General features: G+C 40.9%; 5 protein-coding genes and 1 long non-coding RNA gene across 20 annotated transcripts in view; 3 read left to right on the forward strand and 3 right to left on the reverse strand.

The window, feature by feature from the left end:
- Positions 1 to 45,719, forward strand: part of CELSR1 (cadherin EGF LAG seven-pass G-type receptor 1) — a 172,021-nt gene extending 126,302 nt beyond the window's left edge. Inside the window, exons 9-35 of one of the 5 annotated variants that reach the window (XM_027731911.2) lie at positions 3,140 to 3,306; positions 3,760 to 3,945; positions 4,278 to 4,391; positions 4,714 to 4,888; positions 5,635 to 5,776; positions 7,559 to 7,679; positions 8,933 to 9,116; positions 9,973 to 10,074; positions 11,899 to 11,993; positions 12,309 to 12,518; positions 14,523 to 14,706; positions 17,456 to 17,599; positions 18,774 to 18,975; positions 19,318 to 19,485; positions 21,857 to 21,983; positions 22,361 to 22,561; positions 27,366 to 27,540; positions 33,297 to 33,409; positions 34,669 to 34,748; positions 36,272 to 36,398; positions 38,348 to 38,473; positions 38,776 to 38,912; positions 39,382 to 39,485; positions 40,306 to 40,473; positions 41,334 to 41,576; positions 41,883 to 42,147; positions 43,476 to 45,719. In XM_027731911.2, the coding sequence (XP_027587712.2) occupies positions 3,140 to 3,306; positions 3,760 to 3,945; positions 4,278 to 4,391; positions 4,714 to 4,888; positions 5,635 to 5,776; positions 7,559 to 7,679; positions 8,933 to 9,116; positions 9,973 to 10,074; positions 11,899 to 11,993; positions 12,309 to 12,518; positions 14,523 to 14,706; positions 17,456 to 17,599; positions 18,774 to 18,975; positions 19,318 to 19,485; positions 21,857 to 21,983; positions 22,361 to 22,561; positions 27,366 to 27,540; positions 33,297 to 33,409; positions 34,669 to 34,748; positions 36,272 to 36,398; positions 38,348 to 38,473; positions 38,776 to 38,912; positions 39,382 to 39,485; positions 40,306 to 40,473; positions 41,334 to 41,576; positions 41,883 to 42,147; positions 43,476 to 43,500 (4,085 nt within the window). In that variant the 3' untranslated portion in view covers positions 43,501 to 45,719. The remainder of the gene's footprint in view (positions 1 to 3,139; positions 3,307 to 3,759; positions 3,946 to 4,277; positions 4,392 to 4,713; positions 4,889 to 5,634; positions 5,777 to 7,558; positions 7,680 to 8,932; positions 9,117 to 9,972; positions 10,075 to 11,898; positions 11,994 to 12,308; positions 12,519 to 14,522; positions 14,707 to 17,455; positions 17,600 to 18,773; positions 18,976 to 19,317; positions 19,486 to 21,856; positions 21,984 to 22,360; positions 22,562 to 27,365; positions 27,541 to 33,296; positions 33,410 to 34,668; positions 34,749 to 36,271; positions 36,399 to 38,347; positions 38,474 to 38,775; positions 38,913 to 39,381; positions 39,486 to 40,305; positions 40,474 to 41,333; positions 41,577 to 41,882; positions 42,148 to 43,475) is intronic. The other 4 variants (XM_027731909.2, XM_027731908.2, XM_027731907.2 and 1 more) reach the window with 4 other exon arrangements.
- An 11,227-nt stretch (positions 45,720 to 56,946) lies between these two features.
- On the reverse strand, positions 56,947 to 66,233 carry TRMU (tRNA mitochondrial 2-thiouridylase). Of its 2 annotated transcripts, none has more exons than XM_027731969.2 (11): positions 66,141 to 66,233; positions 65,599 to 65,764; positions 63,298 to 63,404; positions 62,613 to 62,735; positions 61,269 to 61,441; positions 60,532 to 60,585; positions 59,952 to 60,018; positions 59,057 to 59,157; positions 57,821 to 57,965; positions 57,520 to 57,602; positions 56,947 to 57,267 (listed from the first exon to the last, which is right to left on the reverse strand). In XM_027731969.2, the coding sequence occupies exons 1-11, from the start codon at positions 66,229 to 66,231 to the stop codon at positions 57,121 to 57,123; spliced, it is 1,257 nt and encodes a 418-aa protein (XP_027587770.1). In that variant the 5' UTR covers positions 66,232 to 66,233; the 3' UTR covers positions 56,947 to 57,120. The 2 variants fall into 2 exon arrangements, with proteins under 2 accessions (XP_027587770.1, XP_039235387.1); XM_039379453.1 differs by lacking the exon at positions 66,141 to 66,233 and adding an exon at positions 65,854 to 66,067.
- A 1,820-nt stretch (positions 66,234 to 68,053) lies between these two features.
- Positions 68,054 to 79,728, reverse strand: GTSE1 (G2 and S-phase expressed 1). Of its 5 annotated transcripts, none has more exons than XM_039379412.1 (12): positions 79,700 to 79,728; positions 79,018 to 79,095; positions 77,949 to 78,012; positions 77,265 to 77,868; positions 75,978 to 76,148; positions 74,461 to 74,608; positions 72,923 to 73,288; positions 72,657 to 72,729; positions 72,008 to 72,256; positions 70,709 to 70,889; positions 69,458 to 69,583; positions 68,054 to 68,451 (listed from the first exon to the last, which is right to left on the reverse strand). In XM_039379412.1, the coding sequence occupies exons 2-12, from the start codon at positions 79,088 to 79,090 to the stop codon at positions 68,368 to 68,370; spliced, it is 2,139 nt and encodes a 712-aa protein (XP_039235346.1). In that variant the 5' UTR covers positions 79,091 to 79,095; positions 79,700 to 79,728; the 3' UTR covers positions 68,054 to 68,367. The 5 variants fall into 5 exon arrangements, with proteins under 5 accessions (XP_039235346.1, XP_027587792.1, XP_027587793.1 ...); XM_027731991.2 differs by having other exon boundaries at positions 74,461 to 74,626; XM_027731992.2 differs by lacking the exon at positions 79,700 to 79,728 and adding an exon at positions 79,482 to 79,588 and having other exon boundaries at positions 74,461 to 74,626.
- A 148-nt stretch (positions 79,729 to 79,876) lies between these two features.
- On the forward strand, positions 79,877 to 84,911 carry LOC120322901. Of its 2 annotated transcripts, XR_005562855.1 has the most exons (3): positions 79,877 to 79,960; positions 82,810 to 82,906; positions 84,145 to 84,911. It is a non-coding gene; the product is annotated as an uncharacterized LOC120322901 (long non-coding RNA). The 2 variants fall into 2 exon arrangements; XR_005562854.1 differs by lacking the exon at positions 79,877 to 79,960 and having other exon boundaries at positions 81,942 to 82,906.
- A 1,785-nt stretch (positions 84,912 to 86,696) lies between these two features.
- TPRKB (TP53RK binding protein) lies at positions 86,697 to 91,212 on the reverse strand. Its single transcript, XM_027732001.2, has 4 exons — positions 90,699 to 91,212; positions 89,844 to 89,966; positions 89,393 to 89,566; positions 86,697 to 88,584 (listed from the first exon to the last, which is right to left on the reverse strand). Exons 1-4 carry the CDS (start codon positions 91,062 to 91,064, stop codon positions 88,498 to 88,500), a joined length of 750 nt encoding a protein of 249 aa, XP_027587802.2. The 5' UTR covers positions 91,065 to 91,212; the 3' UTR covers positions 86,697 to 88,497.
- Positions 90,790 to 99,231, forward strand: LOC113993646 (putative Dol-P-Glc:Glc(2)Man(9)GlcNAc(2)-PP-Dol alpha-1,2-glucosyltransferase). Of its 5 annotated transcripts, none has more exons than XR_005562851.1 (4): positions 90,969 to 91,227; positions 91,574 to 91,771; positions 94,314 to 96,865; positions 98,818 to 99,231. XR_005562851.1 is itself a non-coding variant. In XM_027731998.2 (3 exons), exons 1-3 carry the CDS (start codon positions 91,063 to 91,065, stop codon positions 95,367 to 95,369), a joined length of 1,419 nt encoding a protein of 472 aa, XP_027587799.1. In that variant the 5' UTR covers positions 90,969 to 91,062; the 3' UTR covers positions 95,370 to 99,231. The 5 variants fall into 5 exon arrangements, 2 of the variants coding, with proteins under 2 accessions (XP_039235348.1, XP_027587799.1); XR_005562852.1 differs by having other exon boundaries at positions 94,314 to 96,861; XR_005562853.1 differs by having other exon boundaries at positions 94,314 to 95,492; positions 96,734 to 99,231.
- The last annotated feature ends 43,101 nt before the right edge of the window (positions 99,232 to 142,332 follow it).

The following is a 142,332-nucleotide window of genomic DNA, read 5'->3' on the forward strand; positions in this document are numbered from 1 at the left end:
ATTAATTTTTCTGGAATGTGACCAAAGATTTCAGGAGCCTGAAGTTAAAGTCAGGAGGAATCACAGATATGCAATACTCCTGGCTTTCAGGTTGCTCAGTTGAATACTCAGCTATGATTCTAGCAGCATTAGCTATTACTGGGCAGCTATTTTTAAAAAAGTCTTAGGTAGAATATTTGCATTCTTGTGTAGGAGTGATTGGCTGCTGCATTTCTTCAATCCCTTTGGCAGTGCAGGATCTGCTTCAGGCTCACAGATGACAAAGACTTTGGCAGGTTACCAATCCACCTTTTTTGATTTCCTGCTCTTCAGAAATTCTGGGATCTGGTTTGCACTAGTGAGGATGGGATGTTTTAACCTCACCATCCTCCTAGGACCTGCTAACTCACCTTCTGGTAGCTCCCATCTCCCTCTGCTGACATATAGAAGGGAGAGAAAATTAAGAAAAAATAAGTTTCACCTTTGTTGTAATTTAATTCTTTTAAAATATCAGGTATTGCAATGCTGTGAAGAAGATCTAGCAGCTGTGTCTGACTCTTGGATGGCCAATGTCATTGCACTAGCCTTGGGCTGACCACCGCAGGTCTGCACATAAACATAAGCTTTCACATGTCCTACACCCAAACTGCAGGTGATGTCCCATGGGATGTTGGCAGCAGGTTTCCCCAGGCCCTCTGACTGCCCCAGGCATGGTCCTCATGTCTTTCTGATAGCCTGTTAAATGTAGTAGTCTTTTAAAAGGGTACGTAGATACACAGGTATCTGTGTATCTTCAAAGTGACAAACCCTGAGAACACAATTAGTTTTCATCCCTGCCTCGCTGATGGCAGGGAGATGCTGTGCTGGGAAGCGTGTGTGCTCGCCTCTGTGGTGACAGGGGTGGTTAGGTCACATCTGGGTACACTGGATGTGGCCACCAGCCCCTCCATGGTCCCAGGCGTGGTCCCAGGCATGAGGAAGGGCTGGGGGAAAGAGGGAGGTCAGAGCAGGCTGACAGATGGATTTCTATTTTAACAGCAGAGGAAGGTGCACCCTGGCCCCAGGGAAGGGAAGAGAGGGAGGAGGTGTGGGAAGGGAATGGTATTTGCAAGTACAGAAAGTCACCACCGGTGAGAAAAGAAAGAAGGTGGCTAATTACCATACCAGTCCAGTTCTCCCAGGAGCAAAGCCAAAACACTTCCAAACAGCATTCCCAGCCTCCAGCAGATGGGAAGCCCACAAGATTTGCATCCTGGCTCTGCTCTCCAGAGGCAGATGGACTTAAAAGTCTCAGCAACTGTCTAGAAAACCAGCAGCAAAGTTGGTAGTTGAGGTCATTGTGAAGGTCAGCAGGGTAGAGGAGGAAGGAGAAGGCTGACTTTTGCAGAAGGAGGAAATAATGCTGCTCAACACCATTGTCCTGGTTACTTTTACATTGATGTGGCGCAGTGTGGGCTCATGAATTGTGCCCTCACCCAGACGACCAGAATTTAAGCACTGTGTTCCAGTTTTAAGCAAGCTGAGGACATCTATATCTGGTGACAAACTTCTTTGGATTGCTGTCTGGTTTTCAAGAGCAGGCTACACTGCAGTTGTTACACCACATGCTCTCGCTGGCATTCATGAAGGACTGAGTATGAATGCAAAAGGGAGATCACAGCCTGGAGCAGGAGGGAGAAGGACTGTCCTTTGGGGCTGCCTGCACTTAGCCTGGTGTGGGGTGGTTGGGTAACCACCTCTTAGAGAAGGGCAAGTCAGTTTTCACTTCTGGCTTGGCTAGTGATAGCCCATTAGTCCCTGACATCTTGTTTCTCACAAATAGGGAGATTAAGGACTTGCACTTTCCCTCCAACCCTTTCACTCCAGTCCCCACCCCAGCCTTTCCTTTTAGAGACACCAACAAGGCAGACATATCAGAATTTGGGGTATGGGTTTATTCCTCAAAAAATAAACCTTCCTATTAACTTTATTCCATTTTCTGCTATGGTCTCATCCCTCCACCTTTTTCTAAGGACTTGCCATCTCATAGTAGTGCACATGCATTTGTATATACATGATCTGTCCTAGTACAAAAAAAAGGTGTCAGAAGTGTCAGTAGATTATGGTAGTGTGGAGCAGAAGGGGGAAGACTGTTAAGCCCTGTTGTCTCACTGACCATCTACATGGACTCAGCACATGACAAAATAAAAGGCTGGAGACTAATCTAGGAGTTGTACCCAGTCTCTGAGGTCTGCTTCCACTGGCAAAAAGCTGCCATGAATATCACCAACATGCCCACAAATAAGGATGTCAGGCAGGGGCTGACTGCAAATCCTTGTACAAGGTGCCATGCATGATGGAGGTGTCATATGAGGTGCTGCAAATAGCACAGAGCTCCCATAGCTTAGTTTGTGCTTTTAATCAGTGGGATCAACTAATCCATGGTTGTAGCTCCTGTTACCTAAGGTAACAACTTTAAAAGTCCAATGGGTGGGTGTTCCCCTATTTTCCATCAGCAAAGTACTTTCCATTGAAGGCTGTCATCAGTGTCTCCCTGTAGGAGCTGTGTTCTTGCAAGGTTAGAGAGGAGGGCAATTCTTCAGCTGTCAGCTCGAGATATTTAAGGCAGATGATTTAGGCAATTCCACACAAGCTTTCTCGCTGTAAAAAAGGGCTATGTAGCAGGGACAGCTAAATAATCAGGCCCTGGAGTATTCGTAATTAATTCATATTTCCTGTTGCATCTCAGCCTTTTCCTGTGTTAAATCTGTTAATTAGAAGGGTAATCAAGGGTATGTTGAAAATATCTGTGGCAACTGTTGCCTTCATACTTCCTGCTCTGTCCACCCACTCAGCAGCAGAATTGTATCAGCAGAGATCTTGAGTTTACCTTTCTAGGAGCAGCTCTCACCTTGGTAATGCCATAGCAGTGTGGAGGTGCTGCTTTTCAGCACAGGCAAGATGCCTACCCCACAACAAGGGAAGGTTGTGAATTTCCAGTATTATCAACTGCTTCACAGTAACTCCCCTAGACTGGCTCTTAGTCCATAGTAGATTAAATATAGCTCAGTGGAAGAGGGACTAGCTACCTTGTGTTATCACTGCAACAGACAATCATTTTTCCTCTTAACCTTTGTCCTGAAGGATATCAACTGTTTCTCTTCTGTATTTTGATTTACAGCAATGCCTTCTCCTCAGCGTTTCAGTGGTGAAAGCATTATCATTTGGAGTGACCTTGACATTACCATCTCTGTGCCATGGTACATTGGGCTGATGTTCAGAACCCGGAAAGTCAATGGCATGCTAATGCAAGCTAATGCTGGGGCTGCATCCAAGATCAACATTCAGGTAAAAATGTGTCTGCCTTTGGTTAGAAAAGAATTCATTCTCCCCCATCAGTGGATATGACCAGATGACCTACATAGCTTCATGCACACAGCTGAATGCACATCAATAAAAACATATTATTACTTTAGCGTTTTACAAAGATCAAAAGATGAATGATCAATATATCATAAAAATCATATTCATTGGTTTAATATTATTTTTTTAACCAGAGGTAGTAGTATGCCTTAATATAGATGCAAAAAATATATCTATTGTTTTGGGGTTTTTTTGTCCATAAGGTAAGTTGGAGTCTGAATGTCGAAAGTTACACTAGGAGTTCTTGCAAGCATTCGTCTTGTATTTGCTCTTTGGTCTTTTTTTCCTTTTTTGGGTTGTCTTAGGAAGTGTTATTATCATGCCCTCTACTTCCAAAGCATCCAGTCCAATACAAAAGACTTTTTTTTTTCCCCAAAGATACTGAACAACTACGTGCAGTTTGAAGTGTACAGTGGCCTGAGCCAGGTTGCTAGTTTGACAATGAGCCAGTCACGAGTCAGTGATGGGGAGTGGCATCATTTATTGATAGAGCTGAAGAGTGCTAAAGATGGTAAAGATCTCAAGTACCTCGCTGTCATGTCCTTGGACTACGGGATGTACCAGGTAAGGTAGCATCATAACTTTGCAGCTAAGCACTGCAGAAATGTTTTTAGGAGAAAGTAGGATAAAGGACTGTGGAAAAATACTTATGCTGTGAGATATTTTCTGTGGTGATTTGTGTCTAATAAATGATATTAATTTATTAAGCCTAATTATAAGATATCTTATGAAGAAGTCCTGAAAAAGACACATTCCAATGCCTGCCTCCTTACTGCTTTTTTAGTTTTTCTGTAATCTACTGTCAGCTACTGCTTGACTTCATCGCTACAGAAAGCAGGCTGGCTGTGTCACAGAGGATGATAGTGCTTCTTATTGTCTGTCCTTTTCCTCAACAGAGCACTGTACAGATTGGAAATCAACTACCTGGACTGAAAATGAAAAGCATCATTGTGGGAGGTGTATCTGGAGACCAAGTCTCTGTTCAACAGGGATTTTATGGATGTATGCAGGTATGAAATGAAAAGTGTAGCAATAGATTTTGAACTTGGGAGAAAATACCCAGGTGAAAATGTGGGTGTTTCTTTTTCATCCATGCTCAAACATTTCTGTTTCCTTCATAATCTAAGAATCAAAATAGTAAAGTCTACCCACTTTCCCAGGTACAAATCTGATCGCACAGGGGAAAAACATCTGAAAAAAAAAATCTGGGTTTGACTCATCAGATGATGTTTCTTTAAATGTAGCCTCATCAATTAAAGGGAGTAGTGAAACACATAGTACTGTACTCTGAATGAAGACTTTAATTTAAAAATAACTGTCTTTTGTTGCCAGGGAGTAAGAATGGGAGAGACATCTACAAACATAGCGACGCTCAACATGAAACAGGCTACCAAGATCAACGTAAAGGAGGGTTGCGAGGTGGATAACCCTTGTGATTCCAACCCATGTCCCCAGCACAGCTACTGCAGTGATGACTGGGACAGCTACTCCTGTGTCTGCGACCCAGGTAACCTGGTGACCATCCCATGCATTCATCCAGGAGATGGATCACACCTTCATTCACTCATCAGAAGCAGTGCAGCAGCAGAAGCATGCCTGCAAAGTATTCATCTTCTGATTCTTCCTTTTCCAGTCAGTATTATCTTTCTCACTCTTACCCATAGCACCCTGAAACTGCAGTCATGGGCTAAGGATCTAGGCAACGTATCCACCAAACAAAGACAGTCTCTGGTCCAAAGGACTCCTGTGCACCTCCCCATTTCTTTTCTCTGGTTTTTTTTGGTTGTTTTTTTTTTTTACTTTTTATTTTCTTTCCCAGCCTTTTCTGCTGTTAAATTTCAGTCTCTCACTCTGCATCCTAATCAAGATACTTTGAATGTTTTCTCTGTTTTGGTGCATGGAGCCAGCACATGCTGTCAGTACCCAGCACAGTCACCTCCCGTACACGCAGCAGAAGAATACAAAACTATTTGTAGCACATGCCCTGAATATAAAACTGGGAACCAAAGGCACAAGGGTGCCACAAGCATGGTAACAGACTGTCAAAAAGAATGGCCCATTATCATTTTGGCTGTACTATTTTCCCATTTTGAGAAGGAAAAGAGTACCTTGTTTCTGATAGTATCTTAGGGGGAATCTACTGATTATTGTAGATGTGTTATTAGTGTATAAGCTTAAGATAGACAGTCTTTTGTAGACATGCAAATAGTAAATTACAATGGTTGATCTAATTTTATGACCTTGTCTCCCCAGGGTACTTTGGGAGAGATTGTGTTGATGTATGTAACTTGAACCCATGTGAGCATGTCTCCACATGTGTGCACAAACCCAGCTCGTCCCATGGCTACACCTGTGAATGTGGACAAAGCTACTATGGACAGTACTGTGAAAGCAAGTAAGGGAATTATTTTGTTCTTGGTTTCTCGATCCTTCCAGGTAGTTCTTCTTCTGAGGCAGCAGTCCTCTCACTTCCTTTTCCACTTTGGTTAACTTTCCTGTTACCATTTGAGTGTTCGTAGTGGATGGTATTTGCAGGCTCCCTGCCTTTTGGCATTCCTGAACTCTTCCCAGAAACCAGACAAACTTCCATATTACTCAGGAGCCACTTTTCTTCATCAGCAGCTCAGGGGTTTAACCATTTGTGTTGTGTTAGACAGCACTGCATCTCACCTGTGCCTTGTGGTGGACCTGGCCCGAGTTTGCTCTGCATCTCTCCTGCAGCTCCCCCAGCACATAGAGCAATGCACCCAGTTTGGTGGCCCATAGCCAGATAAAATCGCTTTGCAGTTTGGGTCCAGTCCCTGGACTGGCAAAAAGCCATCTCCTCTGGACAGTCTGTGAGCCTATGTCTGTTGCTTTGTTAGAGAAACGTGCAGATTCCCTCGTCAGCAGCTTCCTGGCCTCAGATAAGCATTCAGCAACCAGCCTTATCCCAGAGGCGGCACTTTGATTCACTGTAATATGGGCCATTCATGATGTGCAAATGAAGTGCATTTGTCTGCCCGTTTAGGAATAGCTCATGTGATGTTTCCTTCGCTTTGAAAACTGCAGGCTTCTTCCTCTGCCTTTTGTTGTATGGGCTTGCAAATGTTGGCCGTGCAGTTGCCAGATTTGTCTTTCATTCCTCTGGATTAGAGACACAGAGACATTGTCCCCTGTCATTATCTCCTGACATCATGTCAAGTGCAGCAGTGTGGTTTTCATATTCTAAAGCATAGAAGTACAAACCTGGTAATTACTGTAAACAAAATTGGTAGTGGTCTTCAAAACAGATGGGAAATAGCTTTTCTTTCCTAAAATGAGCAGGAAGGGATTTCTTGTGTATTACACTGATCACAGTCTCAGCAGTGTTGTCATTTAGGCTATTGCTTGACAAAGACTTCCAGCTATTAGAGACCCAGGTCATTGCCTCTGGCCCTTTCCGGAGGTCTCTTGCCAGCACTAGTGTTGGGGCATCTATGGGATAACCAGCTCAGAAGTTTACCCAGAATAAACAGTACCAGTGAAAATGAGGGTTATCCTTTGGCTGCGGTGGCTTTTGGCTTGCTGCATAACTTTCAGTGAGCTGTGCTGCTGCACTCATAGTTGGAATCACGGGCTTTGATTCATAGTCTGGATCAAAGCTGCCACCCTTCCCTCTTCCATGTCTCCAACCACATGTGTCCTCTGCCTCCCCTGTGGCAGACCAGGGCTTTTCAGACCCTGCAGTGAGCTGTCTGAGAAAGCCAGGTTGGCTGGAAGTAGTGGCTTTTTTTTATAAGGTGAGCTTGCAGCCAGCTTTGCACCTGAGATGGTGTCCCTGTAGGCTGGACAAGAAGCCCTGCCACCCACAGCAGGGCTGGGGCAGGAATCTGTGGGGATGGGGAGTGGAATATAAAGTGTTGGGCAGCTGTATCCCAGGGCAGTTTGTGGTGGTAGGTAAACCATGCACGTGCTCAGTGCCACCTGCACTTGTAAATATTTAGAGAAATGTTCCCTCTAGGGTTTCATAGCACTGATATTCTAAATTTTCTTGTATTGCAGTGTATATTCATTTATATATGTATTGATTGTTGGCTGAGATACATTAGTCTACATAAGCTGATGAAGTTGAGTGCAGATTTGGCCCTAAGTTCTTTTTTTTCATGTGTTTTAAAAGGAAACTTAAAATAACTTTCAATTTGATTTTCTTTTGTAGGATCGACCTGCCTTGTCCCAGAGGTTGGTGGGGAAATCCCATCTGTGGCCCATGTAATTGTGAGACCAGTAAAGGGTTTGATTCTGATTGCAATAAGACCAATGGAGAATGCCACTGCAAGGTAAGCAAAAGAAACCAGCCTTAAGTCAAAAGTTCTTTAGTTTAAAAAGTAACTGTACCGCTAATAACTACAGGTGAGTACCTGAGACAAAGTACACACAGTTGTGCTTTGTATCATATATATATGTGTGTGTGTGTGTGTGTGTGTGTGTGCGCACTGTGGAGTTAATCATTACCCAAAACATTTTGCTGGCACCACCCTTCTCAAAATCATAGCGTGAAGCTCTTATCTTGTTTGTGTTTGGAAAACCGAGCTGAGAGGATGAAAGCCTGGCTCTGATCTCTGAAGTGCAGCCCTGTTTATCGGGTGAGATCAGACAGGGGTGCAGAGGAGTGCCAGTGGTATTTTGTGTATCACAAGTGAGTAATAGTCATGAAACAGCTCGGGGCAGCTGGGTGAAGCTCCCCCCTGTGCAATGGCCAGCCAAAGGCCTAGCAGCTGGAGAGAGGTAAAGAATACGAAAGGCTAAATGCTTTCCTCAGTACCACCTCTGATGAGTTTAAAGGGAATTTCCTTGGACAGTCAGGGACAGATGGGGGACATGGGAGTGGAGGCGCCTCTGTCGTGGAGGTTTTACAAAGGACTTCTCACAATAGGTTTTACAATAGGCTTGAATGACATCAGAGGAGCTGGGCCTGTGCCGACTAGTGGCTGTGAATCTAGCCCCCTGCTCCTTTCCAAAATGCCAGCAGGATACACGGCAACTGTTGCATTAAATGGAGTCAGTGGGGTGCCAGCTCCATGCTCTTGTGCAATCATGTAGTGCCTCAGATCAAAAGCATGTACAGATGCAATTTGAATATGTGATCATTGCTTCCTCTACACCCTCTACGTGAAACACAAATGGACAGTGCAAGAACCTTCCTTACTGGCTTGCTCATGCCATATAGGAGTGGAATTGCAAAGCAGAGAAAACTGTAAATCCTTCAAGAATATGTTTAGTGGACACTGGCAGCAAGTGCTCAAGAAATAACATGGGCCCTCTGCCCCAACTGCAAATGGCAGTGCAAACCTGGGGTCTCTATGACACAGGGCAGCCCCAGCACTCAGCTCTGCCTCTCTGGCTTACCTGGGCTAACACAGCACACTGCCCAGAGCTATTACATCTTCTGATAGCAGTAATGTCATTTCTATCTGTACTTTGCAAAATTAGTCCTTTTATGATGCACATGCTGTTAGAGCAGGATTTCGGAAACGTTGGTAATTTGGAATGTAAGTCAAATACCTTGTGTCTATCATTGTGTTTTTTCTAGGCAAATTACTACAGGCCCCAGAACAGTGACACCTGCTACCCCTGCGACTGCTTCCCGTCTGGCTCCCACACGCGTGCCTGTGACGTGGAGACGGGACAGTGTCCTTGCAAACCTGGTGTCATAGGGCGTCAGTGCAACCGCTGCGACAACCCCTTTGCAGAAGTCACCGTGAGGGGCTGCGAAGGTACCTCCTGTCCAGCATGTGCTGCTGATCAGCTGGGCTGCAGCTGCAGGATCAGAGCTTCTGACAGTGGGCAAGTGGGGGGACACAGCGGTGGCCGTGCAGCTGTATTGTGGGGTGCATGTGAACCCAGAAGGATGGCTTCAGCAGAGGCAATGGGAGCTGCAGCAGCCTAAGCATATACCCCTCCTCTTAATTCTGTGCCAGTATGTCTCATGGGGACTGGGGAAAAGCAAAAAAATTCTAATCTTTTTCATTTTCTTCAAATGGAAATATAGCAAGCTGAGGCAGAGCAGGCAGTGAGCAAAACATGTGGAGGGCAAAACACTAATACCAATTTCTCTTTAAACCTGAGTTCATCTGCCAGTGAGGTGTTGTATTGCTGAGCTGCAGATGAATAGGTGGGTGAGAGCCCTTGCACCTTCTGCCCACAGTGTGTGTGCCGTGCACCTCGTGCACTCTGCCTTTCTTCCCTGTCTTGCCCATCCTGCCTTTCCTCTCACCCACCCACCCACCCTCCTCCTGTGATCAGCACAAAGCTGCTGCAGCAGCCATCGCCACAGTGCGTGGGTGAAATGAAGGAGAAATGTTTTCCCACAATAAAGGAGCAAGCAGAGATAGACAGAGCCAAAATCCAGAGTCCCATAATCATCCTGAGCTCTCCTCTCCCTGTACGTGTCTGCCCACTCTGCTGGATAAGGAGCAGCTGAGAGGTTACATCTTGGAAGGCACTGCAGAGGACACGTATCCTGAAAGGGCTTAGGAATTACAGGAAGGTCCTTTAGATAAGCTGAAATATCTTCTTGTTGTGATTTTTGTCTTGTCAGAAAAATTGCATCATTTCTTTTTCTGCTTTCAGTAATTTATAATGGCTGTCCCAAAGCTTTCGAGGCTGGTATTTGGTGGCCACAGACCAAGTTTGGCCAGCCAGCTGCTGTGCCATGTCCTAAAGGATCAGTGGGTAAGTTCCCTGGGTAATTCATTAACTACTTTATCTACATGCCTGTTTAAAGGCGGGGAGGGGGGGGAAGAGAAAAAAATGTGTACATAAGGAATGGCATTAATTCATTGGGTCTAGAACTGCAGCACAGCTCATGCATATGATGAGCAGAAAAGTTTACCTAGCTGAAACCAAAGAATTGTTAAAATACATTTGGAACAATAGCAATAAATAAATACAAAAGTGCAGCAAATAAACATGTACAAAGAACAGAAAATCTCTATTTTCCAAAAAGCACAGTCCAATGTTCTGTTTTCTGTTTCTCAAGCAATTCTCGCACATGTAAGTTTTAGTTTATAGTGACTCGTAAATGTTCTTTTGCAATACAGCTCCTCTGGGCAAAGATAAAGTGAGGAAAATCACTTACGTGATGACTGCTTTACTAGCGTTGCAGGCTACTAAAGCTAAGAGTTACAAGAGAACTCATGTTTTTCCACCCAACATCTTTTCTCTAACTCATAAGTGAGATGCTGAAAAACAACCTTTTATAAAGCATGTGAGTTGTGTTGTTTTGTACAACAGGCAAATGACAACCTGCTTTTTTATATATATTCCTAAAAACATGTATCAGATTTTTGAAAACAGAGTGTTCAATCTTTTCTGAAGGCTGTTCTGTGGAAAATGAAACCTCTGTCTTGCTTCTGAGCCTGGTAACTCTCTGCTGTGAGTGCTTTTTAAGCTCAGTGAGTTATAAATAGCTATCTGACTGCCCCAAATATTGAGGCACTGCCTGTAGGGGGGAGGCCACTGCCTGTGGCCACTGTCTGTAGGTGCGCAGAAGATTTGGTGTCATGCAAGCTCATGTTCTGAAGATTTTAGGAGATAGAATTGATTTATTTTTTTTGAGGTGAAGAATATTTACATTGTTAAGCACTATAAAGTTGAATTAAAATAAGCTTTCTGTACTGTTCTTGTGGTTGACCCTGGTGTCTCTCCTAGAAAATAGGCTATAGGAATTTATAGAAGTTGCACATTTTAAGTAAATTTTACAGAACATTCAAAAAAAGTAAGCTTTATAATAATGAGTATTCAGACAAAGAACCTGAGGCTTAATTGTATTCACCTAATCATGGAATAGAAATAATATAATTAAATACGGTAAAAATAATTATAATTTGTATTTAGATATTGGTAATTAAATGCCTTAGACACATGCAGTATGTTATGTGCTAATTAACTAGCACAAAAGTAAATTTTGAATCTGTAACTTGCAATTCACAATGACGGATCCACAGCCAAGAATCACATTTTAAAATTATTTGACAAGCAGTACAAAGTATAGTAGGCTACATTAAACAGTAAGCTGCTCACAGTCCATTTACAAGTGGTAAAAAGGCATCTACGCCTGTTGGCTGAAGTGTTTAGCACATGCAGCATGTGGAGGACAGCATTTATCCAGAAAGTTTTCCTATACAGGCTATTGCACAGAAATCTGAGCAGGAATTGGTTTTCAAGAGTACTTAGGAAGTGCATAGTCCTTCTCATATTTGGTATAAATAAATGAATTAATTTGAGAACATTAGGGCAATGAGGCTGAGAACTGAGTTGGCAGAGCTGGAAACTTGCCTGACTTTTCTCTGAAGCCTGGGGAAAGTGTTTCATGAAGATTAGTAGTCTTTAACTTTTCTCTGACAGGGATCTCCAGTTTGGAAATTGAAATACATATGTAGCTCTAAGAAGCTTGAAAATGTAGGAAATCTGAAAGCTTAGGATAGCTGAAATCTGTGAGTATTTACCCAGCACAATTCAGAACATTATTTGCCATTGATGCTTTGTTTCCTGCAGGAAACGCTGTTCGCCATTGTAACATTGAGAAGGGCTGGTTGCCTCCTGAGCTTTTCAACTGCACCACCAACACTTTTGTGGATCTAAAAATCATGGTAGGCTGTGTTGTCTTTCCCTTTATTTTTTAAAAGGTCATTGGTTCGGACTCCAGTTTGATGTCACTACACTCAATCTTTTGACTGAGTCTTTGAACCCCCTCATTTTCCATCAGGACTCTTGCGCTTTACTGGCTTTCAGTTACATTTGCCCTTGAGTTTTGTTGCCAACCCTTTCTCAAGACAAACAAAATTTTGACCAAACAACTCCCATGTGCCAAAAATCTCTAAACTATGATTGTCTTTGTGACTAGAATGAAAAAAAAAAAAAGATACATCATTGGGTTTTTTTCGTCCTTCCTGTCTTTGATTCAGAATGAGAAGTTACACCGCAATGAGACTAAGTTGGATGGGGACAAAACCATACGGATCGTGAGAGCGCTGCACAATGCCACCAAATACACGCACAGCTTGTATGGCAACGACGTGAGAACATCTTACCAGATGATGATCCGAGTCCTCCAGTATGAGAGCCAGCAGCAAGGCTTTGACTTGGCAGCCACAAGAGATGTGGAATTCAACGAGGTAAGAGAGATACTGTATACTGTGCTGAGCCCTTACAGTTTGTCTTAAAAGATAGGTGGCAATGGATAATTAAATTTGTCTTTCACCAAGGTGCAGCAAATATCATGTAATTGATTAATCTGTTTCACAGATAAGCCAGTCTTCTCAATTTGGAATGGAAGGTTGGTTATTCATGTGTGTATGCACGTGTATGTGTGTGTAATACAAATATAATGGACAGAGCTCCTCTAATAAATACTATCATAGTAACAGCCAAAAGCAAAGTTCCCCATATTAAAAAAATATCAAGTTCATGTGTTATTCCTGACTAAAATAGTTTTGTGTACTATATTCAGTTTTATTGTAAAACATGCCTAATGTGATCATGTTCATTTAAATGTGCAGTGAACTAAGTCTGAGCCAGTTACTGACTCTGAAGGTTTCCTCTAATTCAGTTTGAAAACACTTGAGTCATGAGTTGGTACATTGAAAGACATTCCATGTCATATTGATATTTTAAGGCACATACTAAAATCCATGCCAGAGAGCTTCTGCTGGCCAGAGCATTCACAGAAGGCCCAGTTATTACCAAAGACCTGCTAATACTAGTGAGCAGGTCACTGTTAACAGTACTCCATGAGGACCAGCTGGGTCAGGCAGACTTTGGGGTGAACTTGGAGACCCTGTGCAAGGCATGCTTCACCAGAACAGGATGTCACTGAGGAGATAGGAGCAGGAGGAAGTGTGGCTGAGAAAGTTCCTCTGTGTCTTGGGCTGTACAGTCCACAGAGAGTGGAGAACTTCTGAAATATTTTACATTTGAGATGCACCAGATTTTGAGATTTTGAGAGGTTCTGTTTTTCCTTTCTTGTGGGCTGGGAAGTGGATGAATTCCCCCATTCAGATCTTGAGAAGGAACTTCATTTTCAGCATATGTTGTTAAACAAAATTAAGAATAAGCAAAAAAGAAATGGTTTGGAAACCTTGGTTTAATTTATTGTTCTCTGCATTTGGCACTGAAATTCATACAGATGATGTTTTCAAGAACTCCCTAAATATTTTAGGATAGGTGAGGAATTTGAAAACTAATGGATACAGCTCATGAGAAAAAGGAGGTAACAGCCTAGGCTGAAGGAGCACAGGGGGAAGAGGAATTTATTTTTTTATAGTCTCAAGTAGAAGCCTGAAAAATAGATAATAAAAAACCATAAATAATATTCACAAATATGGAGGAGGCCTGGTACCAAGTACTGCATGTGTCTCCTGCATTCCTGGGAACCATGTCATGCTTTTCACCCTAGGTTAAGGTGTCATACTGGCAGTCTCTTTTAGCCTCATTCAGCCTGAGGGTCTCTTTGCATATTCTTCTAAGAAAGGGCAGAAGGGGGAGGTCCTTACTTACTTTTTAATATCATTTGTAAGCAACATAAAAATGGGGAGACAGTAACATGATTTAAGTTTTCCTATGTATTTTCAAATTTGTCTGTGCAAGTTAATACTTTTGTAATTTTTCACCATATAAGTTGTCTTTGTTATCCAGGAAACAACAAAGTAAAAGAAAAAATTAAAGAGAAAGTGATATTGCTGTCTCTGGCTTTCTTTTGTTTTTCGGAAAAAAACGTTATTTTGATTTCTCTGGGGGAGTTCTTCAGTGTACCTACTAAAAGCTGTGCTTTTTGTGTTTCTTATCTCTCTGAGACAAAGAAAACATGGTTAGGTTTTCCTTCTGCATTTTCTTGCTAGATTTCCTGTCATTAAGGGGAAAGTAGGCAGTTCTCTTACAGCCTCCAATTTTGGCTTACTTTGCTTATAAAAAGTTTGGGGGGATTTGCTTAAGTAACAAAAAAACCTGAGGGTGAGTAACTGGTGTGCATATTTTCATAGGGCTGCAGTAAAACATGCCTGCATTAAAATATTTCACTATACGCTCACCTAAGGCAGTAATGCCAATCAGTTTCAATATTCCTCACTTGAAACCCAGCACTTTGTTTGCTTCATAATTTAGGCTTGTACTTTATTTCTCAGAATATTATCAAAGTGGGCAGTGCTTTACTGGACCGCAGCAACAAGGAGCACTGGGAGCAAATTCAGCGAACGGAGGGTGGCACCGCTCACCTGCTCAGGCACTATGAGGAATATTTCAACAACGTGGCCCAGAACATGAAGAAAACCTACCTAAGACCTTTTGTAATTGTTGCCACTAATATGAGTGAGTATCTGTGCTGAAAACTGCCATTTTGTATTAGTTTTAAAAATGTGCTGAATAGAGATGCTAGTTATTTGTTTTAGTAGTACCCACTGAGAAAAATCATTGCATTCATTTCAAGTCCATTGAGCCTTGATCCATATCTCTCAGTTGCCATGGGGGCCTCCTGGGAGATGCCTGCTCTGTTTTCCCTCTGGGCCATATTCCCTCCATGCCCCGTGTGGCATTTGTTGCAGTCGCAGTAGTGTAGAGACAGTAGGAAATACTAAGTTTGTATGTAAAGGGAATGCCTTTTGGGACCAAATAGTATAGTTGAATGTAGTAAATCCAAGTTTTTGAAAAAACCACACCACCTCCACCTGAAGAATTACTGCAGAACAAAATAAACAACCCAACTATTGATCACATTGCATGTTATTGATGTGATTAGCATAGGAATGGACTGCACAGGGAGGTAGTGGAGTCACCGTCCCTGGAGGTGCTCAAGAAATGGCTGGACATGGCACTTAGTGCTATGGTCTAATTGACAGTATGATGATCAGTCAAAGGATGGACTCGATCTTAGAGGTCTTTTCACGTGCCTTCCTAGCCTGGAACGTATCCAAAAAGCCATCTTCTGTAGAAATTCCTGTGCTGAAAGGTATTTTCTTGGAATCACCCATCCAGGTGTTCAACTACCCTCCCAGTCTTGCAAAACCCATAATCAGAGCAAAATCCTTTGGGATCCAAAATATCCAGAATGTGTCTAAACTGAGAAGGAAACATCAGGCATACCAAGACACCTTTGGCGCCTTTCACAGGGAATGTCTCCTCTGAGAAGCAAATAGCAGTTCCTCCACTTGTAGAACTGTGATGTATTCCATAGGTGTCCCTGCTGTACATGTGTGAGTGAAGCACAACAACCACAGCCTGGTCAGCCTCTTCTCTCATGTCACCCCCTGCCCCCTCTATTTAATTTTCTTCCTGGGTACCAACAATCTGAGCTGATCAGGTGTTGGTGATAGTCCTGCTTTGAGCAGGAGGTGAGATAGAGCTGGGTGACCTTCAGAGGTTGCTCCCAAGCAGCATTGCTCCATGGTTTTTCTTTCAGAGGTGCTCTAAACTATTATCAGCCTGAACTCATATTTAGCTTTTCAAGCTGTTGCTTTTATTTCAGACCTGAAGAAGGGCTTATGTGCCCAAAAGTTTGTCTTATTTTCCCAGCTACACCCATTGCCTACAAACCTTGTCCTGAAAATGCTTCATGTTCCACAGTCACAGCAGCATAAAACCAAAGGCACGAGACAGTCAAGCTACAAAGGTTGTAACGTCCTGCATCAACTTTGGGGGGGACAGCCAAACTAAGCCAAACTGAAACATTTTGATTTCTGCTTAATAAACCAAAACTGAAATTTTGATTCGGGACTATGAGAATCAAAATATTTTTATCTTCACACTCAGAAAAAAAAGTATGCTCAGCATTTTAACCCACTTGAACTGAGATGAAAACAAACCCCAGAATTTCTTGCAGGCTGTAAATCATGATTTTTTTATTGACCAGTTCTTTCTGTGTAAAAAGGTGTGAGCTTGGGAGGGGTGAGGCAGCTCTGGCCTGAAAGGGGTCTGTTTTCTTTTGGACAGTTTTTCCAGGTGAACATGGTGTTAATAGAGTTTCCTAATGTCTCATCTGGGAGTTATTTAGAGACTGGTAAAGGAATGGGAATTTGCAGATCTTAACTTGGATATTTCTTCATACAGAAACTTGCAGTGGGTCACAGCTTTTGGTGTAAGGTTACCCCCAGGACTTACAGCTTTTCACTTTCATTAGAACATGTAAATTGGCACTCAGTGACTTCTCTTAAATGGGAAAGTTAAAGCCAACTCAGCTGCTTTTAAATATTTTGGCAGTTAGACAACAGGCAGAGATGATGAGGTGAGCTAGGGAGAAACTGCTGGTGTGAGGGAAGGAGAACTGGAGGACTAAGGAGTAATCCCAGGTAAAGTACAGGTTATTTTCTTTGCTTAGCTGACTTTACACTATAACAGATGTAGAAGAAGTATGCTTTTGAAGCAGCAGGTTTAGTATTCCTATTAAGAAGCAAGTCTAAAATTGGAACATGCAGCACACGCTGGAGCAAGCCAGCAGCACACGGAGAAGCTCTGTGGAGCAGAAGCATGCACTGAACAGCAGCCAGGAAAAGGCCCTCGTGAAACCACAAAGTCAGCTGCTGCTGGAGAAGTACCAGCTAAGTGATCTAGCTAGAGATGGATATTAGGAAAAATTTCTTCACTGAAAGGGTGGTCAGCCATTGAAACAGGCTGCCCAGAGAATTCACCATCCCTGGAGGTATTTAAAAGACATGTAGATCTGACCCTTAGGGACATGGTTTAGTGCTGAACTTGCCAGTGCTGGGTTAACAGCTGGACTCCGTGATCTTAGAGGTCTTTTCCAACCTAAGCAATTCTATGATTCTTTATTTCCAGTGCTTGCAGTAGTGTTCTTCTAGTATGAGATACTGTCTTGTGAATTCCTTTCCACTGTGAAATACATGTATAATTTGATAAATGTAACATAGTGCTGACACATAAACTTTTAGTTGTCATATAAGGTATTAATTGAAAGAAATTAAATTTTACTTTGTATTTTGGGGTTAAATTTCTTATCTGCATTGTGCAGATATTTTAACCTTTTAATCATGTTTCATTGTGTTGCAATATCATATTTGAAAGCATTGAAGTTAATTTTATGGGAAACTTTTCCTCCCCCCCCCAGTTATTGCTGTTGACATCTTTGACAAGTCTAATTTCACGGGAGCTAGAATACCACGATTTCATGAGATTAAAGAAGATTACCCAAAAGATCTGGAGTCATCTGTTATCTTCCCTGATACTTTGTTCAGACCTTCAGACAGGAAAGGTAAAACTCTTCTGCTGCCATTCGGAGAGCAATTATAACTAGTTCCCAAAGAGCATGATTGATCCTCACAAAGCAGAGTGGTACTGGGGTGAGAGCAGGGTGACCGTCTGCACAAGCAAACATTATTTAGGGATGGAGCAGCTGTGCATACTTGTGAGGCATTTTGCTTGCCGGCAGCAATGGGAGCATGGGGGACTGTGTAACTGGCTGTACCTGTCTGTCAGGTCTCGCTTGCAGCCCCTCCAACAGCCCTGTTAAAGTGGGAGAAATGCTCTGCCTCTGTTCCCACCAGGATAGGATGGGATGGCTGCCCAGAGCCTGTAGGCCCACAGCTGCCTTCCTCCCGTCACTGCAGAGATGGAGGGAGGTGGTGTGAGAGATGGAGAATCCAAATCTGGGAGCAGAGACATTATCAGAACTAGACAGCAAAGAAAAAGTCTTAAGCTGGCTGATTAGGGAAAATATGTGGGGAAGTACCTGCTTCCCAGTGTCTCTGGAGTACCTTGATATTGCTGAGAAGCACCACAAGTTTCCTTGGGCAAGAGAAGAGAGAGAGAGTAACTCACAGTGCAATACACATACTATGTCTGAATATCCTCTGCGTGGGGAAATAGTAACACTTGTGAAAATAATACACGATAAGCTCATACAGCTTTATGACTTTTTACTCATAAACAGGGTATCTGTTTGTATGACTTGTATCTTTTCTGTAAGAAAAAGGAAATGGGACTTTTAAAAGATACTGTCAAAACTTAAAGCTCATTATATGACAGAATTAGAAGGGAGAAATCCTATGTGACTAGTTGGTGTGTTCATAACGCTGGTTCTGCCATATATAAAGGTACATGCAATTTAATAGCATGCATATTGTTTTAATGTTCTCCTTAAGTTATGCATGGGGTATTTATACACTTATGAATCTCTTAGCTTAGAAATTGCTTATTTTCTAGGTAGACTAAATGGTTTTTCGTGATTCAGTGGTTGATTATCAGCTATATAACTATGAAATGTGCTAAAATTTTATTAAAAATGTCAAATATAACATTAAGAGCATGCTGAGCCTAGAGTTATAACAACAGTAACATCTCTGTATCTTTGCAAAGCAAAATTACCAGTTTAAATGGTAGCTCTGAAGCTGTGTGAAAAGAATTTAATATTTGTGTTAATTCTGTAGCAGTGCCTACAATGAAGCCTTCAAATCAAAAAATATCCTCTAAGTTAAACAGTGGTGCGTTCAGCCCTGAAAGTGCTTTTGCAAAGAGAAAGAAGCGACATCCAGAGGACTCAACACATCATACTGTTGCCATGGTCATTATATATCGATCCCTGGGGCACCTCCTGCCTGAAAACTATGATCCTGACCGAAGGAGCTTGAGGTAAACATCAGACCTGTTTGTGAATTGTACAGATCTCTTCTTCTACTTCCTCTGAGTGTGTGGAGGAGACAGAGCTGCTTTTATACTGACCGTCATGTCAGTATAATGTCATCAGTGCTGCAGTTGTCACTGCAGTACTGTCTCTTGTCCTCTTCTGGCACACTGTAGGAGAATAACCATGTCAGAAGTGCCAGCAGCTTTTGGTCTGTGTGGAAGGCTGATGGTGCATCTACTTTTCTTTCTGAACAGAAGTGACTGGAAACCTTTTATTTGGAGAACCTGGCGAGTCAGCACTTTGCATTTTCATGTTTCGATCACTGTGCAATTTTTCTCCTTGTGCAGATTGCCAAATCGCCCAATTATTAACACACCTGTGGTGAGCACAGCCATTCACAGTGACGGGGAGTTTCCTCCCAATCTGGTGGAAAAGCCCATCATAGTGGAGTACACCATGCTGGAAACAGAGGAGAGAACAAAGCCTGTCTGTGTCTTCTGGAATCATTCCATCACGTATGTCTTCTGCTTACTTTAGAGCTATGAGTGACAACTGTCTCAGTAGTAGAGAAGCCCTGCCTAGGAAGATAATTCTGGAGGAAAACACTTTTTGGTCTGTTTATTCAACTGGCAACTGTTTTCTGGTGAAATAGAGCCATGTATTTCCCACCAACCTGAGAAATGAAAATAATTATCCTCAAACAAAGGATTAGCCATGCAGTTTCTAACAAACACAATGCTGTCGTGACTTCCTGCAGGGTTCAGTTTCACCCAGCAATAATAAATCTCACAATTTCCTTGTATTTGCGCATGCTTTTTGCTCACAGATGTATATGTGGACAGGCATAGTCTGACTCCAGTGTTTGCATTTGTGGCTTGTCTGAGGTCTTTAAATCAGGATCTCCAGGAGATGATTCAGCTCTTACATGGACTGAATCTTCTCCTGATACATTCCAATGACTATGGACAGAGCATATGGCAAACAGGCACTCTCCTTGATGCCTCAGCCAGGGGCAGTGCAAAAAATTACAAAACTAAATCTTCATGTTGGTAAAAAGGAGGACTGAGATTTTGCAGATAAAATTATATGAGTAAAGATTATAAATTTCTGAATCTCAAATGTTTGTATCAAAAGTCAATGCAAAGACAGTTGCACTGATAAGAAGCAACTTTTCATTTCATCAGCTATTGAGGATTTGCTTTAATTTGTTTTAGTGAAAAATTGGAGGGAGAGGAAATACCTTCTTTGGGACCTCTGACCTCTTCCAGTTGATGGGAAGCAATTGTAATACATAAACAGAACATAAGGAGAGAGTACTTGACTCTCTAGGAGGCAAGTGTTTGGAAGAAGATGAAATACTCTGAAAATGGCTCATTTAAGTCTTTTGTATTGAGTGAAGTTCAAGATAAAGACACATTTTTCTTGAAAATGAGAAAAATTATAACTATAGCAGTGTGTGCTGATGTTTTGTTGGGTTTATGGCATTGTGGAAACAGCACAGTCCTATTGGAGATATTTCAGGAGCGTGAATAAAACAAAAGAAAATGTGTTGAGATGTAACCATGTGATCTGCATGTTATGCTTGCACAATATTGTTACTGTTACATATATATCGCAATTTCCAGCTACGAACTCGGGTATATAGTGAGAAGATGACATGGTCTGCCCAGGGTAAGGGGAGTAGCTTGTTACTTGTTTCCTAGTAACCCAAAAACTATGGAAAAATCCATTACAAGGCAATATCCTGTGCTGGAAATAAAAGCGCAAACTAACCTAGGTCAAAGGCTTCAGGAGATTATGTCATTGAAAGGATCGAAGAGGCAACACAAATCTCTTGTATTTGCAATAATAAACTACTCCATTTGTCTGCATGTGAAGTAGGCAAATGTATTTGCTTGTATACACAGATGATTCTGTCGATTATGAGGGAATGGCAAGTCCTTTTTCATAAATTTTTAAACATTGTATGGGCTTGAATAACTGATTAGCTCTAAAGTGATTCATCTGTTAGCTATTTGCTGGCAACATCAATGGCATTGTTATCTGTGTTACGTCTTCCTACAGCCACAGTTGAAAAGCAGCTCTTACGCTGCATGTAATGAAAGAGATTGTAGAAAGCGAGTGCTTTCCAAGAGAAAGTGATATTAAAATTGTGTAACAAATACTTTATTGCTGAATGAAAAAGTGGTCCTGTCTTATCTAATTAAAAGCTTTTTCAGTAACTACAAGACTATTTTTATTACTCATTAACTTCAAAATAGAATAATTAATATTGATATAAAATAATTTACAAAGTCACTTGGAGTTAACCAAAACTACACAGGGAAGAATTGTTAACACAAGAGAGCTCTTTATATGAAGTATTATTTATTAGAAAAAGTTTTAACCTTTTCTTGTCTACTTTTCAGAGGAACACTATAACGATATCATATTACTGCTGAAACATATTTCACATAAGAGCTGTGCAAACAGTGCTTAGATCTGTGAGGTAGAGATGGTTCAAAAACATGTATCTCTCTGTGGTTTTAGTATTTCTACCTTTGTTACAGTCATTTTTTTTCTGTGCAATCTCCTCCCCATGTTACTTGTGCGGTCACTGATCCGAAAGCAAATTTTTACAATTTTTTTCCTTTTAAAGTCAAATCAGGTTGTTCTAAAACCACAAAATTTGGCCATGAATGCCAGCTGTCTTATCAGAAACTACTTCAACTGAAAATTTTTTAAGTTAAATATACTCTTTCAGGCAGGTGACAGCTATAAATATTTCTGTCTTGGTACTTACAGTCCTGTCTGGTTGCATAGCTGAAGCTCCCACAGAGAGCAGTAGCAGCAGGAGGCAAGGGGAGATCAGAGGATGGCTCTAAGAAATATCTTTTTTCCCCATAGGATTGGTGGGACAGGTGCCTGGTCCTCCAGAGGATGTGAACTGTTTTCCAGAAACCAGAGCCATATCGCTTGCCAGTGCAACCATATAACCAGCTTTGCTGTCCTGATGGACATTTCCAAACGAGAGGTGGGTGAAATCATACTCAGGATTTTTGAGGCTTTTGGTTTTCAAGGGCTTTCATTCAGAGCTTGAGCTTTGAGGGTGACTCAGACAATTGTCAGCAGATCCATCCCATGCTGTGTGTCAGGAGTGTGTTTGCCTGTCCCTGACAGCACCTGCCATTGGATCTGCTGAAAGGAACTTCCCACCTGGTCAGTGCTGCCCATACACACTCCACATGTTGAGTGACTAAAGAGGTGGCATCACCCACTCCTTTTGGTCCTAAAGTAAATCTATACGTTGGCTCAGTAGTAATGAAAACACTGACATTCCAAGTAGTAGATTTGATTGGAGAAAAAGGAAGGAAAAACTCCAAGAGAGCCTGTCAATCTGTCTTTCTACAGAATGGAGAGGTGCTTCCTCTGAAGATCGTCACTTACACAACTGTATCCATCTCGCTGGCGGCTTTGCTGATCACCTTCATTCTGCTGGTCCTGATCCGCACACTACGTTCCAATTTGCACAGTATCCACAAAAACCTGGTGGCTGCCCTTTTCTTCTCTGAGCTTGTCTTTCTTATTGGTATCAACCAGACTGAGAACCCGGTAAGAGTTACTCTGTGCTTATTGCTAGAGTTGTTGTCAAGTTTTAAATTGCTACTTTTACCTGCTCCCATCTGTTTCACTTTCTTTTCTTTTTCACTCTCTTTGGCTTCAACAGTAATTTGAAAAAAATCAGATTTTTAATCTATTCATGTGTGGTTTGTGTGATTAATAGCAATGGCAGGCGATAGGACTGTATCTTATTTTCAGAGAATACATGACAGCAACCCTGTTGAAGGCTTATCCTAGGAACTGAACCCTGAATACTGATTTCTTCCTTCCTTTCTGTCAGTGTGTTTTCTGTCTTGCTTTGTCTGTTCAGTAGGAGGCTCTCCAGTTTCTCCCGCCACAGGTACCTTACAAGCCCAAATGGCTTTTGGTGTTGACTGGTAGGTTGACAACTATGTGTTGCTGGGCAGGTGCCAATATGCATGTTGCACACCCAATGGCTGTTCTGGAGAAGCCACTTGCCAGGCATGGGACAGCTTGCTACATCCAAGATTCAGTAGGAAACCTGTCGCTTCGCTTTGTGCCTTCCAGCCACAGTAATTATTGGCTTCAACCCATCATATCTGTTGACAAAGCTTAGTGCAGGCACTTCCAGCTTTGTGCATGTCAATAAAGACAAGATATGAATGGACTGAGATATATACACTATACATGAAGTGTGTATGTTCTGTACTTAGCACCTCATTGCTATCTCAACCATATGGCATTTTGCATGGTATTGCTGCTAATTCTTAGTAACATCCATCCCAAAAGTCATGGCTACCATGCAGACAGGTAGGAGACAAGCAGGCAAAGGTTCCAGCACTGCACAGTCACCTGTACCAAACAGGCAGTGTGCAGATGGGGGGTGACATGCAATAAAAACATGTCCATAACAGATAGGAAGAATATTCAAAATGTTAACTGTAGGGATGATCTGAACACTGTGAAGAAAATTTGTCATATAGAAATCCACTACTGTACATGTTTCAATCTAAATTTTGAGAGGGAAATACAATCTTGAGATGAAAACAAACAAAATCTTGCTGATTCCACATTGTCCAAGAAGCAGAAATGGGAGAATATACCTGCATTCAATGAATATCATCATCACCATCATGGTAAAGACACCACGGTGCCTGACAACACAGTTTCGCTTGCTGTATAACTTAATCCTAAAGTGTCACTCTGGCTTCTAATATCCATTTGAGATATAACATACATTTTAGAAAGTATCTGACCTTGACTAATTTCAGCTTCCAGTAACCGAGTGCTGACAAGACCTTTTCCTAGTAAATTTATGAACGCTCTTCTAAAAATTGTCTTGCCAGAAAGCCTCTGCTTAATAGTATTTCTTTTTGAAAACTATATAAAATTAAGCTGCTTAATTTCTTCAATCTTGAAGATTCAGGTTACTCTGTTGCTTTTTTTTCTGGGCTTCTTCTCCCACTTTAGCTTTTGAAAAATTGCGAATGCAAAACTGGATGAAGCTTTCCAGCTGGTTTTGTCACTTCTAGTCCCATATTCCAATATTCCCCTATGCCAGGAGCTCAGGTCCCTTATCTGCTGCTATGGGGAGATCTTCTGCAGTGAGCTGCCCTCTGGGATATGGTCTTATATCATGTGTGAACTCATGTTGTCTTTGTTTTAATATATGCGAGTTTGCATATTAAAATAACTTTGTTCAAAGGAGCTCACCTTGCCAATTGATCCACAGCACTTCATGTAACTTGACCTTCCCCATGCCTTGCTGAGCACACCACTCATTTTTCACTGCATTTCACTAGCAAGGAAGTTATACTCTTTCAGTTCTCCGACATGAATACCAAGGGGTCAGGGACCAAGCCCACATCCCTACAGAATTTTACCAGAAATTATGCAGTAAGTGATGGCTCCTCATTTCCAGATTTCTTTCACAGTATCATGAGGCACCAAGCAAAGGTTTATAAAAGTAGTAAAACGGTTCATTACATCAATACCCTAAATCCTAATGACTGTACTTGGTGAGATTGTTCTCTTTTGATCCTTCTCATTTTCCTGCTTTGGGGCTCATGATGTGATCATGTCCTGTACTGTTACCAGGACTCAGTGAAACACCCCAAACTTTTAACCCACTTACAAAGACCTTTTAAGTTACAGCAGAAAGCTGCTCCTTACAGCCTACCCAGTCAATTTGAGAAAGTAGGAGGGCTGTAAGCCATGTCTGCTTGAGACAATTATTCATCTGTCTGTATGGAATGAGAGTTGTCTAACGAGTCATGCACTGCTGAACATAAAGAGGTAAAGAATGCTGGAGCACAAATAATGCCGTACTGCTTGGCACCCAGCCTGATTTTTATGGGTTTCTGTAAATTAACAGTCACATTTCTGGGCGAGGTTTTAATCTTTCCCTGGACTATTGATAGAAAGTGATTTATTTGCTTTCTTTTTTCTTACCTGGAAAAGGTAATGTTCAGGGCAGCACTCTACTAATGTGCATGTGAGAGTAGGAACAAAAAAAGCACTGCTTACACAGAGGGAAGAAAGATGGTTTATTTGGTGAGCTACATTTTCAATAACACTTGGTGTTATAATAAAGCTGATGCATTAAGTGAATCCAGAAAGTTGGTGGTCTTTCTATGATTCTTTTGCCCAGCGAAGTTAAACAGGGAAACGTACATTTCTGAGCATTATACCATGAAAAACCACTAAAAAGTTACGTCAAAGTCTGAAAGCAGGGTCAGTGCTGCACAGGAACAGAAGGTTCCAAAACACAGTGTAAAACTTCTTAAACAAAAATTGAAAGGTTGCATAGAGTGCTCTTAATTCAAGCTTTTCAACAGATCCTTGGCAATATCCTTTGCTTTGCTGCTGAAAGAAGAAAGTTAATTGCGAGATTTCAATTCAGGTGTTGTATGCTTGTGGTCATTCCTGTTTTCACCCATCAAACTGTTAAGTTGGGAGAGAAAACTGGTTAGCAGATATTACAGAAATGCAATTCTTTGAAGGTCAGAGGTTTCAAGGTGGCTATTTGATCACAAAGATGAGTTCAGCTACCAGTTTGCCCACTGTAGCTGTTACTCCTAGTCGCACTGAGGACCTGGTCTCTTTGGTTTCAGCAGGTCCTTTATTTTTGCTGTTCTCAGCCTGGCAGAGCTTAGTGGTGCACTTTGTGCTACTGATGTAGGATAAGAAAACAAGACCAAACCTAGGACTGGAAGTTCCAGGTCCTTGTGTTCATAGCTAAAGACGTGAACTACCCAGCCAGCACTACCTTGTTTTCTCTTTGTCCTCATGGCTTCTGTGCTTGACTGCAAGTAGCACAGCCTCAAACAGAGGGTAGAGCCGAGCATTTCTGGACCCAGGTTATCCTACAGCCTGGTGGTTAGGGTGGTTTTCTGTGGTGAATGAGAAGAGGGTTAACTCCCCTGCTCAAGCCAGGTAGAGCCTAGAAGCCACTCTCCCACTTTGTAGTCAAATATTCTGATTTTGACATTAGGTGAAAGATTGGTCTGCAAGATAGGTGGTAATCTACTTCTGGCTGCATCTTTTAGTCCGGTGATAATGGCCAGGCATCCTCCATGACTTGTTGAAGTATAGATGTGCAAGTTCTGCAGGGTTCATCAGTGAAGGGTGGAGCTGCAAGGACAAAAGCAATGGCCACTGCCTTACCCCATGGATGCATCCCTGCTTTTGCTTCTCAATATTTTTTTTTTTAAAAGAGTCCCAGAAGAGGAGATGTAGATGGAAGAGATTTTTTCATACCTGTGACACAGACACTTAGGGGCAAAACAGTCTGCTGATCTTATGCTGGATTATAAGGTCCTGTCAAATTTTGCTTATTTGTGACATTTCATTTCACTGATGAGAAATTTCCTCAAAGAAAGGATGGATTTCTTCTACAGATCATCCATTGCTTACGTTCAACACATTCACTTTTCCTTGCCTGAAGCTTCATGGATTTCTGTCCCCAGAACTAAAGTTTTCCTGAGAAAGAAAGACTTTCTCAGGGACGGGTCCTAAACTGAAAGCCTAAGATCTTCTCACACCTCCTCTCCACCTCTGCCAAATAAAAGAAGACTTGCTTTGTACTTTTTGATCTACTAATAAAACAAAAAACATAGTCTACTTTAAAACAAAACAAAACTGTACCAAAATAGCATACTTCCTTGGACAGAGATCTTTCTTGAAAGGATGTAGTATGAGAAAAACCCGTAGAATGGCCCTTGATATGGCAGTGGGAGACACTGAGTCAGTGCAGGGCTGAGGGTGGCTGTTCTCAGAAGTAATTTATTGATTTAACAGTGAGACTGGTTTAGCTGATGCAGTTAAACATGCCATGGTTGAATTCGCTGAAGTGGCATTGTACAGGTGAGACTCCTACACCAGGCAGGGCAGAGGGTCTGCGGCCTCGAGAGGAGCATCCTCACCTCATACTCTGCACCAGAAGAAAGAGCCAGGAGCTCTCCCAGCCCTGCCTCTCCAGCAAGCAGAAGGAATCCTGTCAGAATGGCTCAAATCCTCACCTTTGCAGCACTCATGCACAGTGAAATTAGCCACAGAATATGGAGAGCAAGTACAGTAACTGAAAGTGTGTTGGGTTGATAGGTTGAAGCTGAACCAGCCTCAGGTGACATAATTTATTTACTTTAAAAAAAAAAAAGGTTTCACAGTATGAATAGCTTTTCTTAAACTCTGAAAAACATAATTAATGGCAGTATATTTGTTCTACCAGAATCTTCTTATTACACTTGCCATTAGCTGCACAGGGGAACCGGTGACTCACCAGGTTGTGATTTAGAAGAGCAACTCTAATTTCCCTGCCCTTTCCCTTCTACAGTTCGTGTGTACCGTGATTGCCATCCTCCTACACTATTTCTACATGAGCACCTTTGCATGGATGTTTGTGGAGCAGCTTCACATCTACCGGATGCTGACTGAAGTGAGGAACATCAACTTCGGGCACATGCGGTTCTACTACGTAGTTGGTTGGGGCATTCCTGCCATCATAACAGGTACACTCAACCACGCTAAAACAGCTTTGTTTCCCTGCCATCTTTACTGGATAAACCCAGGGAAGTTACTCCATCCAAGACAGTTATGGGTGTTTGTCTGAATCAGTGCAACAACAAGTCACGTCTAGCAGAAGTAAGCCTGAATTTGGCAGATCTGTGTACCAAATGTCTGTTGCCCCAGTTGAAATGATACTGATGGTTATGCACTAACAAAAACATATATGCACCCTGGTTACATCAGGACTTGATAACAATACTTAGAAATAATGGTATTTTTATTCTAACAACTTGCCAGTAGCTTTCAGCAATTTTTCTTCCCTGTGCTGGTAACTTCAGATGCGGAGGTTTCTCAGGGAGGTAGCTGAAGTGGCTTCAGAAGCAATGCTGTCCACAGGACATTACCACCCATCACTGGACATTCCCACTGCCTACCCTCAAACAGCAGTAAATGCTCCCTGAAGGAATTTCAGCGGTTCCATTTTATTTGGCATAAAAACAAGCTGGGAATACTCGAGCAGCCTTTTACACCATTTCAGACACAAAGGCTATAAGTTCCAGTTGAGGAAAAGTAATGAAAAACTGGAGGCAGTAATCTTTTAAACCGATCCAGGGTGATCCACAGGAGCACATCCGTCTCCGCCTTCACCATGCCTATTTTTGCCATCAGACATTTCCAGTGCTACCCCAAGCACACGGTGTTGTGTTAATTCAGGAAGACAGCTCCTCAGGAAGTGTGCTTCATGGAACAGTTGGAGTGGGTTTTTTTGGTTCAACTATTTCATTATGTATCTGTTGCCATATGGGAAATTGGATCACAGGCAGACAGTCAACTTTTATCCAATTACTTTTAGTTTTACGTATAATAACATACTGTCAGCAATGGCAGAGGTTTAGATGTCTTTGAAATCAAACAAATAGCTATCAGTCATATACACTTGCAAAAATATTGTGGAACAAGTTAGACTTAAAAATACATATTTTTTCTGTGTGATTTAAGGAAGTGTAATACCAAAACACAGCGTAGGCTGGTACAGGTTAATTCTCTCTCCAGAGAGCTGGTAAGTTTTTCCATCTCTTCCTATGCCTAAGTAATTTCTACTTTTATCAATTTATCTGAAAAACAGTAGAAAGCACAGCTCAGAAGGCTCCACCACTCTAGACGTATCCCGAACATTTTAAATAGGAATTGTCCTTGAACTTCTGAAACATTTCAAACCTATGTGACTTTTATCAGTACAGACAGGACTACTGCAGTATATTCTGAAACACTAAAGTGTAATCAGATATTGTGCAGCATCATTTCTGGTGGAAAAGAAGAATCATTAAGTAACAAAAACTATTTGCATTTCAGAACACGTAGCCTGTCAGAAGAATTTTGTCAGAAGGATTTTCTGTTTCAGGTTTGGTTTCTGTCCTGAAATTTAAATTAATTCAGAACTTCTCAACAACAGTCTTATGCAATCTAAATATCACAAGCATACCATTTTTACATTTTTCTACTTAGATATTGCTCTCTGTGATATAGAACTATTTTGCACTTTTAAAAATATGAGTTATGATTCCAGGTTGTGTCCTGTAATTTGATCTCTGAATCTACTGAATTTGCAGTTCCATTTAAATGAAAAGTCAGATCCCTGTTACTGAGGAAGTCAGAGGATTTTCTGAAATGAAGGATAAAGAGAAAACTAAGACTTTAATTTGCCCTTCCAGGTTTATAAATCATCTGAAGAGAAAATTATTTCATCATAAATAGCACAATGTGGGATTTCTTGCCTCTGGATAACTTTGTTACTGTACCTATTTTAAATAAGCTTCTTTATAAATTTTAATTTCTAAACAGTAAAAAGGTTTCCAGCTTCATAACACAAATCTTAAACATGATTTAAATTACTTTATGAGAGAAGGATTGTATATTTTCCTTAATAGTGGAATAGTCTAGATATGTGAAGGAATTTTAGTCTTGGGACATGCAGAGGATTTTTTTTACTGTATTTGAAAGGTAAATACCATTTCATCTTTATCATAGCTGTACTGAGTTAAAGAAAAAAAAGAACCTACAGTAGCAGTGGGGTTTTTGTACATTTTATTATCTACTTTGTTTATTTATTTTTTCTGGTTTTTATGCTCAAACCGACATTCATTTCGAGCTGGGACATAGTGGTCCTATGGCATCTGTGATGGGACCAGGCTCCTTGCAGAAGGGAACTTTGACCTTTAAAGGAGGGTAAAACTTAGTAAAATCTTTATATAGGGAACACTCCAACAGGGAAGAACCACATTTAATCACAGCATTGAAATGCAAATTGCCATGAACGAAAGTATAATAGAAGTTGGGAGAAAACTTACAGCCATCAAAAGAATGTGGATCTGGAATATTCCTCCATGGGGAGCAATATTGGAACATTTTAAATTTACTTTAAGTTTGCTCATTTCAAAGTGTAGTTTGATCCATCTAGGAGAGAGACTTTATGACTTCCTTGCCTCGGGAGCAAAGGGCTGTATTTGGCACCCAGCAATACCCCCCAGTTCTGCCCATCTTCGTGGCAGCACACTAACTGGTTGACATATGTGTGCAGTAACTGCTTTGCCATGGAAACTGCAGTGCTCATGTTAAAACTGGTTCTTACTTAGCCCTAAAACCAATATCCCTCTGAAACTGGCACTTTTCAAATCCTAGGCAAAGCAGTGAGTCAGGAGAGAAGTGAGGCTGACCCACAGTTGCCTGAGTCACACATGGCTGCTAAGCCCACAGGAGCTCAGAAGGGTTGAAACATGTCCCTCTGGCAGCACCTCCTCACAGGATGGGTGCTGGTCCCCATAGGACTCTTGGTCATAGGAGACCAGCCCCAGTTCCTGCAAACATCAGTGAGATATCAGTCTGCTAAGGACAGCCAGGCAGCAGCATTTAATTGATGTACCAAAATGTTTCGCTGTATGACATTGCTTTGGCTTATTTCTGCCTTTGAATAAAGTGTTATTTCACATGTTGTTGACTGCAGTAAAATTTGAACCATGTACCCGAAGACTGCAGTTTGCCCCATTTGTTAGGGAACTTTAGGGTAGGATTTTGTGAGTGAAAAATTTTGCTGTCTGCCAATTACTCTTAGAGCCAGAGTCAAACTGTAGTTTAAAGTCCTGTTAATGGGGAAATCCAGTCCTGGGAAACAGACTGTATCCATAGAATTACATCTGTATAAAATACTTTATGGTCCCTTAATCATTTATGGCTAATTCTTTCTGGATGGTAACTGCTGAAGGGGGTGGTGGAAGGGCCAATGGGAGCAGGGGTGGAGACTGGTCCTATCTTATTCCACATTTCAGTGAAAACAGATCCAATATCCACTGCTTTGCCAAATAGCCAGTTTAGTTTTCATAGACCATAGGCCTGTACCAGATGTGAATATTGGCCTTGGGCCAGCTTTATGCAGCAAGAGTGAAATACAGCCACCTCTCCCTTTTTCAGTGTCTTTTCATCAAAGCACACAGGCTTCGATTCAAAAAAAGACTATTATTAATGCACGTGAATCCTCCTTGTGGAGAACAGCACTGCTGTCAGCCCTGACTGCCTCTTGAGTCAGGACATACGCTCAACGCAGTAGGTGCCCCCAGTGCCCAGACAACATGCTGCAGCCACTTGCCATATGTCACTGGCCACAGGCCTCACAGGGATCAGTTTCTGTGTCTTGAAGACCTCTGCAGACAGGGTACACCTGTCTCAAAATGGGAAAAGGATCTTTGCACAGGAGCTAGTAGGCCTCATTAAAAGAGATTTAAACTAGATTTTAAGGGAGAAAGGGATAAAACCAGGCTCACTAAAGGTGAGCCTGAGGACAGCATGCCAGTATTTGAGGGCTGGTGTGCTAGTGAGGTCCTTTCGTCTGCCAACTCAATGCAGGTAGGGAATGGAGATCCATGTGGCAGCAAAGACACAAGTGCTACTGATGTGTTAGAAACCATGGGAACAATCTTGTATGTTAGGAGGTGTTTTGACTGTCTAGAGCTTGATGTTGGTGACAAAAGAGTTGTGTTAATGAGTAAGAATCAGTGGGAAGGACAACAAGGCAGATATTGTGGTGTGAATCTGTTATAGACCATCCAACCAGGATGAAGAGGCAGAGGAAGTATTCTATAAGCAGCTGGAAGAAGTCTCACCATCACTAGTCCTTGTTCTTGTGGGGGACTTCAACTTAACAGATGTCTGCTGGAAATACAATACAGCAGAGGAAAGAGTCCAGGAGGCTGCTGAAGTGTGTGGAAAAGAACTTCCTAATGCAGCTAATGAGCAAGCCAACCAGGGGAAAATCCCTAGTGGACCTGTTCTTTGTGAACATAGAAGAACTGGTGGGTGATGTAATGGTTGGAGTCCATCATGGGCACAGTGGTCACAAAATGACAGAGTTTTCAATTCTCATAGAAGCAAGGGCGGGATTCAGCAGAACTTCCACCTTGCACTTCCAGAGAGCTGACTTTGGCCTCTTTTGGGGCCTGACTCACAGAGTCCCTTGGGAAGCAGTCATGAAGGGCAGAGGAGTCCAGGAAGGCTGGGCATTCCTCAAGCAGGAAATCTTAAAGGTGCATCCTCATGTGGCAAAAGACAAGCCAGTGAGAAAGGCCATCCTGGCTGAACAGGGAGCTTTTGCTGGGACTTGGGGGAAAAAACGGAAGAAGGGGCAGACAACTCAGGAGCACTACAAGGATGTTGTGATCATTCCCCTGTACTTGGGACTGCTGAGGCCACACCTCAAATCCTCTGTTCAGTTCTGGGCTCCTCACTCCAAGAAAGACATTGAGGTGCTGGAGTGAGTCCAGAGAAGGACAATGGAGCTGGTGAGTGGTCTGGAGCACAACTCTTATGAGGAGCAGCTGAGGGGGCTGAGGTTGTTTAGGCGGGGGAAAAGGAGGCTCTGGGCAGACCTTATCTTAGAGGTCTTTTCCAACCTAAATGATTATATGGTTGTATGATTTTGCAGGTCAAAGGCAGAAGTCCCATTTCATCACCATATGGGGGAGGTGTAGGTCACCAAATCAGGCAGCACTGTAAATCAGCAGGTGAAGGTTGGATTCATAGAATCCCTTGGAATTGTCCAGGTTTTGAAAAATAAAACAATAAAAGGTGTGGTTTTAACTCAGTTGCCTTGGGGTGTTAGCAAACTCCATTTCAAACAGTGCTGAAAGCAAGGTGAAGTACCTGGAATGGCAGTTCAAAATGAATCACACCTGAGCTCAAGCAGTTAACTCCCGCGTGTTCCCAGATTCCTTTGTCTCTGGTGTTATTTTAGTGACAGCAAACTCACAACAGTTAAGAATGCACTTTTTTTTTCATAACATAGACATCTACTCAGTTATGATTCATGTCATTCTGCTGCACAGGCTTATTGAAATTCCTCAACATGTCATTCACCCTCAAGGCTCATACTGTGTGAGTATGGCTATAAAACTGTGCTGAAACAGAATTAATTTGGGACTTGCATTTGTTGTCATTTTTATGCAGCTGAACTTTGTTTTAGTAGGCAAAACTCATAGTATCATTTGATATGGAGTGAGCAGCATAAAAGTTTAATATTTATTTAATTAATTTTATTATTTGCCTTGATTTTCCCTTCCCAGACTGTTCTGTTGAACAAATTTTTCCACAAAAATTTTGTTTCTTTGAAAATATGCCTGGTTTTGCCATGATCATTTTGTTTATTTGAAAATATTCTTGGTTATAAGCACCACCTTTCTGATGTACTTTTTCCCCCCATTTTGTGACCCAGGGCTTGCTGTTGGTCTGGATCCACAAGGCTATGGGAACCCTGATTTCTGCTGGTTGTCTGTTCATGACACCCTTATCTGGAGTTTCGCTGGGCCCATCATAATGGTTGTCATTGTAAGTAGGGTGAAGGTGGCATCCAGAGCTGTCTCTTCTTTTCTGCTACCTTTTCTTTTATGTTTTGTCAAACAATAGTCATAAGGCAAAGCAGCTGTGTTCTTTACATTTGAAGCAGATGTACTGGAGCTTGTGTCTTTTGTTTAAAGAGATAGGACATGAGCTAAGCTCCTGGAAGTCAGAGGGCTGCCTGCCAGTACAAAGATTGCTTGTGGAGCAATGGCTGTATGGCCAGAAAACTATTTATTTTTTCCCATTTGCTTTGTCCCATGTTAGAAGGGTTTGTCTATGAGTTTATAAAACAAATCAACAAAATGAGCTATAACAAGTCACTTCAACCAGAAGTCCTAAAGGAATATTAAATATTTTCAATTTCAGGAATTTAAAAGAATGGGCTGGTGTTTAACTTCTCCCTTAAAGTAACACTAGAAGATAAACATTCTTGTCTTGAATGCCAAATGCAGTTCTGGTCTCCTCATCTCAAAAACTGTGAAGTAGACTGGAAGCAGTGTAGGTTAGGATCCCAACTCATCGGAGACATGGGACAGCCCCTACTGGAGGACCAACCAAGTGGACTAAGAGCTTTAAGCCTAGAAAAGAGAAGGCTACAGAGAAGGGGGGAAGGAGGACCCTGTAACAGTGTATTGGTCTGGAGAAAATTACTATGGACCCAACCATTCAGAGTCTTTTCCAACACAAGCACTAGCAGGAGGTGGCAGATTCAGAACAAACAGGACAAGCTGCATCATTCCTCTATGGTGCATTAAGTAAGAAACTCCTGGAAACAGGTGGTAGTAAAGCTCTGCACAGTTTTTGAAAGTGTTTGATGGGACAAATTCTCAGCATTGATATTCACTACGAGTGAATAAGTACAAATGAACCACCAACCTCGTACATCCCAGCTGTGGAAAGCAGTGGAGACTGGAGGATTTTTCAGGGGAATTACCACTGTACGTTTTCTCTGTTAGAAAATATTCTTAAAGTCTGATTTGACCCAACTGAAATGAGATGCTGGGTTGATTGGAATCTGGTCTGGACAAGGACAGCATTTCTTGAGTTTTTATCTTTCACTCAAGCATCCTTACATAGGGCTGTCTTACTAAATTTCATCCAGATCAAGTCCTAGATTGTCCTTGACTATGTTACTTTGAAACAAGGAGAATCTTGTAATTTAGGATAAAAATTGCATTGTTTTTGAAAATAGGGATCTAACAAATGTACAGAAAGAATCCATGTTGTTATTTCAACTTTCCTTTCAGATAAACACTGTCATCTTTATACTAGCAATGAAAGCATCGTGCAGACGAAGACAACGTTCATTTGAAAAAACTGGAGTTGTGTAAGTTTGAGTTCAAAAACCTGTAGAAGTAGTTCTGGCCAGAAATATTAAAGTGACAGAATTGCATAAAAGCAAGTTTTGGAGTGGGAAATAAAGGTTTTTTGGGGAGACAGTGTTGATAGAGGCAATTGGAGCTGCTTCACCAGCACCTACTCATGGGATTCCCTTGAAGGCCCTGTAAAATCTCCACCGTGGTGCTCTGCACCACCAAGTGTAGGCAGAAGAAGGGAAGAGAAGGGAAAGATCTGGTCTCCAGATGGTATCATTACAGTCCTTCCAGGTCTTTCGTCATACTCCCTACTGCACTGTCACTTCACCTCTGCCCATGGCATGCCCAGGTAGACATAGTTCTGGGTCTTCCTGTGCTTACCCGTGGCTCAGAAAGGTCTCCCCTGTCATATGTCTGGGTTACCAGCTATGTCATGGCAGAGACCCACTGAAGTTCCTGTGCTGAGAGCCAGCCTCCCTGCATCCCACTCCCCATGGGATGAGCAGAAAGCCTCACTAGCTGCAACCTGCTGCCCTCCTGAGCTCCTGTGACAGCCTGTTCCCATTAACGTCTGTTTTGCCCAAAGCTCAGAATTTACCTGTGAACTCAAATGTGATTAGTGGCAAGACAACCCCTCGCCTTTTTTTTTTTTCCAAATAGAGTGTGAGATTTCAAAAGGCTGCTTCTAGTTCTTTTTTCAGCCCTGGCTGTAAGGTGCTGTGTACACATTGGCATGCCTTTTCCAGCTCCAGTGTCCCTGGAGCTGGAGGCCTTGTGGTTCTCTGAGTTCTAACACTAACTCTAACTCTAAACATAATAAACACTAGAATCTGAGGGGGAGTTCCCCCCCGGCAACATGGGCCCAGTTAATAAAAGTGTGGAAGGAGCAGTGTTGGTGCAGTGCCATGCTCTCCTTGGCCTGCCTGTTCTGGTCCCAGTGTACCTAGAGCTGTAGGCTTTGTGGTTCTCTGAACTTTAATCCTAATAGTGGCTTGGGGCTGAGGAGGAGATCCAAATCTCCCTAAACCAATGGAGTATAGTTGCTACTTAATGGGAGCAATTTTACTCATAATATAAAACTTTGACACTAGAATTGTGTCAGTCTTTTGAAAGTATCTGTGAAAATTCACCTGAGTGCCCTTGATCCAAAACCTTGGGCAGTAATGTTGAGAAGGTATGTGAGAGTGAACTTGACAAAAAGAAATGAGATGGAGATGACCATTTACTGCCCGGATCTCTTCCTAGGAGTCAACAAGGCTAAACAGCATGGCTTTACAAACAGTCTGGTATGTTTGAAGAAAATCTTGGAAAGGGACTTGGAAAGAAATCACCCTTTTTTACCTGAATATGCTAATTCATAGGGTAGTGCCATGAGAGAGCTGGGAACTGGGAGATGGTGAACACTGCTCTAATTTTCCCAAAGGGCCTTTCCCGTTGCCAAGTCATTGGACTCCCCCACCATCCCTGGGGAGAAGCTGGGCTGTTTTCTTGTATCCCAACACACTGCAAGTGGCAATCTGTGTTTGCTTTACAGCTCTGTGCTGCGAACAGCATTCCTGCTCCTGCTGCTTATCAGTGCCACGTGGCTGCTGGGGCTGATGGCAGTCAACAGCGACGTCATGACATTTCACTATCTCTTTGCCATTTTCAGCTGCCTGCAGGTAAGTTGGATGGCATTTTTTTGTGGCACACCTTCATGAGTGCACTGCGGCACCCAGACCTCCAAAGACCTGCTCAACATGAGCCAATTTAAGAAAAACAGAAAGCCCAAGTACCTTTTGTGCTCTCTTTTCTCAGAGAGGGCTCTTTTCACCAAAACCAGAACTTTAAGTAATTGCATCTCTCACATTTAGTCATTCTAAAGGTAAGTGCACTACTATAGTAACCTGTTTCAGATAAATAACAGTAGGCAATTATACCTCTGTCTTCCTAGAGAAAAAGTCTTTGTTACTATCTTCTGTGTGCTTATTGTTAACAGTTGTTCTGTTGCTACCGCAAACCAGAGACTTTTATTTCAGCCAGAGTAGATGACTCCAAGTTCAAGGCTCTCACAAATTAAGTTACCGTTAAAAGAAATGAGTCAAATAATGATTTTCAAGTTGAGTTCCTTGTATTAGGGTTTTACTGGGTTGCCTGTCCTAGTTTTTGCACACCTGTTGACTAAAGATGCAGAAAATAGTTATTTGTAGGAGACCTGACATGGAAATAATCATGAAACTTCATGTTGGTCACAATTTGAATGTGACCAAGGATGGCAGTAGCTGTCCTAGCAAGTGCCTGCAGTATTAAAACAGCTACTGCTAGCAGGACAGTCTTGTCAGCTGCAGCACAACAGCCATAAACTGCAGCCAAAGAGAAAAAGAAATTGCATGGGTCTCCTTTGGAGATGACTGTCGATGCCCTGGAAGCACAGCAGCTAGGCCAGTCTGGAGCAAGGTTATTTTGCCACTGCAGCTGGTGTGCTCTGAAACAAATGCACCTACTCAGGCTGTAAAACCAGGCTTCCACGAGTCTAAAATAAAATAAAATTAAATTTAAACCTCATGAGAGGGAGGAAGGTCAGCAGCTGGAATTCTCCAAACTTGCCCAGAGAAGCACAGTGGTATGTGGCATTTCACATCATTGTCTTCTTTGAACTTGTATTTTTAAAGAGACATTTATGTGAATTTTATTAATGAATAATCCTCAAGTGCTAGTGCCAGTTAAGATCACAGTTGATTGAATGTTTAGAAAGCGAGATTGAAGTTTAAAGTTACTCTAAGTCAATTGCTTTGGCTGAAATCATGAAATTCAGGCTTCTTGTGATGTTGGTACAGCTGCAACTTCATGAGGATTGGTTTTTCTATCCTGTATGTCCAACCGAAGTTGATAACAATTTGGCAGCTGCATTAATTCCCTCAGAGCAAATACATCTGAAGGCACACACATGTGTGCCCCCTGCTCCCAGTGAAAGCTGTTAATGTGTGTTTCTGGGAGCCAACAACTGCCCAGCCATGGGGGTTTTAGTGGTTTTTCCACCGGGAGGTATTGCTTAACCAAGGAACTTAGGCTGCAGAAGTTGGGACCTCTCTGCCGCCAGTATCTCTTCACATCTCTCAAGGCTTTCTGAAGTTCTTTTAGCCAACAGTATTAAGGGCACCTTTCACAGAAGTTCTCCATTTCCAGAGGTTTTCACTAAAGGCTACGATCTTTTTCATGTGCTGCTATTCATTTTGTCTCATCATCTGTGTAAAATCTCCAGAATCTCAAGTTCAAATTCCCTGCAATGTCTTCCAGTGACACACTGAGGTTTGCATTGGATATTTTGAGAAGAAAGTTTCTTCCCAAATCAAGCTCTGCTCTGTAAATCCTGGAGAGACACATCTTTATGTATATTTTACCAGGCCTTTTATGCACATTTGAACTTGGAAGCAAATGATGAAGGATTCCTGGGAGATCGATCATTGTCATTTCAGTCAAAAAATAGTTACTGCTTTTGAAATACAGAATCATGGACTACGAACTAGAATTAGGGGTTTATTTCAAAATGGCTGTTCTCTAATATCCATATTTGCAGTTTGGTAGTAGTGAATCATTTACATTTATTCTTTATTTCTCTGCAATTATCCAGGGGCTGTTCATTTTCTTCTTCCACTGCGTATTTAACAAAGAAGTCAGAAAGCACTTGAAGAACACTTTAACTGGAAAGAAACCTCTTCCAGATGATTCCACTGCAACAAGAGCTACATTATTAACTGTAAGAAAAAAACTCTGGGAAAAAAAAATCCTCTTACTGGTAGAAGTTACCTAAAATAAACTTATAGGTGGCTTGTCTGTAATAAGGTGAACTGTTTGATTGCTTTCAGTGACTTGTACAGAGATTACTGATGGCCTCTCTCAAAAGTTTTTACTATTTTAATTAAAACTTTTGAAAGAAAATAATTCATTTCCTCAGCAAAAAAAACCATTTGGTTCCTTTGAAACTTTATGCATTTGTGGGTAACGTGAGCTTCTGGAGGGATCATTCACTATTGCTTTATGTCTTTTTTTTTCCTTCAGCGATCTCTGAACTGTAACAACACATATATAGAAGAGCCAAATATGTATCGCACAACTATTGGGGAATCCACTGTCTCCCTAGAAAGCACCGTCAGGTCAGCCAAGAGCCACAATAGCTACCTTGCTTATATTCTCAGGTAATCAGGTGGCAGGTGCATGGCTTCCAGGTGCTTGCCTTTCCCTTTTCATTGCTCTTGTGGAAACCAGAAATGTGGTTCAAATGCTACTTGGTTTATGTCTTAACAGTTCTGTTTTGTGTGACTGTCATTTTCTTTTGTGCATTTTCTGTTTCATCTTTGGTGCCGAGTTCCAACAGCGCAGTGGTTAACATAATAGTTAGGCCGTGCTGCTTGCCTCTTAAAATTCAGACATGTCTCAAGGAGTGCAGTTTAGCTCATTAACTTCAGCTTTTTCAGAATGTGATTCATGTGGCCGAAGGCAGGCAGCTGCATTAGGGTAACCTCTGTCTTGCTGGACAGTCAGGCAGAGGCTGGCATCCACTGCAGCTGTCTGCATTTGACCGGATGAATTTCATCTGCATGTCTGCCTTGTTGTTAAGAACAGTAAAGTGACCGAGAAAGTTGTCCTCTGTTTTTCTTCTCAAAGGGATGAGGCTGCTCATAAACTCAGTGGATCCTCAAGTCAAGCAAGGGCTGGTCAAACTGAAGCAGATTCCTCCATTTTTCATAGGAATCCATCAAAATCCAATGGTAAGAATTATTTCTTAATGCTTTGACCCATTTGTGTACCTTCTCCTTCTCAGCATTTTCTTCAAACTCTTCTGTAACAAGAACAATAGTCTGACTTGGATGTGTCTCATTCTTGTTATGATCTTGGCATAACAAGCTATGCAATGGCTGCCTTACAAGGAATTCTGGAATGGAAATATCATACATCTGCTTCTTGTGATGGTTCGGTTTTCATCTGATAGCTGTCACAGCTGTTGACAGTTTATGGCATCCCCTTTCTTTCTCACAAATTACATGCCATTGCTCTTGATTTTTAGTTGGAGAACTTTTAATATTTGAGACCTTAAGGCAATATCCTCCTTCACTGCTCTGTGGTTTGTACAAGAAAATGAGAAGTGCCTCTTGTCTGACTTCCTTTCATTTTGGTCTTGCCATTAAATTTTGTTGGCTTGTAGCCATTTTTAAATTAGGTGTATTTCAGATTCTTGATATTTCTAAGTACCTTTGTTTGCCTGTATGTTGTGATGATAGATCCTACATAGTTACTGTTCTGCATATTGAATAGGGAAAAATGTGTCCCCACTCTGCTCTGCACCTCCTGTACACATAAAAGGTCCTGCCAGCTAGCTGAGCCGAGTGGTTGTGCTTCCCATGATTACTTAGGTGGATGCTGCAGTCCTTCTGAATTAATCCTATATATACTTATGGAAGTAAGAACTCATCCCTGGCATGGTCTGAAACAGATGCCTGTCTTTTCTTTCTCCTAGTGCATTTGTCAGATAGATTTGTTCAACTCCTGTTCACACTTTCATCACTGTGTTTCCCCTTTCTGCATTTGTAGACCACGATTCAGATTCCGACAGTGAACTGTCCCTCGATGAACACAGCAGCTCTTATGCCTCCTCCCATTCATCAGACAGCGAGGAAGATGGACTTGAGACAGAGAAAAAGTGGAACACATCTACTTCCAAAAATAATGAACGTGGCCCACTCCACAGCACACCCAAAGGTACTCCCCATTGAGGGGAAAGCGGTGATGTTATAAAATAGCTTTAGATTAGATAGGAGAAATTTGCCAGACTACCATACAGCTGAAGCAGTATCTCTACCTCTGTGCCTTGCTTCAGCAGAGATCCTTGTTGTTTCCATGTTAGAGACCTTTCTTCTTCCCAAAGGCTTGTTCACAGAGGTGACTTAGTAGCGAATGCTGAGTGCCCTCAGGCAGAGTGGGCTTTGCAGATAGGTCCCCACAGCCCTTGGACATGGCAGTATCCAGCCAGCAAAATCTCATAGGAAGAAGAGGAGAAAGAAGCTGCTTGTTTTGAGGGCAGGGGTAGGAAATACCTGCCTGTCCTCATGCAATGCAGGCATGTGTGTTCAGTAGTGTTGGGGAGGTCCTGGACCTAAAGAGTTGGAGATCATGTGGCAGGATTCAGGCATTTCTAAGCATAGTCGGTCCTGTCCTAATGAAAGGCAGCTTTGAATGACAAATATCCAGGCTGTGTGCTGAGGCTCTGCACAGGTACAGCACAAGGTGCCTTGGGTGCCCCCCAGCCTTAGGAAACCAGCCTTCCCAAGGAGGGATCTCTAACCCTGGAGAGATGAGAGGGCGAGTTTGCCTCATGCTTCTCCATAATGGAGCAAGCACCCTTGCTCTGGGAAGGGTTTGGACATCCTGCCATGCTACCCGCTGTGTTTTCAGAGGTTTAATGCACCTTGAGGGCAGTGCAGTCCAGCAAGGACCATCTGAAGGATTGCTCTGGTTTGACACACAGCTCCTCCCCTGCTACAGGGAATGGGACTGGTCAGAAAGCGGTTGAGAGAACATATCAAAAGTGTTTTTCGAGCTAGTGTTTTTTTGCATTGCAGTTGATACCCTCCCCAATCATGTGAAACCCTATTGGCCCACAGAGTGCGTAACAGCCAGCGATGGCGAGGACCCCGGCGGGAAGCCGAAACTCAAAGTAGAGACCAAGGTCAACGTAGAGCTTCACAGGGAAAACCAGGTGAACCATAACAACGAAACACCACTGGACAAGGAGAATGAAGGGCAGCAGAAGGAGAACAGACCTCTGTCCCACCAGAATAACCAGCAGCCGGAGCAGAGGAAAGGTAGCGCAGCCAACCTAACTTCACAGTCGGACTGGGAGACCGGGGGGTTAATGAGCATTAATTAGTTCATAAGGTAGCTCTGTCAGGGAAGAATACTTTCCAAAGGGCTCCAACCTGTGTAACCAGGTATGCCATGGAAAGCTAGTAAGTAGTTGCTGAAGTCTAATCTTCTGGGTTAGGAGTAAAGTGACAAATTAGGAATCTTAGTAAGAAATATAAAATGTTATTTCTTGGTTGTGCTCAGCTTGATAAATGAAATTACTGATACGTGTAAAAATTTTCATTATTCCCTCTTTTCCGTAACAGGCATCTTGAAAAATAAAGTTACCTACCCTCCCCCACTGGTGGATAAGAATTTAAAGAATCGTTTGCGGGAAAAGCTGTCGGATTACAATCAGACCACGATCTCATCCAGGACTACTTCCCTGGGGACAAATGATGGGGTCCGCTCTCCTTCAGACTCGGGTGTGACAGTAAAAAGTGCTCGGAGGGAGCAGTCTCGAGACCAGCTCAATGGTATGGCCATGAACCTCCATGTGGGAACAGGACATGCTGACACCTCAGACTCAGAGTAAGTGCCACATCAGGATGCCCTGGCCAACCTGCCACGACTGGTCTCTCCCTTTGCCTTCCTACCCCAGACTCCTGCATGAGCAAAAATTTCATCTGGTGATTGGACCAGAGTCCTTCACCGTAACTGTCTTTATGGTTTGTCCATACCATGTCCCCAAGCCATGGTGTTTCACTGATGAGAAGGCTAAAACAGGTATCACAGGCAAGGTACTGTGACACGTGCTACTGGTCACCCTGGCGTGCTCTGAATTGGCAAGCTGATGTGTTACTGGCACACTGTGGACAAGAACAGCCTAGCTCTGCCTTGTTACCTTGCCGCGGGAGTTTGGCGGGGAAAGTCACTAGGCTGGGGACAGCATGGAATGGGTGTCCATCTGGGCAGACGGAAACCATTAATGGGGCAGGAGATCCCAAGGCTGGAGAGAAAGTCAAGCTACTGATCCTAAATTACCAGGTGTGTGATTCCCACCTGCTGCATGGCAATTAGTGTGTGAATTTGCCATTGTAAACTAAATCAAATATTAACAAAAGGCTGAGCAAGCTCTCAGCCAAAGGGAATTCTCAGAAACCTCATTACTCATCATAATTCTTGCATTTATAATTAAAACAATGGCCATGTGTAAAGTCTGTGCAAGCATTTTATGCTTATAATTTCATTTTTTATTAACACAAATAGTAGTCTCATCCTTTCATCAAACCAAGAGAGTATTTCTTACCCAGCTTTAACTGTGGCACTGTCCCACCATGCTTTAGACACCCATGTTGTCTGGGTGCACAGACCGTTCCCAGCTCACTATAAAAGCAGATCTTTGGATTGCTGGGAACTGGCTGATGAAATAGATCCTGGTTAGCTGGGAAACAGAGATATCTTTAACAAGCCATAACTACTTGCTGCTACCAGGTACTACAGTCATTACTGAAGAATAATCAGCCAACTTGTACTAAGCAACTGTATTATCTCCTCACCTTTTACATAATGGAAAACTCTGCTGTTGGCAGCAGATCGCATGAATCTGTCTGAAACACCAGGTTTGTAACAGCTTGTAACATTTGTGTGTGAACCTTGCATCCTCACTGTTAGCCGAACACAAGCCCTCCATAGAACTTCCTCTAAAGCTTGTTTCTCTTGTGTACTCCTGGAACTGTTTCTCCCAGCTGGTCTTCCCTTGGAGGGCAGCATCCCTGTTGCAAGCACTGGATTGCCAAGGCATGGTAACTTCACAGAGCATGAGCCCTTACTGAAAAGGATTAGGTAGTTTTGGATGGGGTGGTTTGCCTGTGCCTGTTTAACCCTAAGCCTGCATGATTACTTCTTCTCACTAACAGGGGCAGTAATGAAACTTCAATTTGAACCATCAGGAAACTGTGATCACCTCTGCATGGCTCCGGACTCCTCGCTGCAGGGTCGCCACCTTCCCGCCTCGGATTTCATCAGAGCGGCCACGTGGTGAGGAGGGTGTGAAGTGGGCACTGATTCCCACACAGTTTCATGTGATGGCACACTCCTGACCACTCACAGTGGGGACACGGTGCCCAGATGCACTTGCAGTAAGGCTGCTGTGTGGTACGCTCCTCACGGCATGAACGTGTTCCGAAAACACACGGAAATGGCCACAGGGATGCACTGTGATGGACGGATACCTATTTGCAGTACAGACAGTGCTGCAGGGGTTGCTTACTACAGGGGAGAACCAAGGAAAAACATGTTATTATCATAGTGGACCTACAATAAGTCAATCCATCAGCCTGAAGACAAGCACTAGATGTCTCTGGTGGAGTTTTGATGGCTGCAGTGTGAACCCTTCAGCTTGCTGGGCTCTAGGGAGGAATATCCCAACAAGTGTCCTTTGGTTTCTATGCCAGCATCTCTGTCCACCCCCTATGGACACATTGTCTTAAGAAAAAAGAAATCTTTTATATATATATAAAAAGTGTAGATACTTTTATATATTTTGTATGGTGTTGCTAAAGAAAAAGTTTCTTTGTATATTTTACATTTATACTGATCTTCTTAATTTGATAATAGGAAATCAATTAAAAAGAGCGTTTGATATTTTTTATATGAACATTGCACAATTTTACTTGAATTTGGCATTTGGTAAAGTAATTGAGGTTTGCATGGAAGCCACCTTCAGACACAGAGCAGTTTTCAAAGTAATACAGTAAAGATTACATCAAAATCCATGACTGTAATTTATAAGTTTTGCTAACAGATTTTGGAACACTTTAAGGGTACAGTATGTTTCTTTCATAACCTCTTCTAAAACCCACAAAACTTTGTTTTTTCATTTTTTGGTGTTTTGACCCCTTCTCTGAAGTGCATTGAAATGTTCAGGAACTGAACTTCGGGACTAAAAAGAAGTCATAACTTTGTGTAAGATTTCAACACAGTCCTGTCCAGAAGTCAAATCAGTATTTCCCTTACCAAGAACAAGAAAATAAGTTGTCTGATTGTATGATAGGTTTTGACTTTGGTCTGGCTCTGAACCAAACCAGCACTCTGCATGTCCTAAGAAGAGGGCCCTCCTCCCACGGGGAAAGTTCTGCCTCAGGTGCAGTATTTTATTTTATTGTATTTTAATTTTTTTTCCCACTGGATTCAGCACATTGCTAATCAAAGCAGAAATACAAGTCTTTAAAGATGTCCAGGTTTCACTGCCCAGCTCTTTGACAAAGCCCTGGCCTTCTTGGTGTTTCAAAAAGCACATGGAAGCCTTAAGGTTTCATGTTTCCCACAAAATGTGCTGAGTTCACAAGTATAGGAAAGTTAAGTGTGACTTATCTGCTGTCTTCACCTTCCTGCAATGTGAACAAGTAAAGGAAAAACAAGATGTGAAAAAGTTTGCATCCAGCTGGGGCAGAGCTCAGCCAGTGGCTCCCCGTGGTGGGAATATGTGACTCCAAGGACGGCAATGGTGTGGCTGTGACCTGCTCTCTGACAACAAGGCTTTCAGGAGCTCCTTGCTTGCCATAGCAGCCCTTTCGGGAAAATACTGGCTGTTGTTTGTGCAAATGTGTGTGAAAGGGAAAAAATAGAAAATCAGGCTAAATTAAATGCAAGAGTTGAGGGAAAGATGAAAAACTATATGCTGTAATCTTGATTTCATTATATTCCTATGCATTTCCAAAAGTATCAAGGAGGCCTTTGGAAGGGGAGAGGGAGGAAGGATGTTGTTCCTTTAAAAATTATGCAACATATTCCGTGACATTTTCTGACAGAGAAAAAATTTGAATGTTTTAAAGGTCTGGCACTTGGCTGTGTGCTCAGGCATTGTGTATAACCCATGCTAGTTGTTTTTACATCTGTGTATGTATATTTTGTCCCAGTGAGATGTAGGTAGTTTTTATTTTGATCTGAATTGTTGCAGTAAATGAGGGTCAGTTGTATTAATTACAAAAAAATTAAAACCTATTTTTATGACTTTTTAAAAGCTTTATGGCAGATTAGACACTGGAGGTTGTTGTTTTTGTTTTTTTTTTAACAAATGTATATTTATTAATGTTCAGAACACTGGAATTGCAGCACAGATGAAAGGAGAATTTACAATAAATTAAGAATTTTTTTTGAAATTGTATTCATCCTCCGGTGGTTTTTTTTAAGTGCAGTGCATAATGCTGAGGGTCCAAATGGCATTTCCCGGGGTTTAGAAAGTAATGGGAGCGAGGAACATATGGGTACCCCTCGCTCTCACTGAGGAAGCAGAGGCTGTAAAGCATCAACGAGCCAACACACACAGCTCCTCCAACCCTTCTAGCCCAGTGGTTTGTTCCCTGTGCTGGCACAGGGTACCACTGCATGCATTGCATTTCAGTCCAAACCTGTGGCATTTTTCAGACATGGGAAATGGTCCATTGAAGAGAAATACCCTATGCTAACCCGGAGCAAAGCAGATCACCAGGAAAGCACTAGGTTTAGAAAAGGAGGTTGGAGAGCAGCTAGAGGGGGTGAGGCAGCCAGCCAGCCCAGCCCAATGACAGCCTGTAGTGACAAGGGCCTTTTTGGACTCCCTTGGTTACATTCTTGGCTCTTCCAAGCCAGCTGAGGCCAAGCCGTGGTCTTGCTCAGTCAATACTTTTCAGGCTGTTGAGCAAGTCTTCATTCATGCATCTCTCAAGACACAGCAGTGACCTGCACATGTCTGCCAGCTTTCTGGAAATAAAAGTATTTGTCAGTATCAACTGGCCAGTGTGAAGTCAGGTGGAGAGCGCCTGGTTACTGTCATGATTTAGGGGCAAAATCAAAGACAGGATCTTCAGTTTGCAAGCAGCTCTGCTAAAACTTGCCACTAAACAAACTCAAGTAATTAGCCCCAAGGGAAACTGTTCTAAATTTTACTGTGCAAGTGCATTTTTTGGCATAACACTAATACTTGAGTTTTTTCTGAAGTATTAGTTCACTTTTCTGTGGAAAAGCAGAAATAAGCCTCAGGCTTTCACATAAGCAGGATAGTTAAGGGACAGACCAGCCTGTGATCCTGTCTCCAGTAGCGACCCACAGCAGATGTTTAGGAAAAGAGGATTATCAGCCGCATGTCACATGGCAAGTTGGCCCCAGCAGGGCCCACAGACCCCAGCACGCTGCAGCTCAGGGCTACCCAGAGGGAGGAGTTGTGCTTGTCTGCAGCAACACATTTCTTTCCCTCATATGTCTATCATGTTGCATTTTGGACCCATGTAAACTTCTAGTACACGGTGAGTTGTCTGACTCAGTCACAAGCAGCAAGAAAAAGTTCTTCCTCATCTTCAGCTTCGTTCCTGTCCCCTGCAATGGACAACTTCACTGCTTGCAGCAGGAGGCAGTAAGCAATCATTTCTCAGTCACCTTCTCCAGGTCAAAGAGGGAGAAAGGCTCTGTTCTAGAGCACTTGGGTTGTCTCTTTCCACCTGAACAACTTGGATCTCTGTCACTGCTCCTTGTGCAGAAACACTGCTGTACCTTCTACCCTTCCGTCTTGCTCTTCTTCAACCCATTACCAGGTCTGATGTAACCTTTTTGGCAGTGGCAGAGAGAGAGAAGAGACTGGAGCAGCCCATGAAATGCAAGCAGTAGGCCTACCAACACCAAAAAAAAAACAAAAAAAGAGAAAATAATTAAAAAGATTCTCCATTTCATTAACTTTTCCTGTCCTGATCTTTACACTGGCATTTGGCCTAAGCAAATTTTAAGAAAAAAAACTCAGAAGATATGGACCAGTGGCAGCAGCACGGCATGGTAAGACTGCAATAACATAATCAGTCATGTAGCCCAGCCCCTCCAACAACTCACGTTCAAACATACTCAGCGATTTGTCTAAAACAGTCTTAAAAATCCTATATGATAATTCCAGTACATGCGCCAATAGCCTGTAGTAGCACTTCCTAGGATGATGAGTTAGTTTGTCCATGTCCTTACCATGCTTAGCCACACAGCTTGCTCAGCTGTAGAGGATGTTCCTGCCAAAGTCTAGGAGGATCACAGAAAAGGAGATCCGCAGCAGTGCTGGTGAGATGTTATCATTGTCCACACACTGACACCACCTGTAGCGCCAGGACCAGCCTAGGATGCGTTTGGGCCCCACAGCCTCTTCTGCAGAGGTTTTGCCCTGCCTTTATGCTCCTGTGTGCACATATACAACTCACTTCTCCTCCCTAAAAGAAGCGATTGGTAATGGATTCATTTTCTATTTTAGTCTCTTGATTTTTGGATCCATCCTCCAGATTCTCATACTCGTTTTGGATTTTTGTTCTGTCCATCAGTGTGCCTGGAGGCAGCATCTGCAGCCTTTACAATCTACCTTTCGTTTCATCATTCAAACCATGAATGAAAATACGAAATGAAACTAAGCCCAAGAGGGCTTTTGTAACACTTCCCTTCTTGCCAAGCAAGATTTGCACCTACCTCATATCAATTAATGTCAGCCCACACTGACTGCGTTTTGCATATGAGAACAGAGTGGGGGGCAGCATCAAACCATTTACTGAAGACACGTCCCATCTGCTGTTGCTGCTTCTTTATACACCGTGCCAGGCGCTGTATTAAAGAAAATTAGATTAATTGGAAGTGTGTATGGCAAAGAGACCATGTTAATTCACTATTGTCTTCTAAATACTTCAAAGCATTTGTAAGTGCCCCCAGGAGCCCCCTGGAGCTCTGTACTGGGCTTGGTCAGACATCTGCTGCTGCCATTCCTTTGCTCAAAGACCTCTGTGAATAGAGTATCCACTCCTTCAAACTCAAAAAGTTTACATACCCTGAACATACTGTCTTTATTTGAAGGGAGGCCTGACTGATTTCTCTCTGGACCATGCTTCTTGAGGGTGCTGTGAGACCCCAGCCTCTGCACTGGGTCAGGAGACACCATAGAGGTGGAGCAGAGCTGAAACGTACCTTAGGGAGAGAACTCTGCTTAAGGTGAGAGGTGCTCTGTCTCTCTGACAGCTGCTGTGTGTCCCAGGGCCATCCTTGGCCAAAATGTGGGACTGCCCCTGCCCAGCAAGATCTAAGCCTTCTGGAACCCATCCTGACATCCACAAACCTGTCATTTTACATCAGATCCACCCATGAAACAGAAATTAACCCTGAGCTCCAGCCTTCCAGGTGCTGCCATTCTCTTTTATTAAAAATGGTTGCAGTGTGTCCACTTAGGTGCTTTCCAGTATTAGTTTCTTACAAGTTGGGTTCCCCCTTCCCACCCTCCCCCCAAATAAAACAGTTTGAAAAAATATCAACCCCTTGGGCTAATGTGTAGGAAAACCTCTTGCTTCATTTCCATAGGTATTACTATATCAATAAATACTAATAGTACATAAAGTGCCCTTCAGTTTAAAAGCCACAACAGAAACCTTTCAAACTTGTAATAGACCAATCACACAGTTTTACTATATATAGCCAACTTGCTAACAGCCATAGAGCTGATTGGTGTGACAGGACCTATGGAGTCCTTTGTGTACTCTTAAAGAGGAGAGAGAAATAAAAATGTGTGAACAATAGAAAAACCCACCTTAAGTAAATAGATTAAAATTAAAACTACCTTTAATTCAGCACCAGTCAGAAGTCCACCAGATGTCACATGGTTAGTTATCTATATCAGTCTTTTTTATGTTTATAATCCATCCCTCTTTGATGTTTATAGTTTCACACAAAGCCTCATTCAGTGTAACAAAGCTGTACCAGACCCACTGAGTTTGCTTTGCCAACAAGCAGGAGCTGCAGCAAGGCTGGGGACGAAGCCTTTGAGATTAACAGATTGCTGAAGAGAGCTGTGCTAGTACTCATCCTTTTTTTAGATGCAAATTTCACTGAAGTCCTTCAAATACGAGAAGAAATGTTCCATCATCGGTTCTCACTCGGTCTCTCCTCCTGTGTTGCGGTGGGCACAGCCCAGGATTTTCCTGCTGTGCTTGTGTTCATCAGCCCTGGAAGACACAGGAGACTGGGAGGCAGGAGAGGGAATCTCTACATGAGAGAGGAAAACATGGGGCATCTTCCCTCCTCCCAAGGACATGGGTGAGCCCTTTTATGTTCTGACCAAATTTCATTGAAAACAAAACAGAACCGGATGCACAGAGGGATGAAACAGCTGGCTCCCATGAAGTCAGTGCTACATACCTCTGACTGTCTTTGTCTTTCCTACCCAGGGACTTCTTAAAGAAAAGGAAGAATTCACCATTTGTCTAGGAGTCCAACTTGAAGGTTTTTGAGACAACCAGCCAGAACTGCTGGGTAAGATCTGCCACCAATACTGCTTGCAGACAGCATCCACCTCACAGCAACCCCAGAGACACAAACCCAGGAGCCCTGCAGGAATAAAAAGCACCAGAGGAATTTCTGTCATGAGCCCCCACAGCACTTCTGGAGAAATCCAGGACAGAGTAGTCAGATCACTTTTAATGAATCTTCTTACTGGAAGTAGGTCTTCTGTTGCTTTTCCCCACAGGGACTGATGTGCCGTAATTACAAGACTGGTGTTTTCCTGGGAGCATCCTCAAAAGACGATGCTATTGAATGGGAATAGTGCCACTATTCCCATAGTGCCAAAGTCCAGAGTGTGGCAGGCCCTTGGAAAAACATTTCTCCAGGTAGGGTCTGTTTAAGAGGTATCTCTCCATGTATTTCATTGCTTCTAAGACCTTAAAACTTGCAGAGTGAGTTGGAAGTTCTTTTGTATTGAAGAAATTACTCTATATGCTGGAAAACTACATAGACTAAGGAGTCCATTAGCTTTTTGCATTCTCAAGTCTCTCTAGCTGATGCTATACCTTTAGTAATATGCAAGACATCTCAGAAAGGAAAAATATCCCAGAGATTCAGCAAACCAAACCCAAAAGTTAGTGTTCATCAGAACCCTCACACATTCCAATAAGTGTAAGAATCTGATGCTGGTTCTCCAAAGAAAAAATAATACATCTCCCTTTTGCCTCCAGTCATTCAAGAGCCAGAGAATGTTTAAGAGTGACCAGGAAAGCTAATGACCAGCACAGCCCCGTGCAGGAGAAGGAGGGCAGGCAGGACCTGAACTGTGTCAGTGTAAAAAGTGTGTGTTTTCCCTGCTGCTGGGGCTGTCACTTGCCTGACCAGTACCACGGTTGCTGCCCAGCCCGATGGGAGTTTGGCTCTTAAGAGGTGCTGCTCTTCAGCTGGCTCATCAGTGTGCTGAAATGACTGCGGCTTTATCCCTGCAGTGAGCAAAACCACCGAGGGGCAATACTTTCAAGGTCATGACTCAGAAAAAGTCTAAAAAAACCAGGAAAAAGTCACAGTTATGGATGTGTTAATTGCCCTTCCTATGGTCACCCTCTCCCAGCAATGTTGTCCACAGTTGGGAGGGATGAATGTGATGTCCTGGTGCCTCTTGGTGCTGAATCTGGAAATGGCACCTCACTTCCCTGCATCATCAGTGCGTGCCATGTTCCTGTGATTATTGCATTTATCATAGATAATTTCATTTTGTTCAATTCATTAAAGCATGTAAATACATACAGAGGAAGTGTTTTTAAAATTCTATTCATAACCTATGCATGGTTGCCAGTATGTTCCTCATCAGTGGGACATCCTCTTTACCTAGTCACCATCGTCTCCCAACTGTGCATGCTACAACGATGCTCATAACACAACCATTTTCCAGTCCAGAAGGCCAGGAACTGCTCCCTCACCCATTTTTCTCCTTTTCACGCATGGAATATGCAAGAATTTGCTTTGACATTTGCTTACCTGTTTGGTTTTGGGGGTGTTTTTGGCCTTGGTAGTAGTCAGAGCTATTGGCCTTTCTTTGCTTGAGAAATTAAACAATCAGGATTTGTTTAAAGAATCAGCATCTAAGGCATTCCAAGAAATATTCAGCTGCAACCTGACTTTCTCTGATCCGTGCTTATCCTCACTGGCAGATCAGTTGGCTCCAGCTCCTCAGCCCACACACAATGTTTTCACTGTAGCCTCACTCCACATGAGCTGTTCCCTTGAACAGTCTCTTGCCTTCAGAAACTTCTTCCTGGCTTCCAGCTCACCAGACCTCCAGAGGTGCTCTTTAGTATCAGGACCAGCAGGCAGGAGATGGAAGGGTTTCATCTTGCTAGAAAAAAAAAAATTCACTGAAAGAATGGTTAGGCATTGGAACAAGTTGCCTAGGGAGGTGGCAGAGTCGTCATCTCTGGAAGTGTTCAAGAGGCGTCTGGATGTGGCACTTGGGGATATGGTTTAAGGGAGATTATGGTGGTGCAGGGTTGACAGTTGGACTAGATGATCTTGAAGGTCTCTTCCAACCTTGATGATTCTGTGATTCTGTGATCTTTGGTGGCAGTTCCCACCGAGACTGGCTCACAGCTGTGGCAACACCTCAGCCTTTTCTTTTCTTTGGACAGTACCAGAAATGTGACTGATAAGAGAGTCACGTGCTTATGGAGAGCAGCCAGGAAACTCACTTTGCTGTGCACTCTCCGTATCATATGCTCCATCTTCTGAAGGGGATCCAGCTGGCAGAAGGCATGGCTGCAAAGCAGACAGCGTTACATGCTCCCATGGCCTGACCCGAGGCTGTTTGGTGGCACTGAGATCCCCCTGAAGCTCATTCTACTGTCCCTGGCTGCAGAACCCGACATTGTTCCACATAAAGAAGGGGGAGCAGAGACCCTTGCTGGACATTCCTGTGCTGAAGTCTCCAAGCTGAAAGGTTCTTTTGGAGAAAGAGAGATTTGAAAATTGTGGTTTGGGAACAAAGGCGGAAGGGGAAGTGGTATCCTAAACTCCAAAACAGCATGACCCTGATGTTCCACTCCAGGCAGCAAAAGCTGCACTGAGAATCTTCACTCGAGTCCCATTTCATTGCCTGCAGGGGCAAGTCTGCACAGGAGGCTGCATGCACTCATCTCCCAGCTTCTAGAGAGAGCTCAGTCTTGACCACAGGGATGAATTGTAATATATATATATATATATATATATATATATATATATATATATATATATAAAAGTATGAATTTAAATGTTGCATCAAAAAAATTGTTACTTTTTTGCTTGTAAGTATGCTGAAAAGATAGTTCTATTCTAAAAAGGGGGGGAGTTTTATAAAAACAACATCAGCTTTGTTCCCTGTGGTTTGCAGCTAAAGCACATGAACACTTGATTTTGAAGCGGGAGGATGAAAGATTCTCTAAAAGCCAATCCGAACATAGAAAGCCAATGTTTTTACTGCTGGACTGTAAATTCTGTGCTGCCATAGTGTGAATGAGAACCTCCACCATGCCTGTGCAACATCTCAACGCTCCAAAGATCCTATTCAGGTGAAAATAGAACAGAACAGAGAACAGGTCTGCTCCCCTTGCATGGGCACAGCCCTGTCCTGCTCTGTAGCACCAGCCGGGGAAGGAATACTGCCAAGAAGCAGCAAAGCTAGGAATGCAATTAAGTTTTACACAAGCACTTCTGGAATAAAACTGCACTTGGAGTGCAATTTCTCAGCCATTATACATTCAGCAACGCAGGTTTCAAACATATTCACAGGGCACAACAGAGATTTCAATTCAGTCCCAGCCTTAGCTCACACAAGTCATGGTTTTTCAGTTACATGATCCTAATCTTGTTATCACGTTCTCTGCTTTGGAAGGGAAAAATCCTTTTCTGAGTAGTCATTCATGTGAGTCTTTGAAACCAAATATTTCGAGACCTGAAGAGCCTAATGCTAACTTTAAAGTGAAATAACCTGCTTGCAATTTGTTGCCCAAAGTGGCAGAAAAATGACAAAAAAAATGAAAAGCCAGTGAATTTTAAAAAGCATGTTGATGCTAACCTTCTGTAATAAATTTTTAAAAAAATCACCTTCCAATCAGACTGCTCTTACCCAGTTCAAACCTAATCTTGGCCAAAGTCCAGCCTTGGCAAAGGCTGTGTGAGTGATAGTGTCAGTGATGGTTCCTTGTAGGAAGCATGGTTGCCTGACCCCAGCACCAACCTCTGCTCTCACCTCACTCTTTTTACTTCCCTGTTTCCAAGTTGTTATAGCTGTGCCCGTGTGCATTTTCACAACCATTTTGGGTCAGGCCAGGGCAGGCTGCAAGCCCTGGGGCAAGCTGGAGCATGGGATTTGGGCACTGCTCTCAGCACTACTGCACACTGGTTTTGGGAAGACTGGTGTTATAGAAACAACACACTTGTTACTATCACAATCAGAAACGGTGATGGTGCTGCTCATCTTGAAGGTAACGGCCAGCTCCACCAGTAGAAATGTGCCTCTATAGGCTGCTCTGCCAGATGCCCCTGAGAAACTGTGTACCCATGCAGGACAGAATGAACGTATGAGATCTCATGCAGGAGGTCAGTAGTTGAGACCCTTATCCAAGAGAAGCACATGGGATGGAAAGAGAAATTTACCAAGCCCTCTGAACAGTACAGGCTGTTTGGAAATGCTGGTTTAAACATGCAAGTGTTGTGTTGCTGGACGTGTGCAACCTGTTGTGAAACATCCCATGCAAGAAGCTATTTGCAATTTGAGTTTCACAAATGCCCACTAATTCCTAGCTCCCAGCAGTATGATGAGGTTCACTGGGAGCAACAGCAGCAATCGATTCATGATGTCAAAGGTCTTTGCTTATCACCACAGCAAGAGGCTGTGCTGCACAGAAGCTGAGAAGAAGCCTCCACCCTTCTCAGACAATGAGTCTGTACTAACCAAACAGTGCCTATACTCACCTCTACCTCAGATGAGGATTCTTCAGCAGAACCATGACATTCAGCTCTGATGATAAAAATCAAAGTCCCTGAGCCTTAAAAGTGAATGGAGACCATTGCTAGAGAGGTTTCCACTGAAGAGCAGCATGTTAATTTATGAATTTCCACATTAGCCATCCTGGATTGCTACTGTATCCAATGTAAAGGATGTTTAAACAAAATGAGGGAAGCAGAGCATATGTAAAAAGTCTCTGTCCTGCAGGATTTGTAGCAGATGTTCATTGCATTTCATGCCAGCTATGCTACAAGAAGGACATGGCTACCCTTTCCTGCTATGAGACACTGGCTCAGTGGCTCTCAGCAAACCTGGGATCTTGTTGCCAGAACTCCTAAATTCACCATAACAGTATTAAAAGCACTAAAAAATACTGCACCGACTGTGCCTGAGGCCAAGCAAGCACCCTGAATCCACTGGGCTTGGGATGCACCAGACATTGTACCAGCAATTCAGCAGCAAAGCCTTCCCAGGGATAATATACCAGGAAATCTTGTTCTCAGAATGGGATTTATAAGAAAAGAGTCCATCCGATAGAGATAAAAAGAAAATAGAAAAAAAAAAAGAAAGAGCTGAAGAATAGTGATGAAAGTCTTTTTTGTCCTCAAACGTTATGGAAACACATTCAGGCTGCAGGGAACACATTCTCCTGCATAAAAGAACCATCCTTGGAGTGAGGTGCCTTCTCAGTGTCCTCATAGCAAGCAGCTCTTCACCCAGGCAGTACCTCAGAGCTCAAACCACTCAGCAGCTCCACCCATCACTGAAGCAATGCTCAAGCCCAGAAAACCACAAGTAACTACTGAGCCTATAGGGCAGGATGAACATTTTCTTGAAAAAAATAGCAAATTTATCAAAATTACTGGGTGATTCTGTTGTTGTTCTTAAAGCATTTGTAAAGTCTATCCAAATCCAACAAGTAGGTTTTTTTGCCTAGAAAACATTTTCCGACCAGGTTCAGAGGACTGTTTAAGAGCAACTGAGTTTAACCCAAGGGTGATGGGAACCAGTTGTATGGATCTTAGTTCCTTCAACCTGCGCAGAGTTGGGTACCACAATGTCTCCAGGCTGACATGTTTTGGCGGGTTTGGGCACGCCCAGAAGCAGACAGTTTTAGGAAGCTAATCTTGCAGATTAATAAATCCAGGAGTCACAGGTGGCTATGTCCTTTTTCATGTCCTCACAGTTGAACATATCTCTACCAAAGCAGATTGTGAGATGACATAGTAGTATAAACCACGCTAGTATAACACAAAACATTTGTTAAGATTTTAATTGGGACATTTGCGGCAAAACTCAGGTGAGGACAACATGGAGCATTAACTCCTTAAGTAATTAATTCTACATTTTGCAATGTAACCACATAAAACCACATAGAAGTCATGACCAGGACCCATAACAACTAACCTAATACAAATCAGGAGTTCACATGAAGCATAAAGTGTCCTTATTGTTAACCTGCACATGGATCTAAAGTAGTAGATGTCTTTAGTAGATCTAAAGACAGACTTTAAATTTAATTGATTTTAGCACCAGTGAAAAAGGATGGTTTTCCCCTCTCAAGTAGATCTACTGTAATGCCAAGTAAGATTTTAACTGTCTAGGTTTTTTCCATAGGGCTCCCTGAACTGTATTTAACTTTGCCAGATCAGGAGGTAGACACTGAAAAGTCTTCTCTCCCTTTTACTTTTCTCAGCAGAAGAAACAAAAGGAATTCTTAGAAGATACCAAGACAAAAGAAAAGGATGTACATGTAATCCAAGCCTTCAGATCTGCTGAAAAGATCTATTCATGCTACAGCTTTCCTACTGCCCAGAGTGGATGTAAATCTCAAAATTCTACACTCACCTGGAAAGTCCTGCTCCTGCAGAGCTGTACTTTGGAGACAGTTAGGAATTCATTTTTGTTGACTTGCTGTAATAAAGTTTTATTATAAACTTAGGGTGTCCTCAATATGCACCCAATCCTTATAAACATAATTTGGTGGGGTATTCAGCTCTTCCTAATTTTGAGATACGGCAAGATCCAGTTATTATCAGGTCTATATTAAGCTAGATACACAGCAAGGAAATTCCTACGAATTTGCATTTTTCTGAAGCACAACAATGCACTCTTTTCTCCAGGGAACAAACCAAACAGCCTCAGCCCTCAGCAGTTAGCAGTCAGTTGTGTGAAAACATTTAACATTCCAGACTGTTTTTAAGTCCCTAAGATTTGTAATTCTGATTTCTGTAAACGTGGGAAACCACTACTTAATACAGTTTAAGAATCCACAGCATTTTTTATAAAACTATATAAAATTAAAGATAAATATCTCTTGCTTGCAGTTAATTCAAAATGCTGAATTTGAACACCTTTCACTCCTTTTCCTCAGTACAAAGCACAAAGATACATTTAGTGTAAAACAACATACGTACTTTACTAGAGATAGGCACCTTTAAATAAGGGGGAAAAAAAGGCATTTCATTTCCGCATAAGAGATATTTATGATTTCAGACATGATTTTTATCTTAAAATTCTTGCATGTGTAGCTACTACTACGGTTAACAATTTAAGACATCCCTTGATATGTATTAACATAAATAGCACCACACAGTCCAGCAAAATTGCACTGCACTGGCTTTAGTTTTAAACTCATTCAGTGCTAACAGTCAAGAGCTGGGACTCTACGGTCAACTGGCCTTAAGAACATAGAGATCAACAGGAGCCACATTTATTACAGTTTTTATTATTCTCAGGCAGCAAATTCTTCAAAGTCCTTCAATAAACAATGCCACGTGTTACGTTGCTGGTTCTATTTTGTCAATCTCTTCCTTCTTTGGATTTTCCCCTCGGTTTTTGCCCTGTTGCATGGTATACACAGATGGGCCCAACCTCAGGATCTTCCCACTGCCCAGGCACTCGTCACCCTTGTAGAACACGGCAAACTAGGAGACAAACACAGGGAGAGTCTTTTCAGCAGCTGCAAACAGCATGGTGACCAACTCAAGGCTCTGCAAGACCTGCTGAATAGTGAGCACATTCATTTATTCTGACTAAATCTTAAAAAAAACCCAAAACACACAAAATAGTATTAAATAATAAATTAATTACTCCAGTTAATAAAAAAGCTACTCTGTTTTATTAGCCAGATCAGCTAAAACACAAAAAAGGACAGAAAACTACTTCTAATAACTTACCTGTCCAGGCGTGATAGCTCTTGCTGGCTTCACTAGCGTTACCCACACACTCCCATCTTGGTTTAGAGTCAGGACACAAGGCACTAGGCAGAAAACGACCAAACACCTGACAGTTAATCCCTATGTTCACATTAAAAAACCTTCATAACTAGGCTAAACAGATCTAAGTCAAGATACCCTTTTATAAGACACTACAGAAAGACAAGCCAAAACATTTCAACAATTGCTGCAAAACTGCATTAACACAGTACCAGAGTTTAACAAATCAAGCAAAAGAAAAAATAAAACAAGGTTTGATTACCCAGTGCCATCTGGTGCCGAAACCTGAAATGACATTCCATCATCTTCTCTCTAACCAGCTCTGCTGGAGGTTCCTCTGCTATCCAGTGCACTCGGTTTGTCCGCAGGAGGTCTCTGTACAGAGCAGGGTGGTCTCTTGATGGTGCCTTAAAACATGTTTATTTAATGCTGATGTTTTTGCCAGAGTGTATAACTTGTAAAGCATGAAATATAGAGGAAGCATCAAGCCATATCAAAATGAAGGCAAAATAAGTAAGAAAGCAAGCATTTATTATCACTTAAAGTAGGCTAAAGTAAGCCTGAATTATTTGTCAGTCTTTTGCATTTCAAAGTCATGTCACTTCTTGTATTCTTTTCCCTCCAACCATGTTTCTGCCATCTTCAGGTTGTGTTCAGAAGTCTACTGTCCTCCCTTCTCCTATCTCAACAAGATGCTACCTCCCTCTTCTCCAATTTTCCAAATGAACACATCCCCAACAACAGTGTTGCACACACGCAACCTTATGTTATGTAGGGCATAACAAAATTTTCTTAGTGCTCTTGTCTGTTTCTTCTCAATTCTCATTTGTTTATGGTCTCCCACCACCACTGGCACATCAACAAGTAGCAGAACACCTTCACTATAATCACATCAGTATCAAATAAGAATAACAACTGCACGAACAGCAAGAAACACTAACAATGCTAGCAAGCTGCAGAACTCCAAGTCATCTCATATGATTAGCCATTAACACACCAATTATCTGCAGTATTATATATATTCTGCCTGAGTTTTCAAAATGGTAAAACTGTATTACTGGCTACTAATTCTTTTACTAGAAAAACAAAGCAGCAATACATAAACAAAGATATTACACCTTTTATAAACCCTATTATAACAACTTTTATAATTTTATAAAAGTTATTATCATACTAACTATGACAAAACCCTCCATACTAACTATGACAAAACCCTCATGCTTTAGAGTAGAAAATAAGAGCTCAGTAGACCAGCTGATTCTTTTCAGTATTTGCCCTTTGTTTGGAAAAGTTCTACGACAAAATCTAAACCAACTTGCTACTCAAGAAAAGCCCCTTTGGATAAGATGTTTCATGTCGGTTGATGCTACACTAGTTGGTTCTTGTTTCCTCCAAGAGAAAAGCCAAGAATTCTGCCCAGCTTAGGATCACATTCCATACAGCAGCAGACACAAAATTGCTTGCATTAGTCATTTGCAACACCAGTGTTTTAACTCACCACATAGACATCTCTAGTGCTGACATCTTTGTCTACAACAAACCAAGCTTCCTGGAGGCCTGCCAGCCGAGCCCTCTGGCCTATTGTGTAGAGGAACCAACCTAAGGAAAGACAGAAATGGAAAGCTGCTAGCAACTTTTAATCTTTTACTTTCAGAAAAATAACACTAAAATCATTTTCCCCAAACTTTACCACTAAACAAAGAACAAACCAAGCTGTCTTAGAGAAGTGGGCCAATTATGAACTAAACTAACATCTACTTGAAAGTTTTCATCCACACCTGAAGCACATGATTTTACACTAGTCCATTTCAACTATGGCATTCATAGGTTTTATAAAATAAAAACATTTATTTCAGCTTCAGTTTGTGGTTTTGCTACCATTCAGTCTTGCCAGTTTCCCTTACTTTTATGTACCAGTGCAACATCCTACTACCATAAATTACTTGGGAGAGGAGCTCGGTTATGGCAGCTCAAACTGAGGACAGCAAAGGAAGGACACACAGGAGAAAAGGAATGTTTGGTGATGACCTGCTGAGCATCACTGAGGTTCATTGTGCATTTTTTCTGCAAAGTTTAGGTACTAAAGAACCTGGAAGCACAGTCATTTTGAAAGAATTAAGTGAACAATGGTCTCTTGGTATTAAAATAACAATCAGTATCAACAGAGCAACTCTAATAATTATCATTTATTTTCTTGCAACATGGAATAATCAATCAATAATCAGTTGTAGTTTAAAGCTCTATATAGTGTAAAGTAAGTTTCCACAATTTAACAAAAACTTGGGGAAAACCTGCAGACTTCTCTGGAATTTCACAAAATTGGTGCCTCTAAATATAAGCAGTATTGTTCCATTTACCTAAAAGCAAGCTATTAAGGTGGGTTAGCCAATTACCTTTGTGTGTTCCCATCACCTTCTTATCTTCAATGGAAACAAAGTTACCTGGTTGAGGTTCCAAATACTACCAAAGAGGAAGAGATAAGTCACAAGATGGCCCAAGAAAACCTCACAGTATATTTTAGATTCCATCACTACATTCTCCTGAAGCTGAAAAATAGCTTTTCAAGAAGCAAACTCTGCCCAAGCAACTTTTCCTTGATGCTGCTCTAGAGAGAAAAGTAGGAAGAGCAATCCTTTTATGAAATAATTTAGGCTTCACTTTGCCATTCTCACACATGCCAGGGGACAACGGGATTCAGCCATTTGCCTCACTCACATCCCAACCATTTGTCAGAGCCTGGCACACAAAGAAGTGCATGTTCACTCCTTTTGCTACAGAAAGTGAGTGACTGACTGCTGGTGGAGAGGCATGATACTTCCTACAAGCTGTTGGTGTGAGCTTGTGCCTAGGCCTGGCACTTCAAAGGGAGATGGGACATCACTACACATTGTGGGCCACAAACTGCTGCGGATTTTTTATAAAAACTGAACACCAGAACAAAACAAAGACTGTCACAGATTTAGTGCTGCTCACCTCAAGAAGGAAATTTTCAAAGTTTCTTTCACCAATGAAACAGACTCCCATACTCTGAAAAGGAAACATGGAATTGAATCCATAAAAGCAGAGAAAAACATCTGAAATAATATCTACTAATAATCGCTTGAAAAAAAACTTTCAAAAACAAATAGGTTTTCCTTTTCCTTTCAGTTACCGCCTACATTCTTCTAATACCCATTTACAGAGGATGAATATAAACGTGAAAAGCAATCAAGACAACATCAGCAATACAACTACTGCCTCCACTACATTTTTTAAGATCAACTCATGAGGTGTTATTTCTCAGAGAAACATAACTTTTTTTGTTAAAAGTAACTGTGGAAAAACAGGATGATCCAATTTCTAAAGACATACCGAAAAATAATTATAGTGAGGAAGCCTTTAAAAGATATGAAGAGTAAAGACCAAAGGCTTCTCCACTGCTGTGACAGAGGATGCTTTCCTTGAGGCTCACAGCATCCTACACATTCACCTTCACCTTAGTTCTTCTGAGGTACAATAGCAGACAAAATATCTGCAAGCTAAAATACACAACTAACCACAAACTCATAAAAGTACTTTTAAGGAAGTAGACAGCAAAGAAAATTGCTTCCCAACCTATTCTATTATGGTGCTCAGAAGCAGACAAGTTGTCACAGATCAAAGTTCAAAAAGTTCAGGAAAGTCTGATTTAGAGAGAAATACAAATTAAAAGAGTTTAAGTGTTACCATGCCTCTTTTTTCTTTAGCACATGATGAAGGTCATGTTCTGCTGCTATCTTCTTTACAAAACTTTTTGTTAAATCCCCTAAAGGGAAAATGGTTTTCCTCAAAGCATCCTGTGAGATCTGACTTAGAAAGAAGGTCTGGTCCTTAAAGAGGTCAGCCCCTTGAAGGAGTTTCACAGCTGCAAAGTGAAACACATAAAGCATCTCAACATAACTACCATTAATAGCCCAACTTCCTTTAGTATTTTGACAAACAACATTTTAGTTTTATTATTTCCAAATATATGTTAAAGACAGTATTTTACTAGTTTTTCAAAATCTAACTGAAAATGTTTGGGTATTTTCTTACCACTAAAAAGATCTAGAAATATTCAGATTTTGTACTGTGCAGAATCTTACAAAGTCTTACACTGCCTCATCTATTGCAAGAGTGCATATGTCACTGGAAAGGACATCAACAACACAAAAAAATGAAAACAATTTTCACATTTTATGTGAAAGACAGAATGAAGATTAAAATACCTTAGAGTATACTGTTCCTCAAAAACACACTGTTTTGCCCTGAAATCTCCCTGATATAAATCAATGATTTGAACAATCAGTGGAGTTATTCCCAACGCTGAGAGTTTGACTTTTTTCTTTAAAACAGATGCAATCTTCTGATTGCCCTGATCAAACAAAATTAGAGTTTTTCAGTCATGTTCTGCCCACTCCCTTTAAAAACAAATAGCTCTGCTGTTGTACAAACACTACTTATGTGTTTCTTGATTCAAATGAACACAAACCACAGGCCAATAGTTCAGTCACAACTAGTAATACAAAATCTCAGTAAAAAGCCAAAGAAGACTGTTTAGAATATCACAAAATACTACAACTGTGAATCATAGTCTGTCACATGTATAGTTGGTTCACACGTATAGTTGTATACGTTGGTTCTGCTGGGGCCATTTCAACTTTCCAGAAATAAAATTAAAACAAAGAAAAAATAAACTTCTTTAAGTCCAGAACAAACAAATCGAAGTGGGGAACCTGTAACGCAAAAACATCACCATGGTAGCTTTGCATAGTGATAGTTTGCAAGTTTCTTTCCCTTTGGGTATGGCATGCTTCTCACTATAGATCAGACATTCATCTAGCTCTTAAAACAGAAAATGTAATACTTGACAAGTCAGGGTCATTTTCAGTTATGTAAATATGCTCTTTTGCACAACCAACCTTCTACAAAGGCTGGGGTTTAACTGGTTATCATTTTGTGTAAGGTAACAAACATCCTTGATTCTGTGACATCAAATATAGTTTAAATTTCTTCTTTGTATCTAGGACAAAACATGAAATGAAGACACCACTTACTATTTCTAACTTCAAAACGGTTTCTGAAAAGCTTCTGTGGTCTTTTAACATGTTTCTGTTGAAACACTTCCTCATCCTCTAAGGAGGTCCTAGCATAATGCCCAGTAGCAATTGCATCTGCTCCTATCAAGGAAAACACAAGCCAAACAAAATACAAAGGTATGTACTTGAAATTCACAGTTCAAAGCAGGATTGCAAACATCCAGAAAGAAAGGCAGAAAGCAATGAAAGAAGAAATCCTATAGAGGAGTCTTACACTGACAATAGTCGTACTCCTGCTATTTAAATAATGTAAACTATTCACCAGCATGCCAGTACTTGTGCTTCTGTGCTTTAAGGACCACCTAAGAATGTAAAACTTAATGGTCAGGTCAATGCACGTCCCTGAATTAAATCTGTTCCTACACATGAGCAACCTAATCCAGTGGAAGATGTCCCTGCCTAGGGCACGGGGATTGGACTAGATGACCTTTAAAGGTCCCTTCCAACCTGAACCATGCTATGATTCTATTTGTAAAATCAAACCTAAACCAAATTACTTTGCAATTATTGAAATACTGCTGCAGAGATATGTGAGTTAGGCATGCACACAAACTCATGTTTTTCCCCACTTTTTAAAGATTTTGTATCCTGTAAGCATTTCCAGGGCACACACTCTGTACTGACATACTTCAAAATTCCTTACCAAGGTTATCCATAGCATAATGCAGAAAGTAGTTGAATTTGATGTGCTTGTTACACACAATATCAGGATTAGGTGTCCTTCCCAATTCATACTCTTTTAAGAGGTCACTGTAAAATAAAGATTCAAAGTCTATCAACATCATTAACATGCATAATACTATCTGAGACTGGACAATCTGTTTAAACATGAGAAGCTGAGTTCCCATCATACTAAGCATTTTATGTCAGAAATAAAATACCTGTTAGATTTAAACCTGCAAAAAAACAATGCTTGGAAGATTTTCTCCAAAGTGAGCTGAGAACAGGGTCAAATGATCATTTATAATCTTGTAACCTTGCTTTATTAAATTAATACTCCCTCAGGGCAGACATGGCTGCCCACTGTGCAGATCCTACTCATCTCTTATGAAATATTTACTTTTAGAATTAAATGACCCTATTTAATTCTTCAAAGGGCAATGTGGTGCAGTACACACCAGGAGTTACTGTGTCACAGTGGAACAGACAGTAACTTCATCTGCAATAATGTCATCATAACCAATTAGTCATGGGCCTTAATTTTACATACTTTTTCCTGACCTTTTTCTTTCCTTCTAGAAATTCAAAGTTTCTCAAAGTTATGCTGTAGTTTTACACTGCATAATTAAAGTACTTAGCATTACTTGCTTGAAAACATTGAAATAATAACTAATGCAATTAAACCAGCATCCAGCAATGCCCTGAGATACCAAAAGGCCTAATCATTGCATTATTTTGCTTGTCCTCAGTAGCCAGTGAAGTCAAGAGGAAATGAGGGCACAGACTGGATTTAAAAGAACAACAGCAATCCTAGTATTCAGTTTTACTTTTCACCACCTGGAATAGAATCAATTGCTTCTTCCTTACCATGTTATACATTACATCAATAAATAGGAAATAAAGTAATGTGTCCTTTATTTTGTCTAACTCCTTATTCAGAAGTTCTGAATTTGACAACTCATACTAATAATTAAATCACCTGGGTCTACCCAGAGCTGCCTCCCTCTTGTTGGCTCAGCACCACACTCTTATGGAACACTGGAAGTTTTATATAGGGCTCAACATAAAGCCAGGCTCACATTATTTCAGAGCTTCTAGTAAAGCACAGAACTAGAGAAAGGGCAATGGAGGATGCCTACTGGATCTCTCTCTGATGTAAAGATCTGAAAAAGGCTTTGTACAAACCATGGAAAAGACAAGACCTGGAATAGTTCTCGTGATAAAAGCTGTTTTATGATGATTAACCCTTTAAAGAGAGATCCAGAGGAGTAAGTTTAAGGTCATTGATGACAGTAAAGAAAAAAGGATTCTGAAACAAAGAAAGACATTTGTAACAGAATGTTTGGAAACACTGTATTAATAAATGGTGAGAAGCAAAAGCAAAGCTGAACTTCTCTGGACTTTGGTTCATTTATGGACACCCCACACACCTCAATAAGCTTGATAACACTTTTCATTATCTCACACCGAAAGGGAAAAATTGAGTGAACTTTCTCAGAACAAGGCTGTTCTGCTATTTTCTTCAGACTGCCCAAAGGTTTGGTGCTCAGCTTGATGTCATTTCAACATGCAGTAGAAGTAGCAGGTTATTCCCCAGTAATAACAGTACTACTTAAAGGGGAATGATGAAGATCAGGGAACAACTTCTATGTACTTATGTTCAGTGCATAAAGATCAATTATGCTGTTATACTAATGTGTCCCTTCTTATCCTTTCCCCCACAAAAAACTCTCAGCCTTTCCAATGCAGAACTTCCCTTAAAGTGCAACAAATTCACAGAAAATCTGAGCACTCCCTTTAGAGTCTAAACAATTTCAAATTTGTCATAGTTTAAAGAAGAAAGGCTAGCTCATGATCGTTTTGTGGTAAACTGGATTCAGTACATATTATGTAAAATGCACTGCCTAAGTTACACACACAGACAATAATAAATAATAGCACCCTATTAAATGGGTTTTTTTCAGGTTGCAATAAGGTTGGGCCAGTACATGGGTAGCTGAAGACATGAGCTGCAACAAACCAATTGCTACACACGCACAACTAGGGAGAAATCCTCTACTGATTTAAAAATAACATACTAAAACTAGGATATAAATTCTGACCTAAGTACAAATCAGAGAGAAAATAATTCCTCCAATATTTAACAGGCTTCGGGACTTCCTCTTAGCACTGACAATACTGCAATGCATTGCCATTGCCCATTATCTGTCCGTTCTTGCTTTTCACCATAACACAGTACCACACTAAAATACTGAAATACCATCTATTGTAAATGTGTTTCTACCTGAATACTTCGTTCCAGTATTCCTTCACGTAGGAAACCTGGTGAAATGGAATATCGAGCTTCTGGCAAACCCGGTAAGCATCCTCGCAATCTCTGTCAATGGAGCAAGCTCCCTGTTCATCCAGGGGGTCCCAGTTCTTCATAAACACGCCTGTCACCTGGTAGCCTATGAAACGAAGGTAAGAATCACTTAACAAGTTAAATTCTTACAGCCTGGACCCAAAACCTGTGTTTTCCAAGACTTTCTTGACTAACTGCTTCCTTCAGAAGACGCGATTAGCCTGTGCTAAGCAAACATCCTCCTAAGCTTTACAGTATAGTTATTGTATGGCTGTGTTCTTTCCTGTAGCTAACAGCTAACTTAAAACCAAGCTCTTCTGGCAGTCTAACAGGATGATATGTCGTATTAGCACCCGGCTCCCCGCGGTGCCCTGCCCGAGACGAGGACCGGCCCAGAAGGGACGGGGAGGGGAAGGGAGGCCCCCACAGCGCGGCGGGAGCGAGCCGGAGCCGGGGCTCTCCCACCCCCGGACGCCCCGCACCTCGGCGGCGCAGCAGCAGCGCGGCCACGGCGCTGTCCACGCCGCCGGACACGGCGCAGGCCACGCGTCGCCCCGCGGCCGCCGCCAGCATCTCCCCCGCCGCCGCCGCCGTTTCCGCCCGCCCGGGCCCGCCCCGACACCGCCGCGCGGGGAACGCGCCTGCGCGCTGGGCGGGGCGGGCACGGGCACCGCCGGGCCCTCGGCGGCGGCGGCGCGAGCGCGGGCCTTTGGTGCCCGCACGGCGAGGGAGGCACGTACCCGGCCCAGTGCCGGGGGTTTTCCCGTCCGCTCCTTCACTCAGTGGAAAAAGCCGAAGAGCTCTCTGGCCCACAACCCGCCCCACATCAGGCCAACCAGAACCCTCACACACACGCTCCCACTGCCCCTGAGCCCCAGGACCCAGCACAATGAATTGGATAAAGGAAGACCCAGAAGAAAACATTATATCTTTCTTTGACTGCTTGATGTCCATTATCACTGCATAAGTCAAACTTCATTGCAGCTGGCTACAGCCAATTCTACAGAGCAGCTCTACCACCATTCATCTGCAGAGGCAGACCTGTGCTAACCACACTCCTGCTGTTTGAGCAACTGATTCGTACCTTGAAGACTGGAATTTGGCTCTTATATGAAGACACATCAGCGTGTTAACTCAGCATTTGAATCCCTGTGAAGAGTTGGGTTAGTCCAGAGAGGTGGTGAATCCCAGAAGTATTCAGCCAGCCAAGCGACCCCCTTGCTACCCAAGTTTCAGCTGGCAGAGGACTCATGGCATTCCTAAATTATCGTGGCCACACTCAAAAACAGGATTTATGGCTGCTGCCCACAAAACCTTACATACACAAAAATGCAGTTCTCAATGGGTACAGAGAGCTTGACTCTCCTGCAAGTCCTTGAAATTTAGGGCATTTACCTCTTTTCAAAAAATAAATCACATCACTTATTTTAAAAAATTGTGGTTTTTTTTCTTACTTCTCCCTCTGATTCAGTTTAGAAATATGCAACTAAACAAATTTCTGCCCTCCATTTAAAGACTTGTTCAATTATTGCTTTTAACTGCACAGCAGTCTCAAATAGTTTTAATAAATGCTCCAGTTGAAAAAGCTGTCTTGCTCATCACAGAAGGAAAGCAAGAATAACCAAAGCAAGTATACAAATTCCATATTTTTATGGTTCCTATTTGGCAGGAGCAGGTAAGCGTGGTTGTTTCATCTAAGAATCTTCAGCATCTCACCCAAGGCCTTCATTGAGAGCGGAGTGTGACACTGCAGTAGCCCCTGAACAGGCAGATGTCTGAAGGGAGGCAAATGCCTTCAGATAAAGCCAAGGCAGACGACTTTTTCAGCATCAAAATGTTTGACAAACTCCTCTGAACACCTCTTCCTATTTAAGTCCTTTGTCTCCCATTTCCACCACTTCTTGAATTAATACCAACAACTGGTATTAATTGTCAAGAGATTTCCATCTCCTGACAAACTTTCATAAATATATTAAAGCTAGTATATACACAGCAGAAGTCTCTAGTCTGCAAGACAGGCTTGTCACTTCAACATTTATGAGATACTACTGTGTGCATTTTCATTTCTATTCACTTCCCTGTATGTAAAGTCTCCAGATGTGGCACATTCAAGTAAGAAAAGTATTTTTCTATTCTTTTCAGAGTGCGAAAGTTTGTCTAACCTGCAACTATTAAGACTAAACCATTTGGCAGTAACATGCTGTTACTTTCTCCTTTGCATCACAAATTCAGGTGGTGCTGTTGATTTATTTCACTGGTATTCAATAATGAAATGTTTGTTTTCAAACTTGCTACACCACTCTGAAGTTCACTAGGCTTTACCTACACATTAACATTTGTTAGTGAAACACTACAATTGAAGTCTGTAATAAAACACAGCTATTTTGTACAACAGTTTGGTAAACAACTCATTTATTTTAAATTAAAACTTCATTGTACGTAGGGGATAAGGAATCAAAGGACAATTGGTAGGAAATAAAGACACAGGTTTCCAATATTTTGCCTTAGAGCAATATAGTTTAAATATACCCATTGCAGCACATCCATGAACAAAATCATTATCAGGCTCTATCATGACTACTGGAATTCTACTGTGTTAATGCAGTTCATCAGATAATCTATAGCCATCTTCAAAAAAACCTGTATGAATGAAGAGTAACACCTAAGTAAAGATCACAGTTGCCAAGAATTCTTCATTTCAGTTGAAGTTCAGAACTTGAGTAGAGGGGAATCCAGATTTTCTTTGTTTACATCAGGACTCAGAGTGATAAGAGGCGAACTCAAATCAATTAACTGAAAGAAAAACAATAAAATTTAGCTAGTGTAGTCAGTTTTTGTACATGGCTACCAGCAGCTATAATCTCTATTAACAGTCTTCTTGGGCACTTTTTTTTTGTTTAGGGTTCCTATTGGAATTGCTATTTAGAATACAAGCACAACAATACCAGCACAACACTCAAGCTTTTATGGTCAGGTTTTTAAACATAAGCTCATTCCTAGGCAAACACAAGGTTCTCACAAAGTGGTTATTGCCCATACTCACCTTAAAAGCCTAAAGACTTTTCTGAGTTTCACTGCTATGCATATTCAAGTGACATTGCCATCCAAGTCAGGGCAGAGCACTTCTGAACTCCTCTGAACATGCCCCCAGAAGTCAGACTTCTGCGAGCCTCTTCTTTTGACATACTTTGAAGGACTTGATATTAAATTGATCCCAATTACATCTATTGTCAAAGACCACATCCTCATAGTTACCACTATTCATCTTACAATATCTAAAGGCATCTACCTTCAAGCCACTAATGTACAAAACACACTCGCCCAGAAATGCTTGTGAAATTTAGAGTAGATTCCAACAGACATCTTCAAAATGAAGAGGGGATTAGGAGAGGAGCTAAACAGTAGGGACAACCTTTCTTTTTTGATTAAAATGAGCTGCTGCCAAGAACTGAAGATGTGCAAAAAGAGAGAAACAACAGTAAGCATGCCCACTCTCCTGAAGACAACATTCACTTTCTGCTTCAGAACAGTTTAATTCTATAACAACTGCTTTAAGTGTTAAGTTCTTTCTACATCCTCCTCCTTTTCCTATTTGCAGATTGCTCACTGAGCTCTACTTAGGACACATTGTTTGATTTTAAACATTCTCTTTACTTAGAACACCTTAGATGTATATCATATTGAACTAATATTAAATAGTTCCTACAGTATTGTGGAGCTGCTCTGCCGACAAGGGTATGCAGCCAGCTGACATTTTTCTCCTAACATATTTGCACCCGAAGATTTATTCAAATCTTACCTTTATCTGCCCAGAGAATACAGGCTTATTCACTTCAGGAGTGTTGGAAAGGTCAATCAGAGGTCTACTTTCACATTCAAAAGTGCGTGAGAGAGATCTGTCTACTCCAATGTCTACCAGTAAGGCCTTTAAAAGAAAAAATAGTTCAGGTTTTCCACTCTATTCACCATGCTTCCTCCATAAACATTGAGGCAGTCAATTTAGCTTATACAGATGTAATAATCACAGGACAGGCTTCATTTACAGCTTGGTTGTTTTTCATGCAGGGTTGTTTGCACACGGTGCAAAAACCTTAGCTCTTGCTCTGCCAGCAATGGGGAAAATGCAGTGAGACAAAGAAAAAGAGCTCACTGGGGCATAAATCTGATTTCAAGTGAAAAACTTTTTTAACTCAAATTTAAAACAGAAGATTAATAACTCTTAATATTTAAATGACTTAACTCCAATTATTGTGCAATGTTATTTAGCCATATAAACTGTTATGTAGAGCTTCACATTTCAGTTATGCTTTTGTCCAGTGTAACTACCCTATACATGTACTGAGCAATTCTCTAACAGATACTTTGTGTCACCAAGCTAACCAGGAATATACTAATGCAATAACATCAAGTAATTAATCTACAGATTATTCTACACCTGAGTATTTGTAAATCAATAACCACTTTGACAGTTTAATATTTCAGAACTACCAGTTCACACCTTTCTCCTTAATGCCTGTGGAGTGCCAGCTTTCAACATGAAGCCAGTACATTCCTGAGAGAGGGGAAAAGTGCTCACTGAAAGAATTACTTAACACTTACCTAAGTTGACTGCTATGTGGACTTTGGGGTTTAATTCTCCCTCGCTGTATGCAGATTTGCACTCCTGTTAGGAGACTGAATATAGCTACAGCAGTGTTTTGGGTTATTGGGATTTTTTATCCCCAAAAGGGCTTTACAGCTGCAACAGGATCTGCCCAGTGACACTGTGTTTCTAATCAAATCCACAAGGATTTCACAGCACTTTTTCCAACGTGGAAATTCAATATAAAATCTGCAAGTATTTGCCTTTCAGCTTTGAGATGGAAACACAGTGGAAACACTGAACATATGTTCAGTGCTAAAAATAGGCACTAGAGGGTGCACACAGTTACAGCTAATCCGTTTTAACTTCATGTGTACCAAAGTGGGTTTTCTACTTGAAAATAATAGTTCAAATAACTTGGTTTCAAGCAGTTAACTTAGTTTTGTAGAAAAATGTATTGTCATTTACCTCAGGTTGTTTCTCTTCAGCCAGCTGATTTTGTACTTCAGCCTCTTTTAATTCGTTTTCTACTACTTCTGTAGCAGATTTTTCTGGTGAGAAGGTAAGAGCAAGAGGTAACACAGGTGGAGGAGATACATCGTCTTCTTCAGAAGATATCTGTGTCTTACTCTCTTCTTTCTGTTTAGAACTAGGGAAAAAGAACATCAGCAATAGTTGAGTTCTTTAATCAACATGAATTACTTAAGCCAATGCCCTAATCTCATTTTCTCCTTTTTTTAACCACAAGTTTTAATCATCAAAAAGATTTCCATATTTCAGCCAATAGAATGCTAGTTACCTGCAAAATACAAAATATTTCATGCTGCAATAAATGTATAGCCTACCCATGCAAAAGAAGAAGAGTTAATGACTTCAGGATGATGAAGAATTTAATCTTAATTGACATATCCATGCAGCCTAAACTTCACACATGCAGTCATTGATATTGCATATCACTGAGAAACCCCTTTCAGCCCCTGCTTGAAAGGAAGTACTGACACCAGCTGGAAGACCAGAGGCTGTAATCTAATTAGTATGATAAAGTCAATGTAGACAGAGTAATTGTTTCCTTGAGAGAAAAGACTATTTGGGACATTTGGCCTAAGTAACATCACACAGTTTTCTAGCCATGAATCATTCCTGCTTTAATACAGTTCCTCTGCAGCAGCCACAGAACAAGCCTGCAAACACATATATGGCCCTTATCAGAAGATGCTGAGCTGATAATATGAAAAAGGCAATATTACTTTCACAGAAAACAAATATAATTAACAAAAACACAGGTAAACCTGCTCAGAAACTAACGTTCAGTCAACTAAATCCTTGGCTTTTTGACTGATGCTTTAAAAAAGTGTAATTTTAGAGACCATTGGTAACAGTATAAAACAAAAGTTAAAAGTAATATGCATTTTCATCAGCTACTTTCCTTCATCAGAAGGTGATAGTAAAGTAGCACGAATGCCAAATCTGCTTTCAGACAGAGCATCAGATACAAGTTTTAGTTGTTCCCTAGCTCAAAAAATACAAATAAATTCCTATTAAAATTATAATTCTTTAATGTTAGATATTGACTCACCTCAGTAAGGCGTATAGCATTTTACTAGTCACAAGATATAAATTTTTATTAGGCCTATACAGCATCTATGCTCAAATGCTTCATTATAAACATTTAGCAGAGGTCCTTGAAACCCAAGAGTCATCGTTAAAATTAATTTAGAGGCAGTGTGCCTACAATAGTCATTTAATATATGAGGCATTCTGAATTACCCAGCTGCAAGTGTCTTTTTGGTAGAAAAGCTGGAACTTCGGTGAAGAGATGCAGCATGTGGAGAAAATGCCATTCTTGGTGCAGTCTTAGGGGTCACTGCTGGGAATCCTGAGGTCCGACGGACAGGTGTAGGTAAGCCAGATGGTTTCAGGATGGCAGGAGTCATGGAGGCAGGCCTCTCAGGAAAACAAAAATTCTGAAAGACCTTATCTTCTGAGGCTTTCATAGGAGTGCTGACTGCCATGGCACTAGAAAAAGAACACGCATTAGCCAAAACCTTCTAGAAACAGTTGGAATAAAACTATTCCTCCAAACAATAGAAATCTATTTCCCTTCCGTCAGTAACGGAACAGCAATCAGCTTAAAGGTGATAATCACAGCATAGTAAGGGCTTTACTTCTTAGAACTCTTCCATGAATGACTCTAGTCTATTTAGCACTGCTAAGAAAACCATCGGAGAGGATTGTTTGGTTTAGTTGTGGGGTTTAGTTTGTTTTAAATCAGTTTCAATAGGCACTAACACATCTAACCTGGAGGGTCTCAAGGATTGACAATGAAGTTCAAACTTTTAAAGACTGTTGCAACACCCAACCATGTTGCATTCTAAGAATTATGCCCCAGTGAATTTAGTTTTCAGTTAAGCCCTACCTTCCAGGTGTACCACAAAATGTTAATCCAAGAGATGATGTTGCTTTTGGTGCCAATTTGTTTGGTGTTGCATCTAAAGAGAAAAGTTTTGTTAACTGCTATCAGATTCATATTTATTTCTTTTATAAAAAAATATGTTTCAGTTAAAATACTAATTCCTTCTAAAAGGCGGACAGAAGTGTAATGAAACAAATAACAAGCATTCAAGGTAGCATTTTCTTTTAATAAGCAAGTTAGAAGAGAGGTTACATAAAGTATGTGCTTACCTTGAGTCTTCACAGGAACCTTAGTTTGACTTGTGGAAACAGACAAAACTCCAGCCTTGGGCTTTGGACATAGGCTTCCTTTTGCTGCACTTCCATCTTTATTCTGCTGACATAGCTGCTGCAGACTGGGAACAGAGCTCGGTCTCTGAATTCCACTGCCTGCAACCTCAGATGATGTTGCAGAAGATGAAGATTTAGCCAAGGTTACAGCACTAGATATTTTGGGAGTACTAGCTGATCTCACTTGCTTCCTGGATTTCTCAGTATTGGCAGCCTGCAGAGATGACACTCTGGTAGGTCTGACAAGGGCCAGCCTGCTTGTACTAGAGCCACTCGCACTAACTTTTGATGACATGCTTGATTTTCCTGAAATAGAAAGTTAAGTTGTACTTCTGAATCATCACTTATCGCTAAGTTTTTGACTAAGCAGAATAATTACATTCACATAGGAAAGAAAAATGGCAATTTACAGCATTTAAATTTATGTTCAAACAACCTAAGTTTATGGGAACACAAACAACTACTAAAAACTTACTCCCCAAATTTTCCCGCAATTTTATTTTAATGTCTTCTCACCAAATTCCTGAATTACTGCAATCAAGTGAAAGAATATTCACAGAATGACAATACAGCTTGCAGATTCAAGTTACACTTCCAGCACTCTCTCCCAGCATAGCTGACTCTCTTCCCTTAAGCAGCCTTTCAAGAAGGTAGTAGTTTGAGTTACAGTAAGTAATGCCATAGGCTAAACTACCCCACAAGGGTTTTTCCAGTTTTCTGTACAGTTCTTACTTATGAGTCTGTAGGTTACTTTCATTAATAGGATGAATCTTGACAGTTATATTGCATAAAATAGTTCTTATTAAGCTTTTAGTAATATATTATTATTCTCCCAGAAGCAAAGTACAAAACACAAATTTGCTGTAACTTGGTATCTTGAGAGATGTACAAGAATTGTGATGCTTACAACCTGTCAGTACTTTTAGGAGACTATTTTCCTGATCTTTTGAGACTTACTGAAAGGGTCAAATTGATGGCCTCATTATAGTATTAGCTTCTTGGCTGTATTCACTTTATCTCCCCAAAAGTGTTTTTTCCAATCTGCTTGAGTAAAGCTTATCCTTTTATTAGGCCTACAGAAATTTGCTTCCCCCTTCCTTCCAAATTTCAGTTGTTTTGGTGTTGTTCGGTTGTTTTTTTCCCTTTAATACCAGTTAGACAAGCTTAGAGCATTCAGAAGCTCATGTTCTTGGTTATAATAGAGAAGATTATATACAAAATTTTCTGAGCTTACTTTTCTAGCTGTGTCAGACCCTCACATGTAGGCATCAGGCTTTCATCAATCTAGTTTTTACAAATTATAGATGTCTAACATTAGTCCCCAGGGATTTACAGGGCTAGCGTAGAAAATTTTATTCTCCATTTAAAACATTTCTCACTGCTCTTATATATTGGACACCACTAAAACATTCCCAAACCCACATGCTTAACTACTTCAAAATTGATTTGTGGCACAAATCTGTAGTAGGAATTATTACCTTTTTTTACTATGGGAGAAATGGGTAAGCTTGAATTGAGACTTGAATTCACGCTGGAAAGTGATGACAAAGATGATGATGTAGTCCTTCTTGTGAGACCACTGGCAACACCAGGAAGTTTCAGATATGTCATCTTCCTTAAGCCAGGCTGAACCAAAGAACATAGCTTATTCAAAAGCAAAAAACCATCTCTTTAACACATTATTTTGCCATTATTTTTCTTGGTATTATAAAACTTTTCATTTGTGAATTTTAGAGGAGCTCCCGACTCAGATACAGTTTAAAAAGTGAGTTTTCTTAGAAACAGATCATTGTATCTGGATTATTATACAGACCTAGAACATCAGATCTATTTTTATTCCTGCCAGAAATTGAGTATAGACTTAAAGGGATTAAAGAATAAAAGAAGTCAGCCCAGGTGGCAGTATATGCTGGGCACCAACCAGCTGGAAAACAACTTTGCAGACAAGGCCCTTGGGAGCGCTAGTGGACAAGTTGAACATGAGCCAGCAATGCACCCTTGCAGCAGACAACACTGACAGTATCCTGGGCTGCACAAAGGAGAAGCGTCGCCAGCAGGTGAATGGAGGTGATCCTGCTCTCTGCTCAGCACTGGGAAGTCCACACCTGAAGATCTATGTCCAGTTCCAGGCTCCCCCATATGAGAGATTTGGAGCTACTGGAAAGAGTCCAACAAAGGGCCACTAAGATGATTAAAGGACTGGAACTGGAGCACCTCTCATCTGAGGAAGGCTGAGAACTGGGACTGCTCAGCTTGGAGAAGGCTCAATGCGGATCTCAATATATAAAAATATCTGCACGGACAGTGTCCCAGTGGTGCCCAGTGACAGGACTAGAGACAATGTGCAGAGTGGAACGCAGGAGGTTTTACCTCTGATCATCAAGAAATAAGTTTTTTACTGCCAAGCACTGGCACAGGCTGCCCCGAGAGGTTGCCAAGACTCCATGCTTGGAGATATTCAAAAGCTGTCTGGTCCTGGACAAATGACTCCAGGTGGTCCTGCTTAAGCAGAGTGTTGGACCAGATGACCTCAACAGGTCCCTTCCTTCCAGCCTCGATCATTCTGTGATTCAGTGAAGCGGCATGCAGCATTAAAGTAGGCACCTAAAGCTTCAAAACAACTGACAGCTGTAGGTATACTACCTTCATACGAGTTATGGCAACCTTTTCATATGGTATAGTTAACTACACACATCAAAAACTTTGTGTCTTACAGAAAACTGTTGATCACTTACCTGCAAGCTAGTGCTTTAAAAATAAAGGCAACTCATGTTAATCTAACACATTTACAGTTGCTCTTAAGTACATTTCCCTGTGTTACAGGGTTAGAGCACATACTCAAGAATGGTAATTATAAAGCATATATTACTTTTCTTTAAAACCATTTTACACAACAGTATAGCTTTAAATTAAATTAGAAAGTAAACTATATTAATTTTTCTTTCTATCAGAATATTACAGAAGTTATTTTCGTACTAAGAATACTTGCCATTACCTTACTTAGTGCAGGAAGGGCTTTTGTGTCTTGCACTGAGGAACTGCCACTGAATGAAGACTCGAAGACATCTGAAGCAACACTAGATTTATCAGAAATTAGATCTTCAGATGATCCCTTGCTGCTGAAGTCTCTTTTTGTAGAAATACTAGTATTTTTTCCTGATTTGAGCTGCAAATTTCAATGCAACATTTTAAAAGCTACTATTGTTTCTAGAAACCACACACACACATTGATTTTGTTAAGAAACAAAGACAATCATCATTGAAGAAGCCCCTGAACCCAGTGAAGTCCTTGGTGTTTAGACAAATACAGTGTGAAGTTAGTCTAGTGAGTGTATTTCGTAAGTACCAGAACACGTTTGAACCAAGATATTGGACAGTTCTGCAACAATTCATCAGCACAAATCTCATATAATCATGTTTACCCACATCCTGTTCCATACTGTAACAGCTGTTCCTTACAACAATATTAGACTCTCTGTTTAATATTCCTCTGCTTTACTCTGGCTTCCAAGGGATCAACATTACAATGGTAGACTGTATCATGCAGGCTGTTCCGAGAGTGGGGTACAATTTGGCTTGTTAAAGCATTAAGACTGTGCCTTTTCTTATAGCGCCCAAAATCAAGAAGATTTATACCACAAAGGAATCAAAGGGTCCCCTAGTTTCTATAGCTGATGGTTCTTAATAAGCCAATTAGAATACATTTAGAATATATTTGCATTTGGTCAAATAGCCATATATGTGGTTATATGTAAGTATAATACCAGTAATCAGTGCTTTTCATGATTGAGACAAGTTGTGGGCAGAACTAGACCTAAAAGATTTCCCTGTCCTATCTAAATCATTGTGGGGTTTCCCATCCCTGCCTCACCTCCACTGACAAGGGTTAACAGCAAATAATGCCATTTTTACACAGTCAGAGTAAAATTAAGTGTAAAATGAAGTATACATTAAGTGTAACAGTGCAGTAATTTTACCAGGAACAAAGCAGTGTTAGAAGCCAGTTAGAACAGAACCCAGGAATTACAATATTCACAAAACCAGAATACAACAGAAATTTGGCTGCAGATGCTCTACATTGTCATAATAAACAAGCTAGTTGGCTACTATACCAGCGTCTGCCCTACTTTTCCTTTTTTTATATATGTTTCCTGCCTGAGGACCTTATGAGGTAGAGAAGCATCAGAAGATTAAAATTCACTTTTGAAGACTGTAGATTAAACATTCCTAAAACACATAAAGGCCACGTTTAAAGAAAACATTGCCCAGAAGCTGACTTTACCTTTTCAACAGTCAACAAATTGCTTCTTCCAAGAGTACACGAAGGTTTTGCCATTGGCAGTTTGCCAGTTGCCTTTATATTTGTTTCCTCAGATTTCTGTTCTTGTGTCAGAGGCAAATTGGCGATTTTCGTAGGAGACACACAAATTTTAGCAGGGCTTCTGTTTGGAGGAATGGGAAGAGCATGTATTTTGCCATCTGACAAAAGCTTATTTGATGCCTTCTGAAAACAAGGTGGCAGCAGACATGCTGGGCTATCCTGCACATTGTATGTCTCCCGTTTAACAGATCTGGGACTTTTTTCTATCATTTTGTTTCTCAGTATTTTCAGCTTTGACTCTGAGTCCTCCACAAATGTTTCTGTAATCTTATTTTTCTGTTCTTCTGATTGGCTTGTGTTAGTCTCTTCATTCTTGCTTCCAGTCTTTATTTGCTGTGCCAACAAATGAGCTTCTTTGAAAATTTCCACAAATTTCTCTTCTTGAAGTGGGCTCCACATGAGTTTATCATCAAAAGCAGGCATGCTCTTGTTTGCTTCCATACAAGCAGCAATACATCGTTCTTTGTGTCCCACAGCTCCAACAAAAACCTCATCTTCATTTCCACTACAAAGAAAAATAATTTAGCCTGGCATCTTTCATGTGTCCATTTTGAAGGTTTTATAGGTAAATATACCTTTACTTACCTTGTTGAAGAGAGTGAAAGGTCAAAATCAAATTTTTCATCACTCAGAAGAGGAAAGTCTGAAACTATAACAAGGATTTTGTCACATTTTTTGCAATAAAAATAGTTGCATTATGCTTTGACAATTTGGTGAAGTTGATGTTTGATGGCAAAAAAAAAAAAATTTAGCTACCAAGTTTAAAAAATTAAAACATGTTTTAGGTCCAGGAAATTTAAGGTACTGTTGTGCATATCGCAGAATCCATTAGGTTGGCAAAGATCTCTGAGATCATCAAGTCCAACCTATGACCAATCACCACCACATCAACTAGACCATGGCACTGAGCGCCACATCCAGTCTTTCCTTAAACACCTCCAGGGACAGTGACGCCACCACCTCCTTGGACATCCCATTCCAATGTCTAATCAGCCTTTCTGTGAAGAAATTCTTCCTAATATCGAACCTAAACATCTCCTGCCACAGCTGGAGACTGTGTCCTCTGGTCCCATCACTGTTTGCTTAGGGGAAGAGGCTGACCTCCACCTGGCTACACCCTCCTGTCAGGGAGTTGTAGAGAGCAATAAGTTCACCCCACTGCAGAATATGACAATTGTGAGATGCCCAATTACCATGAAATAGCTCAATGCTAATTTCTAAGCATCCATAATAGGAAGATGGAATGTATCTTATCAGCAGCCTCCAATCAAGATAAGTGAGAATATATAATCTACAGCTATGTGACAATGCAGTTGTCCCATCAGTCAGTTCTTTTCTGGTTCAGGCCATCACAGGACAGTAGCAGGAGCCAGTGAGAAAGATTAGTTTTCTTGTTAGTTATTATATACCCTACATATTAAATGAACCAGCAGCAGACAGATAAGGAAGAGGGAGGAGCTCAGATGAGATATACAGAAGAAAGGTTGATGACATCAGTCACTGATACACAAACTCCTCAGGAGGCTTCTACCTCTGAGACTGCCAACAGCTGCCCATCCAAGGAAACGAGTACACAGAACATGACACAAAGCAGATACAGGATGTCTACTGATATAATAAGGTATGAACCAGGTAGAGAATGTTCTCCACCTACCATTGCTCACGCAGTACAGTTTTTCTTCAGTCACATGACTCGCACACACTGACGTTTCTTTTCCTTCCTCCATTGTGTCTGGAAAATACAGAATTAGCCATGCAATATGTTAAATAAAAAACTCCAAACAAAACCAACAGGGTCATGGACTTTGACGATACTGCCAAATTAGCGAGGGGGTAAGCAATCCCTTTGAAAACTATCATATTTAGGGACTGCCACACAGAATAGTTAGGGTTGGAAGGGACCTCTGGAGATCACCCCGTCCAACCCCCCCTGCCAAGGTAGGGTCACGTGGAACGTATTACACAGGAACGCGTCCACGTAGGTTTGGAATGTCTCCGGAGAGATTCCACGACCTCCCCGGGCAGCATGTTCCGGTACTCTGCCACCCTCGACGTAAAGTTCTCCCTCGTGTTGAGGTGAAACTTCTTGTGTCTCAGTTTATGGCCATTGCTCCTCACCTTGTCGCTGAGGACCACCGAAAAGGTCGTTTATGGGATGTCACACACCTCACAGTCCCGCCAACCTCCCACCGCCCCACCTCAGGCGAGCTCGCACGGGTCGCCCCTTCCCCGACCGCAACGGCGCCTCGGCCGCCAAACGTCGGGGAAGAGCCTCTAGAATCTCCACCACCCCGCAGCGCTGAGGAAAGGGCGGGAGCCACCCCACACACACTTACCACTCACCGCTCCCGCCAGGGCCGCTGCGCACCCGCCCGGCCGTTTGAAATGGCGCCCCGCTCACGTGACGCGTCCCGCGCGCCCTCATTGGCAGGTTCGAAGGATACACGAGCTCTCCCGGTGCATTCTGGGGCCTGTAGTTGGCAGGATCTCCCCAAGGGCCGCCCGGCCCGCGCCCTCTCCGGTGCTCCGGCCGCGCCGTGTCACCCCCTGCCTGGCCGGCCTCGTCAGCCATGGGGGTGGCAGCAGCCTTAGGAGAGGTGTGGGTGTTGCTGAGAGTCTCGGCTTCAGTGCCATACCAGGGAGCGGGGTGACTCCAGGCGCAGCCGCCGTGCTGGCTGCGGGGGAGCCAATTCCTTTGGTTTCCTCCACGCCTTTGTGATTGTCCTAGTAACTTAACGTCGCCAAAAATGAAGTTAAGAGGAGGTTCAAGTTGGACATCAGGAGGAATTTCTTCACAGAAAGGGTAGTCAAACATTGGAATGGTCTGGCTGGTGGGGTGGTGGAGTCACCATCCCAGGAGGTGTTCAAGGGAAGGCTGGACACAGCACTTATTGCCATAGTCTAGTTGACAAGATGGTGATCAGTCAAAGCTTGAACCCTATCGTTTCAGAGGTCTTTTCCAAACCAATGGATCTTGTGATTCTGTAAAGGGGATATATACCTAATCCTAAAGTGGCATAAGGAACAGCAAGATCCCTGGATGTTGGTCCTGGCTACTGCCAGTTAATATGGGCTGACTGATAGAATAGTTTTAAAAGTAGACCTGTGTTAGTAGAAAACAGCACCGTTCACAGTTCTTCTCACATTTAGTGCTGCACAGTGCTTATGGTTTTCTCCTAATAACGCATGGCCTCAGAAATTGTGTTCCAGTGATGTATTCTGTTCTAAGTATTTTGGGATGACTAAATCACTGGGCTGGAATTTATCAGCTGAATAAGAATAGTTTATAATAACCTGCAGATTTTCATATGCATAAAATATTCCATAACCCTTTCTCCCCTTGGTCACTTGTATTTTTTTTATCTTTCATGGAGCCCTGCAGGATCCATTTGTAACCTGAGTATAAAGCGAGTATCTTATGTATTAGCTAATATGCATAGTAAATGGCATGGATAGATAGGCTGTTGGGCTGAATATTAACATGCTCACCTCCCACCTCTTCTCCCTCCACATCACCCCAGGGGATCCTCCTGGCTGGCAGTGGTCAGTTGCACAGGGAACTGTCAGGCTTAGCTGCTTGTAAAGAAAGGCCAAACCTCATGATTACAGAATTTCTGTCTTCCAGCTTTTTATTTCAGGATTTTCTACCTGTTCTCTTTGGTGTTTTCCTCATTAGTCCTTGAATTGCTATTATTGATGTAACAATTTCAATCCCACTTTTTTACTGTTCTTCTCTTGCATTGCTTTAGCCTATATAATGTCTCAGTAATAGCTCAACAGCAAGTTTTTTTCAGTAAGTTGAGCAAGGGTCTGTGGCTGTGTTAATAACACTGACCTGTGCACATTATAAAGGAAAATTTTCCACAAAGAAAATTATGATAGAAGAATAAAAGTTGGGAGATTTCAAGAGTGCATTATGTGATCAAAAATCAACACTCACACTTCTGAAATGAGGCTTGTCCGTACCTCCCTTTGCTTGCTTCAGTCGAAAAATGAAAGCCATCAGTAAGATCTAGAAAACCAAGATGAAACTGATGGGGAAAAGGGCAAATATGTTGTAAGTGCTACTTATCTTAAGACAGAGTAAAAGAAATGTATCAAGAAAACTAAATACATACAGGGAAAACTCAGTGCATCTACCACCCTGTATATGTTACTTAAGAAAACAGAATCCAAAAGTTGTAACTGCCTATATTCTCAGGATCAGGTCTGAAAAAGCTAGAACTGATTCAAGTCAGTAATTCTTTACTGATGTCCAAACTTCTTCCTCCAAGTCATTGTAATATTTATATTTTTCTATATTTATTATATAACTAATAATTTAGAACGATTCTATGTCCTCAGTAGCTCCACTGGTTCAAGTGACACAGTTTTGCTCACATGGGTGAACAAGCTCAGTCTTAATTTTCTGGAGTGTAAAGTGATTTCCCAAGACATGTTTGGAAATTGCTAATTGTTTTAATAAAACTAAAGGAACCAGTTTTATTCATATAGAAACATAAATGCTATGTGAAGGAAAGGCAAAAGCCTTTAGAAATGCACCAGAACTACATTTTCAGGTTTGTCTTAATAGCAATTCTATGTGACAATAAGCTGAAAGTAACATTTAAATGAGAAATGTGGTTATTTTAATTTTTTTTATAGTTTAAAGATGATGTAAAAAAGTGTTTTGGGAAAGAAGGGCTTTGGCCTGTCTTCCCAAAGTACAAATTGAAGTGTGTTTGTTCACAAGCCCTACAAATAATTACGGGACCACTGGATTTAAGACCACCATTAACCCATCTGATCATGCCACACCCAGCTATTGGGCACAGCCTCTCGTTAATTAATGGCTTTAGGTGGTCAGGGAATAATAGGATGTATATGACTGTTAATAACCCTAAATCTCAAAATGGTTTTTTTGTGCTAATATATTGCTTATTGACTGCTTATTGAATGTGATCGTGTTATAAGTCAACAGTTTATAAAGAAGGCACCTGCTTTTTCATAAAAGTGTTTGAATATTAGAGCATATGTAAGTGAGAGTGGCTTGAAATTTCACTCCAGCCAAATTAAACCAAATTGCAGTTGTAGAAAGGAACTAAGTTTTACCCCAAAACAGCCTGTGATCTAATAGAAAATAATTTCCAGCAGCAGCACCCTCCATCTGTGCCTTACTTGTGGTGTTATGAATTTGGCAACACCTCAGCAGTGAGCTACTGTTTATAAGAAGAGATCCCAGCAGCTAAAAGAAGCCAGTCATTGGGATGACTCACTACTTGCCTTGTGAACTGCTCAAGGGAATTTCTTGAAGAACTATGTCAAAATCAGCTCTAGAAACCATTAATTTGAGATCTTTCATTGACACATAACAAGTATTCCCAGATTATTGTTGGTTAAGTTCGTGGGCTTGGAAGGAAGATTCTTTTTGTCTGTACTGAGTGAAAATTTTCCCCTTTTGTGCAAGGCAACAAGAGGATAAAAAAGGCTTTTTTCCTCTCTGCAAGAAGAAATCTGACGCAGTGTGAACCCAATCATCAAGGCACCATGAACGCCTGCAGGAGGTAAGCTGCACATACTGCATTCCCCTCAGGTAGGAACAGAAAAGCAAACGACTGGCAAATTATTCCTCTCATGGTCTTCACATGATGCTCCAGATGATCGTGAGCTGTGTTATTTGATTTGCAGCTATACAAGCCAAATTGTTCTCATACAAGTGTTAAATGTCTGTTTCTAATTCTGCAATTACTTTATGTAAAATCTCAACTGCAGAACTTCTGTTTTATTGATGAATTCCCTTTTGCATTTCCTAGTCTTTTATTTTTAACAAATCAGCTTTGACAGCTCTCTTCCAAGCATGCATAAGTATGTAATTTCTGGTTTAAAGTTCTTTTTTATTCATAGAACGTATCTGCACTAACATTTGTGGTAACCCCTACTCTTCTGCAGTAATAACAGCAGGAACATGTATGAACCAGAGCTGTAATACATATAATACTTCTCAGACCCGTCCCTAAGCTATAGGATCACAAACTAATTCATCTCCTTTTAGCATTCCAGTTCAGATGGAATTGTGAATATTAAGCCTTTTTTTCTCTTAAAAAAAAAAAAAGAAAGAAAGGCAGCAGGAACAAGGACTTAGCACTGGGGCTTAACAGGCAATTTTCAGTGGAGATAACAATAACTGGAGGTCTGTTGCCACAGGCTAACACTTCTAGCTTCAAACCATTTGGGAAAGGTGGCAAAGCAATGTCAAATGTTACTCCAGAGAATCCTGCGGATATGCTTTGTGTAGTTACTCCTGATTGGTATCTTTGGCTAATGAATACCTTGACACAGACTGCAGAGAGAAGTCCCCTCTGAAAAGCAGAGATAGAAAAACACATCAGAGCAGGATGGGAAGCTCACATAGCACATGCTGTGCTTATTGCCATGGATGAAAGCTTTGGAAACTGGTAATTTTTTATTTGAATCCTGCCGCTTTCATAATATTGCAAAATGAAAGGGTATGTTTTTTCTCATACAATGATCTGCATCAACAGTGAAGAGTAAGAGCACTGTGTCCTCTAACAAGCCCCTACCCAGTCTCAGCCTGTCAGTGGGAGAGAAATACCAAATGGCTGGTAAATGTTTTGCATTTCCAATTATGGAAATTATTTTATTAGCCTCATACAATTTGAAGAGCTCTTTCCCAAATCTAGTCAACAATACAATGCACACTCTGGATTTCATTACAAACACTGTTGAACTGTTAATAAAAAAGAATAATTTTTAATCTCAATCTTGCTTTCTTTTATATCAGGATACATTCTCTTCGTGCTCACAGGCAGAAAACCAACGGGAACAGAAGTGAGAACTGGCACAGCACCTCTGGGTTCAAGCACCAGCAAGGAGATGATCTTGTTACAGTCCATACCCTTTACACAGTGATCATCGTGATCCTTCTAATGGCACTTTGGGGAGCCTGGTCAAGAAAGAATTCATCCTTATAGAAGCAATTTAGCAGCTTTCTTTGTCAAGTATTTAAATAAGTAATTGTGTTGATTACCCATACCCAAGAAGTACAAATAATGGTCTCTGCCTATTTCAATTTACTTGAAACTGCTTAAATGGTTGCTACTTGTGGAAGTGAATTTAACAGACCATGATTTGTGAATGACAGATACCTGTTTGGCCTCTACATGTGTATATTACCCTCAGCACGTATATGAAACTTTGAAGCACAATATTCTAGAAAGAAGAGTTCAACTTCTGTTTTATTGGTCAACATTTTGTATGTCCACCCCAGCTTTCCATTTTTGAGCTTAAACTGTGGAGTCTCTACCTCTGCTAAGATTGCCTGTCCCAATCCATGGTAAAATATACACCAAAAGCAGGAAAATAATCTGCCATGTCATGACAACATAAGAAAAAAAATCAATAAAACCGGCTATCCTGCAGGCAAAGAAGGGTCTCTGAACATGTGAAATTCATCTACGTCGCTGAAGAGACTTTATACAGGACTTGCATCCACATATTTTTAATTTATGGTAATGATTTTGTAAACTCAGGAATAAAACCATGAAATAAGCTGTATTTGTAAGCATCCTTTGTCACAGAACCAGCTGGCTCAGTCTTCACTCTTGTATATATTTAATTTATCTTCAACCATTGCTTCCTTTTCCATAATTCATTAATGTCTCATGGCAGCACCAGCCTCTACATACACCAGCCTATTCTTGATGGGAGGTATTCCATATTCCCACTTTTTCAGGGAAAAGGAAGTAACCCCACTCAGACAACCTGCAAGCTTTCTGGAAGTACAGCCAGTTAGCAGCCTCTGTTAAACTCTTTGTTAGGTGTAAGGTTGTCTACACCAGATGAGCACAAGTTAATGGACATGCAGTTCTGAGGGGCAGTGAGTGCTGGGGACAATAGTTCAAGCCTTGGGAGTTAAACTCAGCTTAAACCCCAAATTTTAGCACTACCTAAACTAATAAATAAACAGTATGCCTCCCCAAAAAAATCCTGTGAGACATTTTGAATACTCACATAGATACACATCTGTAATTATGTAGTACCTGTAGAGAACACAAGTACCATGTACCCCATTTTGATATCCACCCATAGTCAGGAGGGGTACATAAACTGAAATGCCTCTGAGAAGAGCTCCACGGCATAGCTCCAGGAGTGTGTACAAAGCACAGTGTAGCACCAGAGACAGCCATGCCAGCTCTCAGCAGGTGGGTGTAGGCGCTGAAATTGGTGATCCTCCATTGATGCTGCACTCTGCCAATGCTACCAATGTTGCTCTACTTGGGTGTGCTACTGGATACCATCCTCGAAGGGAGGATAACCATCTCCATCATGACAGGTCTTCCTTGAGTATAGAACCACATTCCTGCCTTATGCCCAGGGGTATACCTGCTCTGTGATGGACAGGCCAGCAGTTGGACATCTGTCACATATACTTGGGCTGAAAGCTTTTAACTCAAACAGCAACAGTCTGCTGGCTTTACCACAAAAGTCATTGTTCCAAAGTCATTGTAAAGGATGGTGTTGTAACATCTGTTTCTTGTTTGCCTTGTCTCCTCTTCCCCTTCATCCTCTCTCCTACAAGAAACTCATGTATTGCAAAGCCTTCAAGCAGGAAAATGAATTTTGTGGTGGACAAGGTTTTAGGTATTGAATTTAGAAGTATAGACTGCTGGTTTTCCTCAGCTTTTGTCATATATGCAATACTGAAAAGGCAGCACAGGCAAAAAAACCCCCAAATTCCAAAAATCATCCCACCTAGGAAAAAAAAAAAGCTAGAACAACTGACCACACATCATAATTTTGGATTTGTTGTATTTATAAATCCTGCAGGTATAATTCTACCTTTGAAGCCCTGGAGATCTAGGTAAAGTATTGAAAATACTTCAGCTTCCTCTTTCACCTTGTGATAGTGGAGATCAGGTATGAAAGTTCAGAGGAGGCAGCAGCAGAACATTAAATGTTTTGAAAAACCTATCTTTTTTTCTTAAACTTTTGCTTTGCTGGAAAACTGCCTTGGCTGATTTAACAGTAACATTAGAGATTCAAATTTACTAATTTCTAGTGTGTTCAGAAATACAAAAGTAAGTTTGCAGGGTCAACAAAATCTATGTTTATTACCAGTTTTTGTAAATAACTGGTTAACCTGAATAATGCAACTAGGACTAGGGGTAACCTGTGGTCTTGCAGGGCATAGTCTTCATTGCTAACAGACCCAAATCATCTGCCTGAGTTCTACTTTGGAGACTTCAATTCCCAAAATAATTTCCTGTAAATCCACTCATGAAAATACCTCATTTGGGTCTCACAGTAAATCAAAATTTTCCAAATTACCTTATGTCAATAGTAACAAACTATTTAATGTTTCTGCACCAGTGAAACAGACTAATGAGAAGTAGAAACTGTAACCCCAACTTCACAACTTGTGTGTCAAAACTTTTATGCAGTCATCATTTTATTACTATTTCTCCTATATTAAAGACACTGGACAGATGTTTTACACATGTTCAAAAAAGGCTGTGGTTTAAGCAAAGCTGTCTGCTGTTATTTTAAGCTACCAAAAACATTGTAGTTCAGCCAGTAAATCTTATGATATGTTCCATGTACCAACTGGACTGTCAGAAAAGGAAAACAAGTCTTTTATTTTCCATGGTCATTCTCACATCCTGATGTTACACACATCTTTTTTTAAAAGACGCAAGCCCTTCCAAGCTCCATTTTTTACTACTGCCTCACATTTCCCTTTAGAGAGGATGATGCATTCTGTAAAACCATCTTTAAAGCAAGAAGTCAGCACAGCGATTTCTCCCAAATCCTTTCTTTTGATAAATCTTGGAATTCCTTTGGTACTTGGGAGCTAAATTTGCCATTGGTCTGGTTGGTAAGAAAAAGATGGTATTTGTACTCTTGGGTTTAAACTGAGGGAAGACTTAACCAAAATCAAAATGCAAAACACAAGCTAGGGATTTCCATAATTAATACAGAAACACAGACAAAAGTAGGTCTATATGTCAGTTCACTGGTCTGTTTACTGTATTGGACAACATTTCAACTCTAACTCAGACTTATCTGACAAAATATATTGTTTTTCCAAACACTACGTGTAAGAATGTGGGGCATAGTCTTCCAAGTATCTTGTAAGTACACAAATCATAATAACTCAGAGAACGTTAGGAAAAAAAAATGCAGACAACTACACAGTTTTAGCACATCCCAGAAAAACAATACAGTATAACAATAACAAACTATGCATTTCTACCTAACTAGGACAGTAGTTTTACTTAAACAGGATGCCTGTGTGTGATTAAATGATACTCATGCAGGGCTCTTGCACCTAGTGACTACTGGAAAATCAATGTCTTCCTACTTCCCTTTGATAGCCTTTCCTAACACCAGTTCAAAAAAAACCAAAACAAGTTCTATGATCTTTTCAAAATGCCGTGTAAGTTGTATTGACAATTTTAAGTGAATAAATGTATGGTGCAAATTTGTCTGTGAATTCTGCACCTGGAACTAGGCCCTAGGAAGTCAGCATCACCGTGCATAATCCAGTGCTATAATGTAAAAGCACCACTCATTATCCTTTAACACCAACACTGAAGTGCTCTATACCATTAGCACAAGGAGGGAGATGCTGCTGATAGTTTATGGAAACTTTCCTTTTTCTAGTCCATCAGCAACACTTGGGCCATAAAGACACCTTTTCTGGCAGTAGTATCCTTAAAAGAGTATCATCCATCAGGTGTACCAAAAAAACAAATCTGGGAGGGTTAATAAAAATTATTTAGAATGTTTGAATCCTGTCTGGGACTGACAAAACATTGTTGATAAAAGAGAAAAGTAAGTAGAGATTTCCAATCCTTCTGTTTATGTTCAGCTTAGAGCACTGGCAATTTTCCCTTGTCAAGAAAAAGGACAGAAATACCAACGGCAAATTCTGCTTTGCATGGCAGAATTGCTCTCTGTGCTTAGAACACAGATAAGATTACTAAGCTTGGTATCCAAGCTTGGTTAAAGATCAGATGTCATCAAACTATTCAGTACTATTCCACTTTCTCTGAAATGCAAGATGAACTGCAATGGAGTGTTTTTACACCTTAAAAAGTCCTTTTTCCTTTTAAAAAAATGTATTTCCACATTTTCATAAGACATCTTTCGTTGACATTCTGCAAACAACACTATCCAATAAGGTGCTGATTTTTTCTTCTTGCGGAGTAACTTTGTATATCTGCAGAAAAAAAAAGAACAAGAAAAACAGAAAAGCTGTATAAGGAAGGAAAAAATTATCACATAGCTTCTAAAATATATACATACATGAAAAAAATTTTCCCCTCTCCGCCATTCTAACATTGGAAATTCCTATCTTCTTGAGACTGCAAGACAAAATCGGGACTGAGGAACCAAGCAAATTCTGAAACTGCAAGATTAAGGAAATCAAGAAACTGAATGAGAGCAGCACCTGTGGTTCCACATGTTAAATGCTATGATTTGTCCAATTTTATTCATGTGTCTCCTATTATTACTTTGATGGACACGATCAAGATGATTTAAGTTACTTGAATTTTATCATGTAGAACACACATGCTCCAAGATACCTATCTAATCTGTTAAGAGCACATATGCCCTAAGACAGCTCCTAACGGCTAATCGGCACGTTTTTATTTTAGCCACCCATACTGGGGCTATTTATGTGCCTAAGATTATGAAACTGTTCAGGACTGAAATTTCTAATTAAACAGATATTTGACTGAGAAAACAGGAAGCAAAAGTGCCTGAATGGTAGGCAGCAATCTGGAATTGATTTTTATGACAATGATAATAATTTGAAGACTTAAACTTTGTGACGTTGAAGTGTGACAACTAGAACTTGTTTCAACTAAAAAAATTTAAGAAATAACTAATCAAGGTTCACTGGAAACTAAAGAAATACAGATCCTAAGTTAAAGAAATACAGATCCTAAGTTAATTATGTCCATTGATATTTAATCAGACAATTAAATAAACTATCCCTTTTCTCTTCTCTTTTGGCTACATACCTTTTTAACTCTGGCAGTGTCTGTTAGCTGGGGGAGTTCATCTAGAGAAACCTGTTGGCCTTCCACTTGTGATGCTATATCTTCCAGATTTACAGTTTTGTAGCTATCCAGCAGAACAATGAGTACGGCTGTGTCACTGTCTGAAATGCCAAACTTTTTAAATGCATCTGAAATCTGAGAAAAGATAAAAAACATAAAAATATTATGAGTCATTTTCTTGCTACATATAAGCAATCTTTTTAGTTACTGGGTCAAACACACCAAGAGTATAACTTGACAAATGTTTTACATTAATGCAATTCTGACAAGCTACAAACAATAACAGCGTATTAGTGTTATTAAAAATAACAGTAACTTCTATTACTAGGCAGGTAAACTCTGAATTTTAGTTTGGCTGTGTGGATCTTAGTAAGTTCTCGCAAAAAAAAGAAATGTATTCAGTAAATCTTACATTGTTGTTTGGTGAAAGGTTGAAAATAATTTCTGCATAGAGAGTTCTGGTCTTCATTTTATCTATCTTTTGTAGATGTACTGCTTTGTTGGCTGCCACGAGAATTTGAAAAGGATCTACAATCTGTAAAATACGACAGAAACCATTACATATAAATTTAACATACTGTTTATGAAAATCTGAAAAAACTCCTGACCACTTAATTTTGATTGCCTAAGTCTGCAGTCACAGAAGTGAACAAAACAGTATCCTCCTCGTTATTTTAGTAATTCTTGCTCTTCTGAAGTCAATGTGTTTATTTCCTGCATGAGGTAATACTTGTCATAAAGATTACCCTCTCTCAATCAGGTTACAGAAATCTTCTGAAAAAAGAACCATGTTAATGAATCTTCTGTCAATAAATTGCCAATTACTTTTCCCCCCTTCCCGAACTACTGCTTTACTAATTCTAACAAAAAAAAGACTAGATTCTGAAACTAGTTATGGATTTAAATGAGGAAAAAAGAGTCCAAATAGTACATATTTGACAGCATGAAGCAAGTAGCATTACATTTTACACATGAAGTAGATTTAAATAGCTCCACCAAATAGGATGTGAAATTAATCAAGGCCATTGATTTAGTAGGATGTGAAATTAATTGTTTTGGCCAATCCTGCCATGGCTCTTTGTTTTACACAGACGAACCCTTACGCTGTAGGACACAATAATGAAATCAAAGAAGGGTGTTTGAGCAGAGCGTGGAGGAAATGTAACGCAAATAAAGTCGTGTGACAGCGACTACAAGCACAGGTCATTTTTCCCTGAGCTCCCACGAGGATTTCCACGCAAACAGGACGGCACAAAGGCTCACTCACCATCGCAGGGTTTATCAGTGCTCCTTCGAGGGATCCTTCCATGGCTTTTTTCCGTAGAGCAGCGGCATTTTTCACGTGTCGGAAGAGAAGCAGCGTGACGTTGTAGTTAGGGAACAGCTCCAGCCGGTGCGTCCGCTCCATCCTGGGGACACGGAGAGGCGCCCGCTTGTCCCGCCGAAAACACGGCTCTACCAACACCCAGGCATTCCGACCGGGGGGTTTCAGCTCTTCCCACAGAGAACCCAGAGGCTGCCGCACCCCCCGCGCCCCTTCCCGCCCGGCAGCTGCCGCGGACGGGACGCGCCGGCTCCTCCCGCCGTCCCTCCCCGGAAGGGCGGCCTTTCCCGGCCGGCGCGGCGGCGGCATGGAGCGCTCCGAGGCCTACGGCTTCTCCGGGGCCATGAGCGGCGCCTTCCTGCTGTCCTGCCTGCTCTTCGCGGCCATCAGCCGCCGCCAGCGCGGGCCCTACATGGACGAGGTGTTCCACGTCCCGCAGGCGCAGGCCTATTGCCACGGCCGCTTCCTGCAGGTCAGGATCCTCACAGCATCCCTGCCGCAGCAGCGTAGCTCTCGCTCGGGGTCGGGGATGTCTGAACGCAGGAACTCGCCTGCCGTCCTTGTTGCCCGAACGCTCGTTTTGTGCCTTGGTACAAAACAGGTACAGGGCAGCAGCGCCAGGGCACACAGCGTTCAAAACCTTCGGTGTAATAATGCCAGAAGTCCGCTGAACAGCCGGGCTGGCAGAGCGGGCCGTGGCGCGGGTGGTGTGCCCGAACCATCCCGCGTCTCTGGCCCCTTTTGTGGGAGCTGCTCCGTAACCCTCTCTGTCTCTCTGTCTCTGTGTCTGTCTGTCTCACCCTCTCTCGGCCGTGCAGTGGGACCCCATGATCACCACTTTGCCCGGCCTGTACCTGGTCTCGGTGGGAGTAGTGAAGCCCGCGGCGTGGCTCCTCGGATGGACCGGGAGCGTGGTGTGCTCTGTGGGAATGCTCAGGTTTATCAACCTCCTCTTCAGCGCTGGGAACTTCTATTTACTGTATTTGCTTCTGTTCAAGATCCATCAGAAGAATAAGGTATGGTCAAAGTAAAATAGTTTTATGCAGTTGTACAAGCAACTTTGATGGCTTAGTATATGTCCCCTTACTACATACTATATACGTGAGCTGTCCTCAGTTTTATATGACTGTAAGTGCTGCCACCAGTTTGGCCAAGGAAGCCCATTCCTTTTCTCTAAATTTTTTTTTAATTTCTATTTTTCTCACTCAAGGTGCAATCCTCTAAAAATTTACTCTTGCACATAACTATAAGGAGTCCCGTTGAGAGAAAAGTTAGTTAGCATGGGTACAGACTTAATATCCAAATGTCTGAATGCTCATCTAGTTGGAATTGCTTAAGACTCTTCATAAACCTTCAACTGCAGAATCCTGCAGCCCTGTGGGCTGTGTTTAAACTAAGATCAGTTCTTTAGAATGATACCAGGCTTGATGTCAGTATTTAGAAATGGAGAATAATTCAAGTTGCAAAAAACTGGAGAATGATTGAGGATGGAATGGACCTTATGAAGGCCACCGTCTATCCCAGCTCAGGCCAGTCTTGAGATCAGATAGGTTGCTCAGGACTGCAGCCTGGAAAACTCTCCATGGATTAGTGCACAACCTCTCTGGGCAATCTGCTTCATGACTGACTGGCCTCACGGCAAAAAAGATTGTCCGTAATTCCAGTCTGAACTTCTCATTTCAGTTTATTCCTGTTGCCTCTTGTCCTCTCACTGTGTACCACTTTGAGAGCCTGGCTCTCTTTACTTGATGACATCCTAGGTGTATTGGTAGGCTGCTGTTTGGTCCCCCCAGGCCATGTGTTTCCCAGGCTGAACAAGGCCAACTCCCTCAGCCTCTCCCCTCAGGGCAGGTTCTTCAGCCCCAAGCTGTCTTGGTGGCTCTCTGCCATTACAGTTTACTAGGGCTTTTTTTATCAGGGCACAAAATTGGACGTGGTATTCTAGGTGCAGCCTAACAAGTAGAGTAAAGAGGGATAATAACTTCTCTTGATCTACTCTTGTTAATGAAGTCCAGGAGACTGTTGCTCTTCCTTAGTGCCAGGGCGTGCTGCCACCTCATGTTCACCTTGCTATCTCTGAAGACCCTCAGGTCCCTTTCCACAGAGCAGCAGCCCCTCATTGTGGGGATTTCTTCCTTTTCAGCTGCAGGCATTTGGATTTGTCCTTGTTGAAGTTTGTAATATTTTTGTTGCCCCATTCCTCCAGCCTGTCTAGGTCAATCTGCGTGGCACCTCTGCTCTCTAGCAAATTGCTTGGTCCCACCCAAGTGGGACCCAACAGTGTCAACTACGGACTTGATGACAGTGTACATTTGCTGCCTTCTAGTCATAGACATTAAACAGGACAGGTCCCAGTATAGATTCTGTGGTACTCTGATTGTTACTGTCCTTTGGGTACAGTGGGATAGTTATTACCTGTCTAGCTGTCCACACATCCAGACCATAACAGTTCAACTTGGATACAAAAATGCTGTATATTTAAGGTTCTGGAGGATACACCACTGCAGTAGGTAAATTGTTTCAGTGGTTAACGGTCTATTCAAAAATCTTTAACTTTAGTAAAGTTATTTAGTGTTTGACTTTTAACCTTAAAACCACTTTTTTCTATAAAGAAAATTTCTTTTGATGTATTTTCTTACAGGAGCCTCTTCATGTTTAAGCACATCCACTCTACAGAATTGGATCAGATCCAATAAATTGTTTCCATTTTCAGAACACTTAATTTTATACTTGGAAGTGGAAATATAAATGTAGAAAAAGGGTTTATGACAGTAGGCTAAGCATCGGGAAATGTAGTGGTATTTTTGACACTTCTTTGAGCTCAACATTTTATCTGTTCCTCTTTTCTGTAAGATGGTAAGTGGCTGTTTCACCCCACGCTACATCATTCAGAGACATCATGCAAAATTTTTTAATGTTGTGATTTATGTTGCATCATGTTGTGAGTGGGATAATTAGGAGGAGTTTTTAACTGCATGGTCTCCTATCTTTTTTAAAGTTTCTTTTCTAACTCATGAATTATAATGAAGATAAACAATAAAAGCTGCACTGTAGATTAGAAACTTGGAGCTGGCCACTCATGTACTGGGTTCAAAAGAGGTGATAGTAGAGGCATAGAATGGTGTTGTCTCACAGATAAGCAGAATCCGATGATGAGATTGCAGGGGCATAAAACATTGATTTTATTTCCTTTTGCCCATTAGTGTAGCTCTTTCATCCTAGGTATGGGACCAGTTATGCTCCCACCGCGATTTTAATGCCACAAATATGTGCACGCCTGACATACGAAAGAAGTTGGTGTATTTTTGTTGCCATGTTTTTAACTCACCTGCAGTAATGTTCTGTACTTTCACTTGGATTTTAACATTGTGTAGTCCAATACTATGTTAACGTAGCAGGAGGTTAACTAAACAGTATTTGTGCAGTAATGGAACCAAAGAGCATAGGAGATATTATATTGTGTTAACAGAATTCTCAAGCATGATACAAATTTTCTTCTAATTTGTTATTTTGTTTTGTCTGACATTGGCTAACCGTATTTTTCTGCTTCTTCTCTAGGCTGTGTCTGGCTTCCAGAGAATCTTGTCTACATTAATTCTTGCAATGTTTCCCACCCTTTACTTTTTTACATTCCTTTATTATACGGATCCAGGTTCAGTATTTTTTACTCTCTTTGCCTATTTAATGTGCCTTTATGGTAACCATAAAACATCAGCTCTCCTGGGATTTTGTGGCTTCATGTTTCGTCAGACAAATATTGTGTGGACAGTTTTTTGTGCTGGAAATGTTGTGGCAGAAAAGCTAAATGAAGCCTGGAAGACTGAATTACAGAAGAAGAAAGATGAAAAGATTTCTTCCAAGAAAGGATCATTTTCAGATTTGACCAGAATATTGCAGTTTCTTATTAAATATCTCATATCACCTAAAAACTTAGTTACACTTACTGCTTTAACTTGGCCGTACATCATATTAGTAACTGTCTTCTTTGGTTTTGTTATCATCAATGGTGGAATAGTTGTTGGTGACAGAAGTAGTCATGAAGCCTGTTTGCACTTTCCTCAGCTGTTTTATTTTCTGTCCTTTACTGTTTTTTTTTCATTCCCTCATTTATTGACCCCTACTAAAATCAGGAAATTCCTTCTGTCATTGCGAAAGCACCCTGTGCAGTACAGCTTAATCACCATCATCTCTTTTTTCCTGATCTGGAAATTTACCTATGTTCATAAGTATTTACTAGCAGATAACAGACATTACACATTTTATGTCTGGAGAAAAGTGTTCCAAAGACACGAGCTTGTAAAATATGTATTGGTTCCATTCTATATATTTGCTGGCTGGACTTTTACTGATACACTAAAATCAAAATCAGTATTCTGGATCTTGATGTATTTTGTGTGTTTATTAGCAGTCACAGTTCCTCAAAAATTGCTAGAATTTCGTTACTTTATTTTGCCATTCTTAATATATAGGCTCAATATTCCATTTCCATCTATGTATAGACAACTTCTGGAGCTGGCTTTTTATATTGTAGTAAATGCTGTAACTTTTTATCTTTTTCTAAACAGAACATTCCGGTGGGAAAACAGTGATGAAATACAGAGGTTTATGTGGTAACTTTTTTTTTTTTAATACTTTTACAGGTAGGAAAACCCAGTTCTATTTCAGGACTGGACTCTGAAGTGAAACAGTATGTTTTGCATCATGCGAGGGCTAGTTTTCCCGGTTGGAATTGGGGAAGTAAGCTCTTTGCTTATATTCTTGCAGCTGAATGCGAGATCTGATATGTTATAATATGAAGATACTCCATACATTGAATTTATGAGAATTAACAAATTGAATATGAGGAGAACTGTGAGAACACCTTTCTGTAATAGATGTAAAATGAGGGAGATGTTTACAATCATTTTTCATTATAATAAAATATTATATAACATGCCTTTGAAGGTATGACAGTTTATGTTTCAGAGGTTTCCCTTTGAAAAAAGGATTTCAAACATTATGTTTATTTATCCGTGTGCATATTTATTCTTTCAATCAGGCCACTTCCTTCTAGGCTTCCTAATGGTCACGGTATGAACCACTACTAAAATACAATGTTTTCAAAACCTCCTACATCCCAGTGAATTTTCATTACTTTTTTGTCGGTAAATGCTTACTTTAGTTTTGCAAACAATGTAGGCTCTTAAATCACTGGAGCTTTTGAACATTTTATTTCAAACTGATATTTATAAAACACAGTGGAGGCTGTGTGCATGTACTTTCTTTGGGGAATAAATGTTACTGTACAACAAAAGGTAAATTGCAGTTGGTAATGTGACCTATTAGAAGCAGAGTCATTTACATATGTCAGACGAGTGGTTCCACAGTGGATTACAGCCCAGTGAATACTCTCTTAAATAATCAGGCTCCTATGTCCTGTGGTTGTGTACTCAGAAGTTTGTACTGAAATTGGCTCTGAGTGAACTCCCAGGTTGAGCTGAGTGTTTCAAAGATCTTTGATGTGTAATCTTCAAGAAATACTAATGGCATTACTGAATTATTCTTTGAAATGTTTTCCATATTTATATATATCTAATGGGACTTGGGTGTATATATTTTGTTTTACAAGGGTAAAATACAATGTGTGTATCTCTCTATATATCTCTCTCTATATATTTAAAAGCATCTAGTGTGCATTATCATCAGAATAAATGAAGGCTGTAATGGTTCCTGTCAGTAAATAACTTTATTAAGACTCAAAAATATTTGATTACTAAAATATGTGGCAGGGGAGGGTGGTGTCCAAAATTTCAGGTACTGTGTAGCCTCTATAAATTCATTATTTTCCTGTAATGAAAATACTGCAGCCAAATCTGTGCAAGCATACCAGATTATTGCCACTCAAGTCACTCTGAAATGGGATTGTTTCTCAGAAGGTCAGTACTGGGGAGTTACAGACTTGGATCACTACTGTTATTCTTTTCTTTTACAATATGCAGATCAATGTCCTGGCTCAATTCCTTCCCTGTACTAACACTATGATGAATGTGGTGAACTCAGATTATCCTGTCCAATGTCTTTGCAACCTTGTTTCTCCTAAGGAAACCCTAAAGCCACTCTTCAATGAGTAGGTGTGTTTGTATTGAATTTGTTTGCCAGCTTACTGTTTGCTTCTTGCCAGCCTGGTAATTTGTTGCCAATGTGTGTACCATAGGGAAAGCCATTTTCACTCACTCCCTATTTGCTTCATGAAGCTGAGGGGACAACCTGAAATGGGTTGCTTTTCAAGAATCCAGTGTGGTTCTTGCAGTGTCCAGGATATTTTCTTGTGATTTTAGTATGATGGATTGGGAGGGGAAGTCTTGTGTGCCTTCTACTTCCAATTTTAGTTTTGGATGCCATAGAAAAAAAAATCCTAAGCAACGTTAAGACCATTTGCCTCATAAGTACGTCTTCATTTGTGCCCTGAAATGCTACTACTGAGTTGGAATGGCAACGTGGGAAGTCGTGGGGGTCTGGCTAGCATTCTGAATTGTATTCTAGATCCAGAGTCTTTTTCTGGCTTTATGTAGAGGAGCAGGTGTTCATTCCCTTGGCAAAAAAAATTTCCTTGCAAAAATTCCGGTGCATAAAGACCACAGGTATTTTGTCCAGGATGTCTGTTGCTACTTTTTCTGAATGCCTTTGCTCGTCAACACTGGTAAGAGATTGTTCACACTTCCTACTTTTGACAGAGATAGCAGCTATGTTTCAGGTGAAAAGAACTGGGTATAAATATTTGCAATTTTAAAGCATTTCTTTTGTAGAGAAAAGTGAATGCAAAAAGTCCACCAAAATTTAGAGCACAATACCTTTCTAATGAGCTCCACATCACAAGACATTAGAAAAATTACATGCAGAGAGATGTCTGTGACCTGTTGGGGCTTTTTAACCAATATTAGAAGATGTGATAATATTTTATCATGAGATTTATTACTATATTTAATTTAGAAATACAGTTATTCTTAATGTATTTTGCTAATTTAAAGGCAGGCTGAGTTGATATAAGTTTAATTAAAGAGGAATTTCCATGAATTACTGAAGTATGAAAGGAGAATATAGAATAAAACCACGTTCTCACTTTTGCTGATGAGCCTCAGAGTGTTTGCAGGTAATATTCAGTGTTAGCCAATTCAGTCCAGAAATCAAGGTGGTTGTATCGTGATTACTCATAAAGAAAGGTGTCCAAATTCCATCAGTATCTCCTAGGACTTTGACAAATAGCTGTAGCACTGTTTAAATCCACTGAAAAATGGATTTTAATATTTTACTCCTGAAATATTTCCATTGTAGTTATTTGTAAATTATTAGCTGTTTTCCTTAAAGACAGACAGAAAGGACTCTGTTTATCCTGGTTTAAGTTGCCAAGGTCTTCTAGATTCAATAGAACCATAATTGCTTACTTTAGGTTAATTCCTCAGCAGGTGTCATTTGGCAATGAAATGTCTTACAACAGCATTAAAATGATCATTTCTTGTAAATTTTATTAGTCAGTTATTCATTTAGAATAAAATCACACTAATTTGTTGAAATATCCAAGGTAAAAACAAATAGCATAGCAAACATTTCCATAATGACTGTTTAAAAATAAAGGCTCAGGTTCGGTTTTTCTCAGAAAAAAAGAAGATTATTTTTCAATAACTGTGGGAATAATAAAAACAGCTGAACAGTCACAGCATAGCTGAATTGTTTTAAGGTGGGGGAAAAAAAGACAAATAACTGGACAATTTTTTCTTTTAGTTATAAATAGGTTATTATTCAGGAAGATAGGAAGTTTGATAATAGTTTATGCTGTGAACTGTATTTTCTGCTATTGGTGAGCATTCTGTATTTCATTCCTTTTAAGTTCTTTGACAACACGTGTTCATGTTCAAAATTAGCAGGAATTTTATACCATAAGCAATGCTGAAAGATTTTTTAATCTGTTAATTTTCTAGAGCGTTGATAGATGGATTACTTCTGTTAAAAAGTAGGGGAAGAGTATTTAATAGTCTCTGAGGAGAGTTGGTTTTTGTCCTGTTAATACAGCTTTGTTTTTCACAAGGTGGCAGTCCTGTGCCGTCTCGTTGGGGTGACCAGCTGCTTAATGCAACGCTGCTTGAAATCATAACTTCAGGGTTTCCAGCAACACTCTTTCGGAGAACTAGGAAACTTCAAGATCTCTCATGGCTGGTTGCTTGTTTTAGTAACTGGTTTACCTATAATATCCTTGGGTTTTTTAAATATATATTGTATGTTAAGTTTTAGTAGAAGAACAAGTTTTGCTCATCTTTAAATTGTCTTATTTTGACATTTTTTTCTGCTTGTTAAACTTTCAGGTCTGGTGTGAGAGAGCAAAATGAAACTTGAAAGCTTACTGTTGAAAAGGTGTCATTGTTTTAAACAGTGTAGTTCCTTAGAAAGTTAGCAGATTTCCTTTTGCTGCTTTATTATTAAATTTCATAGCATTCTTACTTTCTTCACGTGTTCATTCTATTTATTGCTGTCTAAAAAGAAAAAAATGGAGGACAAATTGAGAAAAGCAAAGTAATTATGCTTTTGAGACTGACATATGATGATTTTCTGAAATATTCACTCTTCTTAGTTGGATGATGCACATAAGAAATATAAATGCTCAAGTGTGTGTTGGCCCTGTAGTAGTCGACATACTGCATTTTAAATGCATCATCTAGTTTTATGTAATGAAAAATTGTAAAGCCCAGTCTGTGAAAATTACTGCTTCCAGTTATCTCAAACTCTTTGTCTATATTCACCATCCTAATTTTTTTTCCTAAAAAACTTTGCTTTCCTTACTAATCCCTTCTTATATAGGACATGCTTTTTCCTTTCAATCCAGTGACATCTGTATGTCAGCTGAGGCATGTTTTATAGAAAAACATCCTTCTTAAAGTATGCTTTAGATGGATATGCAGGTATTTGGTTTTGCTAACAAACATCATTTAGCAAACAAAAATAATCTCTCCATGAGACAGAAATGCTACTCTACATAGCCACGTGTAGCTAAAATGCCCTTAATTTGCCAGTTTTTGTGCTTAATCTCAAAATATGCTTAGGAACTCAGGCTGTTCCTTCAGCTTCAGGGATAATTGGATACAAGGAACAGGAAATGAGGAAAAAGATTTGTACAGATCATTGTCATTGCAGTGCTGCCATAACTAGGAGTGTGCAAGGCTACCAGGAGCAGAAATGAGTGGGTACTTTGGGGGGTTAGAGGGAACCACTGTATTTGGCAGTGCACTGTGGCTTGCTAAAGTATGCAATGATAGAGTTGCTTGTCATACATGAGTGGGATTGTCTTCTCCATATGGAAGGAGAAGCTTTTTGTTGCTCAAGCTGGGAGCCAATCACTGGGAGATGGACCTTGCTGAAATTTGAAAGCTAACTGGCTTGTTGAAAGATGTTTTAGCACTTTACTGTGCGTCTGTAAATAACAACTGTTCTTGCTGTGTTCAGGAAATGTGAGCTTACTTGAAATAGAGCTGCGTGTCACAAATAGGGAAGGTGTTGCTTTCATTTTCATGGAATCATAGAATCATTAAAGATGGAAAAAAATCCTAGGACTACTGAGTCCAACTGTCAACCCAGTTCCACCTTGTTCACCACTAAACCATATCCCCAACTGTCACATTCGTGTACTTTTTGAACACTTGGAGGGATGGTGATTCCACTACTTCCCTGGGCAACCTGTTCCAATTCCTGGCCACCCTTTCTGTGAAGAAATTTTTCCTAATATCCAGTCTAAACCTCCCCTGGTGTGACTTCAGGCCATTTCCTCTGGTCCTTTCACTTGTTACCTGGGAGAAGAGACCAACCCTGACCTGGCTACAACCTTTCAGAGAGACCACTTTCAGAGACCACTTCAGATCTATAAGTTTAATGTATGTAAATCATGCATTTTCCTGCATTCCCATCAAATCCCAAACTAAGCATTGCCTGGCTTATTTTCAGATTGTCAGTTGCCCGGATACTCCAGTGGTTTTATAAAGCAACAATAGATGTGTCTTAAAAAATAAACATTGTTAAAGCAATGTTTCCCACAGGCTTTGTATCCTGGTTTTAAGTAGATGAATATCCTATGCATTTAATTCAAATTGGTTTGAACTCCTATTAATAATAGCAGTGTATGCCTTTTCAAAGATGTAATTGCAAAGGTTTGTGTCCTTAGCTACCTTCACATCTTCTGTAATGAGATTACATTTCCACATTTTTTTATCAACCCTCCTAAAGTATTGTCGTAGAAACAATCTCGTGAAAATGCAATGAAAAATGAATGGTTATGGTGATTATCGTTGCCAAGGGTCTAATTTTAGGACACTTCTTCAGACCTTCAAATTTAATACACGTAAATCATGCTGCGTTTTCCTGTGTTCCCATCAGATCTCAAACAATACATTGGCTGGCTGAATTGAAATTTAAATAACAAGATTCAGAAGAACAAAGGAGACACAGTTGGAACATCACCAGTTTCAGCGATAGCACTTCACCCTCTGGGTCAATGCTGATCAAATGCCACCACACTGTTAGTGGGTGGGAGTAAGCACAGCATAACCACAGTCCTGGGGAAGGGCAGCAAGGGTGTTTTGTACCTCGTGTTCTCTGTGTTGCATGTAGGATTCCTTACTAGCTGCTCTGTGCATTCCTGTCCTTCTCATTACTGAGAGGATTATTTTGCATTAGTAGCCCATTGAGATAGTTGTAAAAGTGGGAATTCATCTGCCAGGCTTCTAGTGTGATCTACTCGCTACTGCACAGCCTGTTCAGGCACAGTGCTTGTGAGCTGGGGAAGCCTCTCATCCAAGATTCAGGCCAGAATGACCCATGTTTGAGCTGATTTTCCTAGCAACCACTCTGCTAGCTACATTTGGAAAGTTTTGGCCCAATCCATTGTGTTAACTTGCTTTAAAGACTCAAGAAGTCCTCCAGCTCCCAGGGAAATAACCAGGAGCATGTCAAAGAAAAAGGAATTTATTTGCTGTCTATAGTAAAGAGTTGTATGTATCCTTACTAAGACTATATTGGGGCACATTTGGTACAATAACAGTGAGTTTTGTTTCCTGAATTATTACTAGGATGGAATTTTCTGTCTTCTTTTCTGAAACAGGGAAGAAGACTAGTTTTCTCAAAACCAAAAGGAAATTAGGTGGTTGATAGTTTTCTTAAGAATTAAGAAGAAATTCTATTTGGGATTTTGGAAACGTCTGTTGTCTGAGAGAAGCTTTAAGTTTGCCTTCAAGATAGATAATAGTAATTTCCCTTCTCCCTTCTATAATGGTTATAAAATACACACTGCTTAAATTTTGAGGGGTGGAGGAGGAAGTAGCATTACAATGGCCTGATCCGGCTGTTTGCCTGACAGGAAGCGACAAAAATTATCTAAGAATTTCCGCTGAGGATGGGATTAGTTTCCACATTATGTAAGTGAATCCTGTAGAGTTTAATATTTTAAAGCTGAAAGGGAGCACATCTTCTGAAAATGCACTCTATTTAAAACCATAAAGTAGTGATGAATTTGCCATTTCATTGGACAAGCTTTTGCAGAGATAAGTTACTTCTACTCCTAGGAAACTTTCCTCTCTAGTTACGAACTTTTTGCTACATCTGTGCACAGACAGTTCTCCCCATTTTCCTCTTCTGTGTGTGCACTTACACACCATTTATGATGCACTTACACACCATTTATATATGCAGATCACAACACAACAGCCTCTTAACCTACTGACCTACAGACCTCTAGATTGGCTTTCTCTGGCTTTATTTTCAGCATATGAAAAAGTATGATTGTTATAATTGAAGACTGCACAATAACTTTTTAGCTCTTCTTTTTTTATAAGAAAGAAATGTCATCTGCCTAGACCTGTGCACCCTTCTCTGTTTAGCCAAAACAAACTGTGGCAACCTTGTATGTATGGATTTCCTTACTTTGAAGAGCATTCTGGCTACTTTGTATGTGAAGCATTAATTTTTTGACTTCTAAAGTCAAGCTAATGGAAAAATCAGTCCAAAATAAATATAATAACAATTCCTATGACAACCATTTTCATCTTTGTCAGCGAAGTGGCCGGAGATATACAAGACAGTTTGTAGTGGTAAAAACGGAGAATCAAGCAGAGTTAGGGCATGTGAAGTTTCAGTTTGGCTGAGTAGTTTATGATTTAACTGTTTTCTGTAGAGGTCCTTGAAGTTAAATGCTTATGGAGGTAAATTTAGTTGTTTGACTATTGTCTTGGTCTGTAAAGCCAGGGCTAACTAAAACAGCTTGCTGTTGTATTGAGAGGTTGGTTGTGTTTGCCTTGAGATTTCTTAGTGAGGTTTGAGCACAACAAATTTCCTTCTCTGTCTGGTTAGAAATAAAGGTATTCAGACTATGAGAATTGGTTGGCTCTGGGAGGAGGCCTGCTTTTCTTATCCTCAGACTGCCAAAACCAAATTGCAGTTACCCTGATGGGGCTCTATGTATTCTCTAACACATGGAATTGCTCCACTTGAGAGCTAGAGGGCCTTAGGCATTGTTTTAAAAAAACTATCAGATCGTCTAACTTTGCAGGAAGCCTTTGATTTCAAAAACCAAATTACCACCACCAATTGGTGGGCTCATTCCTCTTGCACTTCCAAATCCTAGATTTATAAGTAAGACTTCGTTGTGAATAGATTCTTTATGGAAAACAAATGTCAATCCTACTAGCAATTAAGGCTTCTGTAAATCTTAGTATACAATTATAACAAAGATCAGTTAAAGTTGTTTGTGACTGAATCTGAGTCAAAGATGTTAAATACCTGCAAAGATTCTACCTTGCTATTTAAGTCACTCACAGCAGAATACGTGATGCTCTTGAATTTTCTTGCCCATCAATTTGTCAGAGAATAAGCAAGCAAGAAAAGCCTTTAAAGGTAGTTCTAACATCTTGATAGACTGCAGTTACTTGGCAAAAAAACTAGCATGTCAAAATCAGCTTGTAGTCTCTTTAGTAAAGAGCTTTATAAGATCTGTGGTGGATTTTTTACTGTGATGGATCCTTTATCATGATAAATGTTCTTCAACCCTTTGTGTGTTTGCTTTCACAATGTAAGATCCTATTCCCTGAACTTGGCTTTATTGGCTCTTAGATAAAAAATTGGTTTGGAGATCTTTTTTAAGGTAAAGAAGTGTATGCATTAACGTAAGTCATAAGTAGTACTTGGACCAAATGGATCTATAGTCTGCAGTCAAAATGCAAACAATATGGTATGTATTGTCAAAATACATTGAATACTTTATTTTCTCTGGCATAAAGTAGGCAGGATAATTTAGTATCAGATTTAATCTTTCAAGTTACTCTGCAAGTGTATAGATATTGACAATTCCTTTGGTCCTTCCAAGGCAAAGTTGAAGAAGGTAATTACAATCCAAGTCTCTTTTCCATTCCAATACACTAATTTAATTGAAACTGTAGTACGTACAACTTCATGAGATGGGTCTTTTTTCATTTCAATACTGCATTCTCCAAGGATGCTATTTAGAGGATCTAAATCAACAGGAACTACACGCTAAAGAAATAATAATGCCCTCTTGAAATGCTTCAGCTGCATGCTCTCAATCTTACAGCCTGAAAGAACAGGCATAAGCACCTTAAGGACTTGGTATATTCACTAGAATGCATAATGTTAAAAAATAAAATAAAACTCAGCAGTGGCTATTTTTTTTTCAAAATTACCATTTGATATTTACAACAATGGAACAATACAAGGAAATTCAAAGCTGAAAAGATTTCTTGCAACAGATTTTCTGTTGTCAGCTTATATAAGGTAGAAAGCAGCTGTGCACCAAGTCTGAAAAGGTGGATCTAGTTGTGCAGGTGGTCATTTGCATTTTTATCCTAAATACATTTATAAATCTGATGTTTTTCTTTGAACCTTCGCTAAGACTTCTGTATTTTGATAACAAATAAAAGAACAAACTGAGGGGTGTTCCTGGTGGGTTGCATGGAGAATAAAGATAAAAAGTAATGCCATGTGCATTTGTAGGGAGCTTAAGTCAGGAATAAATTCCGTGGTCATGGTACCTCAGCCTCTGCTTTCATCCCTCTCTAGAGTGGATGAACACATTCCTTCCACCATATGCTGTACCTTTTCTTGCTTGGCTGTTCTTCCTTTTGTGCCACCCTCTCTTCTTCATGTGAGCACGTGACACAGAGTGTCCACAGTTCTGACTGCCTTTATCCCAGCCACCCTGACATTCTGAGACTGTTTCTTTGTCTCATTCTTTCTGCTGGAAAACAAGACTCAGTGCTCATATGGGCAAGGATTTCAAGAGATCTAAATGTAGGCTGTACTTATCATCAGCTTGATGGGATGGGATCAAAAAGACTGCCCTGGGAAAAGAAAGACTGTGTGATAATCTTACCCTGGCTGTCAGAAGCAAAATTTGCAGTGTGGGAGTTTTACTTGTCTTGATTTTCCTAGCTGTATTAGGGCCTCTCCAGGTGATTGATCTTTTATAGCTGGGGTGAGCTAACAGCCCTTTTGTCTTGTCCTGAGATAATGGTTACAAAGCATCTGAGCTCAGCAGGCTGTGTTGCTCCACCTTCAAGAAGCACTAAAGACAGGCATAAAACTACATGTCGGTTGTTAGCCCAGCCTGGCTTCCTCCTGTGAGATGTTGCAGTATCAGCATTTGCTCAGCCTGGGAATGGATTTTTACACAACCCAGAAGCCAAAGGTTGCTTTCTGATGTTTCCTGAACTTATAAACTATTTGACTCTTGTTTGAGTTAATATAAATTGTGTCACAAATTCACCTACGGAACATGTTTTCAAAGGCACAAATGCAGACCTGCACTTAAGTCTTATGATTCAGGCTCCAAAAATCTTGAGGTTTTACAATCAAAAGGAAGGGACAATTTCTGTTATGTTTTCTTAATTTCTTGTAGTCAAAGGTACACCAAGTGTAGTTTTGGATAGGGAAAATGGATAGGGAAAACTGAAGTATCCAAGTTCACTTTGTAGCGCTCTTGCTTTGTTCTGTACTTTTTGTCAGGTGGTTTCCCATTGAATGTAGCGGAGAGTGGATTAGATAATATATAAAAGAATATTTTTTACTTGACATGTGACTACCGAATAATATTCACTTTTCACTGTTTTCCATGTGTCCCATGTAAAAGACCAAAAGACCTTAGACTGGTTTCTGCTGGTGAGACAGGTTCTCTGGTAGCCCATGATACTTGATGTCCTTCCAAATGCATGAGAGTAGCTGATGTGGTCAGGTGGCACTTGTGAATGGCTTTTTCCTTTAATTTCCAATCATTTTCTTCTTTTGGCATTTTATCTGTGATGTTAGACAAACTGGTGTAATTTGGTTTCCTCTTATTCGATAAGGATATTTGTCCAATTTTGTATGTGTTGCCTTTATTTTTTCCCTGAATCTTATGGCAACTAAGCTTTTTTATAAACAGAAGATTAGCTAATTACATAGAACCAGTCTTGGTCTCTCATTCTATAATTTATTTATTTTGCAATACTTAAAAATTGCTTTGGATAAATATATTCCCAATACACATACCCCAAAAAAGAATTACAACCAGTGTTTTTTGAGGGAAATGTACTGGATAGTCTCCTTTCTTTGTAAGTTTTAAAAAAATACACATCCTCATGGAAGGAAAAACAATAAACTGAAGATTAATCTTTTATCATTAATGATAAAGAAATTTTGCTTTAAAATAGAGTTCCAAAAATTAACCTTTGCATTTTGGCTTCAATCATAAAGCACAATTTGAACACTCTTGAACAGTGAGAGTCAATATACTCTAATTCCTACTGTTACTATTAAACCTTCCCTTTATTGTTAAATTAAAAAAATAATTTGCAAATAAAACATAAATAAAAATATATTTTCTGGGGAAAGAAAAACCCAAAGTGGGTAACCGAAGAGAAGCCTGAGTACTATGTATTTATCAACAGCAGTCTTTCAGTTTCCAAATTTTTAGTAAGATGGCCGCCTCTTTCTCTCTGAAGAGCTTCTTCACAGGAGTGAGCAGTGGTGCCATGATGGTGCTCAAGAAGTCAAGGCAACTTTGCAATACTTTTTGTATTTCTTGAAGAGTTGAGCTCCCAACAGCTTTTGCTTTCCTGGCGATATGCCCAACTTACTCCCTTTTCTTCACGGAAACTTAAAATAATTGCTGACAGTTTTAAACCTGAGAGCAGGTAGGTGACCTACTGATGAAAGCCACAGGGCTGAGAACTCCTGATTCAAACAATGACATTTTTCGTTCTTCACCTCACCTATTACTGTACAACATGGATAATAAGGAAAAAGCTGAGACCTTAGCACCGACTGTCATTTCAATTTTTCAGTTCATTGCAAATAGGACTGTGTTGCTCTTAAATACCCAGCATTTCTCGAGTATCTTACTATTAGAAACTTACTGGATTTGATTTGTAGCATCTCTCTAACACAAAGCATTTCTGCCTCAAAAAGTAATCACTTTCTGTCCAAATGAAAATAAAATGCTGGTATGCTTGTAATTAGGTATTGCTTAAGCAGAACATCTTGAAAGATGTTCCTTTATGAAGCTGTTGCTTATTTCTTTTTTCCCTCTCTTGGAGAGTATGAGATTTCCATTACAACTGGCACATGTTGTAATAAGTCATATCTGCTCTACAAGTATCCATGCTAACCATAAACATGACCCAAAGCATATTAGTCAGCCAGAAAGAAGCACTTGTCAAATAAAACTTGTCTGCAGGAGGACAGAAGATGTTTATTGGAATTCAGTGAGTGTCAGGGGTGGTCCCTGCTGCCACTGCCATTGCTCCTCCAAAGGCATAATAATTAAAGAAGATGCAAAGAAAATAAGTCTGTAATGTTCTTGAGATCAGAATCCAGGGAGAGGTAACAAATGATGACTTGTTTTCAAAAGCTTTTGTTTATTTTTGTTTTTAAATATATTGTTCAATAGATATCGGGTTCCTTGAAATTAATCTGAAAGGGTATTTTATCTTTCTCCTTTCTCTTTGTATGGAAAGTTAGAGTCGACCTTCCTGATAAATATCCTTTCAAATCCCCATCCGTAGGATTCATGAATAAAATTTTACATCCCAACACTGACGAAGCGTCAGGAACTGTATGTCGAGATGTAATCAATCAAACCTGGACAGCTCTCTATGATCTCACCAACATTTTCGAGTCGTTTCCGTTTCAGTTCCTCCTTTATTACTGTAGAAGCACAGTAGATAAGGGTATCTAATGTGTATGTCTCAAACAGCGATAGACGGATGTGTGCTTATACTAGAATATAAAGGACTAACTTATACCAGATTCCATGCCAAGTGTGTAATTTACTAATAAAACTCTGTAAGTTTTGTGGATCCTCTGACTTTTGTTGTTCCTGTTCAACTGAGCATCTACAAATCTCAGGTGTTCCCTTCTCCTTAGGAGTGGGATGTCACATGATATTAGACATATCAATGTATCAGGAGCTATTCCAAATATGTCCATCTCTCACAAATAATTATGACTATGCAGCTCAGGGAAAAAGAGCTTTCTGATCCTAATGGATTTCAAACAAAAGAGTATACCCTTACTCAAACTTTGGTTACTAAAATCACTCAGATTTTGATCCATTGGACCAGAGACGAATTATTGTAATTGAAGCTGGTAGTGACACTGTGATCAGCAAAGTCCTAGAGTTTCACCATTGATGTTATGAGCATCCATTAGAATCACTTTGCTGAAACCTCACCTGTAAGGATTCAAAGAAAATGAGTGTATCAGGCTCAAACCTGATATGTTGACCCTTAAATCTGGTACCAATCATAGTACAAACATAAACTATTTGCTATAATTAAAAAAAAATGGTATTTTCATTCTTATTTATCTTCCAAAACTATAACTTCTCTTTACTATAGTGTATGCTAAACTTTGCCAAAGTATCCTTTTTCTGCAGAACACACCTTCCCCAAAATAATAAAAAAGATTGTCCTCAGCATCAGGATCCCAAAGGAAGAATTGGATAACTCTAAAAATTGTATTTCTAATATAAAATAACAAATACTTGCAAGAAATATGAATTCACACATGCGTGTTGCCTAGTAACTGAGTCTATATATATATATATATATATATATATATACAGTAAATAAGCCTGACTGGGTTAGAAGATTGCAAAGTTATCAATGACTCTGGTACGTCTGCAAATTGATTCACTATTTTAGTAACAAAGCCTGTAATTCATTTTGGGGGAAGAGAGACAGATAGTCTTTGTGTGGGAGATTAACATTATAGTAAGTAGTACTTTGGATCTTCTATTTTAATCATCCACAAAACAGTGAAAAAAGTGCCCTGTGTTATAGTGTGTCGTCATCTCTAAAACACTTAAAAACCACGTTCCCAGAGTTATTTTTAAAAGCATGAAGTGGAGGAAAATATCATGTTTGATGAGAATGCATAATTAAGGTCAGGAGTTTATCAGGGAGACCTGATTTTTTATCTCCATTTCCTCATCTTTGCAATAAGGATGAAGAGAGAAGTTTGCTTTCATTTTATTATTCTTGCTAGCAAGTATTTATCTGCTGAGTACCCTGGTTTCCCATCAGGTGCAGGAGGTGCAACCCATTGCCACTGTACTGGGGATCCTGCCCTGGGGGTGTCTCCTGCGAGAGCCTGACTGGGATGGGGGAAGGCACTGTCCTCTCCTCTGGCGTGAACTGACAGTCCCTCCTGGCCTTCATCCCACTGCTCTGAGGACCATGTTGGTTTTGCTACATGGAGACACGGGAATAATGCGAAGCCTTTCCTGGAGCAGGATTTCTGGGTGAAAGAGGGAGAGCAGAGAAGGTGTCCTTTTAAATTACTTCCCCTTGCCAGTGTGTCTGTTGTCCATAGGTCTTGCCAAAATGAGCTTTAAATAGAATCAGACTGCACCTGGGATAGGGCAACCCCAGATGTCTGTACAGACTGGAGAATGAGATGCTAGAAAGCAGTGCTGTGGAAAGCGATCTCAGGGATGACAAGTTGAATATGAGTCAGCAGTGCTCTGGCAGCCAGGAGGGCCAACCATGTCCTGGGGGGCATCAGGCACAGCATCGCCAGCTGGTCGAGGGAGGGGATTGTCCCGCTCTGCTCTGCACTGGTGCGGCCTCACCTTGAATATTGTGGCAGTTTTGGGCACCACAGTATAAGAAAGATACTAAGCTGTTAGAGAGTGTCCAAAGGAGAGCAACAAAGATGGTGAAGGGCCTTGAGGGGAAGCCATATGAGGAGTGGCTCAGGTCACTCAGTCTATTCAGCCTGGAGAAGAGGAGACTGAGAGGAGACCTCACTGCAGTTACAACTTCCTTGTGAGGAGAAGAGGAGGGACAGGCACTGATCTCTTCTCTGTGGTGAGCAGTGACAGGACCCAGGGGAGTGGCCTGAAGTTGTGTCAGTTGTGTCAGGGGAGGTTTAGGTTGGATATTAGAAAAAGGTATTTCACCCAGAGGGTGGTTGAGTGCTGGAACAGCCTCCCCAGGGAAGCAGTCACAGCACCAAGCCTGACAGAGTTCAAGAAGCATTTGGATGATACTCCATACATGGTGTGACTCTTGGGGATGGTGCTGTGCAGGGCTAAGAGTTGGACTCAATGATCCTTGTGGGTCCCTTCCAACTCAGCACATCCTGTGATCCTGTGAAATAAGTCTGTGTTGATGTTGGCACTTGAGCCACTTTGAGAAGGTTGTTCACTGAGAAGGGAGAAGTGCAGCCACGATCCCAAATGCTGGCTTGAAACTATGATGATAGAAGTAAAGTGACAGGAGAAATAGGTCAGGAAGAACATGTAACTGGGAAAATAAGTCAAGACCTTGTCTTAGTCTATAGCACAGTTGGAGGGGTTTCACACTCTCTGTCTTGAAGGTCCCAAGTCAGGGAAGGAGGTGGAAAGCTGGTCTTGGTGGGATCTGGTGTGGCCACTGGCAACAGGTGAGCTCTCCTCAGGGGCATTTGGGGCACTCAGGTCAGTGAGTGCATTTCTGGATTATTAGAAAATCTAGAAGCTTTTTACTGTAAAAGTTTGATGAAAAAGAGGAGAAAGGTATTGTGAAGGGCAGTCTGAATTTGAAAATGACAATCTTTCTTCTGCAAGCCTAAGAAATCACATCAGCTTTGGCCAGGCACTTAGTTACCCTTCTTTAAATGAATTCCAACAGATTCCGTGTTTTTGAAGGTGTGCCCGAATATACATATATGTATGTACATATATAAATATACATATATATATGTATATATATATATATATATATATACCCTATACAAATATAGGGTTTTTTTCTAAGACCACCTATATGGGTCACTGTGAACTTTTGGCTGCCCTTATTCTAGTGGTAGTATGTGTCACCCAATTTTGATGCTCATCTGAATGCTCTTGACAAGATCCGTACTACAAGGCTGGCCAAAAGCCACTCATCCTGCTCTTGGTTTGCTCTAGTTGAGCCTGTGGTTGCAAATCTAAAATAAGTACTTTGAAACCAGCTTTTCTTTGATCTATAGTGAAGTGCATCTCTTCCAGTTAGAGTCAAAGACTGCATGTCATCTTGTAAGACACGAACAAATTGAAGGGTGGCATCAGATTTCTAAGTAATATGAGGGAAGGAAGGCTGAATATATCAACAGGCCATCTGCTATTATTCTAGTAAGGTCTTCCATTAAGAAGACCAGAAGAACTTATTTCTGCTGATGTTAGTACTTGGTGTTGTTTATTTGCATGCAGCAACCGCAGTATTGTAGAGCCATCTGCTTACAAATCACAGTTTTTAACATGGATTTAATCACTCAACTCAAGACTGCCATAACAAACTATTTATGTCTTTGTGTCTGACAGAAATGCGTGCCCCTTCCATTCCCTCACATTCCCTCCCTTCTTGCTCAGCATCTCTTCCTAAGAGCTTGTTCTACTAAAAATGTTTTAAAGCAGATCACTTAGTGCTTGACTTGTGGACTTGGAGCAAGGTGTTTGCTCCTGAAAGGATGTCATTTTTCACTGGCAGCTGTCAGGTTTACCAGATCCTTCTGAAGTGCGGTTTCTGAGCTGACTCGAGTATTCTGGCATTGGAGATCTTGCAGAGCACACAGCTACAGTGCTGGTGTTTCACCCTGCTCATTTAGTGCTTTCAAAACCTGTATGTGCTACATTTTTCACGTTTCTCTGCGTAGCTGCACTTGGTGCATATTCTTACAAATATCTAGCTGCCTCTGGATGTACAAGAGGAGAGTCATGGCAATTACTGCATTCTGATCCCTATGGTGAATTTTCTCCCAAAGAGCCACAGGTGCTTGGACCACTTGGGGCTCTCACACAATGTGAGCAGCTGCTGGCTTCACATCCCACACTCTACTTGTTCCAAGGTTTTCTGAATTTCTTTTTTACAAGTACTTTTTAGACTAGCCAGTGGGCATCTAACACTACGAGCATGTTTCTGTGAAAGAAAAGGATTCCTTTTAGCATGTTTGTAGAGAATGCGAAGATTTCATGAACTTTATACTGTGTGCCTTGTGATAAAACAAATTCAAAAAACTGTCTATGTGATCTCTCCAAGAAATCTTAACATTATATCTGGATTTAGTTCTGGAACATGCAACAAGGTGGAATAGTTTAACTGGATTTGACCCATTGTCCTAAAAGTACCACTGACAATAAGCTTTTTGATAGTAGGTCCTTTCCTTGTATTGATTTTCCTCCTCTCTTTTTATTTTCCTTTGCCTTTAATTTCCTTCTCTTTTATCGAAACTCTGAAAGCATTTTTTTGTTGAAATAGGTAATGAACAGATTACTAGGGAGATGTGTCTTAACACTCAGATGGAATCATCTAGTCCAAGGGCAGTCTAGTCTGGCTGTCTCTAAAACCTGCTTTAGATCTCTTGATAGTAGTATTAGAGTTTAGTCACACCTGCATTTAAATTATGTTAACAGTAATACTACTGTACAGCTCTTTTACCATAGCTATCACACCTCTTAACATGTGGAACGTCTCTGCAATTTAATGAAAAGCAAGTTTGAAGTCTCAACAATCATCATTCTCTGAGAATATGAAATATTTTGTCAGAAATTTTGTTTGTCAGCTCAGCCTATGACAAGAGACTTCCAAGCTCCCTTCTGTGTTTCTCTTGACACTAATTGCTGGTGAGTACAGTGGGATTTGTGCAATGTCTGTGGTGTGATGGCACTGAATCACCAATCTGGCTGATTGGGTGAGCAGTGACATTGGCTCGGAGGGAAAATGCACCAGTGTTTTCACAGACACAAGCCAAAGTGGCATTCAGTCAAACAACTCATTAAAAAGAAAAAAAAAAAGAGAGAGAGAAAGCAAAGAAAAACTGCAGGTGGAATGAAGCATAATGCAAAAAGTAAGACGTCCATATTTCTGGGCTCATCCAGTCTAGCAAGTATTACTCATTTGCAGCAGAATCCATGTAGAAGCTGAGTAGGTGAAAAGACCAGAAAATATATACTGTGTATGTCAGTGTTTGCACCATTCAGTGTTGTTCCACTACGACAGACATGGTAATGGGCTGTACTATTTATGTCCTCCATAGCCCTGCTCCCAGCAAAACAAATGCCAGCCTTGGGTAATTGGAATATTTGTACTGTAGGTCCTTGCTAAGGATATAATGGGAGTTTAGTGTTTTACTGAATATTTGAGCTTTTGAGCACAGAATTTCTTTAAACATTTTACAGTAAAAATAATTGTTTTCTTATGCCTCAGGCCATTAGTTAGTTTTTTTTAAAAATCTTCTCTCTAGATTAATTTATTTCACATTGGACAAAACATGGGAAATGTCACCAAGAAAAATATCTGGTAATTAAATCAGTGATTTCATTGTATGAAGAATCCTCTGCTTTCCCTGCTATTTATCAATGTTTTTCTTCTCTAAGCTTTGGCTTCTCCCAGAGTCATTGTCAATGTCTTGAGAAACTATTTTGGAGCAGAAGGACTGGCCTGCCTGGGCTGTCTGATCTCTTCTCAAAAGCCACAGAAGCAATGTGTGGCTTTCAAGTCTTGTTGTTTTTCCAGGTAGGAAATGGCTTAGGATTAGTAAGTGTTATACACCTCTGGAAAAGCAACAGACAAAAAATCCTTCTTAAATAGAATAACAAACAAAGAAAAAAAACAAACAGCTTACAGGGATGGATAAAGCCTGGGGACAACTTTCCGTGAGCAGACAGACTTCTAACTCAGATGCTACAAAGGACTCTCTTGTTTGAACTATGGGAGAAATGGATCAAACAGCACAGCCAGAAGGAAGAAAAGAAACAGTGGAGCACATGGAAGATCAGATTTAGGCAAGAACAGAATTGTGATGATGCATCAATGAAAAGTAGTAACTTAAAAAGGGATCGGATGGTGAAGGAAAATAGAGGTAACCAGATAGCATCACTGCAAAATCCTCCATAAGCCTGTATGCTTTTTTATGTCCTGGACATAAGGAAGAGCACTGCTAACTGTGTGGTAAAGGCAGAAGATGATGTTTTCTATTTTTATAATCTTGAGGTGACAGGCAGGGTCTTCAAGAAAGTGCCACAGTCCTAAGGGCGCTCATGTCCCTGCCTGCCCTGGCCACAGACTGGGACCCCATTTCAGCACAGCCCAGGGCCACCAGTCCCTCCCGGTCAGGGACTGCTCTCCAGCACTGCCACAGCCCTGCCTGAACAAGAAAATGTTTTGGGGTTTTTTTCTGGTTCACTGACTGAATTGCACAACTCCTCTCGGCTTTGAGAGGGTTGGGATGTGGCCCATGGCACGGTTCCATTCATCTGCTCTGTGGTGTAGCAGGTGATCAATTTAGCCCAAAACTAATGAAGTTTTTTGAACATCTTTTTTCCATAATGCATTCTTATTTTTTAAAAAGATGTTCTCTTGAAACAGACACAGCCTCTAACATTTATCAGATATGTTTTTCCAGTTAATCTTCAGCCTATAACATTGCCAATACTCTCAAAGACGATCCAATATATATTAGTTGTCTTTTTGCTATGCCATGGTAGAAGAGTTCTGTAATCTTTCCTGTACACCCAAAAGGGGTATGTTTATCACCGCTGATTGAAATTGTCCCTGCATGCCAGAAATGCACTCATCAGCATTTCAAGTGATGTATTTATCTGAAGTAGTTTCCTTCTGATAATTTGATGAATGGAAAGTGCAGCTTTCTAATCGCTGTAAATCAAGACAAGAATTTTTGGAGAAATAAAAGCAATATTGGGGTCAGATATGGTTCCTAGTTCCTTGTAGCCTTGGTTCCTAGTGGATGTTTTATTTTCTTGTGATGTTGCCACCTTACAGCAGCACATTCAAATCCAGCATCAACTTATTACAGTTCACTACTCAGCAGAAGATACAGCTGTGATGCTTGTGTGAAGAATATAGCCATTTAATTCAGCTGGCTTCAGCACACAGGGACCTGCATCAAGATTACATGAAGGCACAAATCTCTCAAAGCTTTTACCACTAAATTGTCAGCAAGATGTTTCTGGTTTGGGGTTTTTTTTGTTGGTTTGTTTTGAGGTTTCTTTGCCACCGGGAGCCAGTTATTTGAGCAAACTTCAGTCTTTCTCCTTCCCCATGCTCTCAATGTTTTGCTTCCTCTCCCCCGCTTTGCTTCTGCTCTGCTACATTTCAAAAAGCAGCTTCTAGCATTCCCCACGGACTTTATTATCCTAAAAGGAGGAAAATAAACATTTCATCTAAGATATTTGATAGGTGGAGATAGATCTGTGAACTTATTTGAAGTTTCCAGCAAAAAAGAAAATGCTTTGGATGGATAATGAGCAATTGAAGACAGTAATCTTAGAATATTAAGCTAGAAATCTGAATTTACAGCCCAGCTTTCTGTAGACACAATTACTGAGATATGCGGGTTGATTTTATTCACTCCCAAAAAACTCCAAGAGATGAAAGCAAAAAGTAAGTGCCATCAATTATTCCAGGAATTTTTTCATTTAAAATGACATAAAAACCCAAGGAGGCCCCAGAAACTACTGATAAACTAAACTGTACTTAGAAAACATTACAGTACTCTTGTGATGCTGAAAAACCTTGGAATGATTAACTGCTCAGAGACTTTTGTATCTTTAAGCAGCAAGGTATTTGTTTATTCAACGTTGGGAACAAGCCAGCTCGCGCTGGACAAACTTGTTCGAAGGTATCACACAAAATCGGGGGGTTTATACAGTTTTCATACATGATTTTTATACAGATTCATATGATTGCAACATCTATCTATACATATTGATAACAGGTGGAGTCTAGGTGGAGCTTAGGGCCGTGCTTCTTTTGGCACTCAATTTCAGGGGTACATCTGGCCTTCGGCCTCAAGTCAAGGGTCGTTTTCTCATCTTTCTTCTGTGACCTCTCTACCTTTCTATTGTTCTTGTCCCAGTTACTGAAGCTTGGACAAAGCCTTGGCTCTAGGCCTGTTTCTCCTATTCAAATGTCTACCTCATCCTACCTTATCCTAATTTATTACCCCTAGGCTTACTGAATACTGCTTCTAGTATTATTCTACATTTTTGGTCCAGCGAACAGAACAGAATGAGTCTTAGCAGCACAGGCAAAGTAGATGTTAGGGGGGGCTTTCTAACCAGGCCCAGATATCTCAGTTAACTCTTTTAGGCCTGACCCTCTTTTCACTCATTAGTTGCTTTGTCAAACTAGATTTCAAGTTGCCAGGAAAGATAGCTGTTACCCTTTCCACATACTCTGCTGTGCTTTTATGTGCTGAAAACCAAAGGAATCCTACGTTTTTCTTGATTAGAAGGAGCTCCAATAACAGCACTGTAGGGAAATTGGAGGAGCCCTCTGAATTGATGCTTTTTGTTATGAATTCTTCTGTCTCCAATATAGTCCTGTGCTAAAATTATGCCTTTTTTTTCACCACCAACTCAACCATGGGCAGAACGCCATATACACAGCCTGTCTGTCGGTGAGGCACATCTGTACTGTGCTTTCTTGTGTAGCATTTCGATGCTGCCTTGCCACAGGCTACTGGATTCAGCTGTGCTGCCAGCCCAAGGGTTTACATTTCTCTCGCTGCCTCTGCCAGTTCTCCTGGACTCTCCCACAGCAGATCGGAGAATGAGATGGTTGCCTGTACCCCTTCATGGTCAGTGGCAGGTGGGACCTCAGGGCACGTTGGACTTGTGGTGCCTGCTGACCCATCAGCCTCTCCAGCCCACCTCCGTGTACATGCAACGTCGCATCATCTGAATGGGCCTTTTGCACTTCAAGATACAACCTCTTCCAAAAAATGCAACCATTTCCTGTTAGAGACCAGGGCAAGAACTGAGCAACCCCACTGGTGCCATTAACGCTTCTAGTTAGCAAAGGATGCCACCACCATGGGTCTGCCACCATGAGCTGGCACACCACCAGCTCCTATCCTACCTCCCCCCGGCGACCACAGCAGCACTGGTGACTGCATCAAACTAGGGATGCCAGAAGGCATATTTAGTTAGAAAAGCATCTGGCAACTCACTAGAAACATTCGTGTACAAGAAAAAGCATTGTTTACTGCTGCAAATCCTTCTGGAGGTCTGCACTCCTGCTGTGCAGTGACAGTTCTGTCATGAGCCTGGAAATAATTTGTGGTGCTATTTTTGGTAATGTCCAATTGTCTTATTATGCCAAGATTAAATGGGATAACAGTTGCAGTAATTAAAAATGAAAAAGTGGCAGTTATTTTTGGCCCAAATAGTTACTATTAACTGACACGGTAGATGGGCTTTTAAAGCCAAAAATACATGCAACAGCAGTCAGAATAGCTGTTATTTCCCTGCTGTTTGTGAAAGGCTTATGAATCATGATCTACACCCAGCCAATAGCATACCTTTATTTCAGATGCTATTTAAATTACACTTAATTTAAATGAAGAGGTGGAACTAAGGAAATGTCTTAATGTTCTTTGCAGGCTTTGTCTGGCATCAAAAATGAGATGACTGTGTATCTTGATTTCCAAAAACTAATTAATAAACAGGAAATGTACCCTATGTTGACCTATAAAAAGGCTATGTTGAATTATTCTGCATATTTAAAGGTAAATGAAATCTATACAAATACACCATTTGCTTACTTTATTTCCAAAGCTTGCACTTGTTTTTGTCTTATTTACTGTTCAAAAAAAATTCAGAGAAACAAGCTGTGAAGAGCAGGTGAATACTAACCAAGAAACAGAAAACAAGAAATAATGATGCCTAGCACTCCTCATATTAAAACAAAATCACAGCCAGGGTGCTGTTTTATTCCTAGTTAGCCCCTGGACTTATTTTTGTATTAGGATCTGATCACAGTCCTTCATTGGTAAGATAAGGTTTTCAGAGATGAGCACACTGTCAGTATTCAACATATAGTAAGTAAAAAAAATCTGCTCTTTCTTTTGGTACACAGGGCTGCTATGTCTCTTTATTTGTTTATGATCTAACAGAACCTGGAAGACATTCGGATATTTTGGTAGATCATGTGCTTGCCAGTTGAGTATCCTACAATCTGCTTTATCAGTGTTTACTCAGATACTTACCTATCCACAGTAACAACATTGCATACACATGCACATTTATATATATAAAATATTTGTAATTATGTACCTCTCTATATATGCACACATATATAGTTAAATATTTTACAACATTAAAAGGAATTGAAAACTTTAAAACTAATAAAAAATTTAACATTTAAAACTTAATAACTTAAATATGTTAGACTTTAAACACAGTTATTTAGAATGCATATTATTTATATGTAGGCAGTATTTATATGTAGGTAGAAAATGAAATATCCTCAGACTCATCCTCTGCCTTTGATGCCAACTGATTGGCATAAAGATGAGCACTGTCTCTCCATCAGCCATGTTCCTTAACCTGCTGTCCTGCTCCCTGACACTTTTTTGGGCTATTTTGCCATCTCTTTCCTGGCCAACCTTCTTAAATCCTACAGGAAATGCTTCCTGGAGGCAAAGTGAATAAGATTGATTCCCACTACACTTGTGTTTTTTCCAATGCTGTCTGTGGAATCTGCAACCTCAAATGCCCTGGGTCTCGTTGCATGCAGTATGAATTCATGGGGCTGAGCTATAGCAACATGAGTGTGGCTGGCAGCAGCACGACTCTGACGTTATTTCAGAACCTTTGAACTGAAAAAACCACAAACACAAAAGAATAATGATATTTTAGGTTCATTTTAATTTACTTAAAATCAAGTTAAATTCATCAGGATCAGCCCCAGTATTGATGAGGTCTAAATGTGGTTACTAGTTGGTAAAACAGGTAGGCAATGACCAATAACTTTAACTTTTGCCTTAATCCTCCATTGGAAGAATGGATAGCCACTACTATGCAGTGCTATTCCTGCACCCAGACAGATATTATGAATGTCTCACAGGGTATAATAGCCCTTAAATTTCTCCTGGTTTCCTTAAGCCACCTTAAAAAAGTTACGAAAATGTGTGGTGAAAACCACTTCAGAATTTATGACTGCAATGTCAGAGTTAGTTTGTATTCCCACAAGATCAGTACTGAGACTGTACTTGTTTTGCTTGTTAATATTATGTGGAAGAAACCAGTCCCTTCTTATCAACCCATTGTTTCCATAGGCTTGTATTAACATATATCAGTAGTAACTGCTCCATATTTTTTCTCACTTAAAATGAGAACAGTAGGATTTGATTCTACTTCTTACATACTCCTAAATACAGCCCTAGAAATAAAAATAATTTAAAAAACTCACAACTGTTAAGGCATATCCTATGACTAGGAACATTCCTTAGCTATAAGGACTGGACTGAGAACTGCGTATCTCTGAGTTCATTTGCACTAGACTCACTGCAAGCCTTAGGTAACTTATTAGCTTTAAAAAAAGTAATCATGATATTAATTTATCTTCTTCTTCTATAATGTCAGGTAAAGTATTTTCGCAAGCATCACTTATAACTAGAATTATTCTCCCCTGGGTAGATCCAAATGACTTCTCTTCATCCAAATATGTCTTGCCTGTGTGCACTGAGATGCTCAGGCTATCTTCCAACTTAAATCAATATTATGATCAACACTGAATCAAATTAAAGCATATTTGCTTGGCATTTCAGATGATTAAGTAATGATCTTTCCCAACTCCAGCAAGACACCAGGGAGTTGCAGAAGACAGCTGGGTAGACTGCAGAGCCTCTCCCCAGAGCTGTTGGGATCATTTCATCTTGCATTCAAGCGCAGTGGGTGATACCCATTTTGGCTGTCAGAGGACCAGCTGAGTCGGATGAAAGCCTCCCTGGCACCGGCATGGAGAGTGTTGCAGCACTGCAGATTTCTCCTTGGGCACAGACGCAGGCAGGCAACAGAAGTTTATTGCAGTGCCTTTACAGCCTCTTCTGAGGGAGATCTGCTGCAGATGAAGCCCTTGACATCCCTGGTCATCCTCTGTTCTCACGGCTCCACTGGGGTACAGAAGCTGCTTCTCCTCCTGCAGCGACTGCTTCCTCTGCCCATTTCTTGACAGGGCTGCTTGGCTTAATTTTAAATATTTATTGGATATCTGGCCTAATGCCCACTACTTGGAAAGTGTCTTATATGATGTGTATAAAAGCAAAGGCCAACTTTTTCTGCAAGAGGCTGACCTACAAAAAAGCAATCTCCAACTGCTCGTTGCTGGGAACACACATCTGTGCCATTCCCCTCGGAGTGACATTTCAGCGGTGCTTTATTTTAGTGAGGTGTATCCTTCAGAACCTGCAGAGTAGCTCTGTCAATTAGCTTCGAAAAGTAGACAGTAAGTGAGAATTTGTTCTTGATGAATTTTATATCTGGACTGAACACTTGTGACACAAGAGCAAATATTTGATGCCTCCTTCAGGACCACTTGGAGAAGCCCAGTTAGAAAGTTTGTGTAGAAATCAATCACTTCCAATTCCACATAAACACTCACACAAATTCTGTGCTCTACAAAATCAGGGGAGTGAGCATATTTGTTACCATTACTTACACACATGGTGCTCTGCAATATTATCTCTGATTCTTTGAGCCAAAGCAATAGCTTCCATCTCAAAATGCAGATCACGCACCACAGACTTTATTTATGGCCTTTATCCCCACTTCCTTGCAAACAGCAGGGCTGGACGAACAAAATGTTAAGAAGAAGCGTCAGAAATCTCTGGAAGGCTTAGGAGAGCAGCTAGAGTCTTTTATGTGGAAATCCTCTCACAACTAGATTTCTGCATTTTAATGCTACTTATTTAAAAGTGTCTGAAGTCCATTTTTCAGGTCTAAGTGGTTGGAGTAGGTTATTGTACAGCTGTACTAGCAGCATACTCTAAGCAAGTCCCAAAGTGTATGCAGCAAAAGGCAGTAGGGAGGCATTTCAGTGTCATATGCTGAAGGACTGCCTGGCACCTAACATTTTATCTCTGCTATCTGTCCCATACTCTATAGCTCACCTTCAATAAACACCTTATGGTGAAGAAAAAAGTGGCCCTGATAATTTAAAGAGTCAAAGCTTGATTTTCTACCATTTTGTATGTCTTGTGATGATTTATGGCTGTCTAGAAGGAGAGCAAAGTTGCTCTGAAATGTGACTTTTCTTGATCAGTTTTGTTTCCCCGGTGTAGAACATAAATCACTGCATAATCTACAAGGCGAGCTCTCCAAGCAGACTTGTCCTCTCTTTCTGCCATTCTGTTTAGAGCCCATTTCACAGTTTAAGCTGTGAATTAAATCAGGGTCAGGACTACTGGAGAAGGTGGATGTCTTGGGGAGCTGAACCATAATCGTGTTCTGCAGGCTGTCCCCAGCTCCTGGTGTACACACAGCACTTCGCCAGCCACTCAAAGGGGCCACACATTCAGCTGCTTGTGCCCCCTGAGAGCACAAATTGTAATGATGTTTTTTGAAGACATCTGTGTCTCTAGACATTGCCTACATAGCTTTTCTTACAATTATAGATCTGTAATTATGTACTTAATGATGACACCCCCTCTGTCTGATGATAAATATATTTTTGCCTAATAGCACTTAAGCACTGCATATTTACTAATCAAAAAGAGATTCATTCACACTGCAAGTGAAGAATTACAAAATAATTATACCATACCTTTAATTATACCACAAATAATCTGGATCATTTCCCAAGAAAGTATATTAGAGCTCTGGTAAGGCACTTAGGCTGGGTGCCTGCGATGGTCCACCTCTCACGCTTACTGTGCCAGTGTAAGAAATCCGAAGTTTTAAGTTTTCATTACTACTGCCTCTAGAGTAACTGCAGTGCACTGAAAATAGATGTACAACTCAGGAAAATGAATCATTAAAAGGGATTGAGTTGAATTGTACCTGGCAGATGTTGTCACAAACATTGCTGAAATACTTAAACACTCCTTCCAGCAAGTGACGATGGGATGCTTGGCAGCAAAATTATGCCATGCTAGAGAAGTAATGCTTTTCATGCTAATGCAAGGAGGGCTTCATGAGCAACCTTGTGGAGCTCTACTGCACAGTTATGAGTGTGGGGAGAGGCGGCGGGTCCATTGAGCCCCTAGAAGTTGATGAGCTTAAAATATTGGATGGTATAAGGCCATTCCCATGAGAACAGTGAAGTCAATTACCGTTCCCATAAACAGAACGGCCTTGAAAAGCCAGGAGTTGACTGGAAAGATGATAAGCAGGATGGAATGTGCAAGGGCAGAGATGTTGGCTGTGTTCATGGTGCAGGTGTTAGTGCTATGGTGTTTTGTAGAAATTATGTTTACAGAAAATGTGTGGGAAAATGTGGGTTAGCTGCCTCAATAAAGCAGGCTGCTGTGCTTATGCGGCAGACAGCTCTTGTCTCAACTCTGTGTGTGTGTGTCTGCTTTTTCTGTAGACCAAACCTAACCAATACGATAGATACCCCGTGACATATGAGGATGCTCCTTCCTTATCTGTTGGATAGCTCTTGGCCAAGGCTACATCATCCTACCCGTAGTGATTCCACACCTTAGCCCTGGAAACAAGAAGTTGCAAGTAGAAGGATGAAGAGGCCAGTCTGGCCTGAGCTGTTCTCCATCCCCAGGGCTCTGTGGGCAGCCCTCCCTACTCACCCAGGGAGCGGGTGCATGGGGCTCATCTGCTTCTCTGAGCTAGTAGGGGCTTGATAGGGTTAGTTTTTAGCCACACAAACCTGAGTGGACCAGAGAAGGAGGAAATCCTGGACAGCAGTCAAGCACTGGGTTGTTTAAGGTGTACAATTCCCTGAAACTAAGGTTTTGAAAAACATGGTAATTTTCTGTGTCATTCCTGCTGGAGACATGGGTCAAGCCCAAAAGTGATTTGGCAAGTATTATGTTTTGCATGATCTGCAGTGGCTGGTTTGCATTGCCTCCTTGAGTGCAGATATTTTTGTTAAGAAGACTTAGGCAAACTTGCAGGGTGTCTGACACATGGCTGTGAGTTTGATTGAACCTTATCTTCTGTGAGTTCATTTTGGTGTTTAAATATGGCAAGCCTACACCAGACTCTTCCTCATGTTACACATGGTAGACTTCCAGCCATCTTCCCGATCCAGGGAAAGCAGACTGATGGGCAATTCCTCTCATGTGATGCAAAAGTCTTTTTTTTTCCCCCCAGTAATATTTCCCCAAATAAGACTAGTGTATGAAGATATGAGTCCTTACTGACAGGAAAACCTCTTGGTTGAGGCTCATTTTAACTTCTGGAGGAAAAGCGCCTTATCAGATTCCTCAACAATTGGACATAGAATGCAGTCTCTCAGCTTATCTTGGATCTGAATAAGATCCACGCTAATGCTGATGGCTTCAAAGCACATAGCACCTAAACATACTTTGACGATGTTTTTTTCAGGTGTAATTAAAAAGAGTACATCCTGGTAGAAGAGTTTATCAGTTCTAGCCTAGCTAATGAGCTTACTCTTCTTTCTGTACTGAAGTTACACAAGAATGCCTGCCTGAAGGAGGCATATTGATCGAATGTAGTTTCAGCTCTGAGCACTGAGAAGCTCGCTTCAGTCTCATACGTGGAGGTTTCCTCACCTGCTCCAGAGTCTGCCTGAAGACCAGGCTGTTTGCTGCTCTCAGTTCAGCTGTAAGCACCTGGTGATCTACAGCAGGCTGGTGAGTTAGCTAGGGAAGTAGTAAGTGGTCAGACTACTTGAAACATTTTTACTCACATCATGCATGCATGAGGGGGAACTGGCCTCCCAAATGACCATCTGTCTTATGACAGATATTCTTTGTGGCTGAATCTCCCTGTGTTTGTATCACTTCAAAGATGCAATTGTTCTTGCTATGATATCAGTCATTCCTTCTACCTCTGGGCTAGTAAGCTTCCTGAGGACTTGGAAAGACTCCTCATTTGGGATTTTTTATTTTAACAATTCAGAGTGTGGACAACCTACTCTGTAGTATTTTACACTACTAATTTCATGCATTTCTATTGCACAAATGGTAAGAGACTTTATATAGCACATCATCTCTAAGAAGTGTTATCGATGCTTCACAAATCCTTTGCACTTTGTTTTTCCTTCTGATGAAAGCCTGTTCTGTTTCCTGGGTTATGAATCCCTGCAGAACCTCTCTTAGTAACTCCCTAAAGCTTTCTTCCTTCTCAGAGTTATTGCTTCTGTACTCTTTTTACATAACACCATTCAAAAGCAGGTTTTTTCTGCATGAGCACACAGTCATGTTTATAGTTCCTCTGAAGCTGTGTCCCATCACCCTCCTCCATGCTTTCACCAGCATCCACCATCACAGCATCGCTTTTTGAAAGCTCTGTGGCACTTGGCATCTTGTGGCCAAATGAGATGGGTCTCTGAGCTCCCTGTAGCTGCACATGGCTGATTGCCACAGCTGGTGGTGGGGCACATCTCTGGCTAAACCCAAGTCCCCTGGGTAAACCCATATCTAATGGGGCAGCCAAGGCCTGTCATCAGTAAAGTAGCATTTGGTTTCTCTCTTCTTACTTATGGCACATCTTGCATGAAGCCTCTTCCGAAGGCGAGAAGGAGAAATTGTGTCATCCTGAAAGCAATTTTAGAAGAATAAGAAAATGAGAGAATGCAAAATGGCTCTTTCATCCTACTGCCGAGTACACATTAACCTCGTTTAAAAATGCAAGTACTGGATATGTCATGTATGCTAATATGGTTTTGCTTTTTAACTGAGAGCCCTTCGTTCCTTGTAAATCTGTTGAAGGATTGGTTAGTGTCTTGAGTCTAAGCAACCCATCTATTTATGTTAAAAGATTGAAAAGTTCCTCTCATTATTGGAGCTCTGCAACTGAGTTCCCCAGAGGACAAATGAATCAGAGAGCATTTGTGTTTTCCGGAACATAACAAATAACAAAGCTTTCAGGATACAGCTTTTTTTTTCAGGAATGAAGCCGTATTTTTAATAATTTTACTCAAGAAAATGCATGAAGGTGTTTGAGATTTCAGTCACTCCTGAAGGAATCTCTAGCTCTTCAGAGGACTGGAACACAATGAAGTATCCTGGGAAATATCCCGGTTTCAGGAAAACTGGTGCTGGTTGCTGTTACCAGCACAAAAAGAGCACTAAAGCATTGTTCCTGTGTCCTATGTAAAAGCATGTGAAGTTTTGATTTGCAATTCAGAGTCCTCACTAATTGATATCAATTGATAATACTACATTTTCATTTCCACGTGAGGGTGAATTTGAGATTCTTTACAATGTCATAGGAAAACTGACATCCCTCTTTTTCAATTGCACCATAATTTGCTTTTGATGGTATTCACCAGTATTTGAAGTACAGCTCCAAATTCCTGGTCCCTCCTGCCCAACACTTGAGAAGAGGCGAGTTCTCCCTATCAAGAGCCATAGCACAACATGTGGCTGCTGGTACCAGGAGGAACAAACCCCGCCACAGGGAGGAGAAGGACACATCAGGGCTGGAGACCCACAGGCCAACCTGGTGGAGACCACATATTAGCCAAGCCTGCAAACACTTCAGAGCAGGAGCTGTTGTTTCATGACTTGCGTTAAGCCTAAAATCTAATTACTGCTGAACAAAGAGAACTAATGACAACAATTGTACTCCTGTGCTGATGCCTTTATGCTTCTCTTTGCATTGTGTTGCACCATAGACCTTACCCTGATTTTAAACCACAAATCCTGATTATTACAGTGCACAGAGAGGAATTATACCCTCCTACATAGTCTATGCTGCAAACAGGGTGACTGCCCAAGGTGCCTCGGTAATGGCATTGTGCAACACACAAATGCCTTTAATCATCCCTGCGCTGCTGGTGTCTTGTTTAGACTACTTAAAATAACGTACCCAAATTATGAATTTTTGCATAAGAAACGATGTGTGTTTCAAAACACAATGAGACACATTCTGCACAAAGGCTGGTTGAGAAGTGGGAGCGAGCCTCTGCCCGAGAGGCAATTCAGTGGAGAACGTGCATTGTCTTTAACACTGCAATTAAACTAAAACATTGTCCTTGAAAATAAAAAGATTTGCAGTGTGGCCACTGCTGTGGGAAGCTTTTGATGAAATATTTAGGACAGCACTTTCTGAATGCGACTAATTTTCAGGAAGCATATCAAAGTTTTATAGGGGCACTAATTTAATCACGGATGATGAATTATTTTATTTTTATGTTGGGCTTTAACAAGGGTGGATGAATGTGAGGTGGCTCAGTGAGTCTGTGTGTGCCGAGGGCCGCCTGAGTCACAGCTTTTGGAGAGCTGTTTCCCTCCAGCTGAGCACATCGTGTCAGCCTTAACGGGGCTCTGAGACCTCACGCTGGCTTCACAGCTGAACCCAAATGCAGGGAAACCTGCCAATTATGAGGGAACTTCACAACCAGTGGCACGGCCTTTGATTAAACCCTCATTAACCACCTCTACTCTGCTCCTGGCCTAGTCTCTCCAGACAGAGGTAAATAATGTTGAGATGGAAAAAAAAGGAAACAGGGAGTGTGTTTCTGTGAAGCACTGGTTGTCCGTTTTGTGTTTCTAGGTTGTCCTCACACTCTCCAAACCAGCTCAGCTGTGGTGAGAACTGCAGTGGTGGAAGTTTACAGGGTCAGGCCAAGGTGCAGGAGCAGCACAGCTGATGCTGACACCCCCCACTGCTCCTACGCTTTCATTGCTCTGCTGCAAAAGATCTGCTCCTCCAACCTAATTTAAAAGTTCAGGAAAGTAGAAAAAAGTTGTCGTGTGAAATTGCAAGAGAGACAGAGTGATGTAGGGTGATGTGCATATCAAGCCATTTAGAAGACAGTACAGTGGACCCAATTTCTTCTGATCAGATGAAGACTACAGGGAAAATTCAAGCATTTCTCCATCCAGTGAACAATGACAATTGTCATCCAACGTGAGTCGGTGGACCTCAACATAAGCCTGTCCCCCAAACCTGAGCCCCAGGGCTGCCTGTGCTGCACAGCTGCATGGCAGTGGGGGCACAGAGGTAGCAAACCCCTGTCCTCTTTCTTCTGATCCCCTTCGGCAGGTGGAACACTGTTTTTGCAGCAGAAGCATTAACCAGGAGATGCAAGCAGGCATCAGCATTGCACAGGGCAGGATGAAGCTGGCCTCCCTCCCACTCTGCCTTGCTCAAGGTCAGCCACTGTGGCATGGAGTGCAAAGTGAGGCTGCTCTGCAAGGGTTGTGCAAGGAGAGCATGGGAGACAAGGGAGACCAGCATGGGAGACATCCTGCTCGGACCACCGGTGATGACCACTGGGTCTGCTTGAACTGGGAAAGGGCACAAAACACCACTATGGTGCTGGGAAGGGAAGGGGTGAATGAGTTGCATCAGCTCTGGTGTCACAGGGCTGCCAAGGAGATGAGTGGTGGCTCTTTTACGTTCCATGAGTTTTCAGTGCTGCCTCAGTTGTCCTGGGAACACAAATATTTTTCTGTTGCTCCAGCACTGAATCAGTTACAGCATCCAGCATCTGTGCGGGTGTGTTTTGATCAAAGAGACACCACTTGATGTCAGCATAAAGTAACTCATTATCAATCTATTCACCCAAATGCATATTTAGGATCTTCAGAAATTATCACCATTGTATCAAGATAAATGTTTAAAGCTTTGCAGTTAATTAATATGCACAGATCAATATGCAGCCCAGACTCAGTCTTCAGGTACTGAGAAAGTTTCTGATATGATAAAGCTAAAAACAGAGTGACAGGGACATATTACCTCGCCAGATGGCACAGTTTGTTAAAACAAACCAACGCATTTCTAAAAGAGTGTTCTAATCGCCACTTCAAACAAATTTTAATTTAAAATGGAGGGACATTTACATAAAAAGAGTTCAGAGAACAAATATTTCAGAAGTTCACTGTTAGACAAGAGCAGTTCTGGTTTAAGGCAGCATAGAAGGTGGGAAAACATAGGCTAAATAAAAACAATCTCAGTGAGGGAATTTCAAGCATAACTGTTGTTTGTGAGGAAATTAGATTGTTTTGGAAAACTTTCCTCTGGAAGGTGACAGCCAGTACAGTCTGTGTTCGAAATTCATCAGCAAAACTGCGGTACAGAGTTGTGCAAATAACAATTAATCTGATGGGAAACCAAAGCTTTTCTTTTAGAGGATTGAGTCCTTTAAGAATTTTTTTAAACATTAGGTCATTCTTGAAATGAAAATGCTGTTCTGTAATGAAATTCTGAATATACTGGAAAAAAAAATTAAAATAACCAGAACATTTTTTAAGGTTTTAGTCTCATTAGACCAATTGCTCTCTGAAAAAAAGAATTAGCATATCTTCATGAATTCACTATATGATGTAAAAAAAAGTTCCTGTATCTTTGGATGTCATGGAAGTAGGTAACAAGTTCAAAGATGGATGTAGGTGGCTTGTCTGATTCAGCCTTGCAGTGTTCAATCCAACTCTTGAGGTTTGTTTTTTTTTCCACTAATCTAAGATCAGATTAAAGCGATGTGGGTGCCTAAATCTTTATTGATGTCAGACCTAGGAAGGATGACCAGTCATCAGCACCATGCTCCAAGGCTCTCCATGCCTCTGTCAGGAGGCACAGTTGCCTATGCTAGCTCCTCCAGGCCCCCTGAGAGCAACAGCACCTGCTCAGCTGGGGGCTGAAACCCCATTCCTGCTGCATCTTCTACAGCCTTGCCCACAGCTTGGTGGTTCTCCAACAGAGAAATGGAGAAGACAACAGAGAGAATGTCTTTTCTTCCAAAAAGGCAGTTGTGATGCTGTCAGCTGACAATGTGAAGGATGTGGGAGGTCTGTTTTCCAGCCTCCCCAGAGTTTGCTGGGGTGTCACTTCTGTTCATCTCTGATCCTTTGGCTTGCTGTGTGCACAGAGCTTGCCTCTGACGTGTTCTCTTTCTGTTCTCGCACAAAAGGTAAGAAACTCCTTTTTGCCTCATCTTTTTTTTATTTCTTTCTGCCATTTCCTTTGTTAGGTCTCCCTTGCTCCGTCTTTCTGCTGCCCATCTCTTAGAGCAAGAGCTGTCTTGACTGTTTCTGACATGCTTTTGATTTTCATGGAAGACCTTTATCACCTTCATATTACAGAAAAGAACATGAGTAAGTGTTTTCTACAGTGCTGCTGAGAGGCAGACCACATGAGACAGTTGAGATTTTAATGCAAAAGCGTTTTTCACTGCATATGAATTGCAATATTTTTATGTTCTCCATGAAGAAACGATGCACAGAAGGGTAATTCAGAAAGCTGACATTACAGTCCTGTTGCCTTCCTTATGGAAAGGCACAGCTCCAAAGGGAAAACTGTAGTGACCAGGAGTCAAAAGAGCTTGACCAGTCTCTACATCCAGCAATAGAAGTTGCAATGGGAAAAGATTATTGGTAGAACTTTTAACCTCATTGACAGGGGTCTTGCAGAGCAGATCTGAGCTTTGCTCTTTATTGCTTGATTAGTTCCTGACATGAAATATAAAATACATTAACAGTCTTGATGACTGGGACTGGAAACAGTCAGAAATTCAGAGATAAATTGTATTTTGCAGGTGAGCAAGGTGTTGCCACTTACTGAATAGCACAGGTAACTTTTTACTGCAGCTCACCTCTAGGACCTCCTCTGTCCCCAGCAACTCAGCATCTTGGCTGTACAGCATCCACTTTTCATTTTTTGATATGTCTTACATATTCTTTTTTCTTAAATATTTAGATTCAGAATCAGCACATCCATATGCTGACCACACTTCGCTTCTTTGAGAATTTATGCTCAGAGATCATTATTTTTGACCTGGACAACAGGCAGATATCCCAAACATCTGGAGTTCCTGGGTCTCATAAAACTCATCTATTTTGAAAGACAGTGAAAGAAAAAGAAAAACCTAAACCAAAGCAAGTAGTAAATGGTGAGTGCAAAGGCAGTTCACCAGTTCTCCTCTCAGCCTCCTCTTAGTCTGCTCACAATGGCTGGACAAGCTGTACCTGTTTAAATAAAACATGGACAAGTATTCACAGTCCAGTGTATCCAATAAATTAATTTTCCCATATTCTCAGTAGTTCTTAAGACCATCACAAGTTAAAAAACACCTACATAATAAGTGCACTTTAAAAGCAGATAGAGTTTAAAAACATTTCCTTCTTTCTCTCTTTTTCTACACTCTGCACAAAAAAACCCTTAAGTCAGAAAAAAAATCAGAAAATAAATGAGCAAAAATGTGAGATAAGGTAATAACTGTATTCGGGAGCTCAGAATTATTTCAGAGAGCTGCTTTCCACTCCTATCAAATGCATTATGTATAAGTTTTAAGTCAATATGTTTTGCTAACACTGTGTTAAGCTAGAGAGCTGCCTGCTACCCCTTGTAGCTAGATGCCAGGTAAATAAACAACCAACCAGCTTAAGCAAATTAAGTAAATAGTGTTTGTGGGCAGGTAGTTTTGTTTAGCATGTGGTATATAAATGTTTATTAATGCTGTTAACTTTGGGAAGTGTTGAGGTAAAGACAGAGATTATAGCAAACGTACAGATTAAAACAGAATCATTTGTCAAAAACAAATATGCATATAAGCAAATAGTAAACAACTAGGTGAGTTCATTGAAGCCAAATACTCCCATTTAATAAATGAAATGCTTCATTAATCCTCCCTGACAGAAGTAATGCTTGGAATGGAGAACAGATCCAAAAGGAAATATTTATTCAAGTCACGTTCTGTGAGTGTTCCCTGGCAGCCCAGGCAGGAGCTGCAGCTGCTCCTGCTGCGGCCGGGCAAGGACGGGTGTTATGGAGGCAGCCCCTTGCTGCCCTCACTCCTGCAGCTTCCACCTGCTGTCAAAATGTTTGGGGATGACAACAAAGCAGTTGGAGGAGCTATCAGTTGTGTGGGTTGCTGTGATCAATGGCTGTCTTAGAGATGATCCTGGTCCCTGTGTGCTCTGCGCCAACTGTGGTCCAGCTGCCAAAAATGTGGCATGACAGAGTTGTCCCCATGCTGTGTCCTACATTGACAGTAAGACACCCACTTACCACTGTGGCACTTGCTTTGAGGGTTACCCAGAAGCAAAGCACATGGTGGTGGCAAATCCCCATACTTCAAGCAAGCCCTCCAGGCATTGGGTGCCTTTCTGCAGGAGCACTCAGAGCTCTGTGATCAGCTGCATGCCTCAGCTTTACCCTAAAATGATATGTTTCTGTTTCTCAGGCTTAGGTCTTGAGACATAGGTTGCCAATGCAGTTGAATTAATCTTCTCTGAGATCTAAGCACAATGAAGGTGACAGGCATAGGGTGGTATTTTGAAAGAAATCCACCCACATGCAGCACCTTTGCCTGAAGGTCCATCTCATGGCCTGAGCCTCAACTGCAGCACTTCTCTAGTGTTTGCTGTCCATGTCCAGCTCAGTAGCAGTGCCTAGGACAATACCCTCCTTCTTCTTTAGTAAACAACTTTACACAGCATTGATTTGGCCTCAGCAACTTGGGCCTCTTGGCTTCCCTAGAGCAATGCAACATCCCTGGTTGTCTAAAGCAATGCCTGCACACCATCTGGCACAGAAGGCTAAGGCATAGCTTGTCACCATCATCACTGTAATGCCTTCCCATAGAACTGCTCATCAGCTTCCCAGTCTCTGTGCCTCAAGCTGCTTCATGTATCCACCAGATGAGTTAGAGGACCAGGACAAAGAGCACAGATAGTGGCCATGCTCAACTGAGGCAGTCCATGGCAGCTATGAAAGAACTCATCTTTGAAGCAAATTGTAGACAGGGTTTGCCTAGGAACGAGGGCCATCACAGACCTCAGTAAGGTGTTCTATGAAGTTTTCTTTACCAACAAGAGTTGGTGTTCTGGAGCCAAGGTCCCACCAGCTGAACAGGGATGAAATCCTGCTGCAAATTCTTCCTAAGATCAGAGACAAGAGACACGGGTCTCTCTCTCTTCTGTCTGGCCCTTGTCATGGTATTTTGTCTTCAAGATCATTGTCCCTCTGTGAAGTTAGTTTGAAAGTGAGCAGATGGTCTGGTAGCATCTGGGGCGGGGAAACGACATGCATAAGCCCTGCATTAGGAAAATCAATCTTAAAATAAACAGGCTCAAAGCCAAGATACTCCTTTGCACACACCTCTTCCTCAGGGCAGAGGAGGAAAGCGCAGAGATGTGACAGGTGCCAGTCACTTGCTTCATGTATTTCTGGAAGGAGATTAGATACTGCAATGAGAACAACAAAGTAAGAACTTGAACTAAATATTTATGTCCTCTACCTTTCCTGGGAGATGAGCCGAGGGAGCACTGTAAGGAGAGATCTGGATGAGAAGAGGCCACACCCCTTCCTTTTTCTCAGCATGGAAAGCATGGAGTGTTTCTGTATTGAAGATGCCAGATCCACAACGAGTTGCTCTCCTGAACATGGGAAACTTTAGTAGCAAAAATGGCTAAAAACTGTGGATGAAGAAGTACTGGACTATTAGCTGAAAAATGGATCAGAGTAAATTGTTTCCAGGAGACAACTCAACTGAGTATCACAGGAAAAACATTTTTAAAAAGTAAAGTGTAGAAAGAAAGAGTGTTTGAAAGACAGCTGTAATCCAGGTAGTGTATCCTTGGGAGAAGATGGGGAGAGGGAGATAAGAGCTGTGGCCATTCTGGGGACATGAGAGACCAAATGAACCCCCATCTCATCCTACCGAGCAGCTGTCAAGCTCCTGCCCATGGTATGGTGTGTGTTATCGTGTCCCAAAGCAAACATGGAAATACCAGGTAAATGCTTTTCTTTTTTGGTTGAAGGGAGCTTTGATAGGTTTACTGACTTCTTACATATTTTGTACAGGGAAGTGAAGAGTAACACCGATCCCACTGGAAACCTTCGTGCCAGAAGTTGAATTTGCAGTACGTGAGAGCTAACACTGGATGTTAACTCAGCAGCTGGGTGTTAACCTCAGCTTGCAGGTTTTTTGTGTATGTTGAAATAAACCTTGAGATGGTCAGTGTTGCAGGAACTGAGCTGCACCGGGTCCCTCTGAATCTGGCAGCTACATTTTTTACTTTGTGCTGCAACATACAAAGAGAATTTGCTTTGCCCTCTGATGTTTATCTTAATTTTACATGTGTTCAGAGCCTATAGGAGGAAACAACAAATTGAGAAAATATTTATTTTCACAAAAGCCAAGAGACTGTTGCAGTAGACAACCAGACAAACACAGTACAAGTGCCAAAGCCTGAGCTTTTCTACATACTGTGCCATGTACATGTTTGCTTTTACCTGTCTAAAGGGTAATAGGAAATTCAGTCAATATGCTGCCATAATCACTGCAGCTTCTCTGCACAAGGATTACTTGTTGCATCCCATTTCAGGTTTTTGGAACACCATCCAAAAGGGAGGCTAAAATCATCAACCACATTTCATTTAGCCCTGCCAACTTAATCTAAACAAATTGAAAAATTACCTACCTGTTACACTTTGAGGCATATAGCAGAAAATAACTCTGAATAGCTGCTTATGTTCACAGGAGAAAGATTTATTTCTGATCTCAGAGCTTGAGTAGCAGAGGTAAATAGAACCACCTGTAAACCATTACCTGTCATGCCCCACTGCCCCATGTGAAAAAACCTGCACATGCTTTGCCTAAAGGGGAGTTGGTCTAGTAAATGATCAGGAAAATGGAATGTTTTCTCTCAACAAGCAGCAAATGAAGAGGAGGTGCTGCATCTGAAATGATGCTGCCTTTTTAACCTGAAAGTTCCCAGCTTTTGATAAAAGGCCATGAGTCTAGCATGTACTTTCTCTCCTGTGGTGCAAAATGAGCCACTTTACCCTTCTTACTTCAAGAGGGATTTTGGTGGTGAAGCAAACTGACCTATTGTACATATTATTTGAAATGGCTCTGCACTGATGAATAGCCAGAAGGGAGAAGGGCTCAGTATAGTAGCGTGGCTAATTGTCTTTTTACTTAATTGTCATCTATTTATTTAAGGCTGAGGGGGGGGTTTTGTTTGTTTTTTATTTAATAATTTATTTTAGTTCCATGATATGATATATTTCATGGAAATCCATGAAAAAGTGGACCTAAAAATATTTGCTTGTAATACCATATTATTTAGGTCCATGGTTTTTCTACCAGCAACCTACAGCGTGATCTCCAATCATGTGCCAAGGTTCCCTGGTCTGTGGCATCCTAGGTCTCCTAGACAAACACAACACAGTGTATGCTGCCTTAAGGCATTTCTTTATTTCCACTGTGACTTTAGTTTACTTTCCTAGGGAAACAAAACCAGCTGACTATGACCTCTATCTTTCTCTCTCCTCTTTTCTCACAATTCCTAAGCCCACTTACTGCTTTAGCCTCCATGACAAAGAGACCTAGAAGCCTCAAAGGTCAATTTTCCATATGGATTCTGTGCAAGCTGGTAGGCTGGTGTTTACAGAGCCTTTTAAAAAAGGTCTTTTAGTGCTTCCACCGAAGAGCTCAGAAAACTCTGGTATTATCCATTGTTTGTCAGCTACTAGATAACCAAAGAGTGAGTCCCCAGCACCTGCATATATTTTGTCCCACCAAGTGGGAATGTTATAGAGGACAAGAGAGGAGTGGAGGTTATGTAAGGAACGAGGGTGTTCGGGGGACAAAGGACTTGTATTAGTAGAAAAATATTTCCTACTGGTTTGGCTGCCCACAAATCTGCTTTTCAGGATATTTTTTAATTTTCTCTCTTCCTTCTCTGAGTCCCTGCAGGTAGCAGTTGGTCCTTGGAAGATGTGATGACAAGGAGAAAGCTCTTCAGTACCTATAGAGAATGTAAAAATGAAAATACACCTCCTAGGGTCTCACCCAGAGCTGAAAGGAATCATAAAAGTACTGTTTCCTCATCCATGCTGGCTACTGGAAATAGAGCACCAGTACAGGATCTTGCCCTGGAAGTCTATAAGGATATGGAAAAGAATAAACCCTAAGGGGGGAGGTCAGGAATGCTCAGTGTCTGGGAGCTCTGTGATTTTCCATGGCAGAATGATCTGTGTAGTCAGCACATGGTTTCACAGAAAGCTCCTCCTGAGGGACTGACGGGATGCTGGATGGGAAAGACGAGGTGTTGTTGTTGGCATATCGTCATACCTTGGTGATGCCATCAGTAGCTCTCCATCACTCAATAGCCCTTGTGCTCTCCCCCAGGCCACACGAGTCCATTAGCAGAATGTCTGGCATTTGTTGCCACACACCTTTCTTTTTTTCTGGCTTATATATAAGCCTTCATGGCCTTGACAGTGGTGTGACACATAAGCAAGTTATATAAAAACTCTCCAGGTGCATTTTCACAGATCACAGGTCCCCAATCCAATATTTGAAGTACGGCTGGGTTCAGCACTGGGTCAGTTCTCCTTTGAGAGGATTACATTTTATGATGACATGGTACCAATGCCTTTCTGCTGTCTCTCTAAACAAGAATCTACATATTTCCTGTTTGAATGCTTTGTTTTTGTTAGGAGACAGAAAAAAGCAAGACCCAAGGAGGTCTCAGCACATGGTAACTGGGAACATGCCTCCTCCATCATGTTGCGCTGCCAGATCATAGAGGAGAAATTCGGGCACTGCAGTTGTGTGACTCTGTTCACCCCTAATTCCCCTGCCAACTTTAAAATCTGCTTCTTTAATGTGGTATACAGTGAAATAACCTTTGTACTATGTGGATTATTTCAAACACCTTAAGATGTTTTGAGATATTTCCCACAATAAACTTGCGTGTAGGTGGCAAAGCAAAGCCTGGTCTGAATATGCTGAAGACTAGTCTGATCCTGTTTTCCCAAATCTTCGTCCGTGAAGCCCAGCCATGATGATGAGTCTGATCCTGTCAGTTTTCAGTGCTGTTCGGGCTATGTAACTAGCATAGAAAAAAGAAAAATTGAGAAATGTTCCAGAGTGGGGTTGGGAAATGTTGATGCCCGGCTGGACCCTCAGACTCCCTAAAACTGCCTCTGAGCTTTTGAGGCTGCTGGACCACAGACCAAAAGAACCACTGAAACAAAGCTCCTTATTAAGATGTATTTGTTTACTCAGGTATCTCTATAAAACATTAGAACAACAAGCATGTACATAATTAATTCCCAGGTGCATTTGGGATGTGGGGTCCTGCCAAAGCAATATCAGCAACACATGAACCGAACCCCTCCACATCCCTGTCTGCTAGAGCAGGAGCAGATTTGATCCCTGGCAATGGCAAGCTGGTATGTGAATTTTACAGGTCCATGATAATAAATTGATCTCAGTCATTTCTCACCAGGTTTTCCCCAAACCAAAAGTGTTTTAATTATTTGAGTGTCAAACAATCAAATGCTGTACCTCAGACACAGCTATTCCAGGAGATAATTAGAAGCACAGAGCAGCAAACAATGTGCCAGAGAAACCATCATCGCAGTGTGATCCGCAGGATAACTTTAGTAACACAAGCGTTTCTTTGGTGGATGACTCATGGAAGGAAGCAGGGGCTGGAGCTGCTGAAAAAAGAACCTGCTCCATGGGAACATGAGCGAAGGTCAAGGATCGACTGTGTAAAACCAACTTTTTGTTTGATGTTAATAATCTTAAGGAAATGGATGGAGTGAGAGCAAATGTCAGCTCCAGTAATGACTATGTAACTCTGGGACTGTATAGAAAAGCGATAGCCCAGTTCATATGTTGCTGGTGGAAATAATGGGGAGAGGTGAGCTGAGAATTCAAGCCTTGCTTTAATGTTTTCTTTTGAGTTTCTCTGCGAATTTGGATTTATTGAAGGGACAGGAAGCAATTTTTATATTTAACTCACTGTCTATATAACATATATATAGTATATATGCATTTTTGACCGTTGTTTTTTGTCTGTACAACAGCTTCCAAAAACTGTACAAGAAACATCATCTCACTGACTGATACTGTCACTTATTACATTTTAAAAAATAAAAATATATAATATTTTTTAGGTAAAACCCAACTGTCATGTTATAACATTTAATTAAAAATATGACCATGTTAGAATAATGTATGTATTAAATAAGAATGTGTTCAATTGTTAAATTTTACACACATCCCTCAGACCCATCTTACACATATTTTTTCAGTTGCTATTTTCACAATATCTTCTTTCAATAACAGATTGTCCAAGCCTTGTTCCTTCTGTCTCTTGCCAAAATAGCAGCAAATTTAATTTTGTTTCTGTCCCAAATTGTGACACAGCTGGCAGTTTGTAAGCCCAACAGACTGCTGTACATTTGTGACTGTGCTTCTTCCCTCCAGAAGAGGGGTGCCAGCTCTGTAAATTCAGAGGACAGATCACATTCTGGCAGAAAATCAGAGTATTAGGGGAGAAGAACGTGACATGTCATTCTGTTGGAGTTATTTTGAATTTGTGGCATTTATTTTTAAATGGAGGCTTGTTGGTTTTTCAAACTATGATGCACTTCTGCCTTGCACTGATGAAGGGAATATTGGTTCTGTGGCCAACCTGCTCTACTGCTTTGCTGTCCTGTTTTGGAAAGATTTCCTGATACCAAACTCAAACGCTACTTCCTCAGGCAGGTCCATGTCCGCTTGTCCCACTCATAACAAACATGAAGATCTCAACTGGGAAGTCTCCAAACTGAAGACAACTGGGAGCTGGAGTGTTTGGGGAAAGTATTTTTTATATGCTTGTTTTGTTTTCTTCCTTCCTCAGACATTCACTTTGGTGCTGTCAGAGATATGATCTTGGGAGGCAAGATTTTGGTCTGATGCAGTACAGATATTTTTAGAACAAAAAATCCAGTTTATTGCGTTCTTCTTCACAACAGCCTTTTCTGTCCTCGAGGAGTGTTACTAATGCTCCCTTCCTGCAGTCTACACAATTCCATTTTTTTCGATTTTCCTTCACAGTACAGAACCTAAGACCTCTTATCTCCATCCTCTTAACTCCTTGCCCCCCTTCCTGGGGGCATTTTGCTCACAGCTGGACACAGAACTACAGCAGGGTCACTGGCAACACTGGAGACCATGGAGGGTTAATCCTTATGTCTTGCAGGCGAAGTTGTTTGTTCACCCCCACAGAGTGTGTACCCTTCTCCACAGTGGGTCAGCAAAAGTGATTCATGCTGCTCTCTGATTCACCCCAGACCCTACTCTGCAGAGCTGTTACCCAGACATTTGTTCTCCATCCTGTAGCTGTGCAGCTCGCTATCCCCACCTCAGCGAAGGGACATGCATCTTTATAAGGATGTATATGAGTGCAACTGGTGCCAAACCACCTGAACTCTCAACAGCCCACGGGGACTTGTGCAGACAGGAAGGGTGGGTAGGGAAAGGATACAGAAAGATAAAATGAGTGTGTTCCTTAAATTCAAAACTTTTTTGCGGGTCTCTCAGCACGCAATAAAGTCTTTGTTTATTTATAGTTTTGGAACTTGTTCATTCTTTTGTTATTCTGTGTTTTTAATTTGACCCCACTTTGCAAACCCAGTTTTTCTCACACCAGTTGTGAATGCTGCAAAACAAACTTTGAATTAATATATCTCCTGGATTCAAATATTGAAACCATGATGAGGACTTCTAAGAAAAAAATACAAAAAAATAGGAGAAATCAACTAGGTGATTAAGGTTAATACCAGACTTAACCTTCATTTTAGCTGCAATATTTTTAAATGAAAGGGTTGAAATATGCATGTCCTTTCTATCAAAAAGTGTAAAACTGTGTTCCTACTCTTTGTCAGCGCTCAAGGATATGGAAGCAAAGTGTGCTTGAGACTCTAGGGAGGAGACATTTTTGTACTAGTAGTAAGGCACGTGACAAAAATAACAGGTTTGGCTGTTGGGACTGAAGGAATCTCAAAATGATAGAATGTTTACCTTGGAAAGACTGGAACAGTGGTCCTGCAGCCAGCTTGCACCATGTACATTATTTGAGTTACCTGGTTCTCAGTTTAGGCCAATCAATGTGAATATTTTTTGTGCTCTCTACCATTCAGCATCATTTCTCTGTATCTTTACAATATGATCTGCTTGACCCTAGACAAAGAGATTAGGGGAGGGACAGGACTGGGTGAAAAAAAAAATTTTTTTTTCAACAATTTTAGACACTTCTGAAGATATTTACAAAGATGACGTTTTCTACTATGTGTTCTGCAAGCCTTGAAGCAAACCTCTTTACAACTCTTCTCTTTCTCTATAATCTCTCATTTGTATTACTTCCATCATGATTCCTGAAATAAAAATGACATGAAAACAAGTTTGAATTTTCACCCATGTTCTTCTTCCTACACTTGTGAGAGGTTCTAAGAAGATTTGAAGATAATTTTAAATGTTCTTCAAAAAAGCAGAGCTTTTATTATCTCAGTCTACTGTTAGATGCCATGGGAAATCCTTAGAAATGTAATGAAACATAACACATAAAACACAGTGAGCCAGAGTAAGCCATCATCTAATCAAATGAGTAGATTCATAATGACAGAACACCATTAAAATGCAGACAGAAAACTTCTCAGTACTCTTATTCTGCATTTCTTTTTGTTACTTTAGGTCTTCACTTAGGGAGTAATGGAAGCGAGCTGAATAATGAATACAGTTAATACAATCTCAAGGAGCTTTCCTTCCAAGATTTCTTTCTCTTGAGCTGAACTGAAGGTCAAATAACTTCAGTATGGTAGGAAGCACTAAGATGGTCATTTTTAGACACTTTTATTGAGTACAATTTAATGGTGACAAGGAATAATAATGGATACGGAGACATGAGATATTTTAGCATTTCAGTTCCCTGGGCAAATGAAAATAAAATAATCACTTTCCCAGTGTTACGTGGTGTGGTGAATAGCTCAAATCAGAAGTATAGACAACCATGTTTTCCTTAACGGGTTTATCCCACCGATGAATGAAGACGAGTTAAATGATACAGTTACTCCCCCGTTAACTGGGTAATCATGGATTATTGCTGAATATAACCAATGAAGATTTCCATATATCTAGACCCTGGTGTGGAACCCTGCCCTGGGCTGGGCATCTTGTTTCCCTGTACTGGGAGTGATTCTGCAGAGTATGAGTGCAAATCAGCAAAAACACTGGCCAAGGAAACCTACAGTGTCACAATGGCAGTGCACACCCAGACCAAAGAGGTGCTTATATGTTTTTTAATGCACGTACACATAAACATTACATTATGTATGCATACAACAGTTACAACTAATGACTAAAACTAGCAACTAGAACTACAAGGCAAAAGTTAAGGATTACAGAATCACAAAATGGTTTGTAAGGTTGGAAGGAACAATAGTGGGTCATCTGGTCCAACCTCCCTGCTCAAGCAGGGTCGTCCTAGAGCACACTGCACAGGATTGCTTTCAGGCAGTTCTTGAATGTCTCCAGTGAGGGAGACTCCACAGCCTCTCTGGACAATCTGTTCCAGTGCATGCTCACACACAGTAAAGAAGTTCTTTCTCATATTCAGGTGGAATTTCCCATGCATCAGTTTTTGCCAATCCTCTTGGCACCCTCCCTTCAGATACTTATATATATTGATTATTTCTCCATCACATTTTCTTCTATGCCTTCATCTGGACAAGGAAATGCTCTGCTGTGGCTGTGAACAAGCACGGCCAAGGGTTCATAAACTGGGACACATGGGCTTGCCTCACAAAGTTCGTGAAAGGAGGGAGCAGGAGGAGGCTTGTTGCTGGCACTGGAACTGTTGAACCACTGAGGCAGGGCTTGTGAGGAATGGAAAGGAGGCACCAAAAGCTTAATTTGCAACCAGAATGAACATTATTGCAAATCGGGAAGGAGATAATTCAACATGAATGGATGTGATGTTGTCTCTATATCTCCAAATCTATATGACCAAGAAGCAAGGGAATACCATGTCACACCACCTGGACACCGTTATTTCAAAAAACCTGTCATCTTTATGGTTAGTGCAAATTCATTACGTTTTTCACTTCCTTTTTTACACCGTGACTAAAGCGAGTAATATATTACATTTCTCTCTCAAATTATCCTGTACTTTGTACCTGATTTTCCCTCATATCTGTGTGTTCAAATTCCATTCTTATCATTTGAGAACTGTTCAAGCCTTGGAAAGCTTTTCTCCATTACTCCCTCCTTCAGCAGATGTTCATATTTACCACTCTGTTGACCTTGTTAGCATATTTACCACTGTGTAAACAGTTTGTACTCTGCTCAGACTGTGAAGTCTATTTTGGCCAATATTTTAGCAAAGACATAGTGTATGTGCCTACTAATCAGTATACCAGAGAAATCTGCATATTAAAAAAATGGATGAGAAATACAAAGCATCGTAAAGACAACACAATTAAATAGCTTTTCAGTGATCTTATACAGACAGCATGCTGCAATATACAGAGCTGGATACTAGGTCACATGTCTAGGGAGCTGCATACAAGAATAGCACAAGCATATAAGGAGAAAATTAGAAAGCCCATGCATAAAATGTCATACTGCTAACAAGGGACATGAAAGGTAACAAGAAATACTCTAAATTTGGATTAATAGTGAGAGAATTATAAAAGAAAGAGTTGGTCTTCTACTCAGGGGGAGAAAAAGCTATTTATAAATGATATTGAGAACACTGAAGCATTTTGTTTCTTTTTTGCCTCAGCATTCACTGGAAGACTGGTGAGAAAGGGTATGAATTCAGGTTAGAAGAGAAAAACAGCTGAGAGAACAAATCGATAAGTTGATTGTCTCCTCAAAAATTCTCAAGAGCTAATGAAATTCCACAGGGAATCTTGAAAACCATATGAAATAAATCTGACAGCAATTAGAGGCTAATCAGGGAAAATGGGAGGATGGGTAAGGTTAAGAGCCTGCTAGTCTTTATAGTGGGGAATAGGATGAATTGCAGGCTTGTCAGTTTACCTTTTCCTCTCAAAATGGAAAGAAAGAATCCAACTGTCAGTAAAGACCCAGAAGATAATGAAGGATAAGTAACAGCTATTGGGAATTTGTCAGGAACATACAATTTTTAACAAAGATCGTTTCCATTTACACATTAGCACAATGGGCTCTGCGGGCTACAGGGAGGAGGTCAACACCGTGTTTCATAAAGGCTGTGACACAGAGCACCTGTTTCTGCAGATTGATGAGCTGGCTGCAGGACTGTGATCCATGCTCCATGGCCAATGCAGACACACCGTTCATGGTTTCCACAAGCACCTCTCCTAGGCCCCATATAACTCAACAAT

This window comes from Pipra filicauda, unplaced genomic scaffold (genome assembly GCF_003945595.2).
Source record: "Pipra filicauda isolate LSUMZ 115617 unplaced genomic scaffold, ASM394559v2 scaffold167_size3244652_pilon, whole genome shotgun sequence".
Lineage (NCBI taxonomy): Eukaryota > Metazoa > Chordata > Aves > Passeriformes > Pipridae > Pipra > Pipra filicauda.

Excerpts from the sequence above, each read along its gene's own strand:
- TRMU (XM_027731969.2), bottom strand. The coding sequence starts at position 66,231 with ATGCTGGCGGCGGCCGCGGGGCGACGCGTGGCCTGCGCCGTGTCCGGC. Across the intron at positions 61,442-62,612 it reads CCGTTTTGAAGTTAGAAATA|CTGTGAAACTCCTTCAAGGG; the intron begins GTAAGTGGTGTC and ends TTCACTTTGCAG. Across the intron at positions 57,268-57,519 it reads GAGCTATCACGCCTGGACAG|TTTGCCGTGTTCTACAAGGG; the intron begins GTAAGTTATTAG and ends TTTGTCTCCTAG.
- LOC113993646 (XM_027731998.2), top strand. The coding sequence starts at position 91,063 with ATGGAGCGCTCCGAGGCCTACGGCTTCTCCGGGGCCATGAGCGGCGCC. Across the intron at positions 91,228-91,573 it reads GCCACGGCCGCTTCCTGCAG|TGGGACCCCATGATCACCAC; the intron begins GTCAGGATCCTC and ends TCGGCCGTGCAG. Across the intron at positions 91,772-94,313 it reads AGATCCATCAGAAGAATAAG|GCTGTGTCTGGCTTCCAGAG; the intron begins GTATGGTCAAAG and ends CTTCTTCTCTAG.
- GTSE1 (XM_027731991.2), bottom strand. The coding sequence starts at position 79,090 with ATGGAGGAAGGAAAAGAAACGTCAGTGTGTGCGAGTCATGTGACTGAA. Across the intron at positions 77,869-77,948 it reads CTTTCACTCTCTTCAACAAG|TGGAAATGAAGATGAGGTTT; the intron begins GTAAGTAAAGGT and ends TTTTCTTTGTAG. Across the intron at positions 72,730-72,922 it reads GGTTCCTGTGAAGACTCAAG|ATGCAACACCAAACAAATTG; the intron begins GTAAGCACATAC and ends TTTTCTCTTTAG.
- TPRKB (XM_027732001.2), bottom strand. The coding sequence starts at position 91,064 with ATGCCGCCGCCGCGCCGGCCGGGAAAGGCCGCCCTTCCGGGGAGGGAC. Across the intron at positions 89,967-90,698 it reads CACTGATAAACCCTGCGATG|ATTGTAGATCCTTTTCAAAT; the intron begins GTGAGTGAGCCT and ends CGTATTTTACAG. Across the intron at positions 88,585-89,392 it reads ACACTGCCAGAGTTAAAAAG|ATATACAAAGTTACTCCGCA; the intron begins GTATGTAGCCAA and ends TTTTTTCTGCAG.